The 144,179-nt window shown below is 39.8% G+C and overlaps 7 protein-coding genes across 13 annotated transcripts; 4 read left to right on the top strand and 3 right to left on the bottom strand.

The window, feature by feature from the left end:
- The first annotated feature begins 22,333 nt into the window (after positions 1–22,333).
- styx (serine/threonine/tyrosine interacting protein) lies at positions 22,334–26,911 on the top strand. The gene is made up of 11 exons (XM_023411986.2): positions 22,334–22,537; positions 22,923–22,955; positions 23,450–23,503; positions 23,623–23,720; positions 23,846–23,906; positions 24,019–24,055; positions 24,143–24,182; positions 24,343–24,393; positions 24,817–24,889; positions 25,674–25,764; positions 26,341–26,911. Exons 1-11 carry the CDS (start codon positions 22,478–22,480, stop codon positions 26,412–26,414), a joined length of 672 nt encoding a protein of 223 aa, XP_023267754.1. The 5' UTR covers positions 22,334–22,477; the 3' UTR covers positions 26,415–26,911.
- A 455-nt stretch (positions 26,912–27,366) lies between these two features.
- Positions 27,367–30,912, bottom strand: gnpnat1 (glucosamine-phosphate N-acetyltransferase 1). The gene is made up of 6 exons (XM_023411988.2): positions 30,726–30,912; positions 29,714–29,879; positions 29,443–29,505; positions 29,072–29,199; positions 28,703–28,764; positions 27,367–28,551 (listed from the first exon to the last, which is right to left on the bottom strand). Exons 2-6 carry the CDS (start codon positions 29,865–29,867, stop codon positions 28,404–28,406), a joined length of 555 nt encoding a protein of 184 aa, XP_023267756.1. The 5' UTR covers positions 29,868–29,879; positions 30,726–30,912; the 3' UTR covers positions 27,367–28,403.
- Positions 30,913–32,271: 1,359 nt separating this feature from the next.
- LOC111659140 (E3 ubiquitin-protein ligase AMFR-like) lies at positions 32,272–42,411 on the bottom strand. Of its 2 annotated transcripts, none has more exons than XM_023411976.2 (14): positions 42,249–42,411; positions 41,395–41,718; positions 41,212–41,304; positions 40,900–41,064; positions 38,876–39,028; positions 38,046–38,086; positions 37,102–37,234; positions 36,857–36,990; positions 36,585–36,695; positions 36,060–36,256; positions 35,862–35,965; positions 35,229–35,363; positions 34,903–35,093; positions 32,272–34,570 (listed from the first exon to the last, which is right to left on the bottom strand). In XM_023411976.2, the coding sequence occupies exons 2-14, from the start codon at positions 41,647–41,649 to the stop codon at positions 34,414–34,416; spliced, it is 1,869 nt and encodes a 622-aa protein (XP_023267744.1). In that variant the 5' UTR covers positions 41,650–41,718; positions 42,249–42,411; the 3' UTR covers positions 32,272–34,413. The 2 variants fall into 2 exon arrangements, with proteins under 2 accessions (XP_023267744.1, XP_087031668.1); XM_087175542.1 differs by lacking the exon at positions 42,249–42,411 and adding an exon at positions 41,944–42,090.
- A 1,288-nt stretch (positions 42,412–43,699) lies between these two features.
- Positions 43,700–47,785, top strand: LOC111659172 (leukotriene B4 receptor 1-like). Its single transcript, XM_087175541.1, has 2 exons — positions 43,700–43,779; positions 44,429–47,785. The coding sequence occupies exon 2, from the start codon at positions 44,458–44,460 to the stop codon at positions 45,484–45,486; it is 1,029 nt and encodes a 342-aa protein (XP_087031667.1). The 5' UTR covers positions 43,700–43,779; positions 44,429–44,457; the 3' UTR covers positions 45,487–47,785.
- A 112-nt stretch (positions 47,786–47,897) lies between these two features.
- On the top strand, positions 47,898–49,575 carry LOC111659158 (leukotriene B4 receptor 1). The gene has a single exon (XM_023412008.2). The coding sequence runs from the start codon at positions 48,094–48,096 to the stop codon at positions 49,177–49,179; it is 1,086 nt and encodes a 361-aa protein (XP_023267776.1). The 5' UTR covers positions 47,898–48,093; the 3' UTR covers positions 49,180–49,575.
- A 3,062-nt stretch (positions 49,576–52,637) lies between these two features.
- Positions 52,638–75,570, top strand: esrp2 (epithelial splicing regulatory protein 2). 4 transcript variants are annotated; one of them, XM_023411999.2, is made up of 17 exons: positions 52,638–52,793; positions 52,966–53,118; positions 53,604–53,732; positions 61,343–61,456; positions 62,035–62,149; positions 62,432–62,527; positions 63,072–63,126; positions 63,644–63,754; positions 64,299–64,431; positions 64,809–64,851; positions 66,365–66,666; positions 67,690–67,932; positions 68,358–68,556; positions 70,404–70,608; positions 70,757–70,955; positions 72,304–72,404; positions 74,106–74,245. In XM_023411999.2, exons 2-16 carry the CDS (start codon positions 52,987–52,989, stop codon positions 72,388–72,390), a joined length of 2,163 nt encoding a protein of 720 aa, XP_023267767.1. In that variant the 5' UTR covers positions 52,638–52,793; positions 52,966–52,986; the 3' UTR covers positions 72,391–72,404; positions 74,106–74,245. The 4 variants fall into 4 exon arrangements, with proteins under 4 accessions (XP_023267767.1, XP_023267768.1, XP_023267766.1 ...); XM_023412000.2 differs by lacking the exon at positions 52,638–52,793 and having other exon boundaries at positions 52,800–53,118; positions 67,690–67,923; XM_023411998.2 differs by lacking the exon at positions 52,638–52,793 and having other exon boundaries at positions 52,800–53,118.
- An 843-nt stretch (positions 75,571–76,413) lies between these two features.
- On the bottom strand, positions 76,414–140,035 carry nfatc3a (nuclear factor of activated T cells 3a). 3 transcript variants are annotated; one of them, XM_023411959.2, is made up of 10 exons: positions 139,475–140,034; positions 118,699–119,881; positions 113,701–113,863; positions 100,368–100,567; positions 99,776–99,948; positions 99,086–99,226; positions 94,099–94,154; positions 93,792–93,918; positions 90,512–91,594; positions 76,414–79,666 (listed from the first exon to the last, which is right to left on the bottom strand). In XM_023411959.2, the coding sequence occupies exons 1-10, from the start codon at positions 139,563–139,565 to the stop codon at positions 79,590–79,592; spliced, it is 3,294 nt and encodes a 1,097-aa protein (XP_023267727.1). In that variant the 5' UTR covers positions 139,566–140,034; the 3' UTR covers positions 76,414–79,589. The 3 variants fall into 3 exon arrangements, with proteins under 3 accessions (XP_023267727.1, XP_023267729.1, XP_023267730.1); XM_023411961.2 differs by lacking the exon at positions 139,475–140,034 and adding an exon at positions 131,444–131,555; XM_023411962.2 differs by lacking the exons at positions 93,792–93,918; positions 94,099–94,154 and having other exon boundaries at positions 139,475–140,035.
- Positions 140,036–144,179: the final 4,144 nt, after the last annotated feature.

Here is a 144,179-nt window from a genome sequence, read left to right as displayed (position 1 = left end):
ATGTCTCTCTGACAATATTCCTGTGGGGAGTCCTGTGGGAGCTTTTCACCTTATCACTGAAGGTTTGCTGTTCTGACTGAAGCAGAAAGAACGACTGAATTTAGGAATGAGTTGGCTTCGACGAAAAGAAGCCCATGTTTTCAACATGTGAGTCAGGTACTGGAGCAGGAAAGCATCAGAAAAGACAAAACAACAAACCTTGCAAAGACTTGACAATCAAGAGGCATTTTTTTTGTTTTTTTGTTTTTTTTTACAGTCAATCAGTTTTCATTTTTAAGGTACACAACAGACAGCTGTTATCTTACTTTTTGTGCATTGACAAACACAGTCACATTTGAGGCCACCAGTGACCCGTGAGGTTCAACATCTTTCCTCTGTCCATAGACTCACACTCTGGGTGTCCTGCTCAGACAGGATTGCAACTGTTAAGATAGAAAATGACCAAACACGTCAGCCAGTGCCAAGGACTGAAAATCCATATTATATCTTGTTAAGTATAGAAACTTTTCTAGTATGTATAGAGATTACCATTTATATATTTATAAGTTATTAATTATATAATATTCACATTCATTTTTTTCTGCTTCCACAATATTTTGCCTACAACATGTTGCAGTGGCCAGAGTAGAGATGTGGTTGTTTTGTTAATGCAACTTGACATGATATGTCTAACCACATGCCACTTTGATGTAAACTGTCTGGATCTATAACCACATATATTTATTCCACAAATTGTAATTTATTTGTGAATAAAATTGGAAGAGAGTGCAAGAGGAAAGTCTAATTACTTTCGGTGTGCATTTGTGAAGCCTGCAGCAGGCTTACATTATAGTGAGCCCAGCACAGATGGGAGCTTTATGTTGCTTTTGTCTTTTGGTTCCCATCCAGACATTAGTCCAACCTATAGTTATTTTCTACAATGTGTCCCAGTTTTGCTGGAACCAAGAGACACAGAACCAGGAAACATCCATTGTCTCCATGAAGTCCACACCTTGTAGGAAGATCTGAATGTTTCCATGAACAGTTGTTGGCTTGAGCAAAAGGAAACCCTCATATCCAATATCAGAATATCCAATATCTAGATTGTGGCCAATTTCATGTCCCAACAAAACTGGGACTAGGAATAGGAATGTGAGCCAGATTTTTCACAAAGGAGGAGTTCAACTAAGCTTTACAAAAATAATCAATTGCAGGGACATTTTCAATTGGTTGCAATAGACAGTACAAGCGTGCCTAATAAACTGATAACACATTATGCCTTTATATTGCAGGACCAATTCCCGTCCCTGATGCAGTCCACTTAAGCCCTTTGTTATCAGCACAAAAAGCCCCCCCCCCCCCGCACCCTTTGTGATGTCAAAGCACCACTGTAATACAGAATGATGAACACACAGCATCCCTCAGCTTCCTTTAGTTTCTCATAAGATCAGCAATTAACAATGCATTACCTATGTTAGGGTTTTATTTATGACTAACAAGCAGTTAACAAATCATGATTTCCTCCATGACTGAGTGTAATGTCTGGTCTCAGTGGAAATTCAGCTGAGTTACAGCGACTTGACAGCTGTATTTCATAACTACCCTGCCACGCAAGACACAATAACACTGATTTAAGTCCCTGTCTGAACCCGTATCACTTTATCACACCCAGTATCCATCTCCTACAACAAAACAAGCTGCAGAATAAGCACAATACAAGTTAAGTGGTGCTAAAGTTAAAGAGATGTTGATTTGTTGCCTGGTTGGCAGTTTGTGTCAAGGGAAGTAATAATGAATGAAAACAAAAGGAATGGGGAGAGACAGGGAGAGAAACAGGGAATAAATAAAGTGGGGTTTTTTTTAGTACAGTGGAACATGAAGGGAAAATAATAAGGAAAAAGTAAAAGTAAAAAGACACAGCAGAGAAAGGAAGAAACAAGCAGAGAATGCAAATGAGAGGGGAGAGTATCAAGGAAATGATTGCCGCTATTACAATTATAATTAGCATGTGTTGTTGGCAATAAGTCGTCTCATTATGGTGGATCCTATCATCATGCTAATTGTGGAGGATGCCGTGTTTTAGCATGCAGGGGGCTCTCCGTTAGGAAGGGAGGGTTCACTACAAGAACACTCATGGTGAGCTTGACTAAATGGCTGACAAACACAAGCAGGTAGCACACTCTCCCCACTCATAGTTACATATTGTGCATTCACAGACTTCATCTGCAAATGAACTCTAACTGCTGCATAGGAAGAAATATCATGCAGCATCTTTTTTTTTTTTAAAGATGCGGTAGTGGTGTGTGGCTCAACAGATGGCAATGTCAGTTTTGATCAAGACTAAAATATCTCAACAGCTTTTGGATGGATTGCCATGAAATTTTGAGCAAACAGTCGTGGTCCACAGGGGATAAATTCTGCCGACTTTAGTGATCCTCTTTCTTTTCATCTAAAGCCACCGTGAGGTTAAGATTTTTATTTAAGTCAGAGAACATCCTTTGAGTTTGTGAGTCTGCCAAAGAAAACTGGCTTAAGACATTGTACCTTCAGCATTACCTGCTCCCAGCTTCCAGATGCTAGAACACTTTGGGTCTCCTATTCTTAGTCTGTCATTTATGCTGCACTTTTCCAGTTGTTGTCTTTGTGAATTGTTGCAGGCCCCCCAGGACATAAGGGAACCTAAGAGGATGGAGTAATAGATGTTATTTCAAGTTTATTGCTGCTTGCTTTTCTTTTGAAGTGGCACAAAGGGGCAATGATACCATATAGTTTAGTGGTTTATTCAATCTGTAGGCTTCAATCAAAATATTTCTCAAATATATAAAAATATTTCTTTTGATTGTGGTGTATATCCCTCTGAATCATCCTCCCTCATCAATCAGCTCCCTCAACTCTACCAACTTGATGTCTCTATTTTGCAGTCAGCCTATTAAATCCACACTGTCTCTTTGTTACACCAGCTAAGGTAAGTGATTTGACTCTTAAATACTGGCTCTGCAGAAACACCTATGACAGTATATTTCCTTCTTTTATATAGGAACTATATATATACACTCTTGACCTGTTAAGAATGTATTTAACTGTACATTTATTTTGCTATGTGTGGTGTTTATTTAAAAACACCCTGTGCTTGCATCTCATTCATTCACTTCTATTCACACCTGAAAACTGTCGAAGGCAGCAGGTTCAGTGAGAGGAAAGAAGCTGCCCTCAAGCTGACATCTCCTCCATACTCATATCCAGGATAAGGCACATTTGCAGGGTGCAGGATTTACTCACTGTCCTCTTAGGCAGTGCACAGGAGTTGTTTAGAAACAAACTAATTTATACATTCTTGTTTAAGGCCTGAAAGTTCAGAAAGTAATTTGCCCAGTACCATCTCCCCAAAGGAGTAACATAGCGTACCTTAAATGTTTAATTTTCCAGTAGAAGATACAGTAAATGCTGAAGCAACTCTCAGCAAGGGACCCCTAGATTTTACATCTTGATGAGCCTTAGTTCTTTAGCCTCTGGCTTTGGCTGAAAGTTGTTCATGTTCATTAATATTTATTCGACAAATGTAGACCAAAGTAATTGCACATACAATTTCTTAAATGTGGCGGTATTGAACTTAAATTACTGGAGCTTAGTAGTAGAATTTTTATACTGTACTTTTTACCCTTTGCGCAAATTGCAAGAGCAAGAAACACAAAGTGCAAAGCTGCAGACATCTTTGTATGTGGAGGAGAAGCTTGTCTCAGCAGACTGACTACTAGCTTGAGAAGCTCATTCAACCTAGTTCATTGAGATCTCTGACATATCTTTTCGCTGACTGTTCAGGCAGTATGTATTTTTCCCTGACTGTGTGCACATTTCCAGTCTTTGTGTTAAGCTTAAGCAAACCGACTGCTGCCAGTAGGAGCATTTCATATTAAGCGTACAGACACGAGAGCAGTATTGATCTTCTCATCTAACCCTCGGCAAGAAAGGAAATGTTGAACAATTCTTTAAGCTATTCTTTTTAATAGTTTTAAATGAGAATAATTTTGTGATTCTCAAGTTTGATTTTGATTGTTGCTTTCCCTTTCCACGATTTCCAAAATGTATTTTTAGTATTTATGGGTATGTCCCCAGGATACATCAACCACTCCAGGTTTTATGCAGGACATTTTGTTTAATTTGTCTTTTATTGAGGACTGTTTCTATTCATGATCCTAATCACATATTCTGATGCAAAAGTCTGGGATGCAAATTAACACTGGCCAAGATTTTTATCAAAGATTCGGATAAATTATTTTTAAGAAAAAAATACTTCAAATTGCTAATGTATTCATTGGGAAAACAGGAGATTGGAATAAATCAACAACAAGGCTTACACAGCTGAACATACTGAGTTTCCAAATAAACATTGTTGAAATCTCAGTGACTGCAGCGGTCTTACAATTCAAGAAATGACTGCTTGAGCATTGTGGAGAGCTCTTCATCGAATGACAAGAGTGTCAGTAAGGGGGACAGCAACAGAGCTGCAGAACTTCTTTGGCTCTGTAGCATTTTTTCCCCCTCTTCACCGGGCCTATCAATCTTCTCTGCCCAAAGTTTTGACTCTCAAACAGCCTGTCTGATGCAAGCGATCAATCAAGATAACGATGCCTTGAGTTCTCGTTCAAGAAGGGACGTCAAAGTCCCAAAGGCAGACAGGAAGAGTCAAGCTTTCCACTGAAATTTCCACTGAAATTTGTAACATTTTGTGATCTGAATTTCATGTCATGCTACTCATACAGACGTCCTTTTTTGTTGTCCTGTCAGTAACACACAGAACAGATTTGATTTGTAATGCACAAGCAGTGGCAATGACAGATGTTCAGATGTACTCCAGGCACAGCATTAATCTTAATATCAACATGTTTTGGTAAAGGAATTGTTGCAGGTGCATTACAGCGATGTAATGTCAGTAGTGTTATCACAGTGACAAAACAAAAAAATCAAACAAAAAACTACTGTGTTAATTTGTTATACAAGTTTAAATAGTGGTTGATAATGTGTGTAGATAATGAAAATAAAGCATTAGTTAAGACATATCTGATTGTACTGGTGTAGAGTAGATAGTGGTCTTAAATCATGTCAAGGTTTTAACCCCACACTACACCATTTGATTTCACTGATTTAGCACAGTTTCAAGAAGAGAGAAGAAAATACACATTAGATGTCTCAGAGACTGGAATCTTCACACTCTTCACATATTGACCCTAAAAGTGGATGCCTCCTCTTGTTATGTTCATCAGCATTTTCACTCCATCAAGACAATTTTTCCTTTCCTGTCTGATATTATTCTGTTACTGAACTACCTCACAGCGCAGGTTCAGATGGCACCATGCATCAAGCTTCAGTACAGCAGGGGAGAGAAGTTAGTGTGACTAAGTGTTAGAAATGCACAGACATGTGGGCAGGTGCTACAGAATGGAGAGAGGTAGGTGTGTGTGTGCGCGTGTGTGTGCAGTGTTTGCACACATGCTGTATGGCTACCTTTAAATGTATGATTAGTGTGTGAGTGTGCAGTTGGCATGCCCCCCTCCCCACACAGACACACACCCTCCCTGAAGAAAATGAAAACAAAAATGAACAGAAAGTCTCCACGCCCCATGTTTGCCAAGAGTCCTGTAGTGCAATTATACCTCTGATTACAACCAGCAAGGTCATGCTGATGAGAGAATAACTGATTGTGAATGTCTGTAATCTCTGACACACTGTTCATAAGTAGACACTCACACACACACACACACACACACACACACACACACACACACACACACACACACACACGCACCGCACCAAAGTGATCTCCAGCCTAGAAGGAAGGAGCAGCAGCTGAGGTTCTAGCAATTAGCAGTGTTTTTTTCTGGACACACACACACACACACTCACACTTGATAAACTGAGATCAAGAGGAGTGCATGTTTGTGTGTGCATTTTTTTTTTTTAATTTCTTCTGTGTAAGTGCCTATGACTATGCCTTTAGGACCTCTCATCACTATAGGAACTCAAAATTTCACACCCTCCAACTGCGTCAAACGTCCGTGTACTCCCTCTCATTGTGAATCTCTTGAAGAAGTTTGTGTGGCTGGTTGGAAATTCCTGTTCTCTTCCTTATCGTGTGTGTGACTATAAATTTTGAGGGCCCCAGGGTGATGCGGATGCTGCTAAGATATGCCCGCACATCACAACACTGGCCTATTGAAAGCCAGGAAGTAATTGTGGAACTAAAGGCGCCCCTCCATTTCTCATTTTCTTCTCCAATCTAACTGCAATCAGGCAAATCTCAGGTGGCAGTGGACGGGTGGGCGCCTGTAAATATGGCACCCTTTCTAATTAGGTCTTCAGGTTCCTCCAACTTTATTGTGCTGCTTGGACTGCACAGTGCCAGCAGTAATAATTAAAGTTAAGCCCTCTTCTATGGATGTGTTTTATTCCCTGATTTAATTACCTTTATTAATCAAAAGACAAGATGCAGAAAAGAAAGATCTTGAGGAGAGTGGATCTGCAGTGCAGCTTACTTATTTGTTTTTAGATCACAGCTCCAATGATATCACATTGTGCTTTTGGTAGCATATAACTAGATGTGATAATGATAAATTATGAGATATTCCCATAAGATAAAACATTGTATAGGCACCTATTCTGAGCTGGGGAACTTATACAATATAATAAAAGCAGGGAGTATTTGCTGAAGGTACTGTTTTTGGGACCGTGGTGCTGGTGTTGCTGGTGAGGGGGCTCTCAGTGGCTTTTCATCATCAATTACTTAAAAAAAGCACAACAACAACAACAAACAAGGCAACAATACCTGCAGAAGACCAGATAAGCCATACCAGTGGGCTATGTTTGAACCAGGCGCATAAAAGGAGTAGAGAGGCTTGCTGTGAGTGCAGGTTTGTGTTTAAAGAAGAATTTGTGTTTGAATTTGTTCGTTTGCCTCTCTCCTAGTGAAACAAACAGGACCACACAGCTCTCATGCAAGCAAGTATCAATCAGAGTCTTTTAGGGTTTAGGCCTTTGTGGGTCATGTTTTTCATGCTGCTCCAACTACCAACAATTTCAGGAAATAAGACCAGCACAGCAAGAGAGACAAGGGAGACAGAAAAGAGAGAGGCAACACAAGTGTGACCCTCATGCCCCACTTGTCAGTCAACCATCGGGAGCAAACGCCTGGAGGTAGCGGCCTGTCAAACCCTGTTAATTATTCTCTACATCTTTACTTCTCCTTTCCTTCTGGCAGACTGACAGAAGGCCAGACAAGGAGAAAAAATATGTACTGAAGTACAATAAGGAGCTTGTAGTCCATCTATGTAAAAGTCATACTAAAATGAAGACTTCAGGCTTCTAGCCAATTTAGCCACACCATGCCATAATAAACATATAATATTTCTGATGCTCCATTTAGATTTATTTTATGTTAACACTGAATTGGTTATTTCCTTGTAATTTTGACGGGGGTGATACTGCTGATACCACTGAGAATCAACACCACAGCACATTTCACATTCTGTCAGTTCACTGTTTTGGTTCATTACTGTGTATGGTCATGTCTGAGCAGCTCTCACTGAACATCATATAAAACAATGGACTCTGAGTGTACACTAGGAAGACCAAAAGGCACGTATCATGTCTCTGGAGATGGAGGACAGAGCAAGGGCTTAAATGCTGGATTTGAATTTGACATGTGACAAGAATGTGACAGATCTGGGCTACCAACAGGTTCATCAGACAGGTTGGACTGTTTATTATTCTTAATAATTTTTAAAAGGTTTAAGTGTTTTTGGCCCCAAAGAAAGAAAGAAATTAGAAATCAGTGCTCACCTTGAATCCATGACACCAAAACCTAAAAATCAAGCCAGAAATCTTGGTGTAGTTATGGAAACCTAAACAGCTACATAAAGACATATACAAAATCAGCCCACCACCATCTTCAAAACATTGCAAGAATTAAAGGATTTCTGTCTAAACAGGATATAGAAAAATGTATTCATGCATTTATTTTCAGCAGGCTTGACTATTGTAATGGTGTATTCACAGGTCTTAGTAAAAAAAATCAACCAAACAGCTGTAACAGGTGTAGTTGTAGTACTGATTTTAGACACTGCAAGGACTAAGACAATATGATGGCAGGTGGTTTTATTCCCATTGATATCTCATATAAGCTGTGGTTGCCTGGACTGTTTTTGTTAAGTAATTCGGGATTTTTTTTGTGTCCATTTAGGTGCGCTACAGTCCTGTGGCATACTGGCACAACTAAATGGAACGGATCCTACATTAATGTTTGCCATGACAGAATTCTGTTATGAGCAGGAAATTAGCTGTAACCCACTAGTAATTAGCTATTAGTGTTTGCAGCATGCCTGAATGGTTCTTAACAACATGGCAACATAAACAACCTGGTAAAAGCTTGTGTAAAATTGCCCTCTGTACACTGAAGCTACTTAGTAAATGAGGAGAAGTTGTGCAAGCTAGTGGTTGACAACAAGGGCATCATCAGAGGATGAACAAGGGTGATGGGACTGAGAACATCTGAGTACAAACTGTGTCTTGGTCTCACTAAGGGCAATTCGGGTTTTTTGGATCTTCAATATCTACTGCTTCAATCTTCATTTTTAAGAATTAGGTTACAATAATATGATACACAATACAATGGTGTACATGGATACAGGATGTACAGGATAAGAAAAGTGAACATTTTTTTACCTTTAAACTGGTGCAGTGATGATAAAATATAAAAAGATTGACCATCAACTAAAGTCTAACATAACCACATCCAGGTTGCAAGACCAGGATGGTGTTCTGTATTTTAAAAAAAAAAAGAAATAATGGTATCAAGCCACCTGATGGATGACCTTCCTATGAAGTGAACAATAATTGTACCTGTTTCATGTATGTATGACCTACAAATGTATAAAATCAAAACCTATGGGGATGGAAAAGAGCAGAAAGGAAGGAGACAGCTAACTGTAGTTTTTTAAGCCAGTGGTCTCTTGTCATTATGTCGCCCGGAGGGACTGGAAGGACGTGTGACAGAGACTGAAAGAATATAGCTGTTTCCCCCAGAGAGGTGAAAGACAGACTCAGCATGAAATATATCATGGAAGACATTTGTGCAAACATGTAAGACACACCAGTACGAAACATCCAGCCTGTGTGTGTGTTTTTTTTATTTCTGTTTGTGTGGACATGTTCAGTGCATATTTATGTGCATTAAGTGTATGCTTGCACATGTGTGTCAGTGTGTTTCCATGTGTGTATAGGAGTTACATGTGTGAATAGGATAACTATCTGAATCCGCGGAGCACTTTACAAGCAGAAACCACCAGAACCAGGCCAAACCCAGGATGAGCTGATGGCTTATTAATGCACAGGGACCTGGTATGTACCCGACACATTCAGATTGTGCGTTTAGCTTTTTGCCCCATTACGGGCAATATTAAGCCGAAGGGTGCAGGGCCCATTTCCAAAGAGCCGGCCTGTAATGAGAGATCAGAGGCGAGGTTTTATCATAGGCAATAAAACATGAGAACTGCGTGTCTGTTAATAAGACCCCGAGAGGATTGGAGAGGGGGGTGAAAGGCGTGGGATGCTAGGATCAAAGAAATGTCTGCCTGGAGAGGAGAGGAGAGGAGAGGAGAGGAGAGGAGGAGAGGAGAGGAGGAGAGGAGAGGAGAGGAGAGGAATGGCAGGGAGTGACAGCGAGAATGGACAAAAGGCAGTGAAATGAACTGAAGCTGGATACAAAAAGAAAATCACAAGAGAATGTATATGTTTTATTCTTTCTATCAGCTTCTCCTTTTTGATATAGCATCATAGTGGTCTTTGTTCAGCTTAATAAGTGTGATGCCCCTGTTTCCATTAATGTCTGTTCTTTGTAATTTTTGAATTGTCTTTCTTGTGCTCAGATTTCCCGCAGAAGCCAAGAATGTGGCCTCAACTGCAACGAATAACAATTGGAAAATTCTCATTTTGCATGCTATTCTAACACTGCTTTTACACCTGGTGTTAAAATGCAGCATCGGAACAGTGTCTAAATATGGCGAATTGTATTACATTCACATTAGAAATTAAAAAGTTTAAAATTACACTTTTCCTTGTCACCAAGCAAAATGTTGCATAAACTGACCATAAACTTTCACTTAACGTAACTAAAAAATATTGTGTAAAACATCACAAAAACCTTTAAATATAGTGTAACATTACAGCAACAAAAATTGTCAAAAACTACACCTCTTTGATAAGAATTGTTTTGTTGGAATGCATTAGATTATACAGGTGTTGATATATAACTGAGTAAAATAAGACATACCACAATGTAAAATGCTCCACAAGTTAAATTCCTGCAATCAAATTGTTAATTAAGTAATAGAAGTATTTAGGCAGTAAAATGTAATCAAAAGTAAACATACTCATTGTACATCTACACATGATATTATTATTAGTTGTAGATTGACATGTAAGCAGTATTGTATGTTGCAGCTGGTCACCTATAGCAGTACATTGTATTTCATTAGATCATCATAGTTATGTATAGAATAACTCAGCAAAGTAACTGGGAGCTACTGTTCAACTGTTCAATAAATGGAGTAAATTGGTAGAAAATATCAAATAAATAAAATATATGATATTTAAACATGTCACTCTGAATAATTTTGTTTAATTTCAATATTTAGACTGTGATTTATCTCAATCTCAAACATGTTTGTAGCTGCATTTTTCCATTTCAAATATTACAGACACATAAGTCCCCAAAAAGATGCAGTGCCACTTTAGTAAGTGGAAACCCGACATAAAGTCCTTTTTCATCTCTCTACAGGGAGGTCAGAAATGAAAACATGACTGTGGAGCAGCTGCACTTGATGTGACAGGAGCCTTCCCAATTTATTTTGATTGGCCTTGCTTTATGCAAGCCTCGGGTAGATTTCCCATGGGCAGCTATGCATTCTCGCTAAGACTGGGAAATTCAAAATGTGAGATGCCTACAATCAGAAACTAGAAATGAAAGCAGAGCTATCATCAGAGGACATGTCTATTAGGTTTCAGCTAATATGTGTTTTTTAAAGCTAACGGTGATATCTTTGTTTTGAGTTGATGAAGGCAAGCTATTTTAATCATTTTACATTTTAATGTTTAACTTTAATATACTTACTGTATATATACAGTGCACATACTGTCATGAAGGAATCTCCATGGAAACCACCTAAATACGTCTAACCATGATGTCAATTATTACTTTTCTCAACAGCTGATTGATTTTCAGTGCTTGTTTTGAAATGGAGGGTAATTAGCCAGGCAAGAACTTAATTGAAGATCTTTAAGAATTCTTCAGCAGAATCTAATTGTGACTGTAACAAGGGTGAATGGATCAGACTGGACTTATAATTGGCTTAAACCCTCACAGTGTACTCTGTGAGGAGGTGTAGACCTCGGTACAATCCTCATCTGTAGCCTCACCGACATCCTGCTGTTTTTGTCAGGCATCACAGCTGTTCCTGTTGGATGACATCCACGTAAAAAGGCCCAAATGTCTGATCAGTATGAACTGTACATAGATCTAGATGCATTATTAATGACAGCTAAAAAAAAATGGTTTCCCTGACAACCCAAAGTACAAGCCAAATACATTGCCACGGTTTGTGATTTCTCTCACAAGTGTAACTGATCAAATACCAGACTGCAGTTATAGATGAGCAATTAGTGTTGAACATTAAAGTATATATAGTCCTGCGCTGTGCCTTTTCGATATAAAGCGTCCATTTACTAATAGGGAGCTTGCAGAAAGAAAAATAAATAAATCTTTGAGAGAAACTTACAGTGAATGTGTAAGCTGGCCCTATGATTAAAGAAACCATTTTGGGATCAGAAAAAGACATAACTCCATCACTATTAATGCCCTGACCTTTTCATTAAAATGGACTTCAGAGAGTTAAATACATACTTTCTAAAACAGAAATAAAATGAATCTCCCACCCACAATGACCACAAACATACCAACATACAAATTTGAGTATAAAGAATCATAATCTGAATGGCCACATAAGTACTGTATGTCCAAACATACTTTCTTCTGAAAATCAAGCTGAGACTCGAATTTATCCACAACTATTAATGTATTAATGTAGCAGGGTCATTAGTCTGATTAATAAATCCTAACTTATTAGAATCATAATCCATGTAATTGGTGTGAATACAGTACATACTAAATCATGATTTTCTTTTGTAACTGTAGCAGATAAACACATATTGTATACGTTTTGCCTGGGGATGTAAATAGGAACATTGTGAAGGGACAAGATCCCCTCCTGAATTTCAATTTTTTTCTATTTTGCAAAAGTTGGACATGCTGGCGTGCATGCTGAGAGGGTCATTTAGTGCATTTTAGAGAATATTCCTGTCAAGTAACATGACATGACAGAATATCTTCATTTGATATCAGCTTTAAAAAAAAAGAAAAGAAGAAAAAAAAAACTATGAATCAGCCAAGAAGTTATGATCCCTTATTTTTTATCATGATTGCTTGTCTGCATGCATTTCCTGTCAGAGGGAATTTAAAATTCATTAACAGATTCCTCTGCCCACGTCAAGCTGGAAGGCAAACTCTGTGTTCCTCTCACTTCCTATCCTGTGTGTCCTTAATGAAGGAGGATTGATAGCATGCCAGCGGAAACACAGCTCACCTCATCAGCGACCAGCCAGGGGAGGGACGCTCTCCAATAAATAGTGCAGTAAACACACAATTAAGGGCCCACATATCACAGCTCCGTTATTACATCCTACCAATTAAGCATCAGGGGCAACCTCCTCATTTGTATCACTTTACGCCTGTAATCAGTAATTTAGTAATGATGTGCTGAATCTCAGCCGCAGACTCAATAACCAGTGAGAGGGTGAAAGTGGGGGGTGGTGATGTTGGAGCCTCTGTCTGCTTCATGCACAGTAAAATTGTAAGGTGAAGACTTAAGGCTTTTGCCTGTCTTTCAGTGATGATGAAATTGAAAGTTTCTCTATGGAAAAAATGGAAAAGATGGGTTTCTGTTCTGATTATCTAAAGCTTCATTGTTAATACCAAACAGCCACGAGCTAACAATACATTTAACTGATGCTCTGCTGTACAGGCAAACAAAAGCAAACGGAGCGAGCACACTCATCTGCTCTGACATTCACTTTAATATTGATAATGTTTCCAGCTCCAGGCCTTTTTTTCATCAAACCAAACTGGAGAGCCTTTGGGCTGAAAGCAGTGTCAAAATGAAAGGTGCGCTTGAGCGAGTGAGCGTGCATTTATGATCTGTTTTTAGCACCATGTCTAGTACAAAAGAGATGTGCATATTCACTAAAACCATGCTCCCACCACTATCTGAAGCCCCCATTATGGATGTGGACATGCTCTACACCAGCTGCTGTTAATGCCTCATGGCTTCTGAAGGTTTGTGTTTGACTGCCATCTAGTGTGAGAGATTAGCAAGTGGATGAGTGACAGGTATGTAAGCATGCATGTAAGGTTTTTAAAGAAGCACAAAGACTCTGCACTGGAGACATTTTTAGTCACTAAATGGGATCTGTGAGCCCACTTGTCATTATGGTACTTCATCTCTTGTGTTTGTATTTTTACAACAGCTTAATTTTACCTTAGAAACAAAGAGGCAGGTGCATGCTAACCACCTGAGAGTTGTGCTCATAAAAGGCAGCTTAGTTACACCAGCTGTCAGGTGACCTGAAATACAGAAATCCTTACTTTATTCATAAATTCATGGCAATCATGTATCCCTGAGGACATGTTGGGCCATATCAGAAAGATACTGCTTCTTGTCATAGTGCTAGAATCCAAGAATGATTTGTGAAACATTCAGATAAAACCACATAAATGACCTGGCCATAACTAAATCTCTTGATCTCAATCCTATTTAGTACCTTGGCTGAACACCTTTAGCAGCTGCACTGATAAATGCACAGGGACGCTACAATATCCCAAATAAATAATGTTTCTTTTTACCAATGCTGATGGTGTATAATAGTTGAAGATGTAGAAGTTTTGTAAGGAAGTGGGAGGCTTTTATTACTCTCTGGGGATTTGAATTTTTTCTCGGAGAGTGATATCACGGGCCATGAATATGACTAATGATAAATAATGCCATTCTGTACAGGCCCCTTTGGGCACAATGTGCAAAGTTTGAGACAGATATTTAGGTTGTCTTCTACCTTACTTTCACCAAACTGCTATAATGCTTCCTCTGCCTGGGCTGGCTCTATCCATCATGTACAGTAGTTGCAGTATTGCTGTCAGAGTTTTATTGACTATAAAAGCATGATTCAGTAGATCTACCTTTGTAGATAAGGTGTTTTTCTGTTTGTATTAAAGGACACATTTTTACCAGCCTGTCATCAAAAAACTGCAACAAAAGAATTAACTTTTGATGAACTTCTTTGTAATGATGTCATAGCCCTCTTTTAGTTCACTGATGCTTATTCTTTATGATGCTTCAAGTAAATCCCATAAATTCTTGGAAAAAGAATTCAAGAGCATGAATGTATTCTGTTTTATTGAGAAAATTCAAGGTTCAAGGCTTAATTTATGTTTTCCTTCCCCAGCCTTAATCTGGCATAAATTCTTTATTTTCATATCAATGGGATCTCATGTATCTGTTACTTCTATTTCTCTTTGCTATATGGGTTAAGAGCTTCTTTTCGACCATGGGAGCAGCATGGCTGCACATGGAGTGTTTTACCAAAATGAAACATAAATTAATAGGTTTAACTTTGTCATCATCCATCCACTTTGTAGCAGACAGGTCTTAAGGGAATCCAGTTTAATACAATGACTGTCATCAGGTTCATCTATGAATAATCTGACAAGAATGAAAAATATGTACATCAGTAATAAAACAAAACAAAATGAAAAAAAAAACATGAGAGCTCCAGTTAACAATTAACTAAGCAGATGAGAACCACAGAGAAGTATATGAATTCATGAATAATACATCAGTGCCATCACTGCCTAAAAACATTTTTTAAATCTTGCTAATTAAGTGTCCACAATGAAATTAAAGCCAAAGCTATGGTACTGCATTCTCTCTCTCTCACACAGACACACACACACATATATATATATATATATATATATATATATATAAATATTTAGCTTTTGTGTGTGTGTGCGCATACAGTATTGCACACAAACACACACACAATATGCTGGTAGGTGTAAGGAATATTGGACACAGGACTGTAAATTGCAAATCATTGTTATTAAAAACAAAAAAGATCCTCTTTGAAGTGGATGAGCTGTCAAAAGTGGGATGTGGTGTTGTCATGAATACCAATATCTTTAAGGCAAAGATGTGGTCATCTGTACAAATATCAGCTTCTCTGTTTGAGACGTCTGTGTAAAAAGATAGCTTGTTAAGAGTTATTTCAGTCTCAACAGTTGTCAACTAATACAGTGAAAAATTATCATTGTATCATTTACAATTTATTATGAAATTATGATGAAAATAACGGTTTTAACCTTGTTAAAATGTCCATATGATGTTTTTTTATATAATAGTATCATTAGAGAATTAAGCAGCCAAAACTGTGACATGAGTATAGCCACCTTGGAAATGCAGTGAACCAATGATTCATAAAAACGGATTCAGACAGCCAGGGTTTCATATGTCATATGCCTATGGAACCAATCCAGTCAACTCGGGCTTATGGGGGCGGGTAAAACAAACCCGAAACCTTCTCAGTACAAAGAGAAAGTAGGAGTTTGCATTAGCACAACCACTAACACTATGGCAGCCACTGCCAGTTGCAAGCCAACAAACAGCATAAACAAATGGAAGATGCTAACTATGCTAACTGTTAGTCTCTGGTTTTGGTGCACAACAAACTCCTCATTTGAGTCTTGGTCTGACTGAGGCCCAAACATGTAGCCGAGTCTTTCCGAAGTTTCCTCTAACATTAACCATCTGATGCACACTGCTCTTTGAATTAGTTTCTCCACATTTTATGTGAAGAAATAAGGGACAACCCTCGAACCCGGGAGCTGCCATTTGGATTAAGCCTTGATTACATGTGCTCTAGCAGGTGAACCACCTGAGCGCCGTGCTGCTGTCTACTGTATTTTTTCACAGCTCAAAGCTCGTCAATCTACTGCTCATTGATAAACTTCTTATATCCACTTGAAGGCTATCTAACTGGTTAGGTTTTACGTGACATTACCTACATTATTCACAGCACTTTGGGGACATGAAGTATACGAAAATAGGGGACAAACTGCGTCCCATATTGATTCAATCCAGGATGCAGCCTTTTATTTTTAAACAGGCCTACGGGACGTCTCGTCAATGGTCACCAAAACCTTGTCAGTACAGAGAGACAGAGTTTGTATTAGCACAGCCACTTACACTGTATAAGCCACTGCCAGTTACTAGCTAACAAACAACATGAACAAAAAACTATTTACCATTCAGTTGGCAATTTTGGTTCACAACAATTTCCTCAAAAACTCCTGAGTCTCAGTCTGATGGAGGCTCAAAAACACAAACAAACAGGCTGAGTTTCCCCAATGTTTCCTCCACTAATCATATTGATACTGTCAACCTCCTGCACGAATACTACCTGAAGGAAAACACTTCACCACCTCAGTAGACTGCATTTCTATGTATGGGAAACAAATTAAAATGAATTTGTTTATAGTCTGGATAAATTGTAGGTATACCACCGGCTGTATACATAGCTACTTTATACTGTGGTGTGCTGTAGAGGACCAATAAGAAAATAGACTCTGCCAAGTGTCATCAAGCTATAACAATCTACCATTACTCACCATTGAGTAATGTTGGAAATTTAGATTTCATAAGATGATGATTGTGTGGTGGGGGTGGTGATGATGATAATGGCATATCACATGACCCCAGTCAGAGGCAACAAAGTTTGCATAGACATTATGACCTGATTAGAAAGAATTCTAACAGGTGTCGTAGTTTCTGTGGAGACTCAAGTACAAATAGAGAAATATATCAGTTGTAGACATACAGAATGTACTTATTATATTCTTTGTGAATCCCATTCATTTATACTGGCACCGTTAGGATGTGGATGCTATCTGTTAATTATCCCCACTGAAATGTCTTGTTGAGTCTGTAACATTCAAATTGACAGACGTTTTATTGCAGTTGACTACAACCTGAGGATGAGTTGTAAAAGTCTAAAATGACTATAACCCCATCAACCTCACTGCAGATATATACTGCTCCTTCTGCTTTGTGGGGAAACATTAAGTGTTCTAGAAAATGAGGATTCACCTAATACTATTTCTGCTTACAGCGGATGTAAATTGATATTCAACCATTTTGTAGCGTTTTGCTTGTTGTTCATTGTTTTGTTTTACCTGTAAAACTGTATTTACTCTTGTGATTATGTAAAAATAAATAAAATTATGAAGACTTATGAAATTTAAATTTAAAGGCAAACATTCACCAACAACAGTCCTGTGAATCATTTTAGGTCCAACACAGCTTTATATAGCAGCAATTGTTAATTTATGCACTCAAGCTATTTCACACAGTCAGGGATAGATGGTGATGTAGCATAATGAACACAGATTCGCTTTTAGTGAAGTTGTACATATGTAATTCTATTTTCAAGTAATAGAGGAAGTTCTAATATACCGTAGTTATCATTTAAAGTTATTGTCAGGACCAGATTTTTGCCTGCACATTCCCATAGCACTCTCTCCATCACTTAAGGCATAAGCTTGACTTATCTCTGATACACTTAGACCATACTGTGAGGTAAATCTGTCTCCATACCATTTAAGACTTAAGTAAGTATCATGGGTTTTTACTATATTACCACAAACATGGGCTACACAGTTTATTTATTATTATGCAGTTTATCCCACATACTATTTTACTACCACAAATACTCACTGGCACACTTTATCCGTACCTGAAAATAGACAAATGCACAATTTACTCATTTTACATACACTAAAAATGTGCATGATATTATAGTGCCCAGCAGTTTTAGAAAAATACTTGGGAGTTTAAGATGAATTTAGCGAGGTATCTTTGTTGCACTACTTAAAAAATAAAATAAATTTGTGACCATCTAACTGATGTACTTTGTCTGAATTGGCAATTAAATCAGCCACTAAAACCCTTCCTGCAGTTGTCTTTTTTTTTTTTATTGGCTTATCTTTTTCCTCAATCATTTTGTTAATCTCTCTAACTCGTGCTTTGTTTCCCTCATCATCTCTTGCCACTACATTTCTGCCAAAGCAATCTGGCATGGCTGCTAAATTATGATTCGGCCTGGAGCAACTGAATATCAAAGAGCCATTGTCACCAGGATGTCTGCACTACAGGGAAGCCACCTCACAGGGAGAAACGAGTCCTATGATTTTAAACAGACTGATAAAGAGTCTCGAAGGAGAAGTATTTGGCATTCTTTAAAACTTATTTTTCTGCTGTTAGATTACATCTTCCTCTGATCTGAGAAAAGAAGTGCCGTCCTCTCCAGATGGTAAACAAAAATCAGAAATGCTACATTGTCACACAACAAACAGATGACACATCTGAGAGACCAAAGACAGACCAACAAAGCATCTATAAATTATTCTCAAGCTCTCTGTATTAGATCAGTATCAGTCATTGTTGAAGCGATTATTGAGTTCAGATGGATGGGAGAGTGAGATGAGGTCAGAAAAGTAAAAGATTGGAAGAGAGATTTCATATGATAAGAAAAGTGAGAAAAAGATGACACTGTTCAGTGAAAGCATGTGGTTTGATAATGAATGTAATCTGCATTTAAATTAAATCAGGCTATGGTCATCCATGGTATTTATTAGGGATGCACCGATCCACTTTTTTCACCACCGATACCGATATCTGAGGTTTAGTATCTGCAGATACCGATCCGATACCGAACGAGGCGCTGAATTATTACCTATCAAATGGTCTTATAGTGCGAGAAAAAAAAATGGGATCATTCTTCTGTGCATATGATTTGACTTCCCTTTTCTACAAAACAAATAAACAGATATAAATGTTCTCTTATTTATTTAACAACTGTGCACCAGTACAAAAATCTTAAACCAATAGCTTCTCTAGCTCGGTCAAACAACATGTAAAAAGAAATACAAATATCACTGGTATAAAATCCAATGTAAAATTAAATACAATAAATAATAACAAATAAAGACGGAGCTGAAATTGAGAAAATAAACAATAGCTTTACTGGCTTGGTTGGTAGATGAGCTCTTTACAATGTTTAGTGCAAATGGGAATTAAACATGCATTTAAAAAACAGCTGAATAAACCAATAGCTTCACTAGCTTGGGCAAATCTAAAAAAAATTAAAAAAATAGGTAGTCCAAATTTGTCAGGTTTTTTCACCACTAAAAAGGGGATGAAGGCCCTTGGAGGAATACCAGTCCAGTCCGGGTAGCTGCGATCGCGTCGCCGGTGTGTGACCCACGGAAGCTTGTAGCATTTAGCATTGTGTTGTGTGGCACGTAGCTCTCATCCAGCCAGTGTGCAGTTAAACTTAAAAGTGACACGGGGGAAACGTCAGAGCTCCAGATATCGGTTGTAAAACTCAGAGCTTTGGCATCTTTTATCTTCTCTGATATGTCTTTACACACTTTTCCCTACAGCTCAGGTAGAGCTGTCTCAGACATGTATTTCCGGCTTACCATGTCGTACCGTGGCTCCAGGTGGCTAATTAGCAGCCGGAATCCTTTGTCCCCGACAACCGACAGCGGTTGCCCATCCATAACGACGAAGTTCAGTATTCTCTCTGTGATTTGTTTTACCTACACACTGTTAGTTGGAAAATGTTCACTTCTTTCTTTCATCTCCATCAAAGTTAGCTGCTTCATACCTCTGCCCTTTTGTTTGTTGAGTTCAATAAACTCGGCATGCTCCTTGACGTGAAATTTCTGGAGGTGTTTGATTAAGTTGGTGGTGTTGTAGCTGGAAGATTTAACACCGCCCCTCGGAACATTCACGCCACAAGTATTGCATATGGCCGTCGGACTTGCAGGCTGAGATAGCATGAAAAACCGCCAAATTTCCGATCCTTTCGCTCGCTCCATCCTGAACAATATGGCCGTATTGTCTTGTTTGCGTATGACATACTCACAGCGTATAACACAGAGCTAAAATGAATAGATCGCCCCCTATTATCGGGTCCATTGTCACCGATACCCGATCTAGATTTTTCTTTTATATCGGTACCGATACCGATAACAATATCGGATCGGTGCATCCCTAGTATTTATTAACTGATTACATACATTAGTGCCAAACACCACTAATGTAGTGTTTTGGAGAACCTGCAGTTTTCTGAGCAGAACTGAGCTCAGGGATTGACATACCTGCGCACACATGGAGCTACACCTCATCATTGTAAAATGTTGCTACAGCCAACTGTACAGATGTTAGCTGTAGCTAGCTAGCAACATACTCATCACCCATGTGTATGTGGACTTTGAGTTTTTGTCAATCTACACCTAAATACTCTTAAAGGTGTTGTTAAAAGTATTTTTTGGATGACACTGGACAGAGCAAGGTTAGTCTCCCCCTTTTTCCTGTCTTTATGTTAAGCTAGGCTAAACATGTGCCATACCTGTCAACCAATTGGGAAAATATTTTGAGTACCATAATAGTGTAACGCTTAGTTCACATGGTTCTGCACAAGATTTCACTTTGCACATGTGTCATGTCCATGTCAGTTGTTTGTGGTCATATGTAGATGGCAGTAGTATGACATTGTGACAGTTCAATGGAGGCTGAACACTGGTTTCTGACTTGCACTTAATACATAAGTTCATGTCAAGTTTTAGAACTTTGACCATGTTTTTCTAAAAACTGCACTGAGCTATATTATACAGTGAAAGTCATACTTAAAACCATTGTTTTCATGATTCATATTTTATTTAATATTTTTATTGTATGCTAGGTGTGCTTATACAAACTAATAATTTCATTCAATCTTTTTAATAAAAATAGAAATATTTCATTTTCAGGTACAGGAACTTGTCAGTCCCTCATCTGTTTATTTTAACTGCAAGGCGCGTGTGCACACACTTCCTGGTAACTTTCTAGCTAACGTTATTTCTGTGGTACATTAATATGAAAAGCCACCTTTAACAATCTGCGACAGAGACAATATAACTTAGCATTACTTTGCCAATTTCAATGACTGGTAGCTAGCTTTCTTGCAAATTACGTAACGTTAGGCTAACATTATCAACGTTAAATAGGGTGACAGATTTGGCTGTTAACGGCATACACAATTTTCAACTTTCCACATCCAACCCAGCCCATTTACCTTTGCAGAGGAAGTAAAGCCCCACACTCACCTGAGGAACCATCCAGACAGAGTGAGGAGCGGGAACCAGAGGGACAGAAATGTTTCTGTTCTGTTGCTGTGGCTCTGCGGTGTGTTAAAATGATTGACATCTGACAATGATCCTTGCTTGATATTCGAGGGACTGAACACATCTCTATGATTGGTTGAACTCCTCTTCTCATGCTCAGCAGACTAGACGATGATGCCCCTGCTGTTAGATGTGAGTACTGCATGTGCACAATTGAACTCAGTTTACAGTGACAATCATACTGGCATACTTTGATGTCAACATGACAGTTCCTCAGTAAGTGAATGCATCACCCTTCAAAGGCACACCATCACCATTTAGGGCTGAACAATGTACAGGGGTTTGGTATTAATTAAGGTGAAATTAATGTATGTTATCTTAAAAGAATCTACATGTAATTGGTAGCATTTATAGATTTATTATTTTATGTATGTGTTGCTGTTGTTGTTGTTGTTGTATAATCGGTATTCCTGTGAAGATGAAGAGCAGAGCAGGTGAGCCTGGGAAAACCTGATTTAAACATTGGTTTAAATCTAGGCAAACATTTTTATAGGCACAAAGTAGAAATCTGTGCAATCATAAAAACACATTTTAAAATGTAACCCACCAACAGGTAGAAATAAATAAATAAATAAAGAATTAAAGAATTGACTTACTGCACAGGGAAATCCATGTGACCAAGCGCTGAGTCAGAAATGGAACTATTCTATCTGAAGGTTATTTGCCAAACCTATCTCAATATGACACAGCAAATGCATATGTTAAAAGAAAATGTAGTATTTTGTATTCCATTTTATTTCTTTGTTAGATTTCATTTTAATTGGGCATTAAAAACTTTCAATACTGAGTTACGGCTCTCTCTCTCTCCTACCATTAAGAGCACTGAGTGCCGTGTGCTTCGTAGATCGTCCACTAGATGTCGCCGTTGCCCTCTCTTTCCACGCGCCCGTTTACCATCCACCGCGGGGTCACGTGACACATCTGTCAGGGGACAGCATGGCGGACATGCATGTGGAGCCTCAAAACAAATTGCATCGACTGTCCAGCTAACCCCGCCGCGATAAACATCGATACTGCGCGTAACGCCGGGCCGGCGGTGCCCGAACAGACAGCAGAATGGACGAGGAGAACAAACTTCAGTTCCCGTCTCTGCCCGCGACCAAGGAGGACCTTCTGGTGAGTCTGCGTTAGTCGACAAGTCCACTGTGTCTGTGTGGCTAATCTGAGCTAACCTCCACTCCAGCCCTGTGGTCTGGCAGATAAAATATCTCCTCAAGAGGAAATTGGGCGTGTTTGGGGGGCATAGCACATCTGTGAAACATCCCTGTGTATTTTTTTGAATACATCTGAGTTTTTCCTAACGCTGCTGTTCACTGAAGCAGCACTGCGTAGCCTAACCTCCTAACACTACAGTTAGCCACGTATGTACACAAAGTTAACAGGTATTCACTTCTCCCACTGTCTTGTGGCAGGAATATCTCCAGCAGCTGTCACATCAACTAAGCAACTTAACAAGATTTCCCTCAGCGTCTAACCGTCCTTTTAAATTCCCCCTTTACAGGACTGGGCTTATCCAATGAGACGAGAAATGCAGGTATGCAAGACGAGTCTGTTGTGTCTGTAGTGTGAAGGCTAATCTTGACAGTGGAATGTCCTTATTCTTATATCAGTAGTTCATTACACAACAAGTATGCGGATTCCCAGGGTTTATTCCCCCCACATTTGACAGGAGCCTCTGAGTTAATATTGGTAAAAGTAAGCTACACTCGCTACCAGTAACAGTGTACTGCAGTTCCAGGCATAAGGTAATGTGCTCCTGTTCCAATCGAGTGCAGTCATATCGCTCAGTTCTAATTCAGAGATTGGGTGTTTACAAATTAGAGAATCTGATATTTAGAGACATAGTTTACATGCCGAATGCACCCCTACAATGCCATGTACACTAATAAAGACATCATGTTCATAAAGAGGTTTACTGTGTCATCCTGACTGAATTAACGTATCATAGGTTTGGGTGATTCATTTGAACGTTATTTACTGTTACTGCTTGTGCTGTTAATTTGTTGTCCTGCTCTCTTTAATTTCCAGGAGATATTACCAGGACTATTTTTAGGTCCCTACTCTGCTGCAATGAAAAGCAAGGTAATTCTTACAGAATATAATCACTGGCACTTGGACAGTGACACAGAGAAACTAATACATTTCCTGCTCATATTTCTATAGCTCATATTACTTCTATTCATTCTCTTCTCTCTTCTCAGCTGCCAATTCTTGAGAGACAGGGCATAACACATATTGTGTGTGTCCGACAAGACATTGAAGCCAATTTTATCAAACCTAATTTCCCTCATACATTTAGGTAAGTAAATATACATGTAAATATTTGATCCGAAATGATATTTTTGTGAATTTTGTGAAATTTAGTTTCATGTGATCAAGTCCTTTCTTGCTAAATCATGAACTAAATGTTGTTCATCTTTGCAGATACCTTGTATTAGATATTGCTGACAATCCAGTGGAAAATATAATACGATTTTTCCCTACGGTGAGTTACAAAGTAGGCTTTGTACTTCTTGGCAAGCTTTTCCCTGACTGAAATGAGACATCTGGCATTTCCATTGTGCCTGATACACTGTATTTCATTTTCCTCTGAACAGACTAAGGAATTTATTGATAGCTGCTTAGCAACAGGAGGTAAGAATGCATCCAGTCTCCATTTTTTATAATCAGAATGTTAAGTAGGAAAAGTCTTATCAACAAGCTCTTGTCTTTCTCTTTTAGGAAAGGTACTGGTTCATGGTAATGCAGGGATATCAAGAAGGTGAGATTTGTTTGACATTTTGATATTACATGATTTCATTATATAATTTTACTAAATGCACTGAATCCCATAATGTACTTAATTGCCATGACATAGCCCTACACAAAGTACTGCTGTTTGAGTAAAATACACTGTCTCCTTTGTTTATTCTTTCTTTTAGTGCTGCCTTAGTGATTGCATACCTTATGGAAACATTTGGAATGAAATACAGGTAACTTTTATTGTTTGTTTTTTCTCTCACATCAAGGTATTGCTTTCTGTTTTACGCCAGTAGAAAACACATCTAACTTTTCTAATAAATTCCATTTTCACATTCCATTGTCTTTTGTACCACTACAGTATGTGATTACCATGTACACCACGCCTCCACATAAATCTTGAGTCTACTTTATGCAATAATATACAAAACGAAATAAGAGAAATAGTATGATAGTATGTGGGTATCATAAAACATGTACTGCAGCATAATTGCTAGAAAATTTTGTTAAATTATCATCTAAAAGAAAAGTTCATTGTTTGTTTGTTTTTTCAATTTACAACTGGATTGATAACATACAGTAGTTACAGTTTGCAGTGGTGTATGTCAGTGTTTCAGAGGGTGTGGTTGTAACCCTCTGTCATCTTCAATCTATAGGGATGCATTCAGCCATGTCCAGGAGAGGAGGTTCTGCATCAACCCCAATGTGGGCTTTGTGCATCAGCTACAAGTAAGGTTCGACTGGAGACATGGGGCTTTGAATTCTGATTAATCAATATGACAGTCCAGTCAATAGTGAACATGTAATTTTGTTTCCATTACTGTAAATAAATTAACTACTGATCTGGTAGTCAATACAATATACTGTCTTGAGCCCTACCCCTTTAAAAGGCAAGGATGTGCCTCTGTTAATAATAGCTGCAGCAAAACAAATCTAGATCTCTAAACCGTATTTATAAAAAAAGCACTGTGAAATACGGGTTATGAAACAAAATTGCAGCAGATTATATGCATGATTGCAAAGAAAGACACCACAATTTTCTTTTTTTTTTTAAAGGCTTGTTAAGGTGACTTGTTATGCATACTAATTCTGAGTGATTGGCTTCTGGATACTGCAGAAAGTATTTTTCTGTCTTCAACACACCATCTCTGCAGTCCTATTTTAGTCAGCTTTTGTTGGGCACATTTAGGCTCCCTTTGGTCATCCAGCTTGTCAGTCATATGACAAGCATGTGTTTGTGCACCTGTGAAAGCACATTGTTTATCAATACCAAGGGTAAACTCGTATCTTTATGAAATATGATATAAGGATATTCTGTTATTAGCCATGACAGAATTTCCAGGTTTGGGATTTAAATGTGGTGTCTGACTGAAGGCCAGACTGTCAGCCTCTAAAACACATCAGATATGAACAATGCACTTCTAACAACATATGTGTTGTTGACTGTACATTACTGCTACTGATGTTAACTACTTAACTCATATAGCTGTAATGATGAATGTCTGTTTCCTAGGAATATGAAGCGATCTACCTAGCCAAATTGACCATTAAAATGATGTCACCGATGCAGTTGGGCAGGTCCTTCTTACAAGCTGGGATGCCAGGTTTGTACATAATGTACCGAGTCCTGTGCAATCAGGCCTTTCTGTTATTAGATCAACATAAGAGAGAACTTGGTTGAAGCTGTTGTTGAGTAGAAAATGAAACACAGAGCCTTAATGTTTCTCAGCCAGACTTTATGCAGAAGAACAAAGCACCTTTTTATGTTGATAGTTTTTTCTTTAAATCAGGCCCCCATCAGCAAATGAGTCAGTCCCATTGTGGATGATTTCATAACTTACTGCATTCATCTTTCTCAACATTATGAATGTTTCTATTTAAAAGAAACAGACACTTATATTCAAATATTTGGAGCCCTCGAGAATTGGCTCATAATTTCACTTAAAGCTACATTTGTTATATGCTGGTGACTTCACCCAGCTCAGAAATTAAAGTGATCAAAGTTTGATAACTTATTAAATCCAGAAGGGTTGACACTTATTAAACTGTTAAATAATGTTCATTCCAGTGATTGCACACTTGTTGAACTGAACACACTGGGTCATGACAGCGTACTTGCTTGTGTTGATGTGTGCAGTACGTTCAGCTGTTCTTTGTTTTTATCCACATTTCTTAAACAGGAAGCCGTAAGCGCAGCCTGGAGGAAGACGAAGACTTTGGAGCAATGCAGGTCACAGCAGCACAGAACGGATGAGCTTTGCTTATATTTAGCCTTGTGGCGCAGTGCACTCAATTTTGTTTTTTACATTTTTAATGGGATTAAAAATGTAAATATTTGAACTTTTTCTAAAGGGAAGGGACGGGGGTGGGATTGGGATCACTCATGTCTGAGACATGGAGTACTGACGGGGAACGGGCAAATTTGATAACTACTTTTTTTTTTTTTTCTTGAACTGGATGCACTGATGGGAGATTTTTTGCAGTTTTATAGTATTTAACGCATTTTGCATTTGCAGCGGGACAGTATTGCAATAATGCACTTTCGATACTTGAATTTGTGTAGACGACCAGAGGGGGGCAGTCGGCAAAAGGGAAAGTAGCCAGGATGTCGCCCAGTGGAGGACACAAGAAGAGGAATAGCTAATGCCTTTATTTTGGGAGTAATAGGATTGAGGACTAATATCAGGCTTAATGTGGGATAGTAAAGAATGGAAAAATAACTCACTGCTTAATAAACAGAAGTCTGACTGAGTCCTGTTCAGCAGTGTCTTTATCATAATGTAATGCTGTGCTTTGCCTTACATTATTTCGATTATTATTCAATGTTATTACTTACAGTTTTTAGTCGCACATTGAAAATCTCATGCTGATCTCTTGCTGTGTATGTCAGTAACTAACAATAAAAAAACAGCTACTGACATGCACTCTTATAGTTCACTGTCTTAACGTGATGATCTTTGGGGTCAGATTAGTCTACCTATAATGCTGAACTCAAAGAATTCATTTTGAAACAAAGTGGCAATAACAACACTGGTGACATAGCTATGGAAATGAAATTAGAATTGATGTAAAAATGTGGTAGAGATCGCTGGATTTTGTACAACTGACCTTCAACAAATATCTCAAATGATTCTCTCGGTATAACATGGATCTGCTTTGTGGTACATTTTCAGATTTGTTTCACAATTAGAAATACAGGCAAGAAATACTGTAGACCATAGAATATTTTATTTGACTATTAGATATTTGGAAATAAATTAGATTAAATATGTTCCCCTGTTCTCCAGAATAACAGCATAATTATAAAACTTAACTACAAATGCTTAAATAAGAGATTGTTTACAAAAATCATTATCCATTTCCCATCACAAAATGTTTCTCTTCAAATAGCAATTGTGAAGATCAACCAAGTACAAAACTTCAAAAACCTGTTAATTCCCTGCTACTGCCACATAAAACGTTTTTTTGTTGTTGTTCACTGGAGATGTTTTTTATTTTAACAGTCTCGACTTGATGCTTCATACCTTGTAGAATTCAAACCTTCATCACAGTAATCCAGTAGCACTACTGTCAGCGAAAGACAAGTATTCTGAGAGAGAAAGATGTACTTTGTACTAACTGATTAGAAAAAATGAAACCCAATAAAACCCAAAGTGTCTTAGAAAAGTTATTTCCTTGTCACATTTAAAGAAAAAAAAGTTGACATTCTTTGGTGACTTGTCCTTGACGATCAATGCAACAGATGTGATACTATGTCTGAATCATTATCTACAGTAAGTCTTCTAGCATTTATTTCAATTTGGTACCATCTTATTTTCCCAAGCAACAGTATTTACTTAACAGCTGCATGGTAGTAAAATATTTTTATGTTCCTCAGTACACAGCAAATTAAGCATTAGCAGTGTAAGACATTACATTTGCGATATCTGACATTCATCTCTGCAGATGGTCAGGAAGATGATATCAGAGATCCACCCGGGTGAGGTAGCATGGATACCAAAGGGGTGGAAGGTGATGTTTGACTGAGTGGAGGGCTTCAACATACATTCATGTTTACTAAAATTTTCTGAATGAGTGTTCAGGATGAGTGTTCGGAAACGACTCAGCAGCGTCACAACCCCAAACATCCTCGGACAGCTCTACCAGTTTTTCAGACATTCTGTCGCTGCAAGTTCTGATGTCAGTGTGTGTATAAAGATAAGGTCCATTGCCCCAAAACAGAGGTGTAAAGCTGCTGTTGTCCTCAGTCGAAGAATCGACACTGCATGTAGGTCTCATCTGAAGCGGCGTAGCCAAACTTTTGGTAGAAAGCCACATTTTTGGGTGCACATTCGAGTGTGATTTTATAGCAATTCAGTTTTTTGCTGAGAAGAGTAAGAGTTGCAACTAACCTACAGGGACAGAGAAAAGAGAAAAAAGATGAGTTTAATCGCAAAGTTTTTCCTCAAGTTTTTCCAATTTGGGGTAGAAATACAAAGTCCTAATTATTGCAACAAGCTAAAACAAAATGTCATTATGTCTGGCTTACACAGGTCTACTCACAGTTTGCCCAGCTGCTTTCCTCTGCACACGTCACTGACTACTACCTCCTCCACCCGGCCTCTCTACAAACAAACGGAACAGACACCGTCTTCATTTCAGACATTTGATTTCAACCCATTTTCAAGCTCAGAAAATATGAATAAATGTAAAAATGCAAATCTGATCTGAATAGCCTTTCAAAAAATATGTTCAAATGTGACTTTTGAACTATAAATTGTTTAATGATTACCAGCCTTCTAATAACCATGACATTAATAAGTAACTTCTCTATGGGATTGGTCTTCAAGAAGAATGTAGAGAGAAACTATCGAAATTGCAATTGTATCCATTATTAAATATACACAAATTACCTGCTAAGATGAAAATTACCTTAGCACAGGAGTGGATGAATTTGTGTTCTGTGATCAGTGTGGCCGTAGCAACAATATGTCCCAGATTTGTGTCCTCCACCACAATAACATAGTAGTCTCCTGTCTTCTTCATATGCTCAAACTTTTCTGAAAGCCAACAGACAAAATACTTTTTTTTTTATCGTAACTGATCTGCTATTGGTATGTATTTAGAGTTTGTTTTCTGGGATGAGAGTTGATTCTCTTCCCAAATGTGATATCTATAGAGACAGATGACTTTAAAATCGTGGGAGCACTTAAGGAATTAAAATATTCAAATTGTGTGAATAGTAAATGTTCTGAACAAAATAATTAGAAGGGCAAAGATGCACTGTGTTAAGCTGAACTTACTCATGAACTGCTCTGGTGTGATATCACCAGTCTGGGTGAGTTGTGATAAAACCTTGAAGAATCCTGGAGCACAAAAACATCAGAACAGTTGATGAAAACAACTGGGAATATTTATAGTTTTAAATTTTTTATTACATTACTAACATTTTACATCTTTGATACCAAGGAACAAAAAACACATGCTCACATAGTGGTAACATTGTAATTTTCTTTTTTTTTAAGAATACAAGTACTTGTCTGAAATACATTACCCATCATATCCCTAACTCACCTCTATTGAAGTCTGCTGTACAGAGCGGCCTCAGTACCAGGCCTTCCCCTGGACTGGACGGGGAGATGGAAGGAGAGAAGGAGACAGTGTTGCTGCTCCAATCTAGCTCCTGAAGCAGAGAGGGCTCAAAAAGTGGAATCTCGTCCAGCAGCATTCCACAATCTCTCTTTAAGGAAAGCACACACACACATACACAGGTAAGTCTACAGACACATACACACCCTTAAAATACTTAAATTAACAGAAAGTCTAATTTATTCTTCCATTTGAGATACTGCATCAGCAAAATGACTTAATATACTCATACTGTCAGCCTTGACTGGAAATGTGTCTGTTCTAAGTCACATAGAACTTTGGCCGGACAAATACTCATTGATTTGCCATGCGTCAGTGGGTGACAAGCCAACTGGCATACACACGAACACACCCACAAATTAATCATAATTCACATCCTCTTACAACACACTATAAGGTGATAAATGTTTATCTTTAGTACTCTTTCCTGGTTTTCTTTCCATGGTGTAGTTCAGGATACGCAAAATGAGAAAGGCCCATACAACAACAGCCCATTCATTATTTGTGCTGCTGTCAATGGTGGCTTTATATGAAGCTAGTAGAGATACACGCGTCTTAATTGTGGTTTCCATGGCAGCAAAACACAAACATTCCTACTGTCATGTCCCACTCAACAAATGACGTAAATATAATACAGCGGCGTGAATGGGGATGGCAAGCACCAACAGGGCAGTGTTTCCCTGCAGTAGCCTGTATTACATTTGACCAAAGTGCTCATGTTGACCATCTCAATATGTTATATTATATAATGTTGCACCGTCCAAGTGTTTTAAATCGTTAGTCTGATTAAGCAACGGCCACTTAAAGCTAAAGCTTCTTTCTTCATAAACTACCCAGCACAGCAGCTGTAACGCTCATTAATCGTAGTTAGTGCTACTTCTTTGGGGATAGCCTGACAGGGTAAGTAGCTAGCTAGCGAGCTATCTTGACAACTCACCAATAAAGTAGCCACACAGGTAGAGACGATCCAGGTGAATTCTCAGACTGAGGTAATGCACGATAGCAACCGGGTAGCTAACCTACTAGTTGTGAATGAGGCTGGGCTACATCGTAAATTTGAACAACAGCGTGGGTGTTTTTTCTGCTGCTGTTTCCGCCTGGCTTGGTGAGCACTTCTGAATGACGTGGCAGAGATGCCGGACGTAAAGACGTCGCCAAATACTGTCAGTGGTTACATAAAACATTATAGATATAAATATAATAGAACCATATGGTTTAAAACCAAATATCAATTACAGATCACATCACAATCAGATTTTAAGATCATACCGAGAGGGATGTATGGCTCCAATTTGTCATCCAGTCTAAACAGCTAAATACAATATTGTTGGTAGGTGGAGCTTCCCAGCATTTTCTGAGGCAGAGTGTTTATGGGCATAAGTTTACTACATAGACAATATGTGTTGTAAATCACCACAGATGTAACTTTGTGTATATTCATTTGTATTACTGTTCATCACTTTGTTTCTTTCCAGCAGTTCACAGTTGATGTTGTGAAAGAATGGATTTTGTACAATAAAATCAAAGTTTTTCATGAGAGCGTCTCTGCTTGAGTTTTTGCCTCTGTGACCCGAACATGAACCTGCTACATTGGTGTCAAGTGGGTTGCAAGATGACAACAACATGAGCAATGACAGGACTCGTTGCACACCTTCAAGCCACCGAAGAAGCATGAACAATGAAAGAGCAAGAGCTTCTTCAATCATTGCAGCGGCTACTGGCTGGTGGAATTGACACCAGAGTCACACCCAAGTCTTCTCCATTTGCCAGCCGTTGTGGCAGTTCAAATTTATGCCTTTCACACTCTGCATTGCATTGGCCACCTTCAAGCACCTTATGGAGAGTATTGTATGCTTTGTAAAATTAGATTACCTCCTTGCCCATGATGCAGACTTTGAGGGTGACCTGGCCAACCTGAGGGACATCTTCAGTACTATCCACCAGGCTGATTTGCATCTTCATCCCAAAAGGTGTCACCTGTTCTGGTGGGACATCCTTCTTGGGCCATGTTGTCAATGCAGCAGGGGTGTCCGCTGTCCCAGCAAAGATGGCCGCAGTACCCCACAAAGTTGGAGGACTACAGAGCTTCCTGGGCCTGGCCTCCTACTACAGGCAGTTTTTGTCAAGGACTTTGCCACCATCACCAGCCTGATACACCAGCTGGTGGCAGTTTTAGGACTGGACCCGCTACGCCCAGTGATCCAGCCTCATCAGTTAGGACGGCATCCCCCATTGCCGTTGGCAGGCTCCTGGGAGCCACCTTGATGTCCTCCAGCTTGTCCATGGCTCTGTGGAGGATTGCATTTTTTGTGAAGCTATGTCTATGTTTAGTACCACCCGGTACCCGAGGAGATGAAGGTGATGATATGCATGTTTCTAACAAATGAAATCACACATTAGACTAATACCTTCAAAGGTGGAGGGTACTAAATACTGCCGTGTCCCCCAAAGGGTGTCTTAACAGAAGAGACTTAAACTGCCACTTGTGGATTCGAATTAGTTTATTTGCAAAGAAATTGAATAGAGTAGAATAGCTCTAGTGTTTGGATAATAGAGAGATCAAAACCAAATCCAGAGCAGAGGTGGGTTCGTCTCAAGAAAATAAAGATTCAATTACCACTGTTCTTTTGTTAAAAAGCTGTAGAAGCTGTTTATTGAGTCTTTTGTATTAACATATTTTACAAAAACTAGATTTACAGAAATTATCCATAACTGAACCATTCTTAATTTAGGCACAAAAATACATGAAAGCTCAGTCCAAAAAAGTATTTCAGTTTTGATTAAATAAGCAATGGTTATGAAAGATAACCCATGAATAAGAAAAAAATATCATGGATATTAAAAGTTGTTAAGTAACTGAATGACAAATGGAAAATGAAAAAAAAAAACTGTTCAATTTCTTTTTTTTCCATTTTGATTAACTGATATCTGAATCAAAGTCCTATATTGTGTCGTCTTACAACACCCGCAAACAGAGTTTGAGCAATAAAATGAACACAATTAGATCACAACACTTCAGCTTTTAGTGGAAGTTCGTAGGCTGCTCTTTGGGATAAAGTGGAAGGAAACAAAAGCACTTGTCTAGGTTCATGCATATCTCACCCCAAACTGCCCCTGCACAGTAATCACAGAAATTAAACATTTATAATACACACAGTCCCCATATTTGCGTCCGTTGATATGTCTCAACCAGCTACAGATTCAGTGAAATTTGACAATACCCAGAAAACTTCAAGGGTCTAGTCCATATTGTACATTGCTGTACATTTTTGTAATAACATATTTTAGCAGAGGATGATTATGTTCCCCGCTGGTATGATTTTTTTGATTAACACTCCTCAATGTGAGTAGACAAAGGATGGGCAAATAAAAACTGTCAAGAAATTTCTTCATCAAAATTCTCAGTCATTCAGGTCGCATCATAGCTAGAAGTATTATATCCAACGCAACTGATTTGCTGTTAAGTCATGAAAATGTTTTGCTGCTCATCCAAGAGGCTTTACCATTTCTACTGGAAGAAGAACAAGATCTTCCCCTATAGAGATGATGAAGACTGTTGAAATAGTTGCAAAACATCTTCAAAATACAGTGAGGCAAGTCCAGCTGCCGCAGACTGAATCATTTCTACACACCTTAAAATATGGTAGACACAGACGGCCAATAACCTCACACTCAACTGAAAAGAATATTTTCACAGCTCAACAGCAGTGGGAATTTAAGAAAGACTGAGATGATGATACCCATTCTATTTGTACAAAATGTAATACATCCCCTTTGTTACCTATGCATCTCAAGGGACCACTATTAGAAAACAAAGATTTACATGCCAACTCCCCCCTCTAGTTAAATAACAAAATGCAAATTGTTTGCAATGGATGATATTACACACAAAATACAGAAAAACCCAGGTGGGTCAAAAACACTTTGTTTGCAGCATTATTTTGTGATAGAAACATTCATATTTGACAGAAGGCTGAACAATACTAAAGTGACATTCTCTTACACTGAGGTAAGAAATAAAAACGTGTTATTTTGCCTACACTTAATTCACAGTTGAAACTCAGAATATAACACACAAATTGACAGATGAGTTTCTCCATCCAGAATACAAAGTTTTCCGCCATGAGCAAAAAAAGTGGAGAAAAAAAAAGTCTGATAAAAAGAAAACAAACAAGGACTCAAATAGTAGCTTTATCTAATGATGACACCTTCAAACTTTTCATAAAATACTCCTGAAATCTCCTGAATGCAAAGCATGCTCATTTTTGAAAGCCAGTCTCAGTCTTAGCAGATAATGACTCTCTATTGAAGCTGGTGGTTGCAAGGTGTGGCATGAGAATAAAGGGCAATGCAACTTTGCATTTCTTGATTTGCACCGAACGATTTATATAATGCTCCAAATACTCAGGCCTGAATCAGTGATGCAGAGGCTATTCACAATAGTCCCACCTTATTTAGGCAGCCCAAAACAGTCCAATGGCCATGTTTGCAATGCTTTTTAATTATAGTGTAGAATAGGTGATGACCATTGACTGTACACCAAATGGGGGGAGGTTGAAATAGCTCTGTTGGTGTCCCTTGGGATGATGATGTGGTAGACTCTTCAGCTCAAGCCAACCTTTGTATCAGGGTGAAGGGTCTTGTTGGTTTTGCATGCGTCTCTCTGCAGCTGCTGCCACGGTTCTACGTCTCAGCACAGTTGAGTCCAACTCTGGGACAGTGTCCTCCTCAAGTCCAGGCAAATCCTCATCCTGGTCCTCTGGACTTTTGTTCAAGTATCTCCTATAGGGAAGTAGTGAAAATTTGTGAACAAATGTTTAAAAACCATGTCATGTTACTACTTGTTATTTCTGTACAACTGGGCCTTTCAGCTATTCTGCTGTCTAAGAAAAGAAAAGCTTTTAAACATTTTGTTTGTCTGGCCTTGGTTCACAGACTGAGACAAACCTGTCTCACAAGGAAAGGTTATTATATTTACAGCTTTGATACACAATTAAGTGTGGTCACACTCCTGACCATAAAAATCAATTTTCAAAAACACCAGAAAGAAAGCATTATGAAAGCACCCCTTCCTACTGTATGAGGTAGAAAACTCCAACCAGCAGCCTACCAACCTGCGTGCATGCTGGAGCATCTCCTCTTTCCTCTGCTTCAGCATCTTCTGCCTCTCTTCAGCCGACTTAGAGAAGCGACCTCCTCTGACCTCCATGTTGTCTGGCTCGCTGAGGCCCTGCTCAGCTGCTCCACTGGGCCCTGCCTGCTCATCTGGTGCAGGGCCCACCTGTATAGGTGCACGCTCTATGGCCTAAAGAGGAGGACATAATGTGTAAAAGATTGAATGTATTCTGCCCTTCAAGAAAACCACAGATGTCAACAGTGATTTATATGGAAGGGAGAGCTGTTCACATTGTTGTTAAAATTTAACCCCCAGTTTACTGACCTGTGTTGGGAAAGGCACCTGGATGCGTCCCTCCAGGATGTTGTCAGTGGTGACCTCCACAGAGCGGGTCAACTGCAGGTCCTGCATTACCAGGTAAGAGGGCACCTGAGGGAACATCTCTTGGATCTGATGGGCCTGATGACCAGAAGTTACATTAAAAGTGAAGTTAACATTAGAAAAAGATAGATGAAGAGGGACAGACCACAGTTAAAGTTTAAAACCAGATATTTTTTAAGCTTAACACATTTACGGTATTAGTGATTTACCAGTGTAAAACCATTCAAAATACTTGGAATCTTCTGTTTAAATATACTTTAAATATCTTTTGTAATTAACAGGTTTTGCTGAATCTGTTGATTTAAAATAGAAGTTATCACCATGTAAGTTATCACTACCAAGCATTTACCAGGAATTCAAAGTAAAAATGTAAAGAACATTTGAGCTGTGGTACACAACCCAGGTAATAAACACTGGCTACTAGTAAACAGCAAGACAGGGACAAAATGATCATAGCATTGGCTTATGCAAATAATGTATCAAAAAAAAGACTCAACACCTGGTTCAAACTGCTATCTGTGTATCATCTCTCTTAAAATCACCTAGACTTCCATCAGACTATAAACATGAACTCACCATTGCCATGAGCTGGGAGTTGTTGGCCTGAGCAATACCCAAGATATTGGTAGTGTGCATTACTTCCACTGAGAAACTGGGCAGCCAGCTGGCAATGCGAGATCCTGTAAGATAATATATGGATTTTATAATTCATTGTCTCACACACAGCCTATCTGTGTCAGTTATTCATCCTTGGAATGTGTCTGACAGACTTACCATCAAAGTGGAAGAAGTGGTTGTGTTGGTTAATATGAGGTCTGGCATCTGGAGCGGCTCCTACTGGGCCAATGTTGTCTTCCAAACCTCCGCCCTGCTGCTGGCCTCTCGCCTGGCCACCATCCCCATTAATGTTGAGGGATGTCCGACACGTTGGACACGAGGTGTCCTGCTCAAGCCATGAACGCAAACAAGAGCTGGAAGAACACGGACACACACAAGTCAAAAATGTTGCTATGGCGTTTCACTGTATAAAAACTTGACATTTATTTAAGCATCAGGACAAGTATTCAGTAGCTAAACATCAGGATCTGTGCAGTGTGTCTTACTGAAGCTAACAATTTTAAAGCTAAAGACTGCTGTGCAATCAGGTTTCTGGTGCAGTCTCTCCTTTGGTCATTTTTATTATGTTAAGAGAAGAAAAACTTTTTCTAGACTGAGCCACAGGTCAGTGATACCGGTAAAAGACTCCCTGCAAGGTCTGAATGCAGCTATATGCAACTTCTCATTTAAAAAGCCCTTTACTTGTGGAAGAGATGGCCACAGGGTAGTTTGCGTGCTGTCAACATGGTATCCCAGCATATGGCACAATCATCATCATTAGTTGCCAGCTCTTCCGCAGTAGCAACAGCAAACCTGCATAAAAAAAAGTTTGCAGTAAATGCAAATAATTATGAAACAAGTAACAATCAATGGGAAACACAAAGCTTTCATTAAAAATAACCAAATCAAACAAACATGAACCACAAAACATGAGTTAAAAATAGAAAAATAACCAAATCAAAACACAGTGTCACCTGGCTTCCATGTTGTTGATGACACGAAGATAGTTCTTGTGTCGGCGAACGCGGCGCTGGACCTCATGGAAGAGATACCGCAGCTGCATGAAGATAACCAAGCTTGCCATGGACAGCCAGATGTTACCAAAAAGCTAATGAAACAGTACAGACAGAAAAGATGGAAGATTGGGAGACTGTCAAGAGACACAGGGAGAATTTTCATAACATTACATGCCTACACCTGTTTATCATGTGTATCTTACCAGCATATGGATATGGTGCATGAGGTCCAGAAACAACATCGCTAGCTCCATGATGAAGTCTGTGTAGTAGACATATGTTCCCTTACTCTCCCAAGTGCCTGGATGGTTTAGATCCCACAGATGAATGGAGTACCTGAGGGGACATGCCCACTTCTTTTAACACCATGACACACAGGTGATATTTATAGGTTTCTGCGGGGTTCACCAAATTAAATTCAAGACTTTTTAAGACCACATAAAATGCAATTTAACATCTGTTTTATGGTCCAGGCTAAAGTGAAATGAAAATGGGAAACCATAAGGAATGATATAGCCTAGAATTATGTATTATTATTGAATAAAAATAATTCCTACTGATATAAGTATTTAATTAGGCACTAATTTAATTGGACCCATATAAGAGGTGGAAAATGGATGGATGGATTAACCAACAAAAAATGAGAGACCATACAAGTTTGAAATATCCACACAATTGTCTCTAAAAAACAAAATGCTTGATTAAGACAAAGTAGTGAACATAGTCCAATGCTGCTCAACTCATAATCTAATATATGTAGTGACACAAGTTAAACACAAACCAGAGTAACAATATGAAACAAGCACATCTTTGTTGTTCACGTTCAGGACAGTTCAGCCCAGACATTATTTTGCTGTGTCCCAAGCTGCAGCCTTGCAAGTGACAAAAACGGTTTACAAGTTTTAATGTTAGACTAAAGTTACTGGACTAATGAGTGTCTCAGCTGATGTGAGTTGTTTAGAGTTGTTAAGTCCTAACCTCCCTTTTTGTGACAAAGAAGTCTTTCACTCTGGTGCTAATGAAACCAGAGGAAAACATGTGGTGTTGCTAACAGTAGCCCAATTCTAAATGTGTAGAGGCTATGTCATCCATACTGCTACAGTGTGTGCACGAGCATGCATGTGTAATGAGGCTTTAAGGGACTTACCGCGTGATGACATGCCCAGTGCGTACAGTCACCAGCAGACACTGGAGACAAAAACACACAGGTGAACTTCATACAGTTCTTTAAGTGTAATTAACATCTATAACAATACAAAAGATTACACTACAGTTATGACTTTAAAAAGAATACATGAGGGAAATGGTGAAGGAATGTTTTGTACTTTGTAATTTGTTTTTCTAACTAAACTTGGCTTAAAATTATGTATTCCCTTTTGGAGACTTCAGGTTCTGCATTAAATAAGAAGACACTGTGACTCGTCATAACAGAAAATGCACTGTTGTAACTCCAGTGCACCCATAAGTCACGCTCATGAGCCAGTATGCACAACAACAAGTCCCTGGAACTGGCACACTTAAATGAAATGTAACCATTATTAATGCCATTAATTACAACTGTGCTTTTCCTGCTACAATGTCTAACTGTCTGCCATAAAAGGGTTTGAAGTGCTTACAATATGGCGGACCATGGCAATTGTTCTAAGCTTTGCACAAGATAGCAATGATACAGCAAAACTTGATCCCTGAAAACAATTTCATGCAATGGTATTTCCTGTTGCATGATATAGAAATGCAGTATGTTTTTTTATGTCTCCATCTTAATTTTACAATTGGACATTTTACTGATTTGCCCAGCCCTATTTGAGACACAAGCACTTTAAATAAAACAATAAGTCTTTAACAAATACATGGGCCAAAACAAAAGCTTGAATGATATAAACTGTCCACAATCATCTGTGCTAAATGTGATCAAAATGCCTTTGTCCACACAGCAGACCTCAATTTTACTATACAGTTGTGGCTCCAGGTTCTCACCTCTGCTGCCATAAAGGAGAGCGTGTGCATGCCATGGGACGCTCCCAGCAGACCACAGACCACAGCCAGGCCACAGCAGTCCAACAGCAGGGAGACCAGCAGACAAAGCACTCGCACATGGCTGTTCATGGGAGTGGAGGGGGAGAATGACAGCTGTAGGGAAGAAATGTGGATTATAGGTGGTTTGTGGCTCTCTCTCAAAGTTTTAACTTTTCCTTAGTGTTTCTGGGAAGTTTAGCTTTGTCCTCAAATATAGACTAGTTTTAACTATATGGGAATTTACAGTGGCACTGCAACGCAGTGCAAAATCTGAATGTAGATGTTCATCAAACATGCAGCTGATGGAATATAGCTCAAGGAAATATTAAAAATTACATTTAAAAATGTGTATATTCAAAAAATTACTTCAACCACCAAAGAGCATAAGGTGCTGTTATTTTAGGTTTAAACTTGCTTACATACAGTCATACACTACTGACCACGGATCAACAAGAATGTTTCAGTATCAGGCTCTGCACCATACTCAAAGGGCCTTTCTACATGTGTGAATTTTTCCCTTCCAAATTTTACACAACTCGTTCACAAAAAATAAATAAATAAAATAAAGAACTCCTCACACATAACCCCTACAATGTCGATGTACAGGCAAAAATTGCTTAAGTCTGTAAACTGACAGCTAACATTGTCTAGAGTGTATAGAATACACAATAAAACCTCAATACAAACATTTAAACAGCCGAGCTGAAAAAATAAAAAAAAAGTTTTTATCAATTCTGTAAAATCGTAATACCACAAGGTTTCACCAACACACTCACAACACGATATTCAGCACCTATCATCTTAAGTAGTTTAACCCAGTTTAACCCCCCCAAAGCAAGATCCCACAGAAATTAGGAAATGGGGAGGAAGACAGCTGGGCTGACACAACTGACAGTCTTTAACTTGAAACATTTACACCCACAAACTGGTGTATATTTTACAGCACAGCAGGCAGAAACGATCTTCTGGTACACTAAGCCAGTCAGTGTTAAGTCTCAGGCAATATAGCATTTTTATGCCCATTTTAAATGTCTTTGCTTGTAAGGAGGTGCTTGAATCTGATATTTTGTTTTCCCCCAACATGCAGAGCACAAACTGATACAGAGACATGTCAATGTAGTGACTGAAACTGTATCAGTAGCCGAACATGCCAGTACAAGGGAACTATTAATAGATCCAGAACTGACAAGAGTACAGTCACTGTTAGACCTTTGGGGGACCTTTTTAAGTGTGACTAGTGAATGAAATTTGTAGGTGCACTTGTCAGGTATCATCAAATGCCAGGCTTTTTGCCACCTAGCATTTACTCTCAGTCCTTATGAAAAAACAAGGCATCCACAAAGAATGTACGTCTACTCCTATCATGTTTACTGTGTGGCCTAAATAAGATCAGATTTCATACAGGGATAATTAGGCCATCTACTACCCTCTATGGTGTTTCATAGCTAAGAAACAAAGAAAACTTGTAGTATATGTACACTTTTGTGAAAAAAGCTCCTGGGTTATTCCTGTTAATTATATAGCTGTCTATACCTGCTTAATGCCACACTGACCATTTCCAGTGCCTACATCTACATAAGAATGGTGAGAACGTCAGTATACTGTTTCTAACTGACATTCCTGAACAAGTGTTTGTCATTTGTAACAAGTACCAGCTCAAAGTGCTTGAAGAGTCTATAGCAAAAAAGGCAAATAATCTCCAGGTACCCATGACAACAATGTTCTTCACCATGACAAGTCAACTTCAAAGGTGTTTTCTTTCATGGCAGACAGCCTTTTGAAACAGCCTTCAGTTCTGTCAACATAAAATGGCCTAGCTATACAGGATTCTAATACAGGATACATTTAGCATGATAACAGGCATATTATACTTATAATTCATTAAATTGTCCAGTCCTAGATTATGATATGAGGATGTCATTAATTATGCTTTAGGGCACTAGAGAGAGTAAAAAAAAAACAAAAGTGTATTTGATAACACTTACATATTCAAATCGATCTTTGCAGAGCTGAACCATGAGGTGGAGAAAAACCAGGGCAGAGAACCACAAACACCACATGACCACTTCCTCCACTGTCTGTACGTTCAGTACGCCAAAGATGAAAATAAACTTGTAGAAGATGAAGTTCCAGAATTTATCTTTGAGATGCTGAGGAATAAGAACAGAGCAAATGAAGTCTACGCTCAAGAAAAGCTGCAAAGGCCATTTGCACCTTTTCTTTGAAAGAGGTTAATAACCTCAGAAATGAAAGTGGCTGCATTCATCATTTCAACACTGTTAAAAACACAGACTCACCTGCTTCTCACTCACTCTAAGTGGTCCGAACACCACATACTGAATCATTTTCGCAATTAACATCAAAGAGCAGCAGAATGTGTTGACCAACACCTAGGAAACCATCAGAAAAAAGTGGCAGTTAGTTTTTGAAGAACATCACCTTATCAAGCAGCGCAAAGTATTAAACTGGGTAACACTCACCCATACAAAGAGACTGTCAGTGACAAGATACCACAAGACAGTGGTTGCCAATTCTGTATTACTAATATCATTGTTTAACTGTTCAAGGTCCGCTTCAGAGGGGGCTGGTGTTTCATCAGTTTCCAGGGCCCCAAAGCCTGGATCAGTCACAGTGGTGTAGGCACTGAAGATGCTGCCAGCAAGTAAAACCACACTCAGTACTGTGTAGGTCTGCAGGCTGGGCCATGGAAACCTCTCCAAAAACAGCAGCGGCATTGCAGTATTGACGGTCCACTTCTCAACTTCTGAAAATGGTGTTTGTCCCGATCACAGCACTCAAACAACCTGTGAGGGTAGAACTGAGTTAGCTAACGCTGGCCAAACTTTACTGAACTCAGCGTAAACAATACAGAGATACAAAAGTGCTAGCACAGATCGTGGGTAATTCGTGTTAGTATATGAGTTAGCAATGATTTTGAAAAAGCCACTTGGGACACGAAAGCAACATTATCTTGGTAGTTTCCAAGAAGTTAGAAGACTAACGTTAACCGGATATGTTAGCCGCCTTACTCTCAGTTCTGAAGCAGGCTAACTTCATGATAGCTCCATATAGTTGGTACGTGTGCAAATTAAACCCGTACTGGCCTGCCTCTGGTGATATGTAATAGGTTAATACAGCTAAAGAAAGTGAATACTGCTGGTCACCGACCAAACTGGCAAACATAAATACCCTTGTAGACCTGACGCGAACTAGCTCACCGGCTCACGCCCCTAACGTTAGCTAATACTAGCTAACTTGTTAGCTAATATTAGCTACGCAGCTAGCCTCTGTTAGCAAGCACCACACATCAAGCCCGTATTAAATCGTCACTTACAGTTTGTCACAAACTTAGTTAAAGATAATTTCCAACGTCCCTTGCTGTGTTCAGTGCTGTACTTTTAGTGCTGTTGCACTGAAAACATCGTGGTGGACAACATCGTCATGTTTATTTCGCCGAGCAGGCAGCTGGCTGAGGGGAGGCTGTCTAAGCTGCGCATTGTAACAACGTCATCATGACAACTTTAACGTTATAACGAGTAAAAAAATCCCATCTCAGTTTATATAGATCCTTCTCCAATGGAATATATGGGCCCTATTTGAATGAAGTCTCAAGTTTCATTCTCAAGTCACATGGGTTAAATACTGAACAACTTAATATAAAGTATTTCACAATCTCATATTTCAACAAACTATTGTATAAGTTGCCTTTTGTGGGGAACTTTCTGTAAGCAAGACCAGGCCTTTTAAAGGACCATGCACCTGCTAGCACATCTACTTATAGGTACCTGTCAAGAGAATGTACCTGTTTGTTTGTGCCCCCTTTCACCTTTTAACATCTCAATTTTCAATGCATTTACCTGACACATAGTTTGCTTCCAAGTGTCCCATCAATACCAACACCCCAACTAGTAGGTTAACAGATGCTGGTCTACCTTAAAAAAAAAAGAAACTACATCAAAGAAACATTTTATTATAACTGTTGTAGCTGATGTTACAACCATTACAGAACCCAATACAACCACAAGTTCTCCCACTTGAGGTTTGTCATTTCTGATCATGCATTTTTTTGGTGGGTGGGGGGGTTAAAGTTGTGTCAAAGTATAAAAATCTGACTTCTTTGACTTTACATTATTTAAATACACTTTATGATATAATTTCTGTGTGATATTGAATCAGCTGCGAGAGGAATTTATAACGTGAATGAATTATAGTCTTAATCTTAGTATCATACACACACACACAGATTACAGTCTGATGTAAAACATGGCTACAATCTGAAGCTAGATGTAGCACTGACATAATTAAACCATAAACTGTAATAGCAGGATTTAAGTTGAGTGAAAATTAAAGCATGGTCAACTTCTGTAGCTCTATCTGTAGTCTATAGCAAATGTTAATAGGAGAACACAAGGAAATATTGCACCAGTTGTCAAATTAATATCGTATAAATCAAAGGAGCTGAGTAGCAAAGAATATTTCAAAACATTTCCTTTATGTATATTTCTGTATATATAATGTATAATTCTGGCCGTATGAATGAAGTGTGTGTTGTGAAGGTAATAATTAACCATCCAAATTGTTTCCATCTATGCAATAGATCGAGTTTGCAGAGAGTCCAAAGTTAAGGTGTGTGTTTGTTGTTACAGATGCAAATGCAAAGGTTCTAAAGGGAGAATTAGTGTAAGAGACATAAGTGTAAGAGACATTAAGGACAGCGGCTTCGCTTTCCATATCAGAAATATTGCAAATAAATTAATAATGAAAAAAAAGAGAGAGATAGATATAGAGAGATATTGGCACAATTTTTCGGACAAGAAGAAAATAATTCCTGCATTTCTTTCAGCTCAGCTGGAGTATTCCTGGAGGTAGTGTGATCAGTCTTTTTATTGTTTTCATTCATAATGTTTATTTCTCAACAGGTGATTATAGGGTGGTCAGTGTCTGCTGGTGGTGATCATTTGTGGAAAATATAGTCTGCTTTTAGGAAAGTACAAAAAATTATTCAATCTATTTGGCATTTCTGATTTTTGCACTTGCTCCCTGAAAAGCTGGATACAGTCCAAGGTTTTTTTTTTTTTAGGAAGAAAACAACCAAGAAAACAAATGAAACAGAACAACAAAATTACAACCAAAAGTAAGAGCAGATTTCCTCAGAAGGATAGTTGAAGCCTGGCCAGTGAACTATAAGAGACCTTTGAGTTTTTTGTTTGCCATACAAAGTAAATCATTGCATGGCAATCAAATATACCTTTAAACTTAAGCAATAACATTGCTTATAATTTTTTTTTGATACCTTCAGCTTACTAAAATGAACAATACAGCAAAGAATATGGAAGGCTCCTCAATAGATCAGCGGTCTATAGTAGACTGATCAGTTTCCTTAGCCTTTCTCTTCTATTGGACAAGGATCTATGATTAACACATAGATCATCCAAAACTGAGTTCCTCCTCAGTTTATCTGAAAGGGGAAGTGAAGACTTGCTCGTAGAGCACTTTCTTTTTCTTTTCATGCAGACACCACTGTCAGCACATACACTTGCAGCATGAACCACTCAGCTGACCCGTCTTCTTCAAAGGAAATGGCTCCTGAGGAGTTTTACGGTGGGACAGCAGTGGCTTGTGTGATCCTGGGTCTGTCCTTTCTGATAGGAGCTCCGGGAAACGTTCTGGTGATCTGGACCATCCTGAGACACATCAAGCAGCGTTCCCACACTGTGGTCCTTATCCTGCACCTGGCTGCTGCGGACCTGCTGGTCCTCATCACCCTGCCTCTGTGGATCTACTCTCTGGCCCACTCCTGGGTGTTTGGAGAGGCCTCCTGTACAGCCTTGGTGTACATTATCAGTGTGTGCATGTTTAGCAGCATCTTCTTCATCACCCTTATGAGCGTGGAGCGCTTTGTAGCCATCTGCCATCCATTTGTGATGATGCGCTGGAAGACCAAGAGTGTTATGAACAAATGTCTCGTACTTTTGTGGCTACTTGCTATCCTTCTGGGAGTACCTGTTTTACTAACTCAGCCTTTGGATGAAGAAAGTGGAACTGAGCAGTGTTTTATGAAGGAATTCAGCTCTGTGACTCAAGTGATCATCTTCTTATGCCTGGAGACCTTTGGGGGCTTTGTGGTTCCTTTCATTATCCTTAGTATATGTTACTGTCTAGTAGCTGCCCAGCTCCGGAAAATGAGTTACAACACCAAACAGAAATCCATGGTTCTTGTCAATGTAGTGGTAATAGCCTTTACTCTGTGTTGGTTGCCTTACCATATTATCAACATTATTGATCTGGTTTGCATCTTAGAATCAGGTAGAGAACATGAATGTGTGCCACAGAGTATTGTCTTTACCTCTGGTTCCCTTGTATTCATTAGCAGTTCAGTGAATCCTGTGTTATATGCCTTCTTCGCAAGGAACTTCCGAGGCAGTCTGGAGGAGTCTCGACTCACCAGACTGTTCCAGGAAATGGCCACTCATACCAACAAACTCAGGGAGCTGGTAGTACAACAGCAGACAGGCCAGAGGGCAGCATGTACACAAGTAGAACTAATGTCAGATCTTTGTGAGAAAAACTGAATCCCTGATACTGTGAAGAACATCATTCAAACTTTAAACAGGTCACAATTGTATGAATTTTTACACATTAATTCAGCTTTTTCACAATCTTCATAGATTTTCTTTAATCAGTTCAAGTTCCATGCACATTTAGCACCATTCATAAAGCAATGAAGTTTGAATTACACTGTAAACACCAATCCATTTGTGACACAATTTTATTTTAAACTCCATACAATGTTGAGTGTTAAAATGACTTCAAAGGTTAATGTTCACTTGACACAACACTCAAATCCAAAATATTAAATTTTTGGCTAAATTTTACTTGAATTTATATATTCAATATAGCCTAATGAGTTCAAGGCCAACTAACAAGACATACATTGTGCACTTTGTTTACATTTTTGATAGCTGAACTAAAATATGTAAAAAATATGCACTAAATGTTTTTACATTGAGATGACCAGTAGTCACTTTCCTGTTCAATCAAATGAAGAGAATGTGTTCATTTTACAAAATAAAAACATAAAATTATAAAAAACACTAATAATTGTTATGCTGAACACAAAAATGTTTTGCTGTCTTAACTTAAAATTGCCACAGTTGTGGAGTGTTTTTACCAACTTATTATTTTGAGTACACATACTCTCATAAAGATTTGTCAAAGCAATGGTAAATGTATAAAGGTTAAGTACAACTTCCATTTTTCTGTTTGTGTAATTTTCTCTAGAAGATTTTCAAGCCCACACTGTCGTCCATCTTGAAAATCTACTAAACCTTTCAGGATTTGCACTGAAGGTGAAGGCACCTGCATTCTGTTTGGACTCTGCTTTGTGATTGGGCTGTCATTGTCCAATCAGATTCAGGAGTAAAAATAGGGCCAAAATCCTACTTGTAACTTCAGTGTACTACACTGTGTGGGAACAGTTTTCTGTTCTGTATCTGTTAACAGATGTTGACAAAAGCATTTCCTCTTTCACAATGCATTTGTCTTTCCTCAGCAGCATCATTTGTTCACAGTTCTTATTCATGCAGTCTTGTTTTTCTTTTTACAAAACCAAATGTCTTCTACACGTGCACAATTTTTTTTTTTTTTTACAAATGCAAATCTTTTGTACAAATGTACATACTTGAATTTCTTATGATGAAGATTTATTTCACAGATTTACAAAATTTGGAATAATTTGTGAACATCACTTTCCAAACTCAAAATGTTTTTGACTCTAATTTGAGCCCATTTTCCTGGTGGTGGACAGGAGGTCATGCTGGATTCTGGAGTTGGATTCAAAAACAACAGATGGATACTACTATAAAATTAACTATTGTATTATGGTTGTACTTGTCGCTAAGAAGTGCCACCTAGCATTAGACATAGGGTGAACTAAGCTCTCATTTTTATTAGCACCAGTAAATACCACTTAAACTTAACATAGCCTGCTTTATGCTGCATGTGAACATATGAATGTTACATTAGCAGCAAACGTTTCTAAAAACAAACTCTGTTGTTCAATGTAGCTACAATTAAAAGTCACATTACTTTGACTGCACTTATCCACTGACTTATCTTAGGGTCAAAATGATTTGAAAATGAAAAGAGATGTTCACAAATAATTCCAAAGTTTAAGTAAATCCACCTTTGTAAACTTGTAAAATAAATCTACATGTTAAATACAAATTTGTGCCTGTGAAAAAAATGTGCTTTTGTTGAGATATTTGTATTTTATTTTTGGAAAAAAAATTGTCTCTTTTTCTAACAAATACAAATTCTTTCAACACATGCATCATTTTTTTAAGCAAAAAACATTCCATAAAAACTGTACAGTATATGCTAAGAAGACAAAGGTTATTCATAAGTCATTCAAAACAACACAGTCATATTTTATTCTGAATAAGGAGCAATGATTTCCATAAACCATATTCAACTGCAGCCATTTGTTTGCAACAATGCATGTGGGCCAAGAGTTAAATTGAGTTAAATTTTGAGTCAAATACTCACACAGATCAGGAATCTTTACAGTATACATGTCAACACCACAAACACAAAAGTGAAGGGCAAGCAGTTAAAAAGCACCAATGCCCGTAAAAGCTTTGAGTCATATATTTTCAGTGAATCCACCCTGACGCACAGCCTGACACATCTCATTATTCAGGCCTTAGTGTCAGGCATCAGGTCAGAAAATTAAAGTGAAATACATGATTAAAAGGACATCAGATTTGGAATATTTATTATCTTGTGATCAAAAATGTTGTTGTAGTTCTCCATCTAGTTTCACAATCCTTATTCTAATGCACATGCTCATTAAATTACCTCTCTTAATGTTATTGTGTCCCTGTTTTCTGTCTGATGGAGCAGCTGAGGTCATTTCAATTTTTGATCATAAAAAAATTCTGTCAGAGGATTTTCTTTTGAAACTGTTTTCTAAGCACTTTTTTCAACCATAATTTATGATCTTAGGTGAAGGATGAACTTACAACGCTTGCATGAATCACCTCTCTGTGTCTCAAATAGGCCTGTGAGGAAACCCTGTTCCTGTGCAGTCTATTCTTAAAGGGAAGTGAAGATTTGCTTGTACAGCACTTTGTTTTTCTTTTCATGCAGACACCACTGTCAGCACATACACTTGCAGCATGAACCACTCAGCTGACCCGTCTTCTTCAGAGGAAATGGCCCCAGAGGAGTTTGATGGTGCGACAGCAGTGGCTTGTGTGATCCTGGGTCTGTCCTTTCTGATAGGAGCTCCGGGGAATCTTCTGGTGATCTGGACCATCCTGAGACACGTCAAGCAGCGTTCCCACACTGTGGTGCTCATCCTTCACCTGGCTGCTGCGGACCTGCTGGTCCTCATCACCCTACCTCTGTGGATCTACTCTCTGGCCCACTCCTGGGTGTTTGGAGAGGCCTCCTGCAAAGCCATGGTGTTCATGATCAATGCCTGTATGTACAGCAGCGTTTTCCTCATCACCCTCATGAGTGTGGAACGTTTTGTGGCTGTGCGCTATCCTTTTGTCTCAGCTGACTGGAAAAGGAAAAAAGCTCTGAATAAAGTACTGCTGACTTTGTGGACTGCAGCTTTCTTGTTCAGCATACCTGTCATCCCAACTCAGGTTTTAGGGATAGATTCCGGTGAGGAGCACTGTCTGTATCGGCAGTACACTTCTGTGACCCAGGAGCTGGTGTGTGTGCTGCTAGAGACTCTGGTGGGTTACATATTGCCCTTCTCCATCCTGGTGGTCTGTTATGGCTGCCTCTGCAGCCGGATTACTCAGATGACCTTTAAGTCTAAGCGCAAATCAACTGTTCTTATTGCCAGCGTAGTGGTTGTGTTTGCCATTTGTTGGACACCTCATCACATAGGAAATATCCTCTCACTCATCAATCTGGCCATCCAAGACTCCTTCTCCGATACAGCAAATAGTCTGGAGAGTGTCAGGAGCACCATGACCTTCATTGCTGGAGCCATGGTCTTCATCAGCAGCACTGTTAACCCCATCCTCTACATGTTTGCAGCTCGCTCCTTCAGGAGTTCCCTGCGTGACACCGGCATCCAGAAGCTGTTCCGCCACATCTCCAGCACCTCCCCAGGCGAGGGCAATAGAGAAATGTCCTTTGTGTCCAAGAGACACAGCAATCAGACCCACAGCTCTCAGTGTGTGTCGGAGTCTAAAGACCAAATGAACATATTAATTAAAATGTGTGAAAATAATCCATCATGATATTGAAAATGTATAGGTCTGTGCTGTGTGTCTGTGTAGATAATCTTGTTTATACTGTATGTAGTGTAAATTTAATTAAGATCATTTTGTATGAAATTAGAGCACAGATTAACAGGATGTCAGTTTGTCTGTGCAATATTTGTCAAATTCTGTAAATGACCCACTTCACGTGTTTTTATTATTGCAATCATATATTTATAAATATGTTATATATTATGTACTTAGATTTATGCCATTTAGTATTCAAATATAAGAAATTGTGAACTCATAAGACATGTCTCAATCTTTTTGATGCCAGAGAAACTGTATTGATTATGTCATTAATTCTGTTCAAGACATTGCCATTGTCAAAGAGAAATATTTCAGATGTCTTGATAAAGACAGGACTTTACAACATTTTTTATCTTGCTGTCTCTTTATGTTTTGAGGAGCTGTAACATCTCAAGATCATGAACAAAAATTTTCTTTAAATTTACCTATAATTCCGTGTCTTGATTTCTTATGGAATCCAAAAAATTACTACCACTGTAAAAATGTTTTTTACTCGTGACAAATTAGGTAACAATTGCCCTGGTATGACACTACAGAAAACAGTTTTTTCAACTTCCTCTCAGTGAACAGATTGCAAAATGAAAAACTGCCTCTTCCTTTTGGTGAGCAGCAAAAAGCGGAATCATGTCTTAAAGTTTTGTCACGGTCAAACCTACACTTCAGAGTGAGACAGTTCAGTGTAAGCTTATCAACTGGTTGTTTTTTTCAGGTCAGTTGTGCAAAAGATCATTATCATGGCATATTGAGAAAACGGACCAGCAGATGGCAGTGACAGCACTGTATTTGTAATAATCTAGTTTTGCCATCATTTCAGTGTGGCCTCAAAAAACTACAAATAACGATACTTTTATGTCATCTGTTAAATGAATTTATCCAGGGAAGGGTCATGCTGAGATGATAATTTCTAGAACTTATCATGCCTATGAAGTGATAAATGGACAGAGCCAAGCATTTCCAGGAGAAGTAATTTCATAGTTAGCCAATGTAAATGGATCTCTGTTCTGACAATGAATACCAAACAGAAAACCAGAGTAACTCAGTTCAACTGAACCCTTAATGTTTAATATGTTCAATACTATTATTATAGATCAATCCAATTAACTAACATGTTGTTTTTGCCAATGTGATTGCTTTTAAAAGTCTTACATCATGGTACAACTAATATACCAAATATATACACTGGTATTCCTGATACACTACAGTTCCTCAAATATAAGTGACCATATAGCCTGTGTCCTTTTCTGGACACCTCGAAGTATTTTTTGAAGTTTTTGGAAAAGAATATTTGGAAGAATTGACATTCTATATTAATGATTTTCTTATGGGTTGTCATTTGTATGTTGTGACACCGACTGTGCAAAATGTTCATCACTTCTTTGGAGAGCTTTAACATAAGTGCGTGGGGAGTATTTCAACAGTGACAGCGGAAGATTTCAGACAGCAAAAGGTGTGACAGAGAAAAATAATGCATATCAGACAAGATCAAACAAGCTACCTCTGAGACACACTGGGCTTTTTCTCACAGAATGAGGAAGCAGCATGCATATCAGACACCATCACCACAGCAGTGTGGTAAATGCTTAACGTACGTGTATTCCGTCAACACGTCTATGTAGTATTTCCATAAATTAACACATTGTCGTATTGTTCATGTTTGGGTGGATGCTAAGTTTTTTTTTTTTTTTGACATACCCCTTGGCATTTAGAATACTGTACCAATATGTTAAATGTAATCAACACCTTTTGCTTCAATACTTGCCATCCTGCTATATGAAGAATCACTTATTTTGGTAATAAGATATGTATTCCCTTTAAATATAATCAGTTCTTTCTTAAGCCCCAGCCAAAAGGACACCACGAGACAAGAGCTGCCAGTCGAGACAAGTGAGCCACAAATCTTGATTTTCCTGGAAGTTCAATGAGAAGTGTTGGTTGGCGTAACACACTGTTTTTCCCACGGGTTCAGTCACACCAAACTAAGTCACCACATGCACCAAAGCAAAGCTAGTTTCTGGGTGTGGTAGCAGCTAACACAGGTTGCCTTCTCACTTGTAGCCCACATACAACTTTTCGACCAATTACACCTGCTGAAAGAAAGGCTTGTGCTTGTCATTTTAGTGCCACAGACAGACATGTATAAGCATGCCTACTATGTGATGTCATGAAGATAAATGTTTCCTACTGTTGTTTTGCTAGAATATCGTTACATGTCTAAGATTTCAGCCAAAGTGTTTCCCAGTGTGTGTCCCCCAACTTATCAGTCTGGTTCAGCTGGGGAGAATGATTTCCACATAAGGAAGGAGACACTGGGAATTACTCTCGTGATTGAGGGATTGAAATGAGTGAAAGGAGGGGAACAGACAAAAAGCCTTGCATTCATCACCGTCTGCTGGCCCATAGCAAGCAGATCTGGGAGTGTCAGGAGTAACAAAACATGGAATTCTGGGAACCAAGCCAAAGACTAGTGAAAACTCAACCAGGCCAGCAAGAACCTGTGGAGTGATTAAAAACTGATTGTATATTGTTCTCTTTCAAAGTATAAACCATATTTTTCCCAAGTATGAAAGCTGCTGCTGGACATAAACAAATAGGCTATGTCTTGCAAAAGAGTGAGAGACTTCAAATATGGTGATCAGGAAATGGTTATGTACCACATCAAACTGTGGTTTTTAGAGGATGAATAAGGAACATAAGTTAAAAACATGTAAGAAACAATATATTTTACACTAAAGCTGCCTTACAATGAACAAACCTATAGAAGCTTTGCTAAGTACATGTTGTAGCGTAGGAGTGTATTGATTCAACCAGAGGATGAAATCAGTGTATGTGCTCCAAAATGTTATTTTAATGTTGAATCAGCTTAGGTATGCTGCTACAGCATCCATTCTTTATTAAACCTCTGATTAGCCCTGGTACATCACACAAGAAATGTTCTGCATGTTTGCAATTTCTGCAAATATCTAGTGTATGTTCTGGGGAAAAAAAGGTTAAGCAGTTGTACAATATCTAGTAAGGCAATGAACATGTAATAAATTAATTTGTGTGAATTTCTGGTCTAAAATACTATTTATACAAGGATGGGGAATAAGAATAGATGACCAGAGAGTACAAAACAAATCTAAATGGAAAATAATGAACCTATTGGAACACAAATCCTCTTACAAAATTAAAAAGTTGCCCTGTGTGTGCAGGTGTATCTCTGTGGGTGTTCTGCATTTCACAGTACTCATTTATTCTTCATTGTCAATGTGAAATATCAGCAGGCTGTATGCCTCATGGAAGTATTACGACCCTGTTTTGCCAGACTATTTCCTGATTCAACAGATCTGACCAATGAGATTGCAGCACTCACCTCAGCGTCCCGCCCTCACCTTTGCAAACCAGCCAATAGACGACACCGCTGGGACTTTCCTGGCGCAGAGGTCGAGCCACACAGGTAACTCAGAGGAAAAAAAAACTCCAGGGCTTGTTATGGAGTTCGTGTGAAAGAAACACGGATTTCCACCCTTCTTTACCAGTTAAACCAGTATCTCTGGATATAACACACTCAAGTACTGCAACAGGTACAGTCTCTGACCGCAAACTCTCTCGTGGCTCCTCTGAAAATAATCTCCCCTCTTTTTCTGTCTCCGTTTACCTCAATTGAGTTTCCAGTCCTTTTGTTCGCTCTTCTTATCACTTGGAAAAAGGTGAACCCTCGTGTTATTTTTATTTTAATCTTTGCTTTAATTGTAGTTTTTACCCTTGTGGTCCCTGATGGCTTCGCACAGTGATACTCTGGTGGTGTTCTTTGGGGCAACAGCTGGTGCAAATGGGGGTAAACTGGGTTCGGATGAGAGGGAAATAATTCTCTTGGTGTGGCAAATTGTGGATCTACATGAGAAAAAGGTACGGACCTTTCTGACCCGTTCGTTCGTTGTACGGTTTCTTATTTACCCAGAGTGTTTGTGGCATAGTGTCTACTTGTAGTGGAACAGTATGTTTGACATTTAAATCAACATGGTGTGCTCTCTGAAACCGTCACTAGCCTGCCTTTCTCTAATGCTAGCTAACGCTACATCAGTTCTCCGTCCAGCCGTCTCGTTAGCTCACCTCTTACAGGTGTGCGACCAAAATTTAACAAGCAGGTGAGGAGGGTTAATTTTCCCCTATTGGAGAAAACACACCTTTTTGGTTTTGCATGTCAGCTTCTATGATATAAACAACGCTTTATTTACAATTAAGTGCTTTTTGCAACTATATTGTCGTTGTTTGAATTGTTTTAAAGAGTTCATTTCCTGAATGTGGGAGCTAAAGCATGTACATTTGCAAATAAATAGGCATTTTCTTTTCACGCTGCATTCTGTGCCATGAAACGTTAAATCCCTTCACAGGTCGGGAAGCTTCATAGATGTCTTGTCAAGCCAGACACTTTGGAGCTGACAGACCAGTGTAAAGAGGAGACAGGACTGACTCTGGACGACATCATCAACGCTGAGCCCCTGGACAAAGCTCTGCAACAGGTGAGTCTCACTTCATCTAAAGAAGGCCTTAAAAGTTCTGGTGCTCACTTTCATATCTTTACAGTTTGAAACATCTCACCGGTGTACCACAGAAACAGCTTATAAAATCTCTTTGCTGTTGGTAACATCGAGAGAAATTCAGGGGCTAATTAAACCAAGACAACTTTTCCCCTCCAGAGCCAGATGTGACATGACAGGCCTGACTCTGTGTTAAGCTGTAAGTTACCGTGAGGAGTATTAAATTTCCCTGATGACCTTTTTTAAAAAAAAAAAAAAAAGAAAAGTCTTCCACCTGGTTGAGATATGTCATTGGTTTGGCCCTGACAGTTGAACTCTGCTGACAGTTTGTAGAAGCTGCGGAGCTAGGATGGGCAGAGCCTGGGGCATGTGGAGATAAGGAGGAGTCACAGGTCTAGTCTTGTCTCGGCCTGATGCATGCTGCAGACATCTGGATAGCGGAATGTTTACCTGGGACTGCACCAGGCTGCAGGTCAGACAGGCAGCAGTGGAGGCTTTCACATCTTTGGCTTTATCATCAGCAGTTGGTTACAACACTTCTTTATGACCAAGATGTGAATTTGCTTTCTGGTTCCTCCCCGTCAGGAGATGTGTTTTGACAAAAGTACTTATGTTGCCAAACATGTTTTTCAGCCACCCTCACAAGAGTGTTTGTTTGCACTGGGTGGACCTTTCCCGCCCCTCCAGTATTTCATAGTGTAAAAACCTCTCATTATCATGCTGACCCAGAGTGTTAGGGTTGATGTTAGTGCTGCTGTGGTGCTGAACACCGTGCATGCACAAGCAGGTTGGTTTGGGCAATCAATTAAAAAAAAAAAAAAAAAAAAAATTCATTGTATAGAACAGTGATGCTGCTGGGGTCATGATACTCTATGTACAGCCTAAGATTGTTACAACTTCATGGGAGTATTTGGTCTAAATTTCGATGTCATTTGTGCCTCGCACAGGCCTGGTAAGACTTCAGCTCCACTGTAGATTAGTTTGTGTGCTCAACCTTCAAATATTAACCCAAGCAATCAGTTCATTCTTTTCATACCTTTGTCTCACTGGTTACTTTCTCTTGCTATTGGTCACTCTAAGATTAGTTTTATCCCCGTCGATACAAGGAAGAAAAGAAAATAGTTTGAAGCACTGTAGAGAACTGCAGTTAAGTATGTGGTTCACAGATGGGCTCTTTTTTCTTTTTTTTAGATGAGTTGATCCATTGCAATTTATTCAATATTAGAGGGAAACAAGCAGCTGCTTCTTATTGGTGGACATGTGATATTGACCTACGTGTTCAGAGCCCCCAAGGATATCTGTCACTTTGGTGAAAGATTTATTAAGGTAGAGAAGGCTGGAGAGATTAGCATGGCTGTTAACACTTGGCTTTCATACAATTGCCAGCTATCCTCCATATCGTTGTGATTGTGAATACATAATATTTAATTTGTAGAGCTTCTGTTACACATGCGCTAGGATCTGTACACGCTTTTGTAATTTTACATGTTGGGGCCATGTGTGAAAAGAAACCTGCGTCCATGTTTCTGATAAATTTCTGTCTCTCACTCTGGCAATTTGCCTACATGGGACCTAGAGACATATATTGCATAATGGTTTTCCATTTCACACAAAGTGATCACACTGCATATTTATGAAATGCTGTGAATGTTGTAGAATTAGACATGAGCAAATATAATCAGTCCCATCCCACTTGTTTTTCCCCAACTATGTGCAACTGTGTGCTCAGGGTTGTGAACCAAAGATCATACATTACATTCTGAGCTGTGATAGAAAGTCACTTCATGGCAGGCAACCAAATCCAAGGACAACATTGATATTTAATTCTTTTTTCAGAAAAGTGCTAAATAACATATATAAGTGCTCTGTCAGAGCAGATTTAAATGTAAGATCATGGCTGTATATGACATGTGTTCAGGCATGTATGTTTTATGACAGGAGCTGTGACGCTTTTACCACATTATGGTGTGTGCACGGCACATCTGCATTTCAGTTTGGTTACTGGGAGTGGGCTGATGGATGGTTTACCTGTTGTCAGGCTGTTACTGACTGTACAGGCTTGGCTTTCGTCTGGGACACTGACAGCATGTCACAGCCTGTAGGGGGATGCATGTGATTTGAGACCTCACACACCTTGTTGTTGTCGTTGTGAAACTGAAACAGTAGGTTCTCCTAATCACTGTGTAATCATTTTTCAACTGTCTTAGACCACAGGCAGAAATGCTGACTGCTGTCTTCGACTTTGATTAAAGTTACCTACATTTGGTACTTGCTTACAAAGACAGCCATATTGTGAGATGGTTATGATGAAAAGCCTCCAAGGATGATTCACACACCTGTATTTTAACACTGCACCAAAGGGCTGCAGAGAGATGACACACAAATCACTCTGATTTATATGAACCCAAGCATACGGTGATTAAGTTATTCCAGCTCATTATCGATTCTTTCATCTCTACTGGGTGTGTCTTGAGATTCGGATGGTTAAAATGCCATTAATGCCACTATGAACGGAAGATCTTAAAAGAATTTTGATGTTGACATTGGTGCCTGTTGCTACAATGACCACAACTTAGTTTAGCTTAGTTTGAAATCTGGTTAGAACAGGAAACTGGAGAATGTATTTGCATCCACTGCAATAACTGAATTATTTTCAGATCATCTTAGAATGTCACCCGCAACTTTATTAAGGATTTCAGTTAACCGTTACATAAAATAAGAAAACTTTGCAGTATATACAAGAGTGCAACTTGAAGCATTGTTTTTTTTGGAAACTCATGGTGTGAGTGACAACGGTCTGCAGTGGGAGAACAATTTTCTTTACTGTGTGCTTGTCAGTTTTACACACACGGATACACCTGTAGTTAGCACCGGATGCTGAATTTCTAATTTATGCAATGTTTAAGAAACTGGGTTATTGCAAAAAATGAAAAAAAAGAGTTGCTGATAATTATGTTCACATAAGCTAACTGAAAGCTCTTTTACCCATGTAAGGTAAAACTGAAACTCTAATTGTTGTTGCCAAGCATTTCCCCCATCACATTCTATTGTATTCATGTTGCTTTTGGCCCAGTCACAGACTCCCATCCCCAATGCAAGCAATGTTACAACACTTAATGTGCCATAAAATGCACTGCGGTGGTGGTGGTGTGTGTCTAGTTTCAGGTGCTTTGAACAGTTACCACAGGGGCTGCCCTGACACACCCTGCTGCTCTTATTGGAGTTTGTTTCAGCCACCACCACCCTACCTCACCTCTGACCACAAACAGTCCAGCTACACTGGCGAGCAAACCCTGATAGGACCATGTTCAAAGGCCACTTCCTCCCCCTCATCAGTGGAAATGCCTTTCAGAGGGTAGAGGCAGGCAAAAAGTTGGTTTAAGAGTTTCCTCATTCTGGAGAAGCATGTGTTGATATTTGTATTGAACTAAAATAAATGACTTTTTCCATCACACGCTAAGATGGCATTATCAAATAGGAAGTTTGACATAGGTTATTGCATCATAACTGGTAATGAGCAGCCAGTATTTGACACCAGAGCCAAGTGTGCCAAGGTGTGACAACAATGATCTTGTCATGTAAAGGGCCACATCTACTACTATGTAAATCTATAAATAGCATTTGGACCTTTTTTCTGTGCTCTCTTTGTGAGTTTGGCTCAATAGCCCGTCGTCTCTAGTTATCTGTTGTCAGTGTGAAATTTGACTTCTGATCAGCTTGTTTGCTCAATTTAAACTGTTTTTTGACACAGAGGAGAAAGGGAGAGGGTGTGCCCCTACCACTTATATAACATTTGCTTTTCTCTTTGTAATCCGGCTTTAGTAATTGGCTATGGTGGAGCTTACAGCACAGCTAAGAGCAAACACTAGTTGTGTTATCACTGTAAACATGAAGTTGTGCAGTATGGCTCTGCTTAAAATGTGCTGAAGAATTAATGTAAAGAACTTTGGATTGTCATAGTTTTGGTTCTTTGTGTTTACATAGGAACGATGAAAGCTTTAGGTATTAAGTTGGGTCAGATAATTTACCCGATCTGTTAATTAGTTTTGTGAGCTTTTAGATACATGCGGCTGGCTGAGAAGAAAACAAAATGTAGCAAAGGCTGTAAAAGTGACATCCTGTACAAAATCGGAACACTCAATGAATTGAGTCTTAACTATTTCATTGAATTAGGTTGAAAGAGAGAATTTTAATTAAGGACTTTAAAGTGCAGAACTATATCTTTATTGATTCATGTTTGTAATTCACTTTGGCAACTACACCTCTATCAGTGGGTCACATTGTGCTGTTCAGGCGGTGTGTTGATACTGCGGTCAGGACACTTTGGTGACCTAGGCAGTGTAATAGACCAGTTGAGCTGAACTTGCATGACAGTGCAGGTAAATTCAGTGTTGCCAACACGGCCCAATTCTATTATTTTCCTCTGAATGATAATTTTTTAATTCGTTATTCATCAGCTTCAAAGCGCCTAAAATAGATCTTAACATTGTTTCACATATTGGTTCTGGGCTCAGCCTTTTTTTTGAAAATAATAATAGCATTGTGTGGTATATCCTTTTACCAAAATGTATCTGTTGACCTATTGTACTTGTGCAGTTTATCATACCAGCCTGTAATCTAAAAGTCAATCAGGTTTTCGGCAGTAGTGCTGCTGTGCCCCATTCATAAGCAAGCAATACCAGACCCGTATATACATGTGTAAGTGGAGGAATAGCTGAAAATTACAGCAGAATTTACTGGGTAATCTACATAAATAGAAATGGATTAATAAGCAAGTCTTTCAGACTCATCTGGAAATTCAAATATAATAACAAGATAAGTGTACAGGACAAGGTTGCACCAGTTTAGTCAAAATTTGTATTTCTTTGAAGTTGGCACCCCATATGATCAGGATATAACACCTATTGACTTGTTTGTGCACATTTGTGCAGGCAAAATAGAATTGTAATGTTTCGTTTCTCAACAACGCTGCCAGCACTTTTTTTTTTTTAGCATAGGCCTCAGCACCCCATTAACATCCAAATAACGCCAAAGTTTTGACTCATTAGTGCGCGCATCGTTTGTGAATGAAGCAAAAATGTTTGTTTTGCATACACAAACGTACACATTTACCCGTCTTTTTTGATAATTTGAGAAATAATGAAACACAGCCCAAATGACCCAAATCACCACTTTGGAGTCATTTGGGTGTTAATGGGGTGCTAACAAAATGGGCCTGTGCTTAAATATTTTCAAATTTCATTTCTCAAAAACAATTTGAGCTCAAAGTTCCATTTTAGGAGAAACACTGAACATAGTATAGTCATGTGATGCTGTTTGGCAGCTAACTCTCAGATGTTAGTGCATGAACACCTGAACCTTCAACCATTGACTTGATAGACTCACTTCCTCAGTGTAAAATCATCTTTCATAAGAACTTTGTGGGGCTGTATGTGGATAGGTTAGTATGATTCTGCTCACCAGAGCCATGACAGCATTTTCGGAAATTGCGCAGGCTCTTGAGCTTGCAAATTGCCTAACTATTTTTGAATACTGAAGTGTGGCTCCTGTTTTTACATGACCTCGACCTGGAAAATTGCAGGAACTTTATAAAGTAAGGTGAAAGTGTATGAGCGGCTCAGTTTAAAGAATGATAGTGACCATCTGTCTGTTTTTCTCTGTGTTTTATTTACATAGCACAGAGCAAATAGAAGTTGCACTGACTCAAGATTTTACAATTTTCACATTCACAGTTTTGAAAAAAACTTTCCTCTTTTTTTATTTTTATTTTTAATAGAAATTTCTGTCACCAGTGATCTTTTGTAGGTCTGCTGGTGTTCATGGGCCCACTGTAAATACCCAAGACTCTTTCATGTGTTAGTCCAGCTACCCCAAAACTCCCTTAATCCAACCCTGAAGCATTTGTTCCCTTGTTAGCAGGTGGCTGGCGTTGCCAAATAGCCCTGACTGACTTTCTGACAGAGCGTGCCCCAACATGCACCTCTAATACTCTGACTGTGTGAAGATTTGTCATATATAGCCAGTGGCCATGTGAATCTAGTCAGTCACTGAGTTTACAGTGGTCTTGTATCCAGACGGACTGATTTTGCTCCTACAGAGGTGACTTTGAGGGCTCACGGTAGGGGAAGGAAAAAGCTAACATTACAACTTTCTGAAGTGGCCAATGACACAAGCAAAAGGTGGTCTCTATCTTGCATTGTGACACTGAGCAGCTAGTGAATTAATGCAGCATTCAAGTCAGTGTGACTTCACAAAGGTTTCGAGATGTCAATATAATGCAAAGTAAGAGATGCAGAGATACAACACATACAATGATAAGACTGGTGGTTGCAGTTGTTGGATCTTGATCAATACAATAATTTTACATAAGAAATGTCATTTACAAATGAATTGTCATGGTATATATAGTTTAATAAGCCCAATCTGTGCAATGTATCGTGGTCTACATCAGACCTGTTTATTTAATATCAAACAAGGAACACTCAACTTATATTTATATGTGAACGAGTTACTAGTACTACTGATCTCACTGAGAATCATTTGCCTGTCTGCATGGTTGTCTTTCAATGGCTCTCCACCCCACCCCAGCACTGACAAACCCTCAAGTAAATATTTGCAACCTCTTCCGGCACACAACCTCAGATAATCAGGTTGTACGGTAAGCACCATCACATGATGACAGACTGCTGGTGAAACATTCAGCAACGTAAGAGTCTCAGGTATTTTCCTTTATGATTTGGTGACCTAAACAGGTGATTTCAGTGGGATACCTAGGCTTCTCTGTGTCTGAATGTTTGGCTAAGCAATTGTTGGCTAAGTCTTAACTAAATAAGATCATAGTACTTCAAGTCTTTGTTGCTGTCGGTTTGTTTTGGTGTATTTGTAACCTTACTGGCCAAAAAGCGCTCAACATAGCTATCATCCTGAGATAAATTAATATAAACTTGGCTGCCTTTGAAGATGATCATAAAAGATGTCATTAGCCTCTGTGCATATTGAGATCGAAGTGATGGCCTCTGTTGACAGTTTGAAACGCTGCCATCAATAGGTTGACACAACACAAGGAATGGGGCTTATTGACTGTGCTAGTTATAAATAAACATGTGCATATGTGGGAGGTGCTGGTATTTAGGCAGGTTGGACTTGTATAGTTTGTTTTTCCTCTGGCCTACCTGTGACTGTTGGTACTGGTTATTAGTGGTGTGATCATTCCTCTCTTTTGTCTGCTCCCTTTCTCACTAGGCAAACACTAAAACCTGTTAGACAAGCCTCGTTCCTAATGAGACACAAACACACAGTCAAATGTCAAACACAGCACCACCCTCATTTGTCTGCCTGAAGATTGAAGTTTAATCTGTGATATTCACTTTCACATAGTGAATGGTGTTTGCACAACAGATATCAAACCATGTTTGACCTGTATATTATTATTTAGTACAAAGGAGTGAAATAATCCAAAATAAATTACCTCTTTTTCCTCTCTATATTCAATATTTGTTATCGAAAGTCCCAATTTAATCCTGAAAGATGCTCATAATAAAATCCATGTTTAATTTCCTTTTCTCTTTTTCCTCTCTCCTGTCATTATGCAGTTCCAGCAGTCAGTGTCATCAGAAGTAAAATGCCTTGGCAGGAGCTCTTGCACACTTTGCGTCAACAGTCCTCTTGTTATCCGACAGGCCCTCCACCCCGAAGCTTCCAAAAAGGTAATAGTTCCCACTGTTTGTCTGTACCACAGACACGTTTCTGTCCCCATAGCGTAACATTTTACGATTTTAAATCCAAAATGAAAATATGTATCAGATAGCCTTTTATTTTCTTTTGTAGAACAATCTATAGGGCTTGTTGAAGAGAGTTGTGTTTCAAAATGTTAGTTGTTAAGATGAAAGTTTTTCAGCTGGACTTTGGCTGAGCACTAGTGTGTCATGCTCTGCCTCAGAGTACTAGTAATCCCCCATAACAAATCAGTATTGGCTTTCTCTGTCCATGCCTCTAGTTATATGATGGTGTGTCATAACTCGTATGGAAACTTTCTTTCCCTCATGAATGTGGTCGCTGACCCGTATTAAGAAGTAATGAATTTCTTTTGCATTACGTTTTCTTCATTTTTGTGTTCCTGCTTATAACTCTGACAGAAGAAGATGTCAACACATAGATACCTTTTCTACTGAATTTCCTCTTTTACATGTCTTTGTTTGTTAGCTTCCTGGTATATCCAGTCTCCATATCAGATACTGTCATACTGCCACACTGAATCGTTTCCTTTTTCATTCTTTCATTTCAGAATCTAGTCCTACCTGAATGTTTCTTTTCATTTGTGGACGTGAGAAAAGAGTTTCACAAATGCTGCCCCAATGCTGGCCCTGTGCAGAAGCTCACCCTCCCCTCCATGTTGGAATGTATCCTTTGCTAGTCTGTGCACTAAAACTGTATTTGTACTCGCGTCTTACTGATATTCTGTTTTATAAATTCTCCTTCTAACCACATATTTGTGGGTAGACACAACGAAAATTGTTAATGTACACCCTCCTTGATAAGTATAACTGTATTTATAGAGTATAGAATATATAGACTTTACTATGTCAATTCAGTGCAAACTTTTTGACGAAAAAACATAGTACAAGTAGTACAAAGTCAAAATGGCTGCTAAAACTGGGAAACATCTTTAACTGTATATGCAGATGTTGGTCTTCCTGCTGTGTCAGAGCAGTTGATGGAGGTGAGGGAGGTGAGGAGCATGGTGCAGCTGACGCTCTGCATGCTGGCTGAGCCCTACAGTAAGTAACCGCCAGACTTTGTATCTGAAATAATCTTACATTGACCCAGAGGCTGAATGTCTACCATTGCCTGTGCAGAGAAAGCAGAAAGGTACCTGGCCCATAGAAGGATCAGTGAAATGATATGCACTGTTATCAAGCACTTTGACCTGTCTGGTGGTTTGGGTTCATACAATCAGCACTGACTGCAAAACTGAAGTCTTTGCACAGGTGTTGTACAGTGCAGACCAGCCATACTTTTTTTTTTTTTTTGTAACCAGATCTTAAAATGTGTGATAAAAAGCAGCAACCTCTTATTTGCTGTAGAGATGGATGTAACATGACATGTTACAGTGCAAATAAATCGGACTTTAATCAGTCACCAGTCCCCTCTGGCTTTACCCCCTTGGCTTTGGGTGTAATAAGTATCAGGAATGCAGTGCTCAAAACTCACACTTTCAATTGTGTGTGAATGAACTTGATAAGAGACAGAACGATGTTGTGGACCTTCAGAATCCAACAAAAAATTAAATGACAGAATTTTCTTTTCTTTTATTCTTTTTAGATCACAAATTCTCCTGTGTTGAATCAGTGAAATACAAGTTTGATTCCGGCACATGGTATGTATGAACTTTTCATTTAGTCTCAGTCCATTCTTGTGTTTCTGCCACACCTGTTTACCAGCAGTGTTTGTTACAGACTGACAACCCCCCTCCGGCCGTATTCAGACTTCAGACCTGAATACAGCTAAGGGGCTCTTAACATTGATTACAGCAACAAGGAAACCACAAGTGTGTCATTAAAGCTGTCCCAACTTTGCCATCAAGTGCTTACCTGGCTATCTAGTGGCAGGGCACCAAATCCTGCTGTTCTCAAGACAGCCAAAAGCCTATCACCTTGACAACCCCCTGACATTTAATCACAGGAGTGTGTTACTGTGTTCAGCACTTACTGTGAGTGGCCTCTGTGTCTACAGTCTTTGGACAATTTGTTCAAGGGTAACAGCGATGGAGTTGGTGTTTTTATTCATAAAAGCTATAGTCTGTGGAAAAGTCTTAATCTATTTATTGTTTTGTCACTCATTACTGTCAGAAAGTCATTCATGTGTTTTCTCCCGCCACATTGTGTGTTGTACAGCAGTAAGACGGAGCCAGTGGACAGTGAGACAGTGATCAGAGCGCGGGGACTCCCGTGGCAGTCATCAGACCAGGACATTGCTCGCTTCTTTAAAGGCCTCAATATTGCCAAGTATGTTGGTCTTAATAGGAAACATCCAACAGCCCCATTACTTCAACAAACTTTATATAAACTCCTGTTGCAGGAGAACAATGTAATCTTGTTAAAATGTCAGATAATTACACAGTTTGCTTTTTAGCCAAGAGCAGGATAAGATACCACTCTAATGTTTGCACCTTAAATATGTAGCTGGAGCTAGCAGCTGGTTAAATTAGCTTAGCTTAGCATAAAAACTGGAAGCATGGCTAAAAAGTTAGCCTGGCTCAGTTCAAACGTAATAAAATACACCTACCAGCATTACCCAGTAATTAACACAGTACATAGTTACTGCAGAGTTGTGAGAGTGAGATCAATCTTCTTATGTATCTCTTGAAAATGAATAAATTGGTTTCCCAAAATGTCAAAATGTTCCTTTAACTATCAAGACAAGACCGTAGGTATCACTGTTAAACCCAGATCTGAAAACCATTCGGTCAACAACCTGTTGCTGAAGTTTTACTCCTGACTGCAGCTCCATGTCATTACTCATGCATGTATATGTGCATCTGTCTTTCAGGGGTGGTGTGGCCCTGTGTCTAAACGCTCAGGGCAGGAGGAACGGTGAGGCCTTGGTTCGTTTCATCAACTCAGAACACAGGGACCTGGCCCTGGAGCGCCACAAGCACCACATGGGCAGCCGCTACATCGAGGTCAGGTTCAGCATTTACCTCTTGTTCAGTCAGTTGTAAAGTGTAGTTTTGCTTTGTGTGTTTTTAAAAATGTGTAGCTGAACTCTAGTGCCCTTTTTATGTTCTTAGGCAGTCAGTGCGAGTCTGGTTAAGGTTTAGTGATTTATGCTAAAGCCCCTTCAGGGTCAGATTTCTATGACAGGTGAAGCTTCACCTGCATTTTTACTAAGGCATTTTATAAAGTCCCTCAGGCTCAGTATCACTTATAAACTGTTGCTCAGATCACAACATTGCTGTGTATTTAGTTTAGATCGAAGATCACTGTCAGTCTGAAGTCAGATCATATGTTACATCCTTATGAGTTAAATGTTTTTATGGTTATCCTCTTCTCTTCTCAGGTTTACAAGGCTACAGGAGAGGAATTCCTCAAAATTGCTGGAGGTCAGATTTCAGATTTTTTTTTTTTTTTTTTTCCCTCCTCTTCTATGTTTTCATGAAGACTCACGGTGAAAGGCTTTCTGTTAGTGTGTTAGCCTTATGTTTCATTGCTTTCCCGCATCTTTGAGGAAAAACAAGAGGCTTCCACATCTGTAAAAGAGCAGCTCTTTAGTGACTGTGAAAAAAGGATCTCATTTACCTGTGTCTTTGCCTCATCCCAGTGACTCTCCAGTAGCTTATCTTGGGCTAATGAAAGACGCTTTGTGAGGAGCTTCCTGCACCCCCCCCCCCCCCCCCCCCCATTCCTCTCTCACCTTCTCGTCCCCAGCCCAACCCCTCAGAGGCCAGTTGGAGAAAAATTTCACTCTTGGCTAACAGCAGCTCACCTGTGCCGTTCAGCCTCAAGCCCCACTCCCCTGAGGGAGAGAGGGCGGACGGCCAGTAAAAGGGCCAGCTCAGTGCTGATACAAAGATGGTGTGAAGAGACAAAGGCATAGCCGTGGGCCTCTAAACCATAGAGCAGCAGCCGCAGTACACAGAGCAGAGATAGCAGACAAAGAAACGCAGTCACTCGAAGCAGATAACTTACAGTGGCTGCCAGTCTCCCTCTGGACTTTACTCAGATGAATTAAGATCAATACAGATTGATAGCACATTGGACTTTAAGCAAATAGTAAAAGTAGACAAGGCACAGCTGCATTTATCAGTGGAAAATAGTAAACATGTAAATAAATGCATAATACAAAATATTTACTGTATCAGGCAGCAACACTGCTGTGTTGAGAAATGTTGAGAAATGTTATATTGTAGCTGTTTAATTTGAAGATTTGTTTGGCCATTTTCAGTTCAAATATTAAATATGGGCCCAGAGTCTTCTGTCTAGCAGTAGAAGAAACAGGGACAGTAATACTTAATTTTCTTTAAAAAAAAAAAAAAAAAAAAAAAAAAAATGTCAGACTAGTCTGTAAAATAGTTTTTTACGTGTACATTAGCATAAATTGTAGCGCCGCTGAACTTAATATCTACAGTGTAGTTTATTACCTTAATCACTAGATGACAGTATTTTGATGACCTCTCTACTGTATACTTTTTACATGCGTACAAATGGATCAAAGAAAGCCGTGTAGAAATGAGGCTTCACTGAACATGTGAGAAAATGTATGTGTACTCTCTGCCACTTAAGGTCAGTTTTCTGGTTTAATGGCTCACCAGATGGGGTTATTTGCAAATGTAAGAGAGTTAGCTTTGAGCGAGGACAAGCACTACAATTACAGTGTCAATATCGCAATATGAAATTGGATATATCTTGATGAAGGATTTCATCTATGTCAACTGCCTGCTACTAGTTGGTGCATTGTGTTTACCTAACAGAGTTGACGAAAGCAGGTTGTCTTTACGTGAACATGAAATGACAATAAACCTTGCCTATTAACAAAATGAGTGACACTGGGATGGTCTTATTTTGCTCACTAGCTTGAAGCAAGGTGTTTAATCATAGCTGTTTATCTGACTCTAGGTACATCTAACGAGGTGGCCCAGTTCCTGTCCAAAGAGAACCAAGTGATTATCCGTATGCGGGGGCTGCCGTTCACTGCCACACCCCAGGAGGTCCTCTCCTTCCTTGGTCCCGAGAGCCCGGTTACAGATGGTGCTGAAGGTCTGCTCTTTGTCAAGTACCCCGACGGACGGCCCACTGGTGATGCCTTTGTGCTCTTCTCCTGTGAAGAATACGCCCAGAACGCGCTGAAGAAGCACAAGCAGATCCTGGGGAAGCGGTACATTGAGCTGTTTAGGAGCACCGCGGCTGAGGTGCAACAGGTAAATTCTTTTAATTTGTATGGAAAATCAATTAACTTTTTAGTTACAACATGGGGAGAAAAATGCATCATGTAAGATTTTTAAGACTACTGCTGAGAAATATACTGACGTACTGCATCAAAGGATTCAAAACAGACATAAAGATCCCGTTGGTGATGTGTAGGGAACAGGCGGAGGTCCCTTAAATGAAACTTAGTTTGATTTAAGCTCCTCTGTGCAAGATGTTTAATACATATAAGGTTGTGTGTGCGTTAAGTAATTCTGGCAATGTCTGTTTCAAAGTAACATTAAAACTGGCAACATGAACAGGGGAACTTGTGGTTTTCTATTTTAGACATAAAACATGGGCATGTTGTCCTTGGCAATAACTGAAGTACTATTTGATGCATAACAAACTAATCATGATAAATATATAGACAAATCCATGTATTTAATTTTCTTGCAGTTAGGGCTCTTGAAAAATTTGTTAGTCATTAGTGAATAATCAAAACTAGTTCCATGTCTGTGTGACACTGATCAACATAGGCTGAGGTCCACAACAGCCGCTTCCAAAAAACTGATGTCATGGCAACGTACAGAAGTCGGCAAACATGGCATTGAAAGTATGTGATGAAACAGTCGAGGCATCCAATAAATCAGATGACTGTGGAGTTTGCGCAACTAAAAATGACATCTGTATTATTGCACAATGTATATGTATATTGTTTTTCAATCACCCTGAGGAACAGCTCCGAACTTTTTGTCCCTCAGCTTGTTCCTGTTGACTTTGGACCATACTCAACTCAACCTTTTTTCATTTTTGAAGTTTTTCCGTATTAAAGTTTGTGCATGCAGATAATTTCAATAATCGGTGAAGCCTCTGATTGTCACTGCTGGAAGTCCTCTCTTGAGCATGGTGTGAAATGAACTTGGACGTCCTCATCTCATAAGAGTGCTTATTGGTTGAGATTTCAATCATTCGTGGAAAAATTAGCAGTAATATGTTTTGATTCATCAGTGTCTTTCCTCTTTTGTATTTGCTAGGTCCTGAACCGCTACATGTCCACACCTCTAATCTCAACACTGCCCCCTTCTCCCATTGTGCCTGTCCCGGTCCTCGCCACGCCTCCTTTCCTTCCGGCGACCAGTAGCACACGCGACTGTGTTCGTCTGCGTGGTCTGCCCTACACTGCTGGCATTGAAGACATCCTGGAGTTCATGGGAGAGCACACTGTTGACATCAAACCCCACGGAGTCCACATGGTCCTCAACCAGCAGGTCAGACTGGTGGGGACATTTTTCACTGTAAAGCTCCATGTCTTATAACTATGTTAAATGCCCCATCCCCATTCACCCATGGTCGAGTATCTAAAAGCATTTCATTTAAATTTACATTTTGATATTGTTGCCCAAGTAAAGAAAAACTGAAAGGAAACAATCTTGGAAGGGCACCGAACAGCCTCCTTTGCCACTTTATGAATATCATTTGCTCTACAGATATGGTTATCCTTTTTTTGTCCTCCAACAAACTCACACATAAATGTTCAGACTCTCCAGCAACCACATGATTGCAGCATTATAATTATTATATTTTGTGTTTTTATTATATGAATGCCACCTGCTTTTGAATTGTGTTGGGTAGCTTTGTGGTGTATTCTCATGCACACTGTTTTTTGTTCATGACTGTTTTGTTTTGTCTCTCTCCTCTGCAGGGTCGGCCCTCTGGCGATGCCTTCATCCAAATGAAGTCACCTGACAAAGCGTTTATGGTGGCCCAGAAGTGCCATAAAAAGACAATGAAGGACCGGTACGTTGAGGTGTTCCAGTGCTCCACAGAGGAGATGAGCATAGTGCTGATGGGAGGAACCCTGAATCGCAGCGGCCTCTCCCCCCCACCCTGCAAACTCCCCTGTAAGTGAACTCCACCATATAAGATTCATCAAAGCACCAAATAAACCCGCATCTATTCGATTTTATATCAGACTGAAATATGTGAACTGTTGGATGGATTGACATGAAATTTAGTGCAGACATTTATGTTTCTCTCAGGATGAATTGTGATAACTTTGGTGATAACTTTATCACATATTCATCTAGAACTTTTTTTGTTTGTTTTTGATCAAATACACCTACAAAACTAATGACATTTCTATCAGTTACAGGTGTTTGTGTTTAGTGCAAATTAGCAAATGTTAGCATGCTAACGAGCTAAACTAAGATGGTGAACATGGTCAACATTACACCTGCTTAAGATCAAAATGTTAGCATTGTCATTGTCAGCCTTTTAGCGCTGTTACTTTAGTATTTAGCTTCCACTTTCCTAGAGATGAAAAGTTACACAATTAACCCAGCCTGTATGAATATCAGAAGGTTCCACATACTCAAAACCTAAAATGTTCAAGCTTTCAATCTGCTGCAGTCTGCTGGTGTTTCACTAGTAGTTTCAGACAGTAGACAGAGTTCTTGCCTCTTTCTTCTTCTGAAACAGTATTGCCAGTTAAGACTGGACTGCAGCCCTAAGTATGCACTTTGCTCTGTTATGGCTCATATCTGTTTTTAGTGCTGGAGATTAGATCAGGATAGGCTTCAATTATTACTTTTCTTTATAATGATCACTGATTAACATTTCTGTACCATTTTTTAAAATAATAGATTTAATAAATAGTTGCCTGACACCTACATCCTTTCTAGAATTACAGTTGAGGAAAATTTCTTTTTCCTTGTAATTTCACCCTGACTGACCAGGAAACACATCAGCCTCCACAAGGTCAGCAGTGTTGTGTGTCACCATGTTTCCCTGTTGGCACTGAAGGGATACCACAGCTGCCCACAGCTTCATACTGATAGTGGCTGTTTGCATGTAAATACATTGATACCATCATTTGTGTGTGTGACAACCTGAAGCACACAGGAGAGATTTGTAAATAAAATAGTTGGCATGCAGAAGGTGGTTTCCAGACTGACTGACTTATTCCTGTAGTTCTGGCTGTCATCTCTATCTGTTCTGTTGACATCCTGTGACCTGGGATGCAGTGACTGACTGACAGACCAGCTTAAAGAAGTGATAGTTGAAATATATCATCTAAAAAGTGAAATTTAAGATGAATGTTATTACCCAGTCCAACTGTGCTAATGTCCATTATATCTTTCAGAGCTTTTATGGAATAGAATTTTGCAATACAACATTGTAACTTCAAAATAAGAGTTGTGGGTTACATTTGGGCTTTGTTTAAAACATGTCTGATTGTCTGACTCCGTATGTTGCTTCCCCTGATGTACAGCTGTGACTACCTGTGCCTCTGTGCCCCAAAATCTTGGCAGTAATAGGAATGATGGCCAAAACTATGACAAGGTTATTTTTGTAGTTCTGGTTACAGGTTAAAACTAATGATTATTTTCATTTTTAATGAATCTGAATATTATTTTTCGATTTAATTGATAATGTATCTCGTCTGTTAACTGTCAGAAAATAGTGAAAACTTGGTTTCCCAGAGTCCCAGGTCACTAACTGTCAGCTGACCGACAGCCTTGACCCCAGAGATGTAAAAGAGATGTAAAGATGTAAAAGCTTCTTTTCAGTGAGAATTGGTTTGTTTCTCACAGTTTTGTGCATTGTTTGTAACTTGAGACACATGATGAAATCCCCATGCAGCATGTTGAAACTATCCATATACTTCTTCATACCACACTGTATTAATGGCATGGTTGCACATGAGCTGAACACAACATGTAAATGATCAGGTTTTCTCTCCCTGCAGGTCTGTCTCCCCCCACAGCCTATACTGCCTTTCCCACCCCACCTGCCATTCTCTCTGAGGCTGCCCTCTACCAGCCCCCCCTGCTGGCTGCTCCCAGACCTCATCAGACCACTGCACACAGCCCTGCTCACACTCTGGCCTACTACCCCCCTCAACCACACCTGTACATGAATATGAACATGAACTACACAGCTTACTACCCCAGGTTAGTAACGCACCAGCTACAGCTAACTGAAAAATGATAAAATGCCTTGTTCTGCTCTTCCTACTCATCACCAGTTAATTCATCTTCTGCCTTTTACTGACTTTGTCCTCACTTTTCTTCTTTTTCTTGTGCCACACTCTCACTGCAGCCCACCAGTTTCGCCCTCCACAGTTAGCTACTTTGCAGCTCCACCAGGAGCAATGGCAGCAGCAGTGGCAGCCCAGCCCCACCCTGCTGCAGCCGCCGCCTCTCCTGTGCTGCCCCAACCTGGCGCCCTGGTCAGGATGCAGGGTCTGCCCTACAACGCTGGAGTCAAGGACATCCTCAGCTTCTTCCAGGGATACCAGGTCAGTGCATGTAGCACTTCAATGAGGCCACATATTAATAAAGTGCACTGGTGTGTGAATGGATGTAGGTGTCACACAAAGATAAGTATGGAAATGTACTGTAAAAGCCTGGCACTCAAATTTACTGGCAGAGAGAAAACAATATTACCACTGTATTTTTTTCTTCGACTGCCATGTAAGATGATTTGAATTTAAGATTTTGGTAGGTGAGGAATGGTTTTCTGCTGTGTGAATGATTTTTATCTCTGTTTGTAAAATGCTCACACTTGGATTAAAGCTGCCCAGTGCCATGTTACAGTAAACTGTGGCAACCATTCATAGCAGCTACTTGACAATGATGGTGAACGAGTAATAAGAAATAACAATAAGCAGTGTCTGTGGCTATATATTTGTCGTTTATGAACTCTTCCCACAGTCTGCAACTCCAAGTGATGATGTCAGAAGCTGTTGGACCATTGAGCCCATTTCTATTGGTGGTTTTTATTGAAAAATCACACCACTCTAGTATTCAGTTAAGGGACTTGTGTGCACTCGTGCCCCCCCAACCCCCGCCCCCACCACCCCTCCCTGTGCTTCCCATTTTTTTCTGCTGCCAGTCCAAATTAGGCGGAGTCCTCTGAAGCAGGTATGAACCCTGACAGGTGTGGCTTCAGACAAGAGAGGGGTGGGGTTTGAGGTGGGGGGGTTGTGTTGTTGTGGTACAGATCTTGGGTCTGATTTTGGTCTTCATGGCTTATGTCATTTAGTACTAGTTCAACCCCCGTGTGTGTGTGTGTGTGTGTGTGTGTGTGTGTGTGTGTGTGTGTGTGTGTGTGTGTGGTCTTATTTTAGTGGGCTGCCAGCATCAAATTCACACCAAAGTCTCTTGAGTGAACATTGAAGGACTTGCTGAAGGATAAATGCTGGATAAATAGTCTGTGTGTGTTCGAGAGAGAGAGTAAAGCTGACTCTAGTCCTGACTGTTGGCTGAACTGCAGTAATTGTATCCTGAATGGAGCAAGTGTGTGGTTTTCTTTCTGGCTACAGTCATGCCTCTCACATTGGCCCTGGGCGAGAAAACAGTTCCCACACCATCACTGGTTTCCTTAACCACACAATCCCATACCAAATCACTCTTTGTGGTTCAAATGAAGCGTGTTCAGCCAGTGTTTGGTATGTATGTTTGGTGTGTGTGCGTGCATGTGTGTGTGTCTCTGGTTTGGTGTGTTTGTTTTCCTCAAAAACCTGGAGTATTTTTGAGAGTGTTTACTTTTGCATCTTTTTTTGTTTATCTAAAACTGTGTACTGTCATGTGTGAGACAATGTGGAGGCCTTCCCACCCTGACTGTCCGTTCATTATTATCTGTAGTACGCCCCTGACGAGTACAGCGGCGTGGTTCAGATGAGCGAACAGGCCAGGAGTCTGATTCAGCCCAAAGAATGGCTCTGTCTTTAGGGACTCGCCCCAAGGTAAGAAGAGCCTCCAGACCAGAGAACCGGAGTGGACAGAAAGGGCATTTCCTCGACTTAACTAATGTCTATATGTTTAGTTTAATGTACAACATCCAGAATAAATGGATAATGGGCCAGCCTCAAACTACCCAGTAAACACTGAGGCAGTGATTTACAGGTCATGACTGGTTCAAAATGACTTGAAATCCATCTTGCAGAAACATAGCTTCCTAAAGAATTATTGTGCCCACTATCGAGCAATGTTTCTTGTGAGATTGAAGCACTGTGACATAACCCATCATACATATCACACGCCAAACTATAATTTGACAGGACTAGTCTGTGTAGGAATGCCCAATCTAGCCATCGAGGTTCTGAGCTCCTGACCCGGCATGTCAGTCTGCTGCTTCCCAAACAAAACTGCTTCATGACTAAAGTCCTTCCTGTAGGCCTGTGAGAGGAGTGCTGAGTCTGGATTCCTGACAGACATCCACACAAGTTTCAATATGCTGTATATAATGCACAGAATGTATGAAATTTTAGTGACCTTTTTTTTCTTAAGTCCTCTGACAAAGTGATCAAAGTCAAAACCACTGTCCCACAGTCATACATGTTCCTGTTATAGGATAGACGCCGCAGCGGCACAGACTTAGCCACCACAATCTAAAAGTGGATTATCAGTTAAATTTTTACAGCTTTTTTTAACTTGCAACTTTTGCGGCACATCGCATCAGTTGACACTTTCTCTCGACAGGAAGTTTGGTATTAGCACTGTGAGATTTTGGTGTTTCTGTAAATAAGAGGAACATGTTATTTCTAATGATTGAATTATCATATTGAGCAGCATCTTATAGGCACCTGCAACAGGTGCTCTTATGTAGATATCCTTAATATTTTATACATTCTGTGTGTTGGACGTTGCTGTACAGCAGAGACAGATAACCACCCCATGCAGGGCCCACAGTCCCTGCTCTTCAGTGAGGGTAAAAACCATCTGTATGCTCAAGTTTACAAACCTTTAGAGCTTTTGAAAAATGAAGTGGTAGAATACATCCCTCTTTTTTTATTTAAATTTTATCTTAGCACTGTCTGTGCTACTCACTGAACATTGTGTCTTATCACAGCAGTTTTGATTTAGGATCATGACAACATACAAGCTGCAGTATTAATTTCTCTTGATTCAGCACTCCTACACTAAACCACCGCATGAACACGGCTTCTGAATCAGGGCCTCCCTCTCTACCTCGACCGTTTCCAGTGGATGGTACCCTGAATGTATTATCCCACTCTGTCTGTCGCCCTATCTAATGCTCTGACATGTGATTCTCTAACATGTAGACTTTACAGATTTTACTGCTCTCATTACAATGATCAGTGTGTTGTTTCATATCTGCATGTTCTAAAGAAGTTTTTGCATCAAACTTGATTTTGATGCAGGACGTGGATGCATGCAAACTAACAGATAATTAATGTGTGTGGCATCACACGTGGGTCTGGTCCTCTGGGAACAGCATGTACTCTACTTTACCTGTTAAGCTCTGCCCATTAATCTTTTTTTTTTTTTTCCCCCCTACCTAACTGGACCGGTTTGATGAGATAAGCTTTGCCAGGGCTTTGTTCATCCTAGGCTTTGTGGGCTCCCCCTGGAGTTTTCATGTTGCAGCTGCTTGAAAATAAGTGACACTTATTTTCACGTCTGTTTTTTTTCTTTTTCTGCAGCTCCAGCCAGATGCTGTTCTCATCTTGTACAACTTCAGTGGCCAGTGCAGCGGTGAGGCCTTGATCACCTTCCCAAGTGAGGAGATCGCCAGACGGGCTGTAACCGAGCGCTCCAACCACCCCTTCTACGGCCAGCAGGTCCACTTGGTCCTCTGTAACTGACCACTAGCTCAATCTAACCTCCCACTGAAAGCACTCACCTCCCAGCTTCTCCGTAAAACTGAACAATCTCCAGTTGATGCCATTGCTACATAACGCAGCGATTTTCTTTGATCTGCCATTTATTAATACACACCTGACCCTGCTGGCCCTGACACTCCTGAAGCTGCTGCTGGAGTCTGAACATCCACAGGTGAAGCAGCTGAAGTCATTAAAGCTTTGCGTTGTGCTAATGACTTTGTGGATGTCATGCATAGCATTACTGTGTATTTGCCATCTACTGCAACAGCTGGTTGTGGAGAGGAGATGGTGCGGAGCCTGGACAAATCCATAACAGTGGCTCTGTGTATTCAAATGCTCTATATACTGTATTTGTCCCCTATAAAACTGTAGAGATCATTTTCATCCTGAAATGCTTGAGGCTATACAAACCACTTCTGCTTCTGATCTTTTCTGTATATTTCTGAATTTTCATTCTTGACCACTATATTTTGGTTCGTCATAGTTTATGATCCTTTGTGTTAGCTCTATGCAAACACAGATGTGTGTATGTGCGTGCACAATGTTTATTAATTTGATGGTCTCCAGTGGTGCCATTGAAAAGTGAAAAAAAAAAAGCCATAAAGACTTAGACTACTGAAATGAGGAGTGGATCTCAAGCTGTATTCTTTAACTAACATGGATTCATTTGAACTTGAGCTGCAGGTACTATTAGTGAAAACCACAGCAGGATCACAGTTTTGCTAGTGTACCAAGTCATTTGTAACTCGTTTTTCCTGTATAAAGCATGTATGACACGTCATCCCATTTAGACCTTTTCCAAGGACTACAGATTCGTTTTTGCTCCAATCAAAGAGTTAAGGAACTGCTCGTCTGAATAGCATGACAAATTGACTCTATTTTTATTAATCCAATTTTGTTATTAAATCTAACAGGACAGAGACATATCCCGAAGCCTTTTTAAAATGATCAACCTCAGCTGCTGTACAGTCTCTGTTCTGTTTTTTGTTTCCAGACTATTTCTAACAATCAGTCTGTAGCATCTTTAATTCCTGCTTACGACCGGAGTACTGTGTACGTGTTTTCCTGTGACGGGCCTATTGACAGCTGTCCTCAGTTTGTTTTTCAGATTTTTTTTTCGTCTTTACTTTGCCTACATTACCCAGAGTGCAATACTGGCCCAAACAGGGCTAGGTCAACCTCTGGTGGCAGAGGAGATATTTCTTTTGTTGCAAGTTTGAGACTTGCATGAATTTAGCTCTGTGTAAATTAGATAAGACTATAAACCATAAAATGTTGACAATGATCCATGTTTCATTTGGTCTCATTTAAAGAGATGAATTCATAAGACAATAATGTCAATAAAACCAATAAAAAATGTTGTCCAGACATAAAAATATTTCTTCTTTCTAAGAAAGGAACAGGGAAGAAATACATTTTAAAAGAGGTGTGGACAATCTTCGGTTCAACATGCAGTATGTCATTTACAGCAGATATTTACAAAGGCAAAAATCAAGTAATCAGAGACAGAAACTACATGGTGCTATATCCTGTTAGGAGGCAACTAGCAGTTACACCCACACTTAGAGTACAATAGGGGCAACTGTGTTCACCATTCTGGTAAAACTCCTTGCTGGCAGGTGAAAATACGGGGATGGTGATTCCATGTTTGAGCTCCAGGTCATCAAAGTGGGCTGGCAAACGAGTGCAGGAGAGACATGCAAAAAAGATACAAATTTAGGGCATGATTTCACTTTTAGTGGCTTTAATACTGTAGGTGTTTTCAAGACACAGTATCATCAGCAGATATTTTATGACTGGATTCTATAATATTTTGTAAATACCACCAGATGGCGCCAAATCAGACGTTTTCAAATTCCGCATAATGGCTTGTGAATCGCTTTAGATTCACTTAGCTGAATGTCATTGACATAAATTAACACCAAACCATCAGTGAAACACAAGTGTTTACAGTACATTACTACTTTTATGTTGGTCTAGTAGTGTCACCTATGAGTAAATACTTGCAGTGTGTTGAGTTGTGAACGGGTTAGTGAGACAGTTTTAGAAGAACAGAGAGAGAGCACAGAGTTGGTAAAGAAAAGGCAGCTTTTGTATAAAATGTAAAAAGGAGACACAAAGCCGTAGCTGAGTTTTCTGTTTTATTGATATACACTACTTTAGAGCCTACAGTATGATGCAAGGTATTCCCTTTGAATAATTTCAAAAAGCACTGCAGTCTTAAAAATTACAAAAATTTTAACATACAAAATATACAAGAAATGACAATACAAGGCTCGGTAAACATCAGCTAAACCTGTATTTCCCTTTTATTTTACAAAACAATTTCATATATGTATATGTGTATATGTATATATACATATACATATATTCTCAACACTCATACACGTCCCCGACCTTTTAGGAATGACATCCATTTCAAAGTATCAAAAATAGAGTTGTACAGTCTCTGTTGCTTTACCATAATGTAAAATGGGAACATATTGTTCGGTCTTTGGTTGTGACAGAAGAGGACGGCAGCCAGAGTTTACTGTCAATGCTGGTTTTGTTTCTTTTTTTTCTTTTTTTTTTTTGACTCAAGTCTTTCAAGCTGCAGAACCAGCTTCATATGCAAAAAGAGCCATCTCCCTTCTCCCACCCAACCCTCAAAATGTCCACCCTGTGCCCCCAAAAAACAAAAAAACATTATTAATAATAATAATAATAGTTACTGACTTATGTCTTAGTCATGGAAAAAAAAAATCAACCCAGAACAGCATACAGACACACTGACAAACTGGTTTTCAAACAAGAGTTAAGGCATCCTAATAGTTTACATAGTGACATGATACTCTCACTATCTGAATGTTTATTTTTTTCTGCTCTGTGAAGTTCATAAGCAACATTACAAATAGTTTATAATCTCATTTCTTATATTTAATGTCATGTCTCACATTTGCTTCTTATAGTTTGCATAGCCTAAATACATGTGTGTGCTTCTGTTGTTGAAAATAGGTCTCTTAAAATTCCTGTCTTCTGTACATCATATTTGGTACAAACACCAACCAACCATCCATCCACACACACTACTCACACATACACACTCACACACACACAACTGAACCTTTTAAGATGCTTGCACTGTGTCCTCGACAAGGCAGATTGGCTGACGGACAAATCCAGGATGCTAACAGAATCAATCAAGCATCTACAAGTCTACATTCTACTTCTATAGGCATCAAGGTCTTTTTTGTCTTTTTCCCCTCATTTTTAAAGGCATTAGGCAGAATTTTAATGCATAGCAGAATCATTTTCACCTGGAAACTGACTTCAAACCGTCATAAGCAACACTCCTCAGCTCTCACATGCAGGAGCATCATTGTCAAGCTTAAGGCAAAAAAAAGAAAAAGAATGGAAATCTTCAAAACCAGAATCTGTGTCTATCTGTTCACATCCTCATCGTATCTGACTAGAAACCTCCCTGAAAAAACTTTTCTCACAACTGTGTTATTGCTGCCGGACAGGCTCTGCATATCTGTCAGACCAGGAAATATGAATGAAGTTTTTGATTGTGAACAGCAAATATTGATTGTTGCAAACAGGGGGATGTGGAAGACCCAGTTACATCCAGATGTTCTCTAGACGTTGGGCATTTGGGAAAGGGCGTGGGGGGGTCAATACATAAATACAATATATAGAAATCTGTATAAAATACACTAATTAAAACTTTTGTCAAATTATTTCCCATTATATGTCACCTAGGCTGTCATACGTCACAGGTATGGTGCCTGTCAGGAAATAGAAGGCACACAAAGGCCCCTGGGAGCTCTGGGGAGTTATTGCATGAAAAGAAATTTTAGAGGCAGAGAGGTTTTGTCTCTGTGGACGAATAAAAACACTTCTCTGTAACATGGAAATAATGGGCATCTTCAAATCTGAATGAAAATGATCAGGAGGGTTGACTCATCCCACTCATCCTTCATCAGGATTCATGAAATCGTATCCACACGACCCGAGTCACACATCTGTTTATGAAATAATATTACAGTCAAACTCAAAGCCAGCTGTGCAAAACAAAAAAAAGAAAAAAAGCTTTCACTACCATTCAAAGCTGCTAAATGTTAATAAGGCATTTGTTCAACTTGACAATAAAGAAATAGAGGAGAGGGAGGACGTACAGAGGAGACAGAAGGGGGGGGGGGGGGGGTCATGTACAGATATCTACATGGCTGCAAGGTTTCTACAAGTTGTGGAATGTTGCAGGTTGCAGATCCCAGACCAGCGTCAGAGGAACTCGCTCCTCTCTGCCAGACCCCTGCAATTGAGACCTGAATGGTTTTATTATTTAAAAGGGAGGGGGAAAAAAGGAGTGGACAGTGTTGTCATCACTAAGCCATGAGCCTTTCTTTACACAGCCTGACAGTTTGGTTTGATTTGGATTTGGTGAACAGATTTCATAGCTAATGATTCATTTGTCAGGTCTATAATGCCCAACTTCCAAAGGTGATTAGTTTTACCACATCATCTCACGTCGTTCCTCACTTTCACTCAGGCAAACCCAGAATACTGTGTGGCATCCTGGGAGTTGCAGTACACTGAAGAGTATAAAAACGCTGTCTGAGAAACTCTTTCACTTCAGCCTTCTGAATCCCAGCTCTGGCTTGCTGTGACAACACTGTGCACTCCTGAATCTCTCTTATGTTTTTATGTCTCAAGACGTCTTCATTCATGAAGGTCAATGCTGGTGAGGGAGGGACGACGAGACGTACTGGAAAGTGAGTGCTCTGAACTCACAGAGAGCTGATTGGTCAAGAACACAGCAGTGCTTTGAAGGGTCAGGCACACACCTAATGAAGAGGGATGGGGGTCACATTTTGACATCTGAAAACTAACGACAGCTCTGAGCAGTGGATGTGTGAAGAAAAAGCCTGTTTCTTGTCACTGCTCCACATTATTCTCCAACCATTTCACCCTCGGTGTAAATCGACACGGCTGCATTCTCCTGCTCACTTTTCTGTTAAATCTGAGTTGTGAGTTCTTTGTCTATATCTCTAAACTGTATCGTTTTAAATGAAATCAGATGAGACAAATGAGAGTGTCTTCTTGTCAGGCTGGTGGTCTAGCAGGCCCATGAGGCTTTAACAAGTTCTCCAACCGTTTTCTGTCTTTGACCAAAGTCTTGTCTCCTCCTGCTCTCTTGTCCCATCACACACAGGACCAGGACTTTGGCCAGGAGCAGGGTCCATGTTAGAGCTGTGGGGCTGCGGGGTTAAGTGCTGGAGGGGATGGTTCATGAGCCAAAAGGCCGAGCTGGGGGCCTGAGGGCTATGACTGGCTGTGTGCTGACAGAGGACCGTGGGCGCTGGGGGACTGGGACATGTCTCTGCCGATGATTTCATTCACTATGAATAGAGAAACACACACAAAAAAAACACTTATTAATATTTAGAATTGACTTCTGTTTGCTTTGTGGCAGCACATTTCACTTTGTGTCCACTACGTTTCTTTCCAGCAGAGGGCAGTGTTGTTCCACACCGAGTTTCTCATAAGACTGAAAGCTTTAACTCAAACAGCCAAGAGCTCAAAGTGGAAAAACTCAGACAGACTGACAAACCCAAAGGTCACAAAGTCATGGCTCTGACGTGAGATATAATAACTCCTGACAGAACAAATGAGAGAAACTATTCCATTCACTAAATGTGCCAGGTCTGACCTTTGTTTGAGTCCAAGAAACGTTACCAGTTACCACAGCACACTGACTCCTATAAACACCGGCCAGCCAGCGGGGGCAGTCCGTTACTTCATTAGAGCTTTAATGGTGGTTCAGTTCATTTCCTCAGGCCTGTTCATGGGGTTTGTAAAACTAAACTATTATTAAAAAAACACGTTGTTGAGCCCAGAGAGCCACTCAGGCACAGCGAGGTTAATTACTCCCGAACCTGATTTTAAATAAATAACAGATAACTTTTTCTCTGTGCTGTTGCCTGTTTTTTTTATTTTATCTTTTTTAGCCAGCGTGCGTGATTGTTTTACATCTGCAGCCTCCATTCAGTATTTACACTTAGACCACAAGAGACACAGCAGGGAGCTTGTAAAAACTGCAGCCGTGATGTAAATCAACTTCAGATACTTTGACATGGTGAGGAAAGACACAGAGAGGACAGAAAGGACAGAGAGAGGGAGAGGGAGAGATGGAGAGAGAGAGGGAACTTTGGTTTGTTGGGAATTAATGGAAAATATGATGTGAATGTTTTTTCTATTATAACAATATGTGTCTGTAGTTTTTGTCCTGAGGCCTCTTTGTGTGATTTCTCTGAAGTGTTTTAAAGGTGATGATGACTGGTCAGAGACAAGGAGCACAGAAATCAGGCTAGGCAAACTGGTTTGGGGGGGTGCAGCAGAGCCCTCTGGCCCAGTTTGACACTGGGCGATTTACAAGCAGACCTGTCAGTACATGAGTACATGACAGTGAAAACGAAGCTTGTTTACTCACCACCTATCTCTGTCCATTTGTGCAACTGTGCTTTCACACATACCACAGGCAATAATAAACAAATGTTTTACTGTAAGTCAGTTTTTTTTTTTAAAAATGGCAGGGGGGGTGACTCAGTCAGCGATGACGAGCAGCCATCCCAGCCATCTCTGTTTCATGAGAGAAAAGAAACTGTATTTAAATTTGATGACACACACAGAGGACACTAAACTATACATCTGCGAAACAAATGCCTTCAATAAAAATGTTACTACAACCTCCATCAGTTTAGTAAAACATAGACATCAATGTAATCTTTACATTTAAAATCTTAGTTTCCTATCTGTTTCACTATTTACTACACGTCCTCCATTAAACACCTCATTCATTTTACATTACATCGGTCACAGGACCAAGAGTTTTAATATAACTGTGCTTCACTGTTAATTCTGTTGTTTTATTTGTTGTTTTCTGCTACTTGCTTTTGTGTCTGGCCACCATCACTCACATCATCCTGTTAGCGTGGGAGGCTCTTCCTTTCCCATGTCAACCATATTCTCACACACACACACACACACACACACACACACACACACACACACACACACACACACGCGCACACACAGAGTCACACTTACAGCACCACCACGCACTTATGAGACTAGACTGTGACTATCAAAGCAAACATTTACCTTTGTATATAGAAGGCTGCGGTATAATATACAACAAGTTGGCCAGTTTATCGATTTGTCAGACGAATCCATTGGTGAAATAAAACGGTGATGGAGGACTACACATCTCCTTTAAAGGGCATGACCTTTCAAAAGACAAGCGTGCAACTGTGCTCAAAATAAACAGCATCTTACAAGTGTTAAAGGACCACTGGCACAGCACAGCAGCTGTATCGATAACATGAAAAAAGCTCGTCACTGTGCTTCTGTTGTCCAACCTCAACACTGGCTTAGTGAAATTTAGATGAGAAATGTTTTATATTTCACCCCTAACACTGTTGACACAGAACAAATGTAGAAAAGACCTTAAATGGGATTACACTCAACTTTAAAAATAAAAGGCTGTAATTTCAACACTTATAACTTAAACTGCTGGATCAATCACAGGGCAATATTTACAGGCCTATCATAAGCCAGCTGCACATCTGAACTCTTATGTGGTAAACTCTGTAGTGCAGTTAATTTATGGGAGTGAATCTGCTCCAACACCGCAGTAATATGAGCAAAGTAGTGTGAACTGCGACAGACCGACATCAAGTGGGTGTCTGCAAAAACATATCACTTTCCGCTGTACCGATTAGATTGTTGCAGGGGCAAACATTAACATATTGACTGATAATTTAACTCAGGAGAGACACGCTGAGAGCAATTAGCATAAAATGACCTAAAAACCTGTGACTCAAGCAAGTGTAACTTTAGAGTTATTCCTCTCTATTTGATTCATTTTGAGGCGTCACTCTCGATATTACAGCCGCACTCGATGTATAAAGTCAGACAAACTGATTTGGTTGGCCGTTTGAAAAAAGTTGTACTTATTGTTGGAAGAGAATTTCCATCTCAGTCTCAGAACAGACTTAAAATGCAAATAAGGAGACGGCGCCTCGGAACATTTATGTCACATAGTCGTTGTTGTTTTCCATCTGAGTCTATGTCAACAACCTACTGAGAAAATAATCAATTTTATGATCAAATTTGGCACGTAAGGAGGCAAAACTAAAAATATAAAGCACAAATTAAACTTCAGTAATCTACAAAAGATTCTTTCTAAAGGAAAACAAAAAAATGTAAACCTATAAAAAGTTCAATTGATAAATAGAAAATAAAAATAATATATACAATAATATATAATATTTTCCATTACACAGAAGGTTAGTTTTCCCAGATCATTGTCAATCTATGCTTCAGATACAATCACTCAATTTAAGCTGGAACTCCACACATCAATGATCCAGAAGTGAAAGAGAGGTTTGAGTCGAGCACGGCCTGTGACAAGTTTCATATGCTGATGTTGTTTTCTCAGATTTACTGGTATTGTTCATGACAGTGCAACAGAAAGCCGGTGTAGTAAGTGTGGCTCCCAATGGCTCCACCGAAAGGAGATCCTCTGCAGATGACTGGGAGGGGGGCTCCCTAGTCAAAATATACATCTGCAGTCAGCCGACTACTACTACTGCAGGTGCTGCTGCCAGCAGCCTTTCACTATCACCCTCACATGCTGCCCTGTGAGCTTGCATGAGTTAAGTTGTTGATTTGGCAGCATATTTTTCACCATGCAGACACATTTTATCATGAAAATATCAATTCTAATATTTAGACCCACATCTCTTTGTGTAATGTGACATTTTCTTTAGCAGTGGTGGTAATCAATTCTCTGCACAGCTTAATGAATACAGAGGAACATTTGCCATTCAGTGCAGAGAAAACAGGGGAAGTCTTAAATCTCTGCGAACTGGGCTGGTAATGGTCATTTGCTGGGTTAAGCACTGCTACTGACCGGCAGTGCTCATCAGTAAGAGTCAGGAACAAGCAAGAGGGTTCAGATTAATGTCACAAAACTGTGCACAAGAAAGACATGACGCCTGCATCCTGAAAAAAAAAAACCTCACTCACTAAAACTGTATCAACAAAATGTCATACAGACAGACATTTTGTAGCTTTTAAAGTAAATTGTAAAACTTGAAATGAATTTATTGTCAACTCTACCTATGCTAAATTAATTGGTGTCAGGGGATTCTTTAATTTCCTAGAGACCACTGTGATTAGTTAATCTCATTTCTAAAGTGCATGTCCATGGAGGTATATTGAAAAGATTTCCATAATGCAAAACAGGGATGAAAGGGGCAGATGGACACTCAGTATGATAAACATGTCAACTGTCCAAATGGAAAATGGGTAATTATCATAACCCTCTATGACAAACTGAAAAAAGTTCCCTGACCCAGGAATAAAAAACATTACTCTGGCAGAGCAGCTTAAGCAAATAACTTGAAGATCGACTGATTGTTCAGTCCAACAAATGAAGACAACATGCCACAATGGAAAACATTTGTGCAAAGGGAACAGAGAGAGGCAAGACTTGGTTTGCCTGCAAGAGGGAATATCAAAGCACACAGTTTCCATTTGCAGGGCCCTGTAATGACATGCATACGTCTTCACAAAGCCTCGGGTATGAGAGCAAACATGAAGTAAAAATCCACTGAGCGATCGCACACATTGGAAATAGACGGTCAGTTGATGGAATTTGTATTGAAGTCTTCCAGGTCTGCTCAGTAAAGCCTTTTCTGGTTCACTCTTTTAACTCTGCTGCTGCTGCTGCTCTGTGACCCTTTTCTGTTTCATTTTAATTTCACTTTTGGAGTAAGTGAATGAGTGGGTGAGGGCACAGAGCACACCGGAGAGGCTTGTTAAAAAGTCAGTTTCTCAAAGTCACTCATCTCTGTGAATCATCTGTGGATTTCCCATCTGATTTGACGGTAAGTGATTCACAAGACTTCCATCTTTGATCCACGACACAGAATAGTGGCTCCGCTCAGCAGATGACCACAGGACTGGGCTTCCGGAAGGAAACCACTGGAGCCCCAACGGCCACCAGGGGAGATCGACAAAGCCCACTAGAGTAGTTAATAGTACATACTGTAGGACTTATCAGCACAGAGCATGAAGCTGATGAGTTTCTGGTATCAAAACCATAATTACACTTTATCTTTTCCTACAATTCAATGGGTGGTGGTGGGTCATGAATAAAAATCGGATTTGTTTTTTTCACTTAAGCATAGTTCTGGTCAATGTTTCCTGTTCCATACAACCAAAGAGATGCAACTAATGATTGTTTTTATTATATATGATTTGTTTTGTCTATAAAATCTATAAAATGCTTGTTATAATTTCTTAAAGCACAAGGGGAAATCTTCAAAAACCCTGTCAGTCTTTACTACCACATAAGACAAAGAAAGCAGCAAATCTTTACGTATGGGGGACTGACACTTTTATTTTTGTTGATCAATAAACCATTTGCTTTTCAAAAAGTTTAAAATTGGAGTTGAGAAAAATACTATTTTCTGCATCACGATGACATCAAACAACATATGGTGGCGACTTAACAGCAGCACGCTACGGTGACTCACCAAAAGCTCACAGAAAAACTCAGTGTTTACACACACTCACACACACACTTGCATACACACATTTCAAGAGGTCTGCATTTAGTAAAGGGAGTGAAATCTACTCCATCACATGGTCAAGTCTTCATTTGTGCACTGTGAGAAATGTGGAGAGTAATATTCATTTTCCAGTCAAACACTGGCTCTCGAAGCCTGGCTGACGAGCGCAAATCAACACCGACACACAGGAAGAGCAACAAGAGCAGCACAATGCAACGCAACAGATAAAACCATTGCAAAATCCACATTATGGTGGCACTATTCATTTTCCTAATTATATGGCATGTAAACATTCAGAAGCATGAACTAAGAGTAAATAAGTTGCTCTCAACCCCACTGAGGGATTTTCAGGCTTCCCCTCCTGTCTAAAGAAAAAGCAGCACTAGCACAGTCTCCACACCAGACTCCAGCCTCTGCCAAGACCTCTGCATTACACTCTCTAAGTCCTTAATTGTATGGAAAGATGACAAAGAAAGTCAGTTTCCCCTTGTTTCAGGGGAAAAGACCAGCAAATATTTGCCATTGTTTTTAATGAGCAGCGGCAGCAGCAGCAGCAGCAGCGTTCAACGGAAACGTATTTTCCTTCCACTGTTGTTTTTTCATGTTGTCAAATCAGGAGTTCTGTGTTACTTCTCTGTTATGGTTGGCTAATTGTGCCATGAAACCTGTGACTAAGATGGTCCCATGCATACACATGCATGAAAAAAATAAAAAACAATAGATGATTTATATCTGCTTATTTCATACAAGTAATCACAGTTAAATTAACTACAGTTATGTTTACATTTCTTTCTGGTTGTGTAAACATGCGTAAAGATATCAGATTTATGAAGAACTAGCTTGTCTGATGCAATTTCTCCCATGACTCCAATGTTTCATAACAAGGCTGCTCAGCCAGCATTGCCAATGCTTTTACTGTAAATGGCTTTAATTTAACCTTAATTTACACTGTTGATCATTGAAATAACGATTAATGAAGCAGGTGCATTTGCAGTAGGGAAAAAAAACATCTACCAAGTTCAAATCAGTTTTTCAGGCCTTTCCAATGGGAAAATGTGAATCAAGGTAATTTACAAAGGGAGCCAACAAAAAAGGTCATTTCCAAGTCTAATTTCATGTTTAATTTAGTTTGGGATACACCCGGAGTCGTATTTCTTGCCACCTGTCAAAGGTAAATCCAATACTCACTGGAATTTTCTCTGTGGCCTGGTCAGCCAACTCCTGAGAAAGATATCCAGGTCTTTTTTGGATTGCTTGAATTTGGCCTCTTCACCACTCACTTGTTTTACTCATTTACGGCTCTCAGCCATTTTGCAACATTCAGAGAGCATACAGTCAGAGTGTGGGCAGAGAGCAGCTGCCCATGAGCTTAAAACTGTGAAGACTGGGATGTTGATTCTCAGTGGGATCTGTCAAGCATTTCTCACTGCAAATGACAATGCTTGTCTTTATGTTAAATCAATAGTTCAACTTTGCAGGACTCACCTGAAAAAAATAAATACCACTCTCTCATTTCTCTCTGCTAAATATGAAGCCACAGCAAGCAGGTGGTTAGCTTAGCTTAGCATAAAGACTGGAAAAAGGGGGGAGCAGCTAGCCTGAGTCTTTCTCATAATATCTTGTTATCTTGTATGATTTTAAGGGCAATCAGTGGAGACCTCATGAAGTAACTGCTTCCCACCAAGAAATAGTCCATGTCATTTATAAATTTAAAATTCTTTTGTATGGATTAAACAAATAAGACGTGCCATGTTAATTAGAAAGCTTTGGAGGTGCAGGTGGGGGTTTCTGTTGCCTTAGAGAGAGCCAGGCTATCTCCTTCCCCCTTTTTCCAGGCTTTATGCTAAGCTAAGGTGGCTATAGTGGTTATAGCCTCATATTTAACATTCAAACAAGAGTGTGTTTCTAAAAAGTCTGTACCCTTGTAAAGATAGAAAAACAGAACAATAAAAAAAAGTGTATTTAAAAGCGGACACTGCCTCGTATATTTGATTACATCTACAGGATAATGTGTGTGTCGCTCCTTGTGTGTGTGCTGTGTCAGTGTCTCTCTCAAGGCATGCAGGCAGCAGGGCTCGGCCTATTCTTAACCCTCAAAGCTGCGCTCGCAGTTTGAGGCAGCTGTGCATTTGGGCTGGGCAGGGCCAACAAAAGACCAGCTTTTGTTGTGGACACACACTGCGTACACTACCGACGCTGCGGTTACTGCTTAAACACGCACACAGACAATCACACACGTGCTATTTCTCCCCATCCACACTGTAAATATAGGGATCGTCACGCACTGATTAATTAGTTAAATGCACAGGTCGGCAGCACAGGGGCTTCAGATTCTGTCACCATGACTGCTGTAATCATCCTCACAGGAGGGCCCAGTCTTCAAGCCACTACTATGTTTATAAAGTAGCCAAACACATAAGGGCCTGACGTGTGACGTCACACATGGGATAGATGGTGGGCATTTATTAAAATTAAAACAATAATAATATTCTGTCAATCATCTATACCTGCTGATCCTAAATCATTTAATAGGAATAAAGTGAATACAGCCTGTACTTGTTTATTTGTTGAGGTACTGACACTCCATGGTCTCTACACCAAATGGCCAAGCAGTGACCATGAAAAACCTGTCTTTGATAATATTTCATGATGGCAGCACCCAATCCAACTTTGATCTGTTAGGTCTTAGACATCAAAGCAGAAGAAATACACAAAGCTGCACATTTTGGTGACATTGAGATACATCCCATGCTGCTTTGGTGGAAACTTCCTTCTTTGCTGTTCCAGTTCACTGCCTTTGTTAACACCTTCTCTCTTTTTTTTCATTGCAAAACCTAATAAAAATAAATCCTTGCAGGCTGTCAGCTATAATTTCAAAGCAGCCATTTTTCATTTCATACATATCATATGACATTTTTATATTTGGATTAAGTAACTGTCACATCTTCAGTTAATATTGACATAAACAATATAAACCGTAAAAAGCATTACATTTTCCAGTGTACACTTCACTTTAATCTCAAATGCCAAGTTTATTTCAGATTGAATGTCTCGGCTGAGTGACCCTGCAGTGGGGTTGGATCCTGAACTTGTCTGTCCATCTGTCTGTCAGTCTGTCTTCTCACCTCCTGTGTCTCCTACTTTACACACACACACACACACACACACACACACACACACACACACACACCAAGACACACACCAAGACACACATCGCAAGCATGCTCTGGTGTGCGTCACAAGGGCCATCTGCTTGCTAACCAGAACAGTTTTCTACACATTCACAATCGTATTCCCTCTCGTGCCGCTGACACAAGTCAGTGATAGTTTATTTCACGTACGATAAACATATGATATCGTGCAAAATTATGATCCGGCCTCTGCTTCATTTTTATACAGGCCAGAAAGCTGTTTAAAGATAAATGTTCCGAAACACATTGAATGTTTTACTTAAGGGTTTGGTGTGAAAGTTCATGGGTTGATGGGAGGAAAGGTAACGCTACCTCATCCTCAAATGTCTAAAGTCCATGTTAAAAGAGTGACGTGCTGATGGCAGTTTTAATCACAGTAATTGTAGATAGAAGGTTGGTATCCCTTATTTTAACAAAATTAATCACACAGCCAGACCTAGTGGTTATATACACTGCCTTAAAATGTCCATTATGCATAACTGCTTTAAGGTATCATTCTGGATATTTGAGTCTATAGATAGCCAGCATAAAGGTACCTCTTTTATATTATATGAATCTACGTGCAATTGCGGTACATTTGCATATGTCTGTCTACCCTCATCTATCTGTCTGTCAAACTGGGGTGAATGTGATCTACTTAAGAGAGTGTGCTGCGACCTCCTAAAACTCAGAGCTCGGTGAAGCTCCACGTTGCTACTTCAAAATATGGCCTACAGAGCTGGGCTGGCACAGAAAGCTATTTTTAGCCACAGGCTCAAAGGGAGCTTACATTCCCGGTTGAACCGTGTCACTCACAAACTTTTCTCACACTTTTTTCAGTGCGAGCGTAGCCAGCTACTTTCACAGCGGCTGTGTGTCTGACTGTGCCTGTGTGACAGCGGGAGAGACCGACTAAATCTGACTCACTGGTTTTATGTGAAAAAGTAAACAGATATAATGTTTGCACACATGCATTCACATGTGAGGCTGTGAAAAACGAGTCTGACGAAAAAGCTTTGTCATCAGGCTTTTTTACACAGGTAACATGCTTAAATGTGTATTAGGGTGTGTGTATGCATAAGTATTATGCACTGATGAATGAAGTGGTTGTTGGTCTTTCACACGTGACTTATTGACAATAGCCCTGTGTTAATTAGGGTGACCCTTGCTAGCACACATTATCACACCTACCTGACACAGCTTCACTGGGCTATTTATTAACCCTAAACCTTTACAACCCTGATTTGAATATGGCACTGGGGTCAACAAAAAACACCAGACGAGGCTCTGAATGGCAGATAAGGAGGTAGATGATTTAGAACAGCTTGAAGGAACATATTTTCAGTAAAGAAGTAGAGTTCATGGATGAGAGAAAAAAGCTGCTAAATGCATGTGCTGACTCCATGGTCAATTGTTAAGTCAACAAGTTCTCCTGAGCATCCTAATTAGAGATGTTAACGCACGTACACTCTCACTCGCATACACACAAACACACACAGGATGTAATTACTGCAGCAGCACACAACTGTAGCCTCCGTGTTCAGCATGTAGCACAAAATGATGCAATCCTCTCCCTCTCCCCAGTTCCAAGAAGTCAAAAAACACAAAGTGTAATTAATCTCCAAACTGCTGCCAGAGATATAAAAGCTTAGCGATTTACAATTAGGCCCTTTAATATGATACTATAGTTATCAGTCCTATTGTGTCTATGTTATCCAATACTAAGTCACTGGACCCCCCAGTAATGAACCTGTGTATACAACTGTGCGCTGCAATGACAGATGAAACACTATCACCTTAATCAGGCATCAAGGTTTCAGCCTCTTGAAAATACAACAACTGGTGCTCTGTATTGTTTTACATCATCAGATACAAATTTATCTTGCGAGTCACATATTGTAGGGTAAATTTAATCCCTCAGCGGTCGCTTGTTTTAGACTGTAAATGAGATTGATCACAGATGGGTGCGCTCTAAATATCTCATGTAGAAGGACAGGGTCAGGAAGGAAAATGTGATAATGAGAGCAGTAAGACTGGATTGACAGAAAACTGAAGAATGAGAGTCGAAGAGACATTTAATGACACACAGAGCAAGACGGACATACTGTACACAGGGAAAGAAACAAAGGTCGATGGGGGGGCAGTGGGTGTCCACTGAGAATCTTTGTCTGAGATCCAGCTTCTCTTTTAATTGTTTTTAACTGTTTCAGATTGGCCTTGTCTATGTGCCTGTGTGTGACTGCCTCCATGAGATTCAAGTTAAAATAAAATAAAATTTTCATTGTCATCCTGGCGCTTCGTTCTCACTTACTGAACAATAAAAGTATACAAGGGAGGTATTTCTAAAACTGGTTGATGCTATTGCCCTCAATGGCTCTCAGTGATTTCCTGCTTATCAGACAAAAAAAGCATGACATTTCTGTAGTAGTCTTACCATCATCCAGCGTGATGTCCTGCAGGCCGATAGAGCGGAAAGTGGGCTCTCTGTCCTCGGGCTCCTGCTTGATGTTCAGCCTCTCCCCGTCCAAAGGGAAGGGCCCCTGAGGGCTTAGAGGGTGAACCAGAGGGCCGGCTGCTGCTGGGGAGAGACTGGCCATGACTGGACTTGTAGCTTGGGGAGAAGGCTGCTGTTGGAGGGGCCCCAGAGGACTGCCGCCTGAAGTAGGGGAGGAGGAGGTGGGAGACTGGTAGGGCAGCGAGTGGAGCTGAGGGGAGGAAGGCCCAGAGTGTGGAGAGGGGATCATCCGTGGTGGAGGAGCACTGGACGGTGTGGGGCAAGAGGCTGACCTTTGACTTACTGGGTGGTAGCCCATGGCCCTCTGCAGCTGGGAGGAGTGTTGCCCTACAAGGGGGTGACCACTGGAAGTGGGAACCTGGGTGGGATTTGGAGAGCAGTGATAGCCTCCAAGTGTTTGGAGGTGTGGGGACGAGGGGGAGAGCATGGGTTGCTGGCTCTGGGGAGACCCAGCAATGGGATTGGTGCTTGAAGAGGAGGGAGCTGATGGTGAGGAGCAAGGGGAGGGGGAGTACACCATCCCCATACCCATTGGGTGTGATGCTGCACTGGGGCTCTGCTGAAAGGGCATCCTCTCATAGCCCTGAGGAGGAAGGCTGGACTGGCCATTGAAGGGCAGGCTATGACCATGACTGTGGCTGTGCTGCATAGGCTGGTAAGAGGGCCGGGGAGGAGCAGAAAGAGGAGCAGGAGCAGAGCTCGGGTGGAACGTCATGTGGCAATCTGCAGGGGGGTGGTGCAAACTGCGACTCTGGAGGTGAGGCAGGTGCTGGAAAGACGGGGAGCCCAGGGAGGGGCAGGTGGCCTGCAGGGGTAGCAGACCAGGTCCAGAGCCCGTGGCCAGGCCGTGAGGGGAGCTGGACAGAAGGTTGTCCGATGGGTGGCCCTGCTCAGGAGAAGGCAGCTGGGTGCGCACCAGACTGGTAGCATGTGCCAGGGGCATGGACATAGGGGGTACTGCAGGAAGGTCCAGCTCGTCTCTGTGCTCCTGTTTCACCATGACTAAAGAGGTATACACAGAGAGATGTGATGAAAGAGGAAAGACAGACAAGACAAAAGAGAAAAGCCACATTGTCAGTTATGTTCGTCAATCAAATACTGCAACAAGAGAAAGAAAGAAAAGCCTTGCAATATATAAATTTGTCAAGTCACTACATTGCAACATTGATGGTGTCACTGCTATTTTTGCTTCAGGTATACTAGTCGAGAGACTTCAACTAGCTAAAAAAGGAAGGTGTTTCAGGTTTTTCCACATTCTCAACCCCCACTAATTCTCTCAGTCTGTGGCTTTAAAGGTGAAATAAGTCCAGTACAATCTGAAAAACCAGTCACAAGAATCTCAAAGCAGTGAACAGTATCTGAAATGTATGGATTATGAAATGAGTCTCCTCCTTAAAAAAAAAGCCTCCCAAATATGGAGTGACATTTTGATAATAAATGGGGCCATTCCCTTTTACTGTGAGAGCTCACAGCACTGCTATGCCAATCGGTAACCTATTTCCCAATCTGGTGCCTTGTGACAGTGAGTTTTATTTTTATCCAGCTCTGAATCAGAGGGAGAGCATATGTTGTCAGTCTGGGTGCCATCATGTGAAATGTTGTGTGGGAAGAGGAGCTGAGTGCCCCCCAGCCCAGATCAGACCAACAGAACAAACGAGTTCACTGATCGTGCCCTCTACTCACCCCCGTCATGCCTGTGGGACTGAGAGGCAAGACGCACAAAAAGGCCAAACGGGGTTTATTCTGGCTGAAAATGGAGCCAGATGGATATCAAGGGCAAGGGAAGGGTAATATACTGTAGATTTAAATTATTGTTGTTTATAATTGAAGTCAGGGTTCTCTCATTTTTAATGCAACATTAATACAGCCTCAAAATTGAACACAACCATGTGAGGTTTAGCAGTGTTTTCCCTGAAAAGTGTTTGAAAAATATTGATGCCTGTCTGACAATGCAGCAATTTCAAAATACAGATCTTATTTTGCTCCCCAATTTTAACTGTAAACATGTTTCTAGTTGTGTTTTCATGTTTTCAAGTGTTTTCCAGACAACCTTCTTAGAATTCATCCTTAAATTGGGCCATGGCCTTTGCAGCTCAGCCCACGATGAAACATGAAACACAACAGATTGACTGAATTTTTTTTTCTTGCCACAATAAAGCAGGCGGTGTCCATGGTGACACTAGTGGTGTCAGCGACCCAGCCTGACTGACAGAGCAGGGTTATTGTACTCTGCTCTGATTGGCTGCCCTAATCTGTAAACGGGGAAAACAGGAACTGCCTGTGCCGAGTGGGCGTGCTTGCAAACAGAAAGGCTGGGTGGGTGGAGGGGCAAGGCTGCTTATACACGTATACACACACACAAACATACACACTGTTGCGGTAAAAGTCAGGGTTTGGATATGTTGCACAAAATGCTCACATGCTATTATATTCCGCCAACGGTGTTTTCAGTTTGACTAGCTTGAAAAAAAAAATACAATAACAATATCAAATAGCAAGGCAGGAACTTGATTTTAATGAAAAACATTGAGGAAACTTTAAGATCAAAATATCATGAGCACTGAGTTTCCTTGCTGCTAAAATAATTATATCAAACCACAACTCAGGGGCTATGTATAGTAAAAGTTTCCTGGATAGCAAAAGATTTGCATCATAAAACCCCATGCAAATACAGTGCATGTGAGGAAAAAAAGTTGGCTTGGAAGTTTGAGGAGGCTTTACAAAATAAACAGTTGGCAGGTGCCGATGTTATTGTTAGTGGAAGAGCCCCCTTTAAACCACAGCAATGGTTTCTTTGGAGAGAGAAAGAGAGAAATTGGGTTAGTGAAACCCCTGTGGAGAAGCCTGCAACACAGCGAGCACGTTACAACTGTCTCTGCTGTCAGTCAAACTCCTTGCCATTGCCTTGGGAGCTTCAGTACAGCAAGAAGTAATACACCCAAAGGAATATAAAGCAAAGCTTCAGACAATGTTTTCATGTAAATGTCTGTAAAATTAGTTGAAGAAAAATTACTTAAGGTCTCAAATACGTTAGCATCTAAAAACAGCATGAGATTAGCAAAACTCTGCTACCTTGTCTGACTTGTTTTGTTCCCCAAGGATTTTGTCTTTAAATTTTGCAGTTATGAATTTAAAATAATAATAAAATAATCTATAAAAATAAATTCTTGATGGCCTTCTTTAGAATCTCTCATCTCACCTGAAAGGTAAGTGAAGCGTTGTGATTGGCTCCTTTTCCGCTTGCCATTGCAGACATAAAACTGCACCTGCACAGCTGAGCCCACAGTCTTACTGTGGTAGGGAGGAACATCTACCACGATGCACGACTATGAAAAACATTTGATATCATTTACAAACACATAATGCCAACAAAACATCTTGCAATTTACATATATTAAAATAAAAATACTAGCGCAAACATTTATCACAAACAAATATATTTCACTGCAAATATTACAGACAAAATGCTATAGAATTACTGCACAGGCAAATAAATGACTACTTACTCCTTGAGTTTTCTCTCGTATTATTTTTGCCTCAACTTCCCATTGTGGCCGTCCATCTAAAAGGAATGTTTAAGAAAAGACGCGTAAATAAACCTAGTGCCATAAACAGGAAAATACACTACACACAAGTTACAATGTATCTGAGAACCTTTTACTGTACATACTGGACCCTCACATCTTTTTTCGTTCATCATTCCTCTCACTCTCCTCTCAAAATCACAAAAATTGTGATGACGCAGAGTACAGCAGCATTTTATCACATTCTCACATACTTTCTATTTTTTAGACAATGCAACCTAAATCATCCAGACATGCAACTTGAAAATACAACTTTAAAATAGGCATAAAAAAATATTTTAGTGGAGTGAAAATGAATATAATTTACTGTAAAATTGATAGCTAACACAGAAGCACAGAAACCCAGGCCACACATGATCACCTATTACTAAAGCTTTTTCATTTAGACCTCTGTTGAAGCACAGTGATATTTTTCAAAGTAGCTTTCCCCATCTGGAGTAGCTCTTTCTCTATTTTCTGTTTTCCTAAAGATGATGTCAGTGTACAGTGCTTTCTCAAACAGACAGGGCTTAAGAACCAGATGAAGCTTCAGAAAAGCACACGATTTCAATTTGTTCTGGGGTACCAAGAGACATCAAAATGATGTCATTTTTAAAGGCCCAGAAGCCCCATGGAGAAAATCTTAGCAGCTATTAAATAGTAATCAAATGTCCAAATATCCTGCTGTTTGTCTTGCCTGGTTAAAATTATGGAGAGAGCAGTGGAATAATTGTATTTATTTTAAAATGCCTTTACACACTGCCAGGTTTCTGGCTAGAAAACATCCTTTCCAGTTTTCCTATGAGGGATCTAATTATTTGGCCAGACATCTTTGGGGCAGCTGCTTGAAGGGAAGCAGTTGGGGTGAAAACACTGACAGGCTTGCAGTGTGGTTGGAAGGAATCACAGTCATCACAGCATCATGAAGAATAAAAACGTTGACAACTAAGTTAGTACTGAATAGGCTCTCAGTTGAGGCACATTCATTTGCCTGTTTCATGGTACTCAAATGGTGCAAGTATACTCTGCACCTGCATGGCCTTCTCCTCAAAACCCAAAGGATTCCCTCAAATACCACTGTCAGGCATCTGCAACATGTCTGCAGAGAGGACTGGCTTATATGTAGATTCTAACAAAGTAAGTGCTCAGCTGTAAGCCCTGTTACATTCAGGCTATTCAGCTTTCTACGAAAATCCCCACTCTACCGTAGCTCTAAGTAAGTGATTTATCTGTTCTGATCTGAGCCTAACATTAGCCTTAGTTGTAGTGATCAACATAAAGCAGTCATAACCCTAAAGAGATTCTCTCCATTGTAAAGGAAAAGCTTAACTCCTAAATGACGGCGTATTTTTTTCCAATGAGCAAATGACCTTGAATGTCTTTGCAGCTGACAGCAGTGCATTATTGCAGTACTGCTTGTTGACATTCAACAAGCAGGAGCAAGGGCCCCACATGCTCTGTCAGACAACAAGCACTGACAGGAACCTCATACCACACTAAGACAATGACTCGGATAATCCAGACACACTATGCACCCCAGTCAGTGGGGAAAAGAATGTGGACCCACTGTGCCGGAAGACTGAACAAAAATAAAGAAGGTAATTACTGTTTATGTTACAACTGATGCCTTTTGCATCTTTGTAAAAGCACACAGTTGTTTAGCTTTTACAAGAGAAACAACACTGTCACTACAGAATACACATGCTGTATTAGTCACTATTCAAGGCCGTCACTGCTATAGACTTTAAAGTCCACTCCTTTATATAAACAATTATCCTTGTTAAGGTGAAATACTTATACCAATTATGGACTTAATTTTAACATTTATATTTGATGAAGTCTAGAAACCCAAACAACTATTCTTGGTTTTAAGTAAACAATATGTATGTATGTATGTATGTATGTATGTATGTATGTATGTATGTCCTTAAACAAAAACAACTCTAAGTTTAGTTTACATATAAATACAGTGCCAGCAATTCCTAGGGCCCCCGACCTTCCCCTTTATCTGTCTTCCTTTTATACTCTCTCGTCCCCTAACTACTACTTCAAGTAACCTAAAACAAAAAACAAAATAAAATTATTAATCAACAGATATATTTTCTCTTTCCATTCTTTCCTCAAAGATGATTATCAGACCACTGCTTAAGGCTGGAAAAAACAAGAGGAACTGAGGAAGTTCTGAGGACCAAAGTAAAGGTAGCAAAATACAGGAATCATACTAAAGCCATGCATACCAAAATGCAGCAAACCCAAACTATTATTATTTTATGTTTATCTGCTTTAAAATATGATCTCACATGAACAACTGCTTGAATCAGTTTCTGCATATAGTCAAATACTTTATAGTTTATATATAGTTTTATATAGTTTATCTCTGTGTACTAGCAACAATAGGCCAGTCTCTGCAGTTCCTCATGAATCTACTGTTGTCTTTCAATTATGAGAGATGGTGGAAAAATATCTGTCATTGCCTCTCTTTCTTTCTTTTCTTCCATTCCTGTACTTACTCCAATCAGTGCCTTTCTGCACTAAAGCAGGAGGATTAGCCATGATGAGGGGGATCATTTACACAACCTAATCAACATCATCTTCCCCTCCCCTTTCATATTCTTTCTGTCTCCTTCCACAGTCCACTGCCCTCATGCACCATGGGTCCCAGCTTCCCTCCCTACCCAAGATGCACCTCCCTAAGGTTTCCACTTGCTGCTGTGTCTATAAAGACTTGACCATCAGTGAGTTGTTTCAACCATGCTACTTTTCTATGCCATGCTTCACCTGGTACACCTCAAAGAGCTAAAGAAATTCCTCTGGGAATGGCTCTCGCTAACAAAAACCTCACCACTCAACTTTCTGCCATGTGTGAACTTGATTCTGTTGCTCTACATCACAAAGGTACCTCGGGCAGGCAGAGACTGGCTCAACAAATGTTATCCATTTAAAATTTCCATCCCAGGGAACAGCTATTACATGTGTTTTGATTACAGAGTGGTGTACAAAAGAGAAAAAAGATAAGGCAGAGAAAGACGAGTGACTTAAAAGAAACAGGATGAATAGCACAGGGAGTTTAACTAAGTAATCTCTTCAGCCTAGGTATTTGCTAAGCAGATATAAGCAACTTTTAAAGTAAAAAATACTGGTTTTAGGAAACAGAGAGTCACTCTGCGTTCATCCTAACCCTCAAGCTCCCACCCTCTCCACACAGGTGGTGCAAGCAGCCAGCAAGAGTTGGTAGTGCAGTGACAGTGATCCTCACTGGCTTCCTAACAGCAAACACCACTGACTGTAATTGCTGTAAATATTGCACATATGCTCTCCCTCACTTATCATCTTCTTTTAGCAGGTCACACTTGCTAATAAGTGTGAGACAAAATATGGGTGAGTTGATGTTCATGACAAAATACAATGGTGAGACAAAGCATGCATCTATTTTGTGTATTTCATTATGAAATTACCATATCTAATGACTATACTGTCCTGTAAAGCATGTGTGTTTGTGTTTTTTGGATAGCAATGATATAAACAAAGTCTTTCCTACCTTCTCTATTTATGTAGGATTACTATATATATGTTTACTTTATTGTCACAAAACAGTACACCCATTTTATGAATATTGGAAAAAATTGTAACATAATGTCTGTACCAGGATATATCAAGACCGTACATTGACACTGCCTCATGATCTGAGTGTTTGTCTCATGATGACCTGACACACAACATTACCAGCAGACATACAGTAAATCTGTTTGGCATTTAACAAAATGCCCTGTGGGAATAGAGGACTTGTTGCGGCTAAGATAAGGATAGATGTGATCTGAGAACACAAACACACACAAAACAATTTTGTTACTAGAATTCAGGGCTGGCTTTAATAGATTTATGATTCAGATCTTTGTATCCTCTTGTGGCAATAGTGGTCATATCACAGAAACAACAGAGAGAAAATCAATATGTGAATACAAAAGATACAGAAGATATTATGGACCTCTTTGCAGTAACACAACATGACTAGGTCAAATCCTAGTGTATGGCTGGACTGCACATGGTCAACGTGCAAAATTGAGGATGTAGTTAAAAATTGTTATGGAACAACTACTTTCAATAAAGGATAGCTAAAGCCTCCTGGAAAAGTTGCTAAATGACGTAATGACCTAATTAGCATATTCCTGATGTCACCACATCTTATCTGCATTCTATCTAGTTTCAGGTCTGTTATCTGTTTGCTTCTCTCCTACTGTCTGAACTCACATAAAACAGCTGAATTCCCAATAAAACTGTTCTAATGTTTTCCGTTTCTGTTGTCAATGGAACAAGTATGAAATAGTGACTGAAACCCAGCCGATTAAGACTACATGTCAGTCAGTAAGTCAGTAAGTGCGACATCCTTTGACAAAATCACATACACGTATTTTGAAGACAACAGATTGACACCTGTTGTGGATCCACTGAAAATGCCCCCTGATGAGGCAATACAAAATGTTTGTGCGCAATTGAAAAGAGCAAATTGAAAGAGCAACAGTCAGTGGAAAAAGTCCAACACTTGGCCGACAAATGGTGTAACTTCATGACTAACTCAACTCTATCACTCAGTCATGGACATTCGGAGACGCAGCGCTGGGCTGTGGCCAGTCCAGCCAAAAAATGTGGCTTTAGCACCAATAAATGAAAACTGAAATTAGAGCAATTTATATATTTTTCCCTGGACAGGGAAAAAGATAAGTGAACTGAAGACTGAAAGGGAGCATAGACATCCATCAACCATGACTTCTATAAAAACCTTCTGTTGACTTGAGCAAATTCACAACAATCAAAGTTTGTTTTTTGTTAAGTCTGTCAGACAAAATGAATGATGATACTTTTGTTACATAATGTATGTTGGCACATTTTCTGTAGTGGTGGTTCAAGGCTAAGCTGCTGTGTGGACACTTACCAGGGCCTTTCTCCAGGAAGATGACCTTGGACTCCGGGAAGAAGTTGGAGCCTGTGATCACCATCTCTTCTCCCCCGCTGACCAGACAGCTGGTCAGGCTGGATTTCTCAACCTGGGGCAGCTCTTGAGCTGAACGCTGGGCTGGGAGAGACGCAGCAGGGGTTGAGGAGAAAAGAGGATGATCATTTGCTGAGCTGTGTTCATTCACACTGCAGTCTGTTTTTTTAGTGTGGACTATGGATGTACAACAATATAAGCAGGCAATGTAATAGTAGCTTCTAATAATATCATGCAATTTCATATAAAACTGTCAAAAATATAGCCTGGAAAATGACCACAGATTCACACCAACAACTCTCCCTCAGCCTGAACAAAAAAGGTAGTATTCATTGCAGAGCTATGGTACTGGGATATGTAGATTAGGTAACTGCTAGGCTAGAAATGGTAGAGCATTTACATTTTTAACTCTTATCAGATGTTCGTATCTAAAGTGACTTCAAGTGAGAGGACACAATAGATTAAATCAACATCCTTAACTGTCAGGGTGCAAGCTTTCTAATCAAGAAGTGTGTGAAAAAGTTTGTGTGTGTGTTTGTATGTGTTTGTTTTTCTTGTACGTGGTTTTCTGAATGAATATTTTTGGGTGTGTGAGCATTTGTGTGAGACTCAGGCAAGGAAGTTGACACTCACAGCACTCCACAGGAATGGAGGCAGCCTGCAGTGACAGCACCTTCCCGTTGGGTTGAGGGATGTGCACTCTGAACACCACACGGACCCGTGTGTTCTTTCTTCCTATATCCGTCTCCCCCTTCCGCAGCTCAATGTCTGAGTTCCGCAGCTTAAGGATGCCAGCACAGTCGATACTGCAAGATAGAGGGAAAATAGTTGGCCCCATACGGCACCACTGGGATAGGCAATCATCTGAGATATATTTAAGCAGAGAAGGCTTGGGAGTGATAAAAACCAACCACAAGTCCAGCAGGAGACTGGCAATGAGAGGCAAATTAAGTGTTGAATCACAAATTAAAAACGCCTGTGAATATGATTTATTACAACTGTAAATGAGAAAATCCCTCTCTGCTCCATGGGAAACCCTCAAAGTTTTCTTCTGCGCCTGACTCTCCTGTTGGTTTAAATTAAGAAAATCTATAAAATCCCTTTTGGAAGATGTTACAACGCTGTATAATCATAAATGTTGTTATTTTTTCATTGGATAGGGTTTCCTTCATGGTGGTAAGCTCATAACTGAGTAATGTAACCCTGAAGTGCTTCTGACACCTACCTGGCCGACATGTTGTTTTCGGTCAGGAGAGGAATTTCGAGAACTTTGGTGCTTGAGACCATAATTTCTTGGCTGGCTGTGGCTACGGTTTTCCCGGTGATCCGGTGCACCTGGTAGAAGGCGTGCGGCCTCAAGTAACGGTCGTCTGCTGTTCCGATGAACATCTGCAGGTTGACAGGCTTCTCACTGTAGCCAATGAGCTGACATGACAGATAAAGATAGAAAAACAGAATAAAAACAGATGTGAGTTCTTATGATCCAGATGAGAGGTGTGAACAAAGGAATACTCTCTTCATTTCCATTGCCTTCAGAAGGCCACTTTTTTTGGAGGGAATCTAAATGTCAGGTCGAGGGTGTTGCGATATTTCTGGCAGGGCCACTGGAGATTCATCTGGCCCTTTGGCCTCCGACCAGTTTCACACTGATGTTTTCTACTAATAGTCTTATAATTTTTTCCCCTTGCAAGTCTGCTCCTTAACAGGATTTTTGCAGGACAGTGTTACCTCCAAAAACCTTAAGACTTTGAAACCAGGTCCAGTCAACTGTTCCAAGAAAAAATGAAGCTGTATTCACTGAAAAGGGAGAGAACACAACAACACTGAATAGGCTTTAAATTTATAAAAAGCACAAAAAGCCAGTGTACTAAATTATCATACCAATTAACAAAAGAAGAATAAATGATGGCTTACAAGTCACTGCCAAGATGATGATGATGACAATGTTGATTTATAGATTTACCAGACAAAATATTCAATGACTTATTCAAAGAAGAACACTGATCTCCAACATGTTCCTATGTTGTTAAAATGCAAAAACGCAACAGCACATAACCGGAAAAATGAAAAACTAACGTAGAAATCTGTGGAAGATTAATATCTACTGAGCTCAACTGATATATACTCCTCGAATAAATATTAAATTTGACATTAAATTATACAAAAAGCATCATTCATATGACCCTTGATTCTTTCTGTGAGGTCTCATGCATATAAAAACGCTTTTAATGGTTACACTGTGGTTAAATGGAAAAAAAAATGCTAGTAAAAATGTCAACGGCCTTTTCAAATCCGGTGGTTCATGCGTGCCAACCTGGTTGGCACCTAGCAGCAGCAGTTGCTCTCTCCATTAGTCCCTGAGTGCTGGCACCCCTGTTTCCACTCAGACAGGTGAGATGTTCAATGAAGGAAAAGTGTTGCATGTCGGGTAGAGACAAGAGGAAGATGGAAAGGAGAGCAGGACCTTTCCTCCTCAGAGGGACAGAACAAACACACAGGCCACACAATGCCACTACTGTTGTAATGTTGTACTTGGCAGCCTCTGTCACAGCAGGATGCCCCCCCTCTGCATATACACACTCCCACCATACTGCCCTCATAAACCCACACCTCCAGCTCCAATGGAGGGCAGCCATTGAGGGTAACAGAGAAGAACGAGGTCTTTCATTGCTGTTTCACCCCAGGAACTGCCAAGCCTCAACCCTACCACAGCTGGCTACTGACCCTTTCCTCCCTGCAGGTTTGCGTCACACACCGTGTCAATGTTTGGTACAAACGTGTGGTGGGTGGAAGGAGAGACAGTGGGTGTAGCTTTGGATTTGTCATGTGCTGTTCCAAAATCAGCTAAAATAAAAAGGCTTAGATTGGTCACAATGAGGCCCTGGAAACATATGTACCTGAGAAAAACAGCCGACAAGCACTACCAAAGAAACCCATGCTTGGTTTCAAAATATTGACTTTTTCTGAAACTAATGATTCAACTGTGGTGGTTTACTGTAGGATTATTGCACACAACTTATTTCCAGCTCTGGTAAAAGGTGCAATAGAATCAGTCTTCATGGGAACCGCTGTCATTGGATGTACTGGCATCTTGTGCTCACTTTTGCAACTTCCTCTCTTTCTCTCTCGCTTGCTACTTCTGCGATGTCCCCTGTGGTGAAAGACGTCAAGGTATGGAAGTAACTGCATTGAACTGAGCTGTGGAAAACTGAAATATGCTGTGTTTACAGCAGGTTAAGTGAGGGGTCTCGCCTCCCGAGGCTTATACTAGGCAGGCAGAGCAGTCGAGCTTAAATCTTAATTATGCTTCACTGTTCTGAACCAAATAAAAAGCTATCTAGACAGGGTAGCACTGCTGAACTCAGTGAAGACCCATTTATTCTCAAGAGAGTGCTGAATTAAAAATAATACAAGGGAAAATCAGTTACTTTTTTTTTATTATTAAAAAAACACCTTTTGTTACTACTTAAGACACAGCTAGTTAGGAGTTCACAATTACCTTAACCTAACCCCTTCAACATGTATGACTGCGTTTAATCAAATTTTATATCGAAAACTTCTGTCATTTCGACTGTGGTTCTCCCATGTCTCAGGTTGATCAGGAGTGGAGAGACTAAAGGCTACACACAAGTCTGGCAGAGAAGTTCAAGTCCACACATAGCATCAGAGTGAGCTGTGGGAAAAACAACTGAGCTTGTAAACCTGCCTGGTTAAGACAGGTCTTCCTTCTGTACCACCTGATGTTTATTTATCTAGCTACTTGAGTATAGATAAGCAGTGTCTACAATTGAGAACTTAAAAAAACAATTAATGGGCACAAAGGGAAAAATTAACACTACCACTGGCACAGTCTACAAGAAGCAAATCTTTACATTATTAGCCTTGCACTGAAATGAAAAAAGCAATTTATTTTACACTAGACAGAACGACTTTCAAAACATCCCTAAAACCTTTACTCTTAGTCAGTGATTACTTTGCCAAATGCTGAGTGTTTTTCTTCTTTTTTCTTAAGTCTTTTAATAGGATATAAGACTTCCAATCTCTAGGCTGTTTTGAATCAAAAACTCCCAGCCAGGTATGTTGATACTCCTTCACGACATCCTCCAAATGAGTTTTTAACATCTCAGTGATTTAGGCATGTCTGTTGTTTGGATTGAAAGAATAAACAGATAAGTGATTAGTGTTGTTTATGGACATGTGTCTGTGTCTCTCTGTTTTATACCTGATCTTGAGCCTGCTGTTGGTTCTTATAGGGCAGAGATTGCTGCAGGAGACAGCATGAAACGACCAGAGAGGAAGGATGACCAGATAAGGCAGCTTCCACACAAAAACACATGTAAACTCTCACAGATGGCATGTATTTCTTAGATCAAATGTCTAAACTGTCACTCTGCGTTTCTCACCATCATCCCTGTCCAACTGGAATCAACCCACTGAATGTTCAAAACTATTCTATGTGGGGCATGAAATGTATTCGGAGGGAAGTTGCACGAACGGAACAGAATGAGGCCCCTATAATAACCAGTAATAGGTTCATCTTTGAAAACCACATTAGATCTTAAGAGCCACATGAAAGCATAAATCCTGCTAGTAACAAGCTAACAGGTAATTATGCGCCCCTGCCTGAATGGATCCATGGCTATAAATGACACCACTACTCTGGATTCAAAGAAACATGGAGTCACAGGAATCAACAGTCTTGTGGGTTGTGTTGCTTGTTTTATGATCATGTCTGCACACTGTGGAAGTGAGTGTGTGGATGTGTCTGTGCACATGCCTGTAATGCACATTGTATGTATATATATGTGTGTGTGTGTGTGTGTGTGTGTGTGTGTGTGTGTGTCCATTAATCAGGGCATGTTTATTCACAGCACCATGTGTGTTCCAGACAGCATAAAATGAGTTAACAGTGTCTGGAGGAATGCATCTGTGAGAGACGTTACACGGACATAAAAAACTGAAAAAGCTTCACGGATGTAAATTAGAACACCAGGAAAAAAAGCACAGGAAAATGGGAATAAAAATGAGGAAAAAAAGTCAGCTGTATGATTTAAAAGTAGAGTGGCACCTATTTGATATCTGTGTTTTCTTTTTGAGACCCTCAAATTGTCAAGGTTAAACACGTTTAACGTTGTGTTAAATGAAGCAGAAGTTGTGTAAGATTTATTTTTCCAGTTTGTCAGTTTTACCCAAAACTATGAACTGTCACCATGAAACAAAAAAAGTCCTTGATTTTTTTCTTTCCTTCCATTTACCCTCTTCATCTCTGCCTCTCTCTGTGTCCTCTTATATTTTCTCTATTTCTCTGCACATGAGGGATTTGGTGTGGAGCCAGAGTGTTGACAAACATACACTTAGCAGGCCAGGAGTTCTTTCCAAATCAAATAATCAACCAGGAAAACCTGATTAGAGGGCCAGAAAGAAAGGGCTCACTTCAGCAGTCCCAGTGAATCAACACTCCCGGCCAAACAGAAACATACCACACAGCCAGGCTAATTCAGTCACTCTGCCACAGTCACAACTGTTACTAAACACACAATTATCATCTGTTTCTCAATTCAGTTGAATTTGATTAATTTAGATAACTGGAAAAGATAGAGCTGCTTTACAAATGTAAACTCTAAAAAAAAAAAAAAAAAAAAAACTGACTCAACAATAACTAAACAAACCTAAGCCTTACAAAACAGCGCTAGCTCCAAGAGTAACGTTTACTTTAGCAACAAGGGCCCAGTACATGGAACCCATTAATATAAAAGGTGGAAGCTGAACAGGAAAAGAAACAGATCAGAGAAGGTGTAAAGTTTTTAGTTCTAGTTTCTCCAATACCTCAGTACAATTTACTTGTTTTCATTGATCCCAAATTTTCAAATCAATGCAATTGACTTTCCAACTCGGACACTATGTTTTACATCCCTGAGACAGCATTAAAACTGTGTAATGAATGCTGACTAAAATGATATCATATCATGCGCTCCTCAAACACCAGTCTAAGCACACTTCAGGGGCCTATTTGCACCTTCAGCTCAGAAATGGGTAAAGCACCACCTGCAAACAGCAGGACGTAAACAAGGACACATGGATAGTGCCATGGTCCTGGCCGAGGAGGCTTCTCAACAGTGAAATGCACATGACACACACCCTTGACTTGTTTCACATTCCTGAGTCACCCCTCTGCCACCCCCTAAATCTATGCTTGAGTGTGAAATACCACAGGAGGGTGGTCTCTGCACTTTTAACTCCTCACCTTTCTGCCTGTCCAGACTGCACTGAGCCAAGCTGGTCAGTCAGTAAGTAACTGAGGCCTGATAGAGATCAGTTCTTATATTAAACCACAATGACATTAAAACCGGTCACATGTACCCGGGCCTGCGCTCGATCAAGCCTGTAACTACCTTACGGATGCCGCTGCTGCTTCTGCCTGTGGATCGAGTTTAGGATGAACTCTCTCCCCTAAAATAAAACTGCTGGATACAGTTACATACTCAGCTCCCACTAAATAAAGTCCCTGCTTATTTTCGGCCTTCATCTGTTCCACTGATCCAGTAATAAGGCAAACAAGCTGAGGGGAAAAACATCTCCCATCACTGCGTACACAAAATGCTTTGTGCACACAGACATACACACAAATCATTCTAACTTTTCTTTAAAATACAAAAAATACCCCACGAAAAAAACACAGCAGTACTAAGAGCTGATCTGAGTGCGAGGAGTTTTGATAATGAAATATTAGCATGGGCACAGCTGAAAGGGAGAAAATCACCTGCTCCCTGCAGCAAAACACTCTCTGTCCACATACTGGGTTTCATCAACATCTATCTGCAATGATCACACCTGCCATTCATTTTCTGTTTATCTCTTGTTCTCATTTCATCCTCTCCTCTGCTTTTATTCTTTCTCTCTTCTCTTTCCCTCTCATATCCTCCTGACTTCCCTTCCTCATTTCAACTCTTCTGACTTCTTTACCCTTTTGTCAGTCTCTCCTGTCCGTCCCTGTCCTCGCCTCTATTCTACCTCAGCCCAAGCCCTCTACCGTAACTCGACACTTTCTCACAGCCAGCGCCTCACTCTGCCAAGTTGTTTCTCTGTGTTGCTCCACTGTTGCCATGGTGAGACTCGCTCTGTGTATGCAGGATTGTGTGTGTATGTGTGTGTGTGCGTATGAGCGAGCAGCGATGTACACTCACATTGGTGTAAACTACAGCCCCGAAGCTTGTGTCAGAGAGAGTGTGTGCTAGTTAGAACGTGTGGATTTAAGCACATTGACTTTGGTGTAAACTGTGGCCCTTGGAAAGGTTTGTGATGTGTGCGAGTGTGTATGTGTGTGAGAGAGGCAAAGAGAGAGAGACAGAGAGAAAGAGTGAGTGTGCAACAGATGTAAAAACAGGAGCAATGGTGGTCAAGGTCACGAGTGGGCCCATTTTATCTGGCAATGGTTTCCCTACTGTGGCACTACAACCTGGGATCTATGGACACACACAAACACACAAACACACACACACACACACACACACACACACACACAGGCTTGATGTTTGCCCAGCACACTAGGGAGGGCAGAGAGAGCCAGGGGGCCGGTTGACTGTTTGTTTAAACAAGGTCAATACATGCGCACGCACATGCATGCGCCCGCGCACACGCACGCACACACACACACACACACACACACACACACACACTCACACAGGAGCGTTTACTGTATACTGCATGAGGGCTGTATATGGCCTTGCTAGACTGGTCCAAGCTCAATTCCTCTTATTCCCCATTCTATCCTCCCCCACTTTCCCACTCTCTCTCTCTCACTCACTCACTCTCTAACACACACACACACACACACACACACACACACACACACACACACCTCTCTGTCTCTTTCGCTCCCTCTCAGTGACGGTTCTCTCTCGCTGTGCGCTAAGCCTGATTACAACAAATGAGAGCCAAGCTTCCAACATGTTTACATCAAATACAGCCCTTGGGCAAAGCAACACTAGCTCCAGCCAGTTCACACACTGCACGGCTCTGTATTGTTGTCTGAGTGTCTCCGCATTATGGCAGCTAGTCTACTGAGAGATCATGCAGAGTTGGAGAGAGAGACCTGTCACAGTATGACAAAAGCTTGACTGTGGCACAAAGCAAGAGGGCAAGAAAGTAGAAGATAGAAAGCAGATAAGACAGAGGTAAAGAAAGATGGACAGAATAAGGGAAAGTGTTAAAGAGACTGAAAATGCACGAGTGAATGACAGAGACAGAGAGAGACAGTAATTAGGTCACGGCCATGCATTCAAGCACTGGGATCAAAATCATTTAATGCATCCAAGCTGGTGGAAATATTAGGCCGTCTTGGACAGCTTCTGTCGTATTCTCTTTCACATCCTTGTCACCAGACACCACAGCTTCATTTAGATTTATTAACTGTGGCAACAGTTTTAAAGATGGCCATAATATATTTTCCAAATGACTGTTGAACTGTTTATTTTTCAGACTAGTGTTGTAATAAAGAACAGTCCTATGCTGTGTTTGTCTGGGCTCATTTTGTCTGTGTACTGTGTAGTGTACATGTGAGTGAGTGTGATTGTTTGTTCACTGCATCTGCTAGCCTTTTTCTGTTGTGCCTGCCTGTCCGTAGCCCAGCAGGTAATACCAGAGGGGCTCCTTATATTTGTGTGGGTGCAGCAGCACTCAATTAAGCTGGTTAAATACGCACAAGGATACCTCAGCCAGCCAGAGAGGCTTTGGACTTATATGTCTCCTAGCAACAGGTGTTCAATTATGGTCTGCAGCTAGCCCCTGAGGAATGGCACAGCCAGGCACAAATGTAGCCATCCTGCAATGTACAATTATTTTAAAAAAGTCAGATGGTCAACAATATTGCAACATACTGAGAAGCAACCTGATCTTGCACAAATTTTGAATAACCTCAACAATGTTCTTAACACTAGCACATCATTAACAAAACCACATTGCTCCCAAGTCTGTAAAATGTCTATTGTCTATACAGTATGCTATTGTGTAGCGAACATATTTCATTCTAGAAAAGTTTTAGTTTGTGAAAAATTTGTTTCAACCATCAGAAAGTTCAAAGACTTCTCTGGCAACCAATACTTCATGAGGGGCTGGATGAAGGTTTTCTATTTTGTTGAGCTTAACACGTGAAAAAGTGGTAATTCTTCTGAGGGATAAAAGCGGCACAAACACTGTTGACTGATGGACTTCTGCAAAGCTACACTGTGGCTATTTAACAATATCATTAGCCCAGTGTGTCTGTCTTTGCATAGAAATACACAGCATTCCTCAAAGAACCCACTGCTATGAATCATGTCTGTCAAAACACTTCAGTGTAAACACTGTCACGCTTTGTGGCCTTTGTTTGTCTGGCTACCATAAGTACAGACAGATAAGGAGCTGACTGTTAAGACCATTGCCAGTCAATGCTATATGAACCCAGTCTCTCTTTAGATCACTGATCAACAGCTGGTCAACACCTTCATATCTTTCTTTTTTAGTATTAGCTGGTGGCAAACTCCCAACACCCTGCAGACTCATGTTTTATTCCGAGCAAGTGAGATGTATTTTTGTTGCCAGAGCACAAGTTACTGTGACATAAAATTCAATGGCTTGTCTACTCCTTAATATGATACACCCCACAGTACACTAAATTGGTTGCAAGGTCACAAAATGATACAGGACAAGTGGCAGAGTACACACAGTGCACCAGTTAACGACATCAGCAAGCTGAAGTATGATAATAAGCTCATTAAACTAAATCGAAATAATTCTGATGCTACAGCAGCTCCACAGCAGTGGTTTATTTGCTTCATATTTTCTGTGGCTACACTTCTGTACAGCTCCTACATCCTGTGTCTGGGGCCAAAAACCGCATGGTTAGAAATCACTGGTTTAAAACTGCTCCTCAACTGAGCCATTAAATTCTAAACAGACACGCTGAAAAAATTAACACACCCATTCTCTCTGAGGAAATAGTTATCCTACAACATCCTGAATACCCTTTGGATGGGAGTCACATGGTGAGCGATGCTTTAGACATTTTCTTTCCTTTACATCTAAAGGGAAAAAAAACACATTCAATAGTAATTTTGAAAGTTCCTTACCTCGCTAAACAACAATTCATCCTAAAGCTCTTCAGTAATATACAGCTGCTGGAACCCTCCAAACTCCAAAATAACATATTAATTGAACAATTTTTAAAATACATTGTTATTTATCTAATAAGTGTTTGTGCACTTGTGTGTATGTGGGTTAGAATGATAGAAAACCATGAGAGAGAAAACCTTGTGAGTGTCCAGCTGTCATTGTTGAATTAACAGTTACAGTAAATTCTGTGTGGTTTTGATGCTGATAATTCAGCTAATCCATTTTTCTTGTTTACAGTTTGAAATGTACATTTAAGATTAACTTTTTAATGTTTTTTTTATGTAATGTTGTTGTTTTACTAAAAATTAATTTCAAGACAAGACAAAAAGCCCTATGACAGTAGCCTCATAGTCTGACTGACCACAATCTGTTGAGTGAAACACCTGCTGGGGCTCCCACCCAAAGATGACTTTTAAATGATAGTGACAGAAGCATTTGCATGCATCTCATTGCATGTAATGTGACATACCCACATAATTGTGTTCTTGACTGCTACTATCAGCCGTGACTCTGGGTTAAATGCAAGTGTATATTATTGGAATATACAGGGTAATATGGGTTGGTATTCCCTGCTACTGAATGCTCCACCTGCTCCAACCTTTTGTTGTACTGTCCCAAAATACAAATGTCTATGCCAAGTAATCCTAGTTTGCAGACTTCAAACAGGCCAGATGAAGAAAACTAAAAAAAACAGAAACAACAACAGACAATGCCCTGACCCCGCCTGATACCAATAGTGTCCAAAGGTCCCAGGCCTGATGAAAAATGCAAGGCCAGAAGAATTTAGCATTAACACACCAAGGAGAAGATATCTTAATAATTCACGCTTTTTGTTTATACAGAACAATACAAACATTTTAGATGAAACATATAAAAGACCAGCCCCAATCCTCCTTCCTCTGACATTCTCTTGTTTTTCTGTTGACACAGCAGCTCAGTGGTGCATTGATCTGGGAAACAGCGTGGCCACAAAAGGAAGTCATCTCTATGTCCAGATGGCAGCTATGGCGTCATCTGGTGACATCACGCCACCAGACTCAAGACCCAAGGAGAATACGAGGTCCCGCAGAGCCCAAAAACACGTAGAACTACAATCTGTAGAGAGGGTAGTTGCTTGAGTATCATTGTACTTTAGATCAAAACATAAAATCTTGTTGGGATACTTAATACTTTCCATTATAACAAAGTCCTTCTTAATGTTGCCGCCAAAATTATTAAAGTTGGTATTCTAATTCTGGGGCAAAGATGCTGCAATCACATATGATGGTCATTGGTCATTGACCATTGGTCATTCTCCAGGGAATAGCTTGCTTCACACCTACAGCGCACCTGGGAAACATAATATCTGCAAGCTTGTTAACGGTTTCAAGTGGTCTGACCCCCTTATATCCAATGTATACTGGGTGAAAACCGTGGCTGACTTTGTCAGTCTCTCCAGTAATGTTTGTCTACTATGACTTTTTAGCATTAAATTTAACATATGTCTGACATTATATCCAGCATCTCATTGTGTGTTCTCAAACACTTATGCAAAGCACAGTGTGTGTTGGTTTTTGAAGTAAATGTGTTTCTATAAAAAACAATAATGAGATCACAAGGTAAAGAAATGAGCTTTTAATATGTTACTTTTTTGAACAATGCATCAAAAAGAGGCTAAGAAGGCCAACAATAGAGGGGTGGATATTTAGTAAACAAAGATTGACTGTTAGACCTGCTGGACAAGTGCTGATACTATCTATCTTCAGCTGTTAATTTTATGTTGACTGTCAGTGTTTTTAAGAGTCTAAACAGGAAGTCGGGACCCAGAGATGATTTGTGTAAGTACAACATGTCCTAAAATTATTCTGGAGCATAAACTTTTCTGTAAAAGATCAGAGAGGCGAGTTACTTTGCATTCAATATACAGGAAATCTGGAGTAAATTCTGGATTAGCAAATTATGGCTTGACATTAGCATACTATATCACAGTATTAAAATTTCTAACTTTGAAAACTGCTACTATACTGAAAAAAGTGGAGCAGTATGTATAATAGCTGTATAAAGAATGATTAAGATTTCTGTAGTTTGCTATAGCATATATTCCACAATCAAACAAAAAAAATGGACTTCCTAATCAAACTCACTTGCTCCTCCCTCCGTCTCATAAAACTCATTCACCCACACATTTTCTCTCTGTGCACGGAGCTCTGCAAACCACTGCTCATGACAAGCAAATGCTGTCTGCGATTCTCTCGCTCTGTCCTTTACAACCTATTGCTCTTTGTCAATTTGATCACGAATGTGTGTTCCAGCAGTGATACATCTGATTTTTATTATCAGCACTCACCATACTCACCATCACCATATCACCATACAGCTAATGAATGTCTATACCAGCTATCTATATCTATATCTCTATCTATAGCAAACCAACCAGAATCTGCTGTATTCAGCCTAACGGCAAACTGACTGCACTGACTGTCAGGGCTAAGCTTGTAGGTTACTCTAGACCAGATTCCAGCTGGGTTTGGAATCAACTTTGAAATTGCCTCGTCTGACCTAAGATATAAGCTCTCTACTTGCTATCTCCTGCAAGAAACTGCTATAACTAAACAATTCCCTCTGGGGTGAGGAATGAGGGCAAGCATGGCAAACGCCTGGTTGAAAAAAAACTGACAGCTAAATTATGCATTGTCACATATGGCAGGATAGCATCTTGGTCTAACTGAGGTTGAAATGGTTAATGATTGGCCTGGAGGGAGCCTGCATGACTGAATGCATGAGGACATAGGCTGTTTCTAAAGCAACAAATGGCAGTAATTTGGGCTTCATTGTTGTTTCAGGAAATGTTGTGTTCCATCGTTGTATTTTTTAATTGTTATATCTTGTGCATATTGTTCGTAATGAGCTGTGACTGAGTTAGCCTAAGGACTAACCTACTTCCTATCCATAGTTCCAAGCTATGAAAACCAAAGTTAGCCACACCCAATAATAACAAAAATAATAATAATCACACAAAGATTTTGCTGTGCTTTCAATGCATTTTAACACATCTTACCATAGATAGAATACAGTATAATACATTTAGATATAATTTCATCCCTTTTTTTCTAGTTTATTTCTTACTAACTTTTCATGTGCGGTGTCACAGAAGTGCACTTGGGACCGATAATATACTGTATTTAGAGCAATGAACAAACAAAACCCAACAGTGGCAGTAAGCTGAAGATTTATCCATTCATCCACATTTATCCACATTTTGGTTTTGAAGACAAAATTTCTATTAATTTCTACAATGTAAAATTTGACAAAGAAAATGTAGGCACCACTGCAATTCTAGTAGAGTAGATACAAGGGTGCAAGATGTACTGAGGATAGTGGACTGTACTTAGCAATCCTATTGGGCTGAGTGGTCAGCTGGCCGAACTGTCAGTCTGAATTTAGCCATTGTCAGGTTCCACAACACTGGTCATGGCCCGGCTCTAAAGCCCTGCCTTAATCATACACACAAAGGAAGCTTGTCAACGGCCTCTTGAAATGTTAATGAGACTGAAATCTTCCGCTATTGCTCTCTCTCTATCTTTCTCTCACTCTCCCGGAGAGAAGAGTAGCCGTAGCTCTACGTAGGCTCACCTAGTCTCTCGCAGGTGCTATCAAATGACAGAGCAGCTTACTGGGCTATAGTGACAGCTCTCTTGCCTGCCTGCTTGTCTTCCTGCTTCAACAGGTTGACTGACAGTATTACTGTGGGAGAGGATCAACATGACAATCCACACATGCAAATATGTAACATGAAACCCTAAATCTAATGATCATTTACAACAACCAGCTGATATTTGAGTTGTAAGACTGTACAATTCCTAATATAGTCCAATAATGCAGCATTAGTCTTAGTAACAGCTACAGATGGATGCTGAAGTCATTGTGAAAAGGAGATGAGAGGATTTTTAGCAGCATCCTGCTGCATGCATCAGTAATATTCAAATACTGACATTTCTGTTTCAAGTGTGATGGGTGTTTACATGTACAAACTGCGGACAAAACTTATTTCAGTCACGTGCAGAGGGCAATTCCTGCAAACTGTAAAACAGCCTCTCAGGAAGCTGCTGCTACATTCAGCAAATTGATTGTTCGATTTCATCACCGAAGGCTGCAAGAGTTGATGTCTTGGCAGAGGGAGCTGGATGATAAGTGCTCAGTGCACAGGGACAAACTTAACTAATGCACGGCCAGCATTATGTTAACGCAGACAGTAAATCAGTCATGACCTCAGAGGGGAATTTAATCCTCAGTATGGTACAGACATCAGTGCTCGAATTTTGTTTAATGGAGCAAAAACACTGAGTGTATGGTCTGTAAAAGAGCTTTGATGGCTGAGCGGCAGTAAGTACAGCAACCCAAATGTGTATGAAAATGCCCAAATAAATTACCTTCACGATTGGGTGGCCACCGGATGCTGCTTTGACGGCTCCTCGGCTGCCCTCTGTCTCATAGTGCGCTCGGTGGTGGGCTTTGGGTTGCACCTCTATCTTCAATTCATATTGGCCAAACTGGCTTGGCAGCAGCCAATCTAAAGGAGGCAGTGAGGAAGTCCTGGGGAGAGAACACCACAAACACACACACACACACACACACACACACACACACACACACACACACACACACACACAAAGAAGAAGAGTATATTAAAACTTTGCAATTAGACTATCATAAAATACAGTGTTATGCAAAAGATTTGCTCAAAATTTCATTTGAAACGGAAATGTGGTTATGGTAATTATGACTGTAAATATGAACAATCTGTCCTGAGGCTTCAGACTACGACAGCACAGAATCATATCAGTGATGAAGAAAGGACATTTTAACGGCCTTAACAGTAAGAATTTTCCTATGAAACTCTGCTTGGGTAGATACACCTTCATATTTTCCATATTTCAAATTCTTCTGTACAGATGTGTTAAAACTGTGACATAACAATGTAAGGTCAAGCAGGACAACAACCACTCTCTCTACTTCATGGCTGATGACAACAACCTGTCTTACCACTGTCTCAAAAGCATTCAAAAGCTGAAATGGTGGTATTCCCCTTTCATGGTCTTAGACAGTATAATAGGTGCAAAATGGGGGTATAATGCACTGTGTACATAGCCCCAGCAGACAATGAATCACTGGAATGCCCATATATATTATTCCTCTTCTTAGACATAGCACTTGTAATAAGTCAACTTAAGACTTTAAGGGTGAATCATATTCTAAGGGGGACTTTTCTTTGTGAGTCTTCTGTGTGGGTCAGTGATTGGGTGGTAAGATGAGTGTGTGTCAGACCCTGAGCAAATTACTGTGTGTGTGTGGGTGTGACTGTATACTGCACTAGTGTATATTTTATGTGTAGTGCACCAAAGGGCCTTGCATTGTGCGTCTTTTCCTCCCTGTCTCATAAAAAAAAAAAAAAAAAAAAAAATCTGGCTAGGCTACAATCATATTTGAACAGCTGCACTTGAAAATAAAACACTCAATGGCCTTCTCCACAGAGAAACTGGGTCTCTCCATCTTACTGCATTAGATCAGTTTACCCCCAGAAAAATACTATAAACACTGGCATTAGCCGTTAGTGTCAACGAAGCCGCAGTCTATTCCAATAATATTATATATTTAATATTGTTGATTACAATTGATTTAATTATATTTATCATATTTATGAACAATCCTCACAATTCACTAAAAAGTTTTTCATTATAGTGAAATATGCCTCATTACGAATATATCTCAAACTATCACTATTTTTTTGTTTGTCATTATCTTCACATTTATGTCTCTTATTAGCTTCAAATGATACCAAAAGAAATTTTCAGAACATTGCTCATCCACAGTTTGGTTTTGGTTGGCTTACAGTATATTATTAGTTTACTTAATATTTCCCTACACAAAAGTCTCCTTTTTTATTCTGCTCTGTAATATTTGTGCAGAACTCCAGTGCATATTGTATGTTTAACCTGACAAAGTACTTTACTTGTAGAACAAGCCACAATCTAAACCTTTGTAATGTCTTGATAGTGTACACAGTTAATTAATCATGATCCAAGAGGCCTACTGTAGGGCAGCACAAGCTATATCTGTGTCATCCAGGTGTTTTGTCTCACAGCAGTTGCAAAGTGCCATTGTTTTTTTAGCACAAAAGTATACACAATCATAAATCAAACTGTGTATGTATGTCTATGTATCCATGCACACTCCCACTTTGTCCATGTTCATGTGTCTAAGTCTATTGCCCTGCATGTTAGGCCTGAGTAAGGAAACTAACTCTGTGCTGTCTCATGAGCTAAGAGGCAGACACTCTATGCTACACACTGATCTCTGCCTCAATGTTAACCACTGTAAGCTCTTTGTGCACCCTGTCACATGGTGGCATAAGCTTTTATTTGGCTCTACTCAAGACACTACAGGCTCCTAGCATGCAAACGTACTGAGTCTAAACTCCATGACAGATATTTGACAGTACAAATAATTTTTAAGGGAAAGTTTGCTAAGTTTTTGCCAGTATGGCTGACTCCCCTAATTCTACCCTTTCCAAATGCCTGTCAAGTGCTGGCTACGTGTAAACCAATCTGATCAGACTGAATTAAACACATGTGAGTTAGGCTTTCATAGGAGCCATTAAACTTCATAAACTGCCAACAAACTGGCATTAAATCCAAAGGAGAAGCTGCATTTTGGAATGAAAAGGTATGTGTCTGATATTTTGTAGAAATTTTGTGCAGTTCATGGAAGCCGTGTGGTTAGAAATCTAACTGAGTTACATGTTGGAGATTCTCCTACCACATATGACATGGAAATGTCCCCTAAAACCACTTTAGGTCAAAACTTGTTACATAAACACTAACTTGCCAGGTTGAGAAAATCCCACATGATTACAGGCACATATACCACAAACAGCTGTTATGCACTTATCATGTTTAGCTTTTTTCTTCTTATGATTTACCATATGGTTATTACTGTGGTGAGCAAGTGCCATGATGAACATACAGTGTGCTATAATGTGCTATGTTGCAATGTCAAAGTACTCAGTTCAGTCCTTTTCCGTTTGATGTTCAAATATGGTTTTCACCTGACAGAAGCTCTATCTAAGATCAAACTCTAACACAATGTAATAGAGGCATCACCCTTATGTTTTCCTCCCAGTAGGCATGACATAACCACCCAGGAAGTGTGGGTTTGCATGGCTGCTACGGTAACAGGAGTAGAGGAAGACAGAGGAAATATGATCTTTGTGACGGAGCACAGCAGGAGCAGCAGCCTATGTCCTGACATAGCATAACCTTTCTCAAATGTCTAAGCCATAGAGTAGGGGCTCAAAGTCCAGTCACATTCCCACAACCTAGTCTTCTCTAAAGTCTTCATCATTCCTCTAGCATCCTTTCTACCCAATGAATTAGGTAATTTTGCAGCTACACGTTGTGTGAATGTGTGGGCCAGTCACATTTTAAGTCACAAAGAAATTACATTTTCTTGCAACATATCAGTAGTTTCATATTGAAAATCCATTCAAAGCCTTTACTGATTGCCTTATGGTTTACCAGTAAGCATACATACAACCTCCAACTATTAATACCATCAGTACCCCTGCTGCTTCATCAAATGAAACTGGATTTCTCATCGCACAAGTTATCCTACTTTTATTTAAATCCAGTGATGTAGTGGTTACTTGCCGGATTATTTTTCTGCTAACAAATTCTAGTCAGGTGTCTGTTTACTCACTGGAGCTATACTAACTGCATTTACCACATAATAATACTGCCCTTTTGTTCAAATAAAGCTTTTGGCAACCAATTCATACAAGTGCCATTTAATATCTCATTATAGACAGCTCAGGGTATAGTGCATGGGCAGGCTCTTTGTCAAAACAAGCGTCTGAACACCCACCCAATTTTTAATGCCACCCACTTTAACCCAATCCCACTGATTCCACCTGGACCATCTGTGCAAAACACCACTAACACACATATGCATGCATATAGGCATCTTAACAATCTTCTATCTCATGGCAGACAGGAACTCACCTGACCTGACTGTCTGCTGTGAAAACGGAAAGCTAGTTCTACCCTATATTTTATGCCAGTGCTAGTGACTACTGGAGGTAGGTTGGGCAATAGCACATTAGCAAGGATCGCTATGAGGAAATACTTGTAGGACACAATTAGAGTAAACAGCATTGTTGCAAAAAGAAGTACCGGTTGGGTTTTTCATGATATAGCACTTAACTCTACAGCAATGTGGACATTGTTCTGTCCCTGTCTTAGCTGTGGCTCTCTTCAGAAATTTCACTTACCAGGGCAAGGATGCAAAGATCAAATGGTGACTCATCAGAGCTGACCCTGTTATTGTCTGGAGAGTGTTAGGTCTTTGTGAGCGAGCATTTGTGTTATGTCTATCCATGTGTGTGCATGCATGTGTTTGCCCCCCTTGCCATATGTGCCCTGTGCTGATTTACAGCGCTAGGGGCCAGTGCACACAAACAAGGCCACGTCTTCATCTGCTGCACACATTGAAGAACCGACAGCAGACTCCTCTCCTAAAAAACTCCATTATGAGTTTCTGATTGCACCCATCACTCTTTAATGTGGAGTGAATGTGGATTGTGCCTGTGTGTTTGCATATGTATGTATGTTTGGAGGACTTGTGGGTGTGCGTCCCTGTGACTCCCTTTGCACACTAATAAACTTGTATTACTCCACAATGTAACTAAGTCAGATTTATACTGCTGATACAAAGCTCAAAATCCCCTATTACTGAACATTGATCTGCAGAGTTCCATCAACAGGTCTATTATTCATCTAAAATGCTATTTGATACTAATTTACTGCACTGCAATGTTTACGCTTCCCTCCTAGATCAAAAGGGGTTTTCAATCTTTATGACAGCGCACAACACTCAATAAAAACATTCACCACTGAGGTTTATTGTTTAGCCTTGGCCTACTAATTGCTTTTAAGACTGACGATACATGCTGTCTTGCCAAGTGGTGATTGCATTAATAATTCACAAAAATACTGATAATGCTGGCATCAGCATATCACCTTCTGTTTTTGCCTCTTAAGTTTAAAACACCTGCAAGCTTTAGGTTGTCATCCATTAAAGAGTCTATTCCTCGCAAATACTGGCAACACAACTGTCGCCAAGTCTTTCTCAAATACAAACAGGAAGTAGAATACAACAAAGTGACTGCAACAGAAAATTCTTTCAGCCAGTTGAGAAAACAGTCCACTCTGACATTTGAAAAGATTAAAGGCACTTCATCTCCCACTGAGTCTTCTACATCTGCATAAATCATTTGCTTTGGCTGGATTAGAACACTGCAAGATGGGGCTGAATTTGGAAAAGATTGTCCTCCACCTTTTTCTGCGTATTCTCCTCAACATCAGCGAATTTACCTGAATATAGGTGTATGACCGGGCTTGGGTTTATTCCATGAGAAGTGGGAGGGGACTGAGAGGAACTGTTCCCCAGGCCCATCTTTCTTCAGGCTGTGCATGGCCTCATCTGAGGGAGAGTCTAGATTAGGTGACATATTTCCTTGGTCATCTAGCCCTAGCTCCCCTTTCCCAGACTGCATAGCTGTTCTGTCCTGTGAGGTCTTCCTTGTCTTGGATGGGATGTCTGCCTCAGATGGGCAGCACTGGAAGGGCGACATGCCTACAGAGGGACTGCCAACCCAGGTGTCCTCCGTAACGCTGCCCCTAGGTGAAGGTCCTGGCGTGGGTGTGGGTGAGTGATGTGGAGACAATGAGCCGGGATAGCAGATGTCCGCGCTAGAGTGACGCCTCTTCCCACATGGTGACGTGGGGCGTGAGGAAGGCCTGGAAGGTGGCCGAGGGCTAAGCCAATTTTCGTCAGTGACACTGGTGCGTGGCGAGTGGCAGGGGGACTGTCGTGGTGACAGGCTGACAGAGTGGGAGTGGTGCACAAAGGCGGGGTGGTGGTGCTGCCAATGGGGCTGCTCCTCCAGAACTCCACCACCAGTGTGAGGGGAGGCACAGCCTGGGGAAGTAAGGGGGGAGCCTAAGGTAAACCGGGCAGCTGCTTCATTTAGCTCGGAGTCAACATCATCATAGACGTGTGAGAATGATTCACATGAGGAGGCATCAGAGAACCAGCTCCTAGAGGAGAGGCTGCTGCATGGGCTGGGGCTGAGTGAAGAGTCCCGGTATGAGTGGTCTAGCCGCAAATACAGGTGGTCTCTGGACAGGGGCCTGTCACCATGGTAGTCCCCATCAGGGCCATTGGCCCTCAGATCCTCCTCATTGGCATCCATCTCCTGCTGGCAGCTAGGGGAGATAGAGGTGATTTGGATACTGGGGCACTCAAAGGCCTTTGGTGCCTCAACAGGAGCAGAGGGCAGTAGAGGGGAGGTGCCATACTTGGAGTCTTGTGGCTCATAGCTTGGAGGCTCAGATCCTGGTTTCTGTGACTGAAGGCGTTGGGAAGTGTTGATGACCTGGGAGTGAGACTGCATGCCATGACGAGGCAAGCCAATAGACTGGTGATTAGTGACCATAGCCTGGGGCTGGCCCACATTTAGTATGTAGAATGATGTGTTGTCATCAGGCTCCAGATCTAGAAGAAGAAAAGGAGGGAAACATTAAGATACAGACATCTGGAGAATATTTTTTGTTTATTGTATTTTTTTCTCAATGTCTCTTAGTTCAACTTCACTGAATTAATGAAGTACAAAAACACTGTTGATGTAAAATCCTGATCAACAACACAAGCTTTTAAACTTCTTGATGAGATCAAGATTAAAACTGCACGAGTGACCTTGGACAAAAGACTATACCATATGTATCGCAGCGCCACAAGACACATTGATGCAATCAGTTATGAGACCGTGCCTATGAGTGGCACATCTACGTTTGTGTTTGTGCAGACCAAGCAAAAACACCTGTAAGCATACAACCAACACATCCCTCATTTGTATCAAACCCATGCTTTATCCTTCTCATCAGTCAAAAATCAAATTCACAAATGCAACAGACAGTGAGAAAAAAATAGTAACATTATTTTCACCTAAAATTGGCTTGTGCTTGTTCTTCAGTCCAGGACAATGAAACCATGATTATGAGGCAAAACTGCCAACCCCAAAGGCAACCAAGATACCGAAGACATATTTTAGGTGTTGCCTCTTCTGAAGCAGTACAGAGACAGGTCTGGATTCTCCTCCTGACCTATTAAAATGTCTGTTACTTTTAAAAGGGATAAGAGGAAACTGAAACAACATTCTACTAGTAACGTCTTCATCCTGCTTCTGCCTTTCTTTCAGCCAACACTGCACTACACCAGGACTACAATTCAGCTTCTGGTTGCCAAACTGCAAGAATTATTTGGTCACAAACCCATGTGCGGTTGCGCCCTGAGTTTGCACTTGCTACTGAGCCCATATTCAGGAAATTAGAGGCCAGAGTGTTGCTGGGTAGCAGGCAGTCATACAGGCATTGTTCCAAGAGGGATAACCGATGAACAGCACTACTCAGGAAACAAATTCACACAACGGTGCGTGCTGTCGGCTGTCATCACAGCTAGCGCTGGCAGGCTATTTATACCAAAGGTCATCCGGCACAGGCAGCATGTACACACACAAACACACACACCCACACACAAACAAACAGACAAAAGCCCCTTGTCTGCATTGGCACTACTCTATTAGAGGTTATTGATAAACTTCCACTGGATATGCTCTGCTGCTCCCATAGGGAATAAACCCCCCACCCAGACCCTCCCAGTGTTTCAAATGTGAAAAGTTAATTTCACATGCAGAGCCACTTTCATGTTAGAACAGTTGGAGCTGATATTTTATTTTTCTATTAAAAATGTGTCCAAAAATATCTGCATTGTCAGTTTAGATTTCAGAATAATACAGGCCACAATTTAGAACTCATCATTTACTTTTGTACAGTACCATTCACCTAATCAAGCATAAATAAATTAAAAAAAAATCAAAAACATCTCATATAATCTACTGTGAAACAAACATCGTGTAATACCATCCTTTCACTCTTGTCCTATCTTTGACCTTTTAAGATATGATAAAAAACCATTTCTGCTTTACTGAGAAAGGAGAAGAAATTCAGAAAATTGCAAAATGACCAGGGCAAAAACATAAGCCAATAGGCGTTCATAAAACATGTAGTTTAGCTAAAACCACAGTTTAGCCTACACAGGATAAGGTTGTGAAATCATTACACAACACTTCTCTATATTCCTAAAATGTACAGGGGGGTCCAAAGGTCTGAGACCACTTTCTCTCCACTGTACCAGCATGCATAAAAAATAAGAGACTGTTTTGTTACATTCTAAACTGGGTCAATATTTTTATAATATTTAGTAAAAATAGTTATATTAAGTATTTCAATTCACCACCACAACACTGAAGTCTTTACTTACTAAACACAGATAAATAGGCCATAACTTGGTAATAAGTCAATGTAAATTCCCATATTTGATTCTCTTATATTAAATGATAACCACATGCTAGTAATATGACAGCATTGTCAAATCAGACATTAAGGCTAGTCTTAAAGAAGTTTATAAAAAGTAAAAGGGTTTTGGGAATGGTGTGTGTAGCTACAATATGCTTCTTCCCTCCCTCTCTATATCCCACAGCAGCAACAGAGGCAGTAGCGGAAAGCTCTTTATTTATAGCTGCTCGGCTTCGCACTGGCCCTGCCTGCTTGTCACAAGACCCAGCAGTGGATCCTCTGACGACAGCATCTGACTGACTGACAGGGAGCAAGAGAAGGACAACAGAGTCGAGAGGAAGAGAAAGAGGCTGTGAAGATTACAAAAAGCAAAGCATCCTCTCACTCACTGATGACCTGGGAGCTACAGTAACATGAAGAAAACAGAGGAAGAGAGGAGGCAAGAAAAAGTGAGAACGAAACAAAGGGCAGGGCAGTATAGACAGGCGTTCACACCTTAAGTGAGGAACACATACGCAAGCATTTTCAAAACATCGCTCATTTCTCATTAACTACACTGTACTGTGCACCACACCATGCTCACAGAAAACAGAAACATCACCTGTAATTTTATAGTGACATGCATTTCTTCCATTGTGATTTTTGTTGTTTTTTCTGGATTGCAAAATGTTCTCTCTCTGAAAAAAACTCTATTAAGTAAAAATAAAACACAATTAAACAATTTGCCAGAGAAGAGGAGCAATTTACACACTCCATTAATTCTTCCTTCTAACAGCCCTTATCCTAGAGACAGATATAGAGAAACATGTTCAAAATATTTTGAATTACAGAGAAAAAGGGAGTGAGGTGAGGGCAGAGACATAAATGCATTATAACAGATATCATGTCTTAAAAGTCTATAGGTGGTTTAAAACACTTCCTCTACCGTTGAGTGGATGTTCACATCTTGTCCTCATTGAGATGCTTTTTTAAATGGCTGAGGCAGACGAACCATCAATCCGCCACAGGATTTGACTTAATTAGCATGGTGAAGGGAAGGGAGATGCAGAATGGGAAGAAAAGAACAGTCGAGACAGTCTGCCTTCCTCTCCCCTCACTTGTCTGATGACTTGTTTTTGCACCATATATCTCAGGGGAGGACAGACATCAAAAGACAATATTTAGAGAGAGGCACAGCCAGGTGATCATGTTTGTACAATACTACCAGCACAAACAGTTTATAAAGACAATATGAGTATTGTTCAACTTTTCTAAGGAGCCAGAATGGTGGAGCTTACCACATTTGATTCAAAACAACGAATGCCCAAATGCACATGAGGAGCAAAGAATCTAAAACATATTAATCAAACTCAGATCCCTAAGATACAAGTGGTCTCAGACTTTTGGACTCCACCATATATGACAATGTTGCTTCATTAAACATACTACTACTTTAAACATACAAGTTAAAAGTAAGTAGACATAGGGAGATTGAGCTGGTTGAGGAAGCACAAAGTGGCACAAAAAGTATCAGCATCAGCATTTGACAGAAACCAATAACAACAGCATGTGGCAGGTAGAACTTGTAGGGATTAATGAGGAGTTTACAGGTTAAACAGTAGACTACAAGGGCACTCAGAGTGCGCAGACCTCCGCCAAGGCCAGTGTCAAACAACATACACCAGACTTTAAGAGAAAAAAATTCAAATTCCTAGTACATGATACAGATCTGCAGGTTTTTTTCTGAATTTGGCAGTATGCTTTTCTGGTTTTCTGCTTAGCTAAAAACGCAACCTGGTCAGCTAATTTTAGCTCTGCTGAATCACCCCAAAATAACATTCAATACAGATAATTTAGGGCAAGGCAGAGCAATCCCAGGTGTTGACTGAGTAATAAGCTGCTGCCATAGTAAATTGGGTGCTAATCACACACAAACTGAGAGTGCAAATTGAATGAAAGTCACAGTGATATTTGCCCAGGGCTTTTATCTTAGCAAATCTGGCACTGTGTTTTTATTTTCCTCTTTATGTGTCGTTGTTTTGTTGTGTTAAGTTGGTTTATTAAGTGGATGTGGTCAATGAAAAACATTGCTCTTAAACAACAAGACTAAATAATAGTACACAGTTTCTAGTCCCAAACTGACACGATTTGGAGTAAATTTAAATTTCAAGCAGATCATCATGTCTTATGTGTTTTGTCTGAATTGATGCAATCTTCATTAGGGGGAGACTAATCAAGTGGCTACCAATCAGACAATGGTCTATTTAGAACGTATTATTATATGAAGACAAAACAGAAGAAGAAAAGTGTCAGTTACTGAATTAGGTATAGGCAGTGCAATGTGCAATAAAAAGCAGCAGTCACTAGAAGCTAATGTAGACAGGGCGACCCCTGGGTATTGGCAGTTCATGTGTGACAGTGTGCTTTGAATTTTCACCTTGTGCACACAGATACTGTAACCACCTGTTTGCAAAGATGGCACAACTTTTGCTGCTACGCTTAAAAAAAATCTTTTCAAGTGGTACCAGTGGCAATGGGTGACCAACTCAGTCATCATGTATATAGTATTGTGTAATTACTATGTGGATAATATTTATGACATTGAAATATAGCTTATTATGCTCTGAGAGTCTTGGATTTTGTATTAGATGTCTGTGTTGGCCTGTTGATAGTAATAAGAGCAGTAACTTGTCTCTGGGCTGTCTCTGTCAGTCTCCTCAGATAACAGATTAGAAATCCCTCAGCTGGGTTGTCCTACAGTGTCAGTGGTGTAAGATTAATTTAACATACTCAAAGGTCAAATTGATATTTTTTTTATTTGCCATAATGCTCTGTCTCTCTGTTACAAAACAGTTTCATGCTTATTTGATGAAGGTTTTAAAAAAAGTCATAGGTCTCTTTTCTACTTTTGTCGTACCAATCATGACACATGGAGGAGAGAGTGGTAGCGTTGCACCGATGAGGGTCAGACAGGGGACGACCATGTTACCTGGCCCACAGCCCTCTCCTCGCCCTGAGATAAGATTAGCCTGCTACCTAAAACCCTCCAGTGTGGGGAATGGGGTGGGTGGTGGGAAACCCCCCTGTCAGTGCCAAACAACAGTCACCTTAGGAAAGGAGGTCAGAGAGGAGAGGAGAGGAGACAAGAGGATGTAATGGTACTATTGTTTTATCAATGGCCTTGGTTGCAAAGCCCCTGCACTGTTCCTGAAAGCCTGGTGCGTCACACACTCCTCAAGTGTCCATACATCAGACAGCCAATCCGGTTAAATAAAGATCTCTAAGAGGCTTTGCTGTACCTAAGCTAATAATAGCTTTGCCTCACTGGGAGATGTTTCGGTGAACCGCGGATTGTTGGATGTTTGTGACACACCACAAACACCAGTGTGTTCTCAAGGCAACCACCGGGAACGGCCTGACCCACTGGTGATGGTGGCATTCACTTTGGCTACTCGACACAAAGCTCAACAGGCCTCTGGCTGACCGTCACACTGCCTGGGGATTCTCGCTTGGGGGATAATCTGTAGAGACTTTGTTCCTCCCCCCTCCTACTCTCACTGCACACAAAGTGTGTCAGGGTCCTGTGACCGGCAGTGACACACAGGCCCACATTCTGAGAAAGCCCAGTTTACTACTGAGGGAGGGAAGGATTTTTCTCTCCCAGAGAGGATGACAAGCTCACTGCTGCTGCAGGTTCCTGCTGGTGCGCAGACGATCTTTCTGTCTACCTCTCTTTGTGTGTACATGTGCATGTGTATGTCTATGTGTGTGGGTGGTGTTTGAATGTGTATATGTTCCTGTGTGCCTGTGGTTGTGCCTCTGTGCCTTCCTGTGTCTTTTTGTACATACTGTATGGGTATATGAGTATACCTTTTTTTGGGTGAGTGTGCGTATGTACACCTCAATTCATATTACTGTCTTAAGTTACCCACTTGCCCCAACACCATGTGGTGCTGGAGCAATAGGGTAACCTAAGCCAGGGTTCCCTTTGTGGTGGGCAAGCAGGTTGATTAGAACAGGCTCTGCTTACATCCCCTGTACAGAAGGCTTTGTGTTCAGCCAAGTCTCGTCTTTCAGCTCTCCTGAAGAGCTGCTGACCAACAGACCACAACAAAACTGTGCCAACATGACATGTACCATAAGCCTCATGGGATAAATGGCATGTAAGGCAGATACATAATCAATCAACATATTTAAAATCAGTAAATGTGATGTTTTTTAAATATGTCGTCTGTAGAACAAGTGAAACATCTAAATGCTAAATGGTAATGAACATTTTTTTTAATGTTTCCGGAGCATTTTAGATATCTGTCAGTCGTGCTTCCCACAGAAGATAAACTTTTGTTTCAATCTGCATCGACTTGTTTTTATGCACTGAGTTAGGTATGCACCAATCCAACTTTTTTCTTTGCTGAAACCAATTGCAATACCTAAATACAGATTACCAATCAGACACCAGTGCTCTTTCTTCCAAATTTAAAATTGGAATACCTCTCTTTGTGGAACTCTTTAGGATTGGTTTTTATGTGACAAAAGGGCAGGGATTGCAGTGGCACTAAAAACTAAGTTGTGTTCGGCTGTGACTAAATGAACTGAGTGAAAATTAGAGTTTTATCATGACATTGATAACGAGTGTGTACCTTGATTAATACATTGAATAAATTACAATAATTAAAAAAAAAAGAAAATGTCCAGCGTGTTCCAGCAAACAAAGTCTCCAAAACATTTTTAGAATGAAAAATTTTATTTTGCATTGTTAACATTTGGGTTCATAGAGATATTTGCAGAGATTCCCAGCAGAGTTCACAAAAGCAAATTTAAATCCTTCCCCCTGGGTTTTCCAAGAACTCTGCGGCTGGCTGGTTGCCTACCTTTCTAAACACAGCGCCTGTGACGCACATGCACACACGTATTGTAAGGGCTGGCCTACACCTGTGTCTCTAAACTATTGACTGGGTTTGTGCCAGACCTACTGGTGATCCCTGTATGTGAAGGTGGCTTGGTGTGTGTACATATCAAATTCCGTGAGAGTGAGAAAGAGCGAAATCCTAATGTGACAGAAAATAAGGCAATCTTCTGATGACAGCAGAATTCTGATGTATGCGTCTCAGTTTAACCTGGCATCTGCAGAGCCTTGTTATTTTCTTACCCTGTAATGTTATGTTAGGGTTACATCAAAAAGCCTTCCTGTGCCGTCACAGCAGACTCACCAGCCAGAAGAGGCTTAACAATGGCAGCCTAAGCCAATGTTAACATATGCCGGCAGCTAAATTAAGCTCCTAATTAACAATCTCATGCCGAGATAACATTATGGGATAAACACAGAGTGCCAAGTAACCACCTGAACTAAATACCCACCAACGCACGAAGATCGCTTTCAAACACATCACTAATTGCCTTTAGGATCTATTAATTTGGTACTCTAAAAATATCTCAGGAAAGGTTAACACTTATATTTTAATCATAATAATAATAATCTTTATTTAATTGCATTTATAAAAATACTTAACTACCTACAATAGTAAATATTATCATTAACATTAAAAAAAATTGTAGCATTAAAGGTAATTAAACAACAGAAAATGAATACCAAATAAGAAAAAGTAAAATAACTTAAGATGAGAATGATATTTCAGTACAGATTTAAAAGACAGCCCTGACTCTGAATGCTTGAGACCCTTAGACCTAGAGTTCCACTGCTGAGGGGTCTTGATACCAAAGCACCAGTCAACCTAAAACTTCGTCTGCACAGGTTGTGTAGCGAAAGCAGCAACAGCAGCTTCAATCCTGTGTCAGCGTCTAAGCAAGATGTGTTCACGCACAGTCTTGCCACGCAGGTCATCTGTGTGTTGGCAGCTCTCAGAACTCAATACACAATCCCTCTAATTATGAGCATAAAAATAGAAGAAAACGATGTCTGAAAAATGTGGGGGAGACACTTCTTGTTAGGGCAAGTATCAAATGACAAAGCTATATTTACAAGAACAAGGACTAGTAATTCAAAAAGGATCACTGAATTGGAATCATTTGATTGGCAGACATTCTCAGCACTTAATATCAGACAAAGATAGATAACGGAGAATGTGTCGGTCACGTTATGGTTTTATCAGCTGAATGTCGACAAAAATGAAACTCATTGATGTGTCTTTGGCTTATATGCCCCAAAAGAAGCGTATGAATAGAAAACAGAAACAGAGCCATGACAGACCTCTGGGGAACCCCACAAAAAATGAAGCTACACGCTACAGTTGCCACATCACTGATGGCAACAAAGCTTTTCACCATGTCAAGAGTTTACTCCAACAAAAATTAAAATCAGTATGCCCAAATGATTTAATGCTATTGCATCTGCACATTGTATTCACTGATACGTCTGACATTTACTGGCCCAGTAGAAGGTCTAATCTTTGTTGTATCTGTGAGCATGTTTATGTACACTTAGGAAACTGGGTTAGCATCTGCTTTTTGCAGTAACCTGCTTTCTTAAATGTCATATAGACAGGAAACCTGGTTTCCTTAATCTGAATGAAACACAATGGGAAAACCAGTGAACACAGCTACATTTCTGGGAAAAGGTTTTTGTTTTTGTTTATGTATATGCTTTACTGGGTCTTTTCATGCATGTATCTGCAAGACAAAACCCAGGACAAACATTATTACTTGTAGTTGTATTCAAAATAACATAGTTCACAGTACAACTAAAACAGGAAAACAGGAGGATGAAAAGTAGGCTATTTGTAAAATTCATACACTGATAGAGTAAAAACTAAAAAAGCAGTCGTCTCAGCTGCAGCATCATACACCACAAATACATTTCAAGTATACCAGCCGTAGGGGAGACATCTGGTAACAGACCAGTTGCGAGTAAACACAGGTTTTTGAATAAGTCAGCTGAATAAGGCACAGATCTGGGGAACGCTACAAAAAATTTCTGCTGCCTTGAAAGTTCCCACAGTGGCCTCCGTAATTCTTAAATGGAAGATGTTTGGGACAACCAGCAATCTTCCAAGAGCTGGCTGCCTGGCCAAACAAAGCAATCAGGGAGAAGTTCCTTGGTAAGAGAGATGACCAAGAATCTTATGGTTACTTTGCAGAGCTCCACAGATCCTGTGTGGAGAAGGGAGAAACTTCCAGAAGGACAACCAAACCATGTCCACTCAATGTGATATGTCAGTTTTTCCTTTTTAATAAATTTGGAAAAAATTCTAAAATTCTTTTTTTACATGGTCATTATAGGGTATTGAGGGTGGCTGCAACACAACAAATGTGAAAAAACTGAAGGGGTCTGAACACTTTCTGCTCTGTATGTATTGGTTTTCAGTGGAGCAGGAGAGCTACAGTGCATTAGAAGATTGGCCTCCAAGGCGAACACAGGCTGCTTGATGGCCTGCAATAACCCAGAGCAGATAACATCAGAGGCTACTGCTAGCAGGGGTGACATTCAAACAATCTGTCAGGGCTGACTGTGTATGTGCCTGAAAAAGTCAGCCGAGAGAGAGAGAGAGAGAGAAAGAAAGAAAGAAAGACAGAAAGAAAGAAAGAAAGAAAAAGGAGAGGGACAGATAGGGAAAACAGAGCTTTTGTCTGCCTTTATGTGTGAGAGAAACTGAGAGAGACACAGTGTGTGTGATAGGGAGACGGAGCAAAGAGAGACCCAGATAGAGGAGCATACTACAGTATATAGTATAGACCCAAAACAAATGCACAACGTACAGATTATCATGCAATGTTCTATGATATCCAAGCATAAATGTATATAAATTGTATGGCTGTCCTGGCCTTGACCCATCTTCACACAGATAAACTACACAACTATACAAGCACAGCCTCTTCCCATCCTGTGTGTTGCATGCAGTGGTGAAATACATGAAGAGGATGTACTGAGGTGATAAAAATAAAGGCTGTGTCCTCAAGTAAAGGGTCCATCTGCTCTGCTTGGGGGAATAACCTCATAACAGTCCTGTTACTCTTTATCGTGCTTTTAATCAGACCGACACAAAACAACACAAAAAACTGGCAGGAAATAATCAAGGAGAAAACAGGAAGACACCAATTTCCCCTGTGAAAAAGAATAAATGGAAGAGATATACATACAGAAAAAAAAAAACTATAACTAAAGTAGGAAAACCTGTCCTTGATGTCTTTTTCACAGCTACAAGTCTATACAAGATGCCAAGAATATCTTTACCACAGAAACCAGTTCTGTGCTTTAGTCTTTTCAGCATAATGTGCATAAACTGATGAGCAGTTATGGTTAAGGTTATGGTTAAAACCTCTACCCACAATTGGTGTGTAATGCCCTTTTCGCCTCGCTGTCAGTGGCAAGTCCACATGGTCCACATTCCACTTTTGACCCATGTAGTAGGGTCCACTCAACCACATGGGCTTCAATGGGAATGTGCACCATCACAAGTCTTCTTTTTTGTGAAAACTTAATTCAAACCTTTTCCTATATATCCTATCTAAAACCTCCTGTCATTGTTCACCTCAAATAAAGTGAACTGCAACAATCACTGCTTCTTAATAACTCTTTTTAGAATATGTCACATGCGATCATTAGACATATAAAGGGAGTGGGACAAGAAAAACTGCATGGGGCAGAGGTGCCAATACCAAGTATTAGCCTAACTGATGTATAGCTTTGAGGGGTAGCCTAAAATAAAATGGGATTCAAACCACCCTAATCCGTGTGTAGCAAGCCACGCCTCATAGTAAAAAGGGACCACAGAGAGAAAGAAAAAAGTGGAACTATATGAAGGAGTTCAACAGCTTTCTCTCTGGTGTAATGCAGCCTCTGACATGTTGATACAGCGCAGCCAGCGGTAGCTTCAGTTACACTAAATTTAAACTAGACAGATGCCACACATAGTTACTCATGCCTCGCCCCGGGAAACAAACGTCTCATTCATCACAGTGGGTGCTGGGACCCCTTCAGTTCAGTAAGGTTAGGGGGCACCCACATGGTGATCTATCCCCACATGTGGACCTCATGCATGACTGTCTGACCTTTGACCTCTCTTGTCTTTTACATTTTCATAGAAATAAGAAGTCATAAAGTATAAACTCTCTTTCTCTAACATACAGCTTTTCATCTGAAGAATAATCTGAAGAAGTTTAACAAAGTCTAAAGAAATCAGCTAACAGTCCTTTTATCTTCCTGAAAAATGACCAAAGCTTTGTTTGTATGTCTTTTGTTTGTTTTTTTGTCTTCTTTTATTTCCTTTTCGCCAGTTTTTATTAGATAATTTGTGTTGAAGGTTGTTATAATAGCAATGCCCATTCATATCAACAATTATCAAACTCCTTATGAATAATATGTCTAATATCAACAAGCTTCACAATTAAAATGATAAAAATATTCAAAATTAAGAAAGATTAAGAAATACAAAGACCAACTGAACATTAGTTAAGCGGAAGTCAAGTTCAGAGCATAGAACATGAAGATACTATCAGCAATATTTAATGTTACACATACAGCAACCTTGGACTGGACACATTTCATTAAATTGGTTTTATGTATTTTTGTGTCAGTGAAAAATTTAATGTCTTCTGTTGTCATTATAGGGAAAGTTAAACGCAATTTCTTCAGAATAGCCTGTACTCTAATGACAGCTGTTTGTCTGATTGGTTGCTCCCACCCCTCAACCTAGAAGTCTAGACAAACATACACACATGTACACACAAAACACACCTGGCTTGAGTCTGGGAGTGCCAACACACTCACCTGGCGATGTGGCACACAGCATTCTTCCACTCCTCTCCTCGTTACGATCACAAAGCGCTTCAGCAGTAAAAAGTTGAAGGCTGCAGACGTGCCGGGGCGAGAGGGGTTCTCCTGCTCTAAGTACGAACGAGTCACTAGAACCTGCCGTCTGCCCTCTGCCACTCTCTTTGGGAGCTCAAAATAGTTCACCATGAGAGCGATGTAATTTCAGTCTTTCAGTCTTTCCCACGACAAGGACTGAGCGGATCGTGCTCTTGGTTCAAAGAAGCAGAGCAATGACAACAAGACAGACAAGGGCAAAATAGCTTTCTCCACTAGCTGCTTAAGTGTGATCATTTCATTATGATAAAAATGTGCCTTGACATACTCTCATATATAAGTATGACAAAGTCAACCCTACATGTACAAGAAATATCACAGCACGTGAACAGAACAAAATCAAACCTGTCTAGTGACTAAATGGCTGTGGTGACTGCTGGCATCTGGAGATTTCATTAGCCTAGATCAGTCTTTCTGATGTCACTGGTGGTCTCTTTCATATCCTGAGAAAGCAGTGAGAGAGGAAAGAAGCCCCAGTCGTCCTGTTGGCGCGTCTACAATGCTCTGTGCTGCAGCAACCAACAAACCGCAAAAAACTTCTTTCAGTCAATGTACATGGAATTAACGAAAAAGGAAACTGAGATATGTCTTGACAAGGTGAGTGGGTGAACAAAAATGCTGTTCATGTTCCCTTTACCAGCACCTAGAGAGTGGTGTGCCCCCCTTTCCTTTCATTCCCCCCTGCCATCTGAACCCCACATGGCATGTCTGGGCAGAGAGCCAGTAACCTCCGCTATGGATCTACTACTCTGCCACCCATAAAGGGCACTTCTGCCCCCCTGCCTCATACCACCTCTAACACCCAATGAGGCCACTGCTTGTGACCTGCATAACCCAATACTCACCAATACCTATTTCTACTACTCACAAAGTCACTTCACAATAGACACTGTTCCCCAAATGGAATAAGAGTTCCTTAAAGGGATAAGCCAAAGTACAAATTTTAACATCAACAACACCACAACAATATTGTAACATGGATTGTGTTATTTTCATGTATGAAACTAGATTCAAAAACCATGAAGGGAAATATGTTCTAATATGTTCTATAATTAGTATGTACAACCAAGCTTACCCTGTTTGATACAATAGATGAAAGCAAACGTGAGGACACCCTCTGGAGCAAGCGAAACCATCAAACACGTCTCTAATACTGCCACTTTCAGTGCTGTTTGTTTCACAATGAGTTAGCTGTAAGCTACAAAGTGAAAAGGTCTGGGAGTTACAGCTGTTACACACAAAGTTACTCAAAACAGGACATACCTCCCTTCCTATGACGGGCCACCTAAGCATTTATTTTTTCAACAACTAATAACGACAAAATTAAAAAAAGACAAAAAGTACTATAACACTGTATATAGCTACTTTTCTTAATGAAATTCTTTTAGAAAAGAGAATTTGATATATTAATGTTTATTGTGAAGTTTAACTGAAAACAATGTATGTGTGTGTGTGTGTGTGTGTGTGTGTGTACATACATATATATAAAACATATAGCAACTTTCATGGCTCTTAATTTTTTTTATATATCTTAATTGAGATTTTTATTATATGGGTCATTTCATACAAATTACAAAAAAATATATTTTTCAAATCATGCAGAACATTTCTGATCATCTGCATAGATTTTGAGATAGCTGCCTTAGACTTCTGCCCCCACCCCTACAATCGGGATACTATATGGCTGCAATTTGCAATTATTTTTCTGATTAATATTTTTTTAATTAATTATTGATTCAATCTCATCATCTATAAACATCAGAAAACAGTTCAAAACGGCCTTGACAATTTCCAAAAATGCACAAAATTACATCTTCAAGTTTCTTGTTTCATTGTACCAATGGACCAAAACCCAAAGACATTCAAAATTTGATATGGAACCAGCAAATTTGTTGTATATTTCCTAATGAATGACCTAAATAACTAACTTGTTTTTACTGCATAAATTAATGCAAAATGACAGGCACCAACAAAAACAAACAATCTCCCAGACCTTGGATTGGACCACTTTTTACTGATCTATTTTCTACTGAAGGAATAGTTCATACGAAAACTTTCAGAGGTGAATATCGCAGAGAATATGGTTTTTGTGACTTGTGTGAAATAACTATTAAACTAACTAAATCAACACATTGATTAACAAGCACACCCTGATCTCAATAAACTTTATGCATATGAATGTCATTGTAAAAACAAAATTGAACTTGGTAGAACTAAGATTTTCCAAACACTTAGTCGACCAAAATTTAAGGGATGAATGTCGCCATTCAGTAGAATTTTACCAACACAATACAGTATTTACAGGCAGCATGAATGAAAACAAGTCAACAGAAAGACATTAAAGGGGATGAATAGGAGCAGATTTGCTCTATGGACCTCTAACAGAGAGAATACACTTGCTCGAGACAAAATGTTAAAACTTAAGTAAAAGTGCTCCACACGGCTCACATAGACAGTGATGAGAATCAGTTGACTTTACTTGTTTAATTTTTCCCCTCCCTGATGTAGGCTATGTTGTCATCTTCTTTAGGGTTTTCCCTACAATAGAAAGGCTTAGGCATTGCGCCTAAGTGTTTTTGTGTAGTGCCTCAAGCTGAATGAACATAAAAAGGCATTTAGGAGACATATCAGAATGAATGTCATAAACAACATTGACAGAAAGGTGAGATGGCAACAGGAATGACCTGCTAATCAACCATTAGTGTTGATGAATGTTTGAGTGTTGAGGGATGGGTGGAGACCGATGTTCATCACCAAACTAATCAAGGTAAGATATAACTAATGTAGCCTATTTTACTTATGAAGAAATTGCTAACCTAGCTAAATTACATAGATATCATGTACTGAATTACTTAGTTGTTAGCCAGTGACGCTAGTTAGTTGAGGTTACATAAAGATACATTGAATGATCTAATGTTAGTATCTAACTTGGCTTGGTAGCTAAACAAAGTTAGACTGTATTCACATATAATGTCATATTTCACTGTGCTCTGATTGGAACATAATAAGATTCTCTATGACTAGCTTCTCCAAGTTTGACGTTACTATGGGATATGACAGGGCTCACTGCTCCTCTTGTGATTGGTCAGCTGTACAAGTTAAGGTAACTGACATCTTCATTGAATACCAAAGATGTTATTTGGTGAAAAGAATAGGCTATTGACTAGAGGTACGAAAAATGTTGCCAGCTTTCTTTCACAAATACGGTAAGGATAATGGCTGAGAACAATGTGAAAAACCACCAGCCACGCCCACCACCTGAAACCCAGACAGCAACTAAGCCCTCCGAAAACCTATGGAAAACCCTGTTCTTGTGACATGAAATACTCCACCATTCCACAATATTTTGCTTTTCCCCTAGTCTTGAGTCACAGTTACTTGCTAGATCTTAACACAGATTAGATCGACAAGGGTTAAATGTTAATCTAAATTTAACATTTAACCACTTTTAACTACTTGTTGCTACATTGATTTTCAACAGTAAATCTGTTAAAGCTGCAGATTCTCATGGCAGTTCTGGGCAAGTGTCACACCTCAAGCACAGAGAATAAAACAGTGCCTCTTTCCGAGTCGTTACTGAGAAAAACGAGAGACACCAGATTCTCTTTTGAATCCAAAGGAAACCTGTGAACAGTTTAACTATCTTTATCTATCTTAATACCATACACCTGTCAAAATTATAGTTAGTAGGCTAGTAGAAATTCAGCTAACTACGTACTGGTGAGTTGTCAATGTTAACATAATGAAATGCATCAAGCTAGCGGACTTTTAAGTCAATGTGGCAAACTACAAACTACAGCTCAACTGTTGTTTTTTGAGGCCAATACCACTATTAATGTTTGAGAAAATCCAATTCCAATCTTTTTTATATAAACATTTACCATTTAAGAAATATTTTTGACTAAGAGTCCTACAACAATGGTGAATAGATACAGTATGTACTGAGCAGGATATTTTATGGTCGAAAAATAAACAGTCCAAGTTTGTTGTGTTGACCAACATGTATGCAGCAACCTACAGTATATCTATAACTTAAAACTAGCTGATAATATTAGCTCACCAATTTATCAGTACAGCTCTATTGGATGTCTAAAATTGTTTGATTGTTGTGTGATGAATGGACATCAGCAACATTTTACAACAATACTTCAGTAGCTAACATGACCACAGCCAAAATCCCAGCACGTGTAATCAATTTTAACTTAACTTAACCAAATCTGAATTGTCTGCCAACTGTTTAGTCCTGTCAGGTTTCAATGTTGCTAATTTTAGCTAAATGAACTGTTTTGTTGACCATCTGAAACCATCTCCTGGATCTAGACAACACCAAATAAATGCAAACAACAACAAGTCTTTTAATTTTGACCAAAGAGTAAAACAAAAAATGAATAGTTTATTAGATAATTCCCCTATCTGAGAAAAAGTATTTAAAAAAAAAAGTATTTCTAGAAGAGGCTTCATTATCATAATCAATCATTATTAATAATCTTATGATTCCTCTTTTGTAAATCTATAAAAATCATGATAATCATAGTTTTTAAATTATTCTTTGTCCTTTCTTCAGATTTTTTCATTGAATTTTGAATGACCCTGTCTCACTTTCTAGTTAAGCTAATCCACAGAGGGATTCATTCTTCTATTCAGCTGACACGGTAAATAATTAGGGTAAAACCCTTAAAATAAGTTTGCTCATTGCCTCTGAATAGAACAGTAGAATATTTCCCCTCAAAGAGGTGACTGCTTCAGAACAAGAAAACACTCAGGGAGAGAAGGGAAAAAACACACAGACAACCAGACAAAAATACAAAGAAAAGAACAAAAAAGACAGACAGAGAGGCAGGGTGTTATTCTGTACCACACCATTACACAGATTTTGTGTCACAGTCACATATGCAAGGAGAAATGCTGAATGACAGGAAGATTACAGACAGCTGAGCTCAGAGTAAAGGTGTAAAGGAAGCCAACATCCAACAGTCAGCTCCATTAAAGAATAAGATGAAAGTATAACAAGGATGTAGTGGAGATTTTTTCATAAACACAAGTAACCAGCTCCCATAACAACACCTTTTTAGAAAGTAAAGGACATTATTGTAAGTTTTGGTACAGTTGCTGAAAGAGATAGAAAATGTGGCTCTATATTTTCATTTTTATTTCGGAAGAAGTTACCTCTCCTTTTCATAATTCTTAAATCAAACATCTGAAAAACCAGCTGCATAGATATTGAAATGATAACAATCACATCCCAGTTCAAGCAACATGTAAAAGCTCAGGGGAGCAGAAACCTGTCAGATATTCACATAAGAGTTTCTCCAGGTTGTGAGAAAAACAAGTCCTGACTTGAGCCTTGTCTTCAGAGAAGGAGACCAACGCAGCAGTGTGCAACTCCCTGTTACTCTGGCTGTGTGATCCTGTATTACACTGCAGTTATTAATTTGGACAGGCACCCCCCTTTTGGGCCAAGTCATACAGTCCGGACCAGATTAAAACCACTTGCACAGTGGTGCTTTTATTCCTACGCTTATTCCAACTGCAGTTTTTCCCCTCGTCCCATCTCCAAATCAAACTTCTTTTTTAATCGAAGGAAAAATTGATTTAAGATTGCACGAGCCAAACCTTCATGGAGCCATTACTTTGCCAGAGTTTCATGAAAAGGACACAGCCAAAGAATTCACTAGTTCCAGTGGTTTAGGCCCAGAGACAGAAACAAATGAAGAATCTGAATTTATCATGGGTGAACAGACCAAGGCAAATGCCACATGCATTATTTTTTGGGTTCAAATGTAGCTCATGACCTTTTTATGATCTTAACTCAGCCTTCCCGAATTTTGATTGAGTAAATAACCAAAACCCCAAAAGACAGCAGCTTATGGCAGGAATAACTAAGGGTGTAGTTCATTTTAGCAATATCAGATAATTTATCATTTTCACAGCCTTTTCAGCCACTTCCAATATTTTTTCAATTCACTGCAACACCACCTGAGTCTAGTTCCCACCATGGAAGTCTACCTGTTTGTCTGCAATTATTATACATTTGAAGACAGACTTCTGAGTTAACATTTCACCTTTTTCATGGAATCTGCAATGATCTAATATATGAGCACAAATTATCTCTATTCAACATTAGCAAACATATAACATTAACTTCTTCTTTTTGCATTTTTGGTGAATCCTTGGAATCTGTTCTGTCACTCTGTCGCCTCAAGTGACAACAAATGAATATCGAAAGGATGAAATCTGTTCCAATCTTTCGTATTAGATATCAGGGTTACCATTTTGCATTTTGCTATACATTACATTCAAACAGAAACTGCCTCGAGTGGACAAAATGTAAGAACATTAAGCACCTGTAAATAACAAATACGATCAATATATTAATAGAAATGTTCATTTCTGTCCTGAAACCTGCAACAAACATCACTTAACTGAACAATAATTAGAATCTTTGCCCAAACTTAATCCAAAATATCTGTCCTATGAAATAAGTTCTTTAATTCTACTCATATTTAACTCTCCAATTATCTTCTCACTGATTACCTACTTTGCTTCCATTGCTTTTCCAATACAATATACTAGTCAGTGCTAGTATAACCAATCATAAATCAATAAACCCAGGCATTGCATCAGTAACAGTCACTTCTTCTGTGGTTCTGGTTTCCAATATAACCCTCTAAAAAGTTAGTTTTGTCCTTTCATTTGCCGTTTCTACCTTTTTAGGAGTGCAGTGTGATGGCAGTGTCATGCTGCAAAATCCTCATCTAGATTCAAACCATAGCCAATTCATTTATCATGGTGTACACCTTAAACCGCAAAAAAAATGTAGCTTTTTGAAAAGGTTGTTTGTGACATGTGAAACTAGTGACAAAACTCTAACTTACATTTGCTTGTACTACAGTAGATAGAGCTTATTTTTAAACTTTTTGCTCCCACACATCAGGCCTATTAAGGGAGGAAATTTAATTTGCCATGGTTCAATACAGGGGGCCACCTCACCTCCATGTATGCCCTCTCCTCTTACAGTCTGTCTGTACAGTTAGTGTTTGGATGTATTATAGTGACATCCAACTTTAAAATAAAATTTAAAAACTCTTGGTGTTAATACGTTACTTTTAATAATTTTCCTTAATACTTCTATTACAAAATTTGATTTTTCCTTTGTAGATTACAGTTTCTTACAACCAGTAATTAACTAATTTGTTGTCATTGTGCATAGCTGTACTCAACTCTTAACATTAATATTTTTACATGTACAAATATCAATAAGATATAATAACAAGAAATAATATCTCTTACACTATGCTCATATACATTTTTTGTATACATTTAACAGTAATTAATACTTATTTCAGTTAAGACTGTTTACAATGAAATTACACATTCGACACACCTGTCCTAGCTTTGACTTATTTTGTTTTGACAACATTAGCATGTGCTACTTTTCAGAAATGTGCTCAAGTGACATTCAAACTGTTTCCTTTCTCAACCATACTTGACTTACACCATATCAACCATCAGGCACTCTTAACACTGCCACAGTCCCGCCACACAGTTACACGCCGTTGATAAGTTATCTGTGCACAAATTGTAGGAGATACTTAAAAGTTTTAACTTCATTCGCACACGACAAAAACGGCACTTGTGCTAACCCGCTAGCATGTCAAGCTAATGACAGCTGGTGTTGTGGACATTATCTGGGCCACCACGACAGGAAAGACGCGTGATGTTTTAATGTCTCAATTTCTCCAAAAAAAATGTCAGGGTCAGTTCCTCTTTTTCCTCTTTTATAGAGCACACAGTATTGACACTGCGGTCGAAAGCTGCCGGGTTAAGTTAAAGGCAACAATAGCTAAGTGGGTAACAGCACATTATGCCATGAGTTTACTACCAGTACAAACAGTATGAAACATGCAACTGGGCACAGAGACACACACTGACCTGCGGGGCCTAAAGGCTGCTGCTGCCCGTCCTCTCCGAAGATCAGTCTGAAGTCCAGCTCCTCATTCCCGGGGCAGTTTGCAGTAGTCATCGGGTTTGACAGCTCGGGTTTTACCCCGCCACTCGACCGTCGACCGCTGGAGCAATTTATGCTCTCCTAAAATGCCACAACATTTACCGACTGCCACGACGCCGAACTTCAACTTTTGTTCATTTAACTGGTGATCTTTTGGCCATACACGAACCCGTGTTTCCCCCTCGTTTCACTAATCCAAAATACAGGTCGCTGGCTCCGCTTCCTCTGGCAGTTAACGACCGAAATTCTGGCTTCAACTTCAGAGAAAGTCGCCTGCCGCCTCTGCCTCTCCTTATCTCGCTGTTTCTCTCTGTCTCCCGACCTGTTCAACAACAAAGAAGTGCTCTCTAGAGTAATCTTCGCTATAAAAGCAGATGAATTATCCCTACAATTGTCCCGTTCCCCCTTTCTTTCTCCCTCTCTCTCTTTCTCTCTCTTTCTCTCTCTCTCTCTCTCTCTCTCTCTCTCTCACTCTCTCTCTATCCCAACTTTTACTAACCCCGCGTGACAAGGCAGTTCCAGTGGTGACGTCAGCAGACAAAACACAACACAAGGCACGCGCACACACGCACACTCGCTGCTCCCCAGTTAATAAACAGTTTATTAAAGCCTTACAAAGCAATGAGCCTAAAGGGTATTGCTTTTGAGTATGTTACATGTTTTGCAACCACAGACACATTTGCCTGAAAACATTTCACTTCCAAAATCCATAAATGTTTCATATCTTTAAATCTGTCTTATTCCTGTGTGATTAAGCTTTTTTTGCAAACCCAAATGTAAGTATTTGAAATTTCATCTAACAACCCTTTTGACCTTGCAACAGCTAGGTCTTGCAGCCAATTTTCTCTATTTAATTGGTCCTCCATTCTCTTCCTACCATATTACATCCGATTGCACCTGCCCTCAACCCTACCTCTTTGTGTGCCTCCAATCCAAGCCAGGATTGGTAAGTATAATGACATAATGCACTTTTTACCTTTAGATCCTTGGAGTCTGTCAGCACAGAGCCGCCAAATTTGCTAATCACCCAATTTAGGTTTGTCAATGGGGCTATAGGAAAGAATAGACATCTTGATCATAGCTTTTTGGATCACTTACGCTCTATAAATGGCACAACAAGCTGATTGAAAAATAATGTTGTTTGTGTTCTCAGAGCACAAGGTTTAAATACCCGTAATCATTTGCCATTCAATCCCTGATTCTGCAGGCTTAATGTTTTTCACCCACTGTGAATTGTTGTCCTCCAATTTATTTTCTGCTCAAATGGTAATTTTGCATAGTGCTTTGCAGATGATGGGACTCAGTAGGTTTTTTCATTCCAGGACACTAGACAAAGATTTTGACCAAATGTCAAATAATGGCTGAAAAGATGAATATGTTGTGACCCATCCATAAGACGAATCAAAAAGCTATGTTTACTCCTTACACCTGAATTTAAAATAGGCTCTTTGGTAAATGTTATTCTGACATGTCAAGTGACTGACCATTTTTTTCATCTTGTGCATACTCAGCACTCACACTGCATCTGCACTGAATGCTCTATGATAATTTAAATCTCAATGCAGTTCTAAGTATTTCTTATGCAGATTGGTTCAGATTAATCAGAGGCTAGAATAAAGCAATAGTAAATCCTTTTGTATACTGGCTGTTCCACTCCCTTTAACCTCTGTGTCGCTATCATCCTCAGGTTAATCTTTATTGGGCAAGGAACACAGGTTGATGCACTCCAAAGCTTTAACGTATTGCTGCTTTGACGATCTTCTTTCCTGACAACATTTGCATTAGTATTCTGTTATTTCCTGCTACCAACCATGAAAAAGTTATTGTTAGTTTTGTTAATTTTATGCACACAACTCTTTTTATTTCCATTGACATTCACTATGATAAATAACTTTAATAGCATTATTGGCTGGGGTATTCAGATTCTTGTTGCGGTGCCCCCCACGTGTACTACACACACACACACACACACACACACACACACACACACAGAGTTGCGGCTGATCAAGAACATCTGCCTCTATCGAGCAAGTTTTTTAATATTTCACCAAAGGTTTTTGCAAGACTGATAAGAAGAGTTATAAAAGAGCTGAAGTTTTTATTATGTGTATTGCTGCATTCATTCTGCCCATCACAGATTAATGAAATAAGAATTATAGTTTTGGTTTTTATGTTCAACTTGCAATAAAAGAAACAAATGAGATCATATATTCTCTGTGTAAAATAATTAAGCTTGAATGTTTTTCTATATTTAAGCTTAACATGCATAGAACTAAGGGAAAAAAAGCAATAAATATAATTTATTATACTTCTGAAAATAACCTCTGCAAGTGAACAGCTTGATGTAAATCAGTCCATCCTCAAGACAAATTGCATCCGCAGCAGACAACAGCGCTTACTTTTCTGACACAGTCACACACATATACCTATACTAGATGCATGTGGGCGTACAGAGGCGCTCAGCTCACAAATGCATCTGAAAGCATCAATATCACATTTCCTGTGGTCTTTATTTCCAAGCAAAAGTACAAGGTTCAACCCTTTTTGACTTTTATGCCATCTTCTGAAGCAACAGATGAGTTAGGCCCAACAGATATTTGTTCTTCTCAAAACTGTATGGTAATACACACCAAAGCTGTTACAGTTTCCCTTCTAAACTTTGTACATTGTAATGGTATCCTGCCATTTTAGACTGATCACATGACATGTGGTGATCACATACTACAAAAAATTATTCTATTTCACTCAAATAATTTGATTAAATGAGTAATAATAAGTAATCAATAAATAATATTATTTGTGTTGAAACCTAAAAGAACAAGCTACTTTTAAGAACTGCTATGGGCAACAGTTAGGGTCAAGTTAGTCACACATAATTATTGCTTAATAAGTAATTTCTTACCTGCATATAAGTACCAAACAAATTCCAGCCTGTATTCAGTGATACTGTGACTATATTAATCTTCAGAACCCAGTCTTCTATAAGATTGACTTACAATGGAAAAGAGAAGAAAAAGAAATTGAAATGGAATAATCTTCCTGAGCTGTGATTCCTGACCTAGTGCAACATATTTCAGCCAGTAAACGATCAGAAAAGTACGAAAGTACATACTGAATCAAAAAAGTTACTTAAAATTGATTAAAAAAAATTCAATTATGATAATTATAATGCTGTGGAATTAGTTATTTTTCATGTGTGTTTAAAAAGGAACGAGGGCAGGAGGACAAGGTTTTAGTTGTAATTAACCCAAATGATTCTCAACTCACTGACTGTAAATGTACCTTTGTCATTATAATACTCTTACTAAAAATTAATCAGACAGTGATCATCATATTATTATGTGGCAATCACATGACTTGACTGAACTTTCTCCTGCGCAACAGTTGTGTCTCCAGACCCACCCAAGTCTAATTCAGGTTACCTGCATCTCTTATCTTCGCAGATGACCTTTGAAGGGAGAAGATAAAGACAACAAATTGTGTGGGAGGCTAGATGTGGTTTGTGATATTATGTTCTTGTAAAGAAAGTTATGAAGGAAAAAAAACAGCATCTGCCCACACACTAGTCCTGTTTGAGAGGTGTCACTCTTTCAAGGATTGGGGTTTGCACACACTGCAGAAATGCAACGCAGCACCTTGGCAACATGTGCAACGTTCACTAAATGTCAGCGAATATCAAATTGCACACAGCCCTGTATCAGAATGTCAGCTGATAAGGAATTAAAGGTTCCCTGAGGCAATAACACTGGTTTGTAGAAAAAGAAATATTTATGTACATTCACCACATTAAAATGTAAAAATGTACTTGAATTTTTTTTGTGTTAACTAATAAGATTGGACCAATAATAATATTAAGGCAGAGTTAAAAGATGAAAAGTTTGCTAGATACCAATGTTTAAAATAAATAATGCTAGAGATGCAATTCATTTGTTTCTTTTGTGATCTACTAAGGAAATATTGTAGACTTGGAACACAGTGAACAAACTTGCCATCACAGCTCTGATTAAGATTTTGGGTGATTTGAAATCTTCCTTGTTGATGTATGCTGCCCTCTTTTGTTCAGTCTGTGAAACTGAATATTGACTTAGTCTGATGAGTGAGGCGGACAGTTCCTGTCAGACATACTTGAGCCTTGTGATAAGGTGCATTAAATAAATGTACATATATGGAATTAACCAGTATATGACCAGCTCAGTTCTTTCTATCCTTCTGTATTTCTTTGTTAGGAGACAGTAATCGAAGACCCCTGTTGATAGGGATTCCAGCTGCCATAGCAATGGTTTGTCCAACATGTGATATAGAGTCTGTTACTGAAAGAGTGAGTGATGAAGCTATAATAAATCAATAAGTGAGCTGATTCATTCAGCACATGGGAAGGGTAGCTGTTGTACAATCAATGCTAGATGTGACAGCAGCACTGATGCAGACAGTTGATTTTTCTTTTTAATGCCAAGCATAAACACAGCTGTCCTTTACAGAAAATAATATGATGCAAAGATAAAAGTGTGAATGTGTGAACCAAAGTAAATGAATGAAAACATTCCCATCAAGCAGCTAGAGGGGAATGGGGATAAACTGCAGAAACTTGTGCCCCCCTTTGGACCCTCTCTGGATGCATGCCTGGTGAGA

The sequence above is a fragment of the Seriola lalandi genome, unplaced genomic scaffold, assembly GCF_002814215.2.
Source record: "Seriola lalandi dorsalis isolate HSWRI2012SDOR001 ecotype SW California unplaced genomic scaffold, Sedor1 jcf7180002054474, whole genome shotgun sequence".
Taxonomy (NCBI): Eukaryota; Metazoa; Chordata; class Actinopteri; order Carangiformes; family Carangidae; genus Seriola; species Seriola lalandi.
This window is presented reverse-complemented; position numbering and strand designations above follow the sequence as displayed.

Coding starts and splice junctions, on each gene's coding strand:
- LOC111659158 (XM_023412008.2), top strand. CDS start 48,094: ATGAACCACTCAGCTGACCCGTCTTCTTCAGAGGAAATGGCCCCAGAG.
- nfatc3a (XM_023411959.2), bottom strand. CDS start 139,565: ATGACTACTGCAAACTGCCCCGGGAATGAGGAGCTGGACTTCAGACTG. Junction 119,882..139,474: donor GCAGCCTTTAGGCCCCGCAG/GTCAGTGTGTGT, acceptor TTCTTCTTCTAG/ATCTGGAGCCTGATGACAAC. Junction 93,919..94,098: donor TACGAGAGAAAACTCAAGGA/GTAAGTAGTCAT, acceptor TGTTTTTCATAG/TCGTGCATCGTGGTAGATGT.
- esrp2 (XM_023412002.2), top strand. CDS start 52,987: ATGGCTTCGCACAGTGATACTCTGGTGGTGTTCTTTGGGGCAACAGCT. Junction 63,127..63,643: donor AAGTTTGATTCCGGCACATG/GTATGTATGAAC, acceptor TGTGTTGTACAG/CAGTAAGACGGAGCCAGTGG. Junction 64,852..66,364: donor ATTCCTCAAAATTGCTGGAG/GTCAGATTTCAG, acceptor ATCTGACTCTAG/GTACATCTAACGAGGTGGCC.
- LOC111659140 (XM_023411976.2), bottom strand. CDS start 41,649: ATGCCGCTGCTGTTTTTGGAGAGGTTTCCATGGCCCAGCCTGCAGACC. Junction 41,305..41,394: donor CTGACAGTCTCTTTGTATGG/GTGAGTGTTACC, acceptor ATGGTTTCCTAG/GTGTTGGTCAACACATTCTG. Junction 36,991..37,101: donor TGCACCATATCCATATGCTG/GTAAGATACACA, acceptor CTGTTTCATTAG/CTTTTTGGTAACATCTGGCT.
- gnpnat1 (XM_023411988.2), bottom strand. CDS start 29,867: ATGCTGCTGGACGAGATTCCACTTTTTGAGCCCTCTCTGCTTCAGGAG. Junction 29,506..29,713: donor TACAGCAGACTTCAATAGAG/GTGAGTTAGGGA, acceptor TTTGTGCTCCAG/GATTCTTCAAGGTTTTATCA. Junction 28,765..29,071: donor TCATCCACTCCTGTGCTAAG/GTAATTTTCATC, acceptor GTTTGTTTGTAG/AGAGGCCGGGTGGAGGAGGT.
- LOC111659172 (XM_087175541.1), top strand. CDS start 44,458: ATGAACCACTCAGCTGACCCGTCTTCTTCAAAGGAAATGGCTCCTGAG.
- styx (XM_023411986.2), top strand. CDS start 22,478: ATGGACGAGGAGAACAAACTTCAGTTCCCGTCTCTGCCCGCGACCAAG. Junction 24,056..24,142: donor TAGCTGCTTAGCAACAGGAG/GTAAGAATGCAT, acceptor TTTCTCTTTTAG/GAAAGGTACTGGTTCATGGT. Junction 24,890..25,673: donor GCTTTGTGCATCAGCTACAA/GTAAGGTTCGAC, acceptor TCTGTTTCCTAG/GAATATGAAGCGATCTACCT.